Raw genomic sequence first — 141,515 nt, 5'->3', positions numbered from 1 at the left:
AGTGGCTTCAGATCGATTTGCAAAATAATGATATCATCGTGAAACGAGTTGCAACACAAGGAATGAATGCGTCGCCCAAGTGGGTTACCAGCTACAATCTACAGCATGGCTATAAAGAAAGTTACCTGCAATATTATATGGAACAAGGGACAATAAGAAAGGTCCATAAGAATATAAGCAGGCTGCCTTTCCGTAGAGGAAAGTAGCATTAAAAAATAAATCTTTAGATTGTCCCAAGAAAACCCAGGATTTTATTTTATTTTATGTTATTTTTTACATTGTTTCAAGTCAGTTATAGTTGTGGAAAATGTGTCGAAAACATGAAAAAAATGTTCACCTGATGAAGGAAAATCAGAGTTGCGCTGTCAATTGCAAAAGGAAATATTTGATTTTATTCAATTATCAACCTAATAATTGCAAATTTATCGCCCTAAGAAAATGAAAAATTATTCCTCTTTTCATTGTTTGTTTGTTTGTTTGTTTTTTCTTTTGCTCCATCATCAAGGTCTTTGCAGGGAATAATGACCAAAAGACAATCGTTTATCATGACTTGAGCCCACCCATCGTGGGACGCTACATCCGATTTTGCCCGGCTAACTGGCAGGAAGGAATAGCAATGAGGGTGGAGCTGTTCGGTTGTTCAGGTAACATTAAGTGAGGTTCAGATAGGAGGTTTTAATCTTCCATCAACTGATCGAAGCTCTCCTTGTATTAAGCCACTGAAGCTTGATAGCAAGTTCAAGATATAGATTCATGGGTTCTTCTTTCCATGGTTAGTCAGGGAACGTAAATGGTGCAACAAATGCCAGAATTTTACAAACAGCTGCCTATCCTTATAAGGAAACAAACAGATAACCCGAAAGATTGCACTGGCAACTCAGTAAGACAGACGGACAAATAGACAGTTAAATAGGAGAAGTAGTCAAACATATAGGAACTCGTAAAAAGCGGACTCATAATTGTCACGAAATGGCGCAATGTAACAATACTATGGGCTCATTCAACTGTGCTTGCCTTCAAGGATTCTCAGGAGATGGTGTCCATTGCTTTGGTGTGATACATGACTTGACTTGAAGTCCCAGCTATAACTGTCGATTATACACCCAATTTGTTTACATTACGCTTTATTTATAACAGTTAATCGAGGCTTGCTCCAAGGTCTGTTTTTATCATGATTGGAATCACATAATATAAAATAGAACTGAACATGGATAATGGAAAGATATACTGTATTTATGAAGTGTGCCGTCCCATTAGACATAAATTAAATACTTGATTAGGTAGCAGTCTTTAGTTGCCAATATTGTATTTGACAGAACTATAATCTGCAAAATACTAAGTTAGCTAATTAACGACTTTTCTTGCAGCCGCCATTATCCCAGAAGCAAAAGCCATTTTTCCTTTAAACAGCTTCTTTGAAACAAGGGAGATCACAAATAAACAACCCCAAGGCATTCGTGGAGATGTATCCTTAGCGACAGGTCCGAATGGTGACATAGGTGGCTCTTACCAATTCTCCGGGCATCCAAACAGCTACATCGAGTTCCCAAACGACGGGGGATTAGACTTGAAACACTCCATCACACTGTTATGTTGGCTGTATCCTGAAAATGCAAACACCGGACCTTTATTTAATTACGTGCCAAGTGATGAATGGTCCGTTCGCTTGTGGATATTTGAAGGAAAACTTAACGTTGACTTCAAAAACAGAGAGTACTTATCTACATGGGATCCGTTCTGGACCAATCAGCCTTTGGCGACGCACCAATGGCATTATGTAGGTGCCTCTTACGATTACACAACTGGAATGGCAAGCATATGGGCCAATGGAGTGAGAGTACTAGAGAAGAGTATCGGGGCCGGCATAACGCTAGGTACACAGGATAACGTCAGAGTTGGTGTTAGAGCAAAGGATCCTCGTTATTTGACCGCAAGAATTGCTGCCATGCAGTTTTATGACGTAGCCTTAACAGCAGAGCAAATTAATAAAGTGAAACGTCTTGGTTTAGGTAACCATGAATATGATGGGTCATACTAAGAACAGCTGAGTGTGGCATCTACTTATGCTTTTATGTGTTCAGTGTTTTCGAAATGGTCTGTTAGTTTTTTAAACACTTTACTTTTATTAATGATTTATTGATGAATTAATTTAAAAGCTCGTTGGATATCTGCATGCATACACAGGCATCTGTACTGGTTTAATTTACATCCAATCTTTATTCTGTTTTCTCACTTATTTCACGTAAACATTTTTAAGTGTATTAAATTTTCATAACAATAGTAAAATCTGCACCAGCCTGTTGAGGGTGATTATACTCAAGAATGGGATGACTTTGTTTCCACAATTGCTATTTCTGCTTAGATGAAGATGAATGTCAGGATGAGAAACACAACTGTCATGCAAATGCTCAGTGTAACAACACTTTTGGCTCATATAACTGCACTTGCCTCAATGGGTACTCAGGAGATGGTGTGAGCTGTCTGGGTACGTACCACTCATTGAAACGAGTATTATCACGTGAATATAAAGCTACACAACCGTGCGTCGTGGTTTGGGTCATAAAGGATTTTCTGTCCACAGGGTGGAAAACGAGAGGGATGTTCTTGAAAATACACGGTGACTAAGGCTACTTTCGTGAAAGTTTTACGTTAACTTCTCCACATTTCACATGTCGCTACAAGAAGGAGTACCAGGGAAAATTCCCTGGTTTGAAGTTTGATAGCTGAAGAAGTCTTTTTTAACTGAACTGTTTTTGCCACAGAGCGGGTACATTTTACCTTGATAACCACTTGTATCTTAAACGCTTCAAGCGTTTTTTTTTTTAGCCCAACTATTTTCTTGTTTCGTTTAGATATCGACGAATGTATTACAAATGTGCACAACTGCGACCCATTGGCTGTTTGTAGCAACACTGTTGGATCTTTTCACTGTACATGCATTGCAGGGTATAAAGGAAATGGCACAACTTGTGTAGGTGAGAGATGTTTCCGTGTTCAGGTAACACAAGTAGGCGTTGCCTGTCGTTCTCTATGGCAATGCACTGATAGGTTTAAGGACGAGAGTTTTTTGTGAATTCAGTGCAACTTATGAAAAGCTTCATTGGTGCCACCTGTACAATTAAACTATTCAAAATTCATGCTCGTTCCCAAGATTCTATAGATATCGACGGATGTGCAATATCAGCTCATAACTGTCATGGAGTTGACTGCTGGTTAAATTTACATCCAATCTTTATTCTGTTTTCTCACTTATTTCAAGTAAACATCATTATTTCAAGTGTATTAGATTTTCATAACAATAGTGAAATCTGCACCAGCCTGTTGATGGTGATTATACTCAAGAATGGGATGACTTTGTTTCCACAATTGCTATTTCTGCTTAGATGAAGATGAATGTCAGAATGAGAAACACAACTGTCACGCAAATGCTCAGTGTAGCAACACTTTTGGCTTATATAACTGCACTTGCCTCAATGGGTACTCAGGAGATGGTGTGAGCTGTCTGGGTACGTACCACTCATTGAAACGAGTATTATCACGTGAATATAAAGCTACACAACCGTGCGTCGTGTTTTGGGTCATAAAGGATTTTCTGTCCACAGGATGGAAACGAGAGGGATGTTATTGAAAACACACGGTGACTAAGGCTACTTTCGTAAAAGTTTTACGTTACTTTCTCCACATTTCATAGGTCGCTACAAGAAGGAGTATCAGGGAAAATTCACTAGTTTGAAGTTTAAAAGCTGAAGAAGTTTTTTTAACTGAACTGCTTTTGCCACAGAGCGGGTACATTTTACCTTGATAACCACTTGTGTCTTAAACGCTTCAAGCGTTTTTTTTTTAGCCCCAGCTATTTTCTTCTTTCGTTTAGATATCGACGAATGTACTACAAATGTGCACAACTGCGACCCACTGGCTGTTTGTAGCAACAGTGTTGGATCTTTTCACTGTACATGCATTGCAGGGTATAAAGGAAATGGCACAACTTGTGTAGGTGAGAGATGTTTCCATGTTCAGATACCACAAGTAGGCGTTGCCTGTCGTTCTCTGTGGCAATGCACTGATAGGTTTAAGGACGAGAGTTTTTGTGAGTTCAATGCAACTGATGAAAAGCTTCATTGGTGCAACCTGTACAATTAAACTACTCGAAATTCATGTTCGTTTCCATGATTCTCTAGATATCGACGAATGCGCACTATCAACTCATAACTGTCATGGAGTTGCTCACTGTTTTAACAATCAAGGCTCCTTCAGCTGTGAGTGCCGAAAAAACTACATTGGCGATGGGATATCATGTGAACCTGTTGGTAAGAATTATGTCAAATTTCAATAAAATAATATTTAGCTGATAACTTGTTATTACGATCCTTTTATTGTCTGTGTACCGTTAAAGGCAGGATTTTATCTAGACCTTGAAAATCGATCGTTGAAATGTAAATCATAGGGCTATTTCATATTTCATTACACCAATATTAAGAAAGTTTGTTTTTCTGTGAGGGGGAAAAATGATGCAAAAACTCTGTTAACTATATCATCCTCAGGAGATTTCTCAGTGACTATTAGAAACATTTCAAAAGACAAATATCAGGCCACACCTGTGCAGCGCTCAGTCAAAAGTGTCCGCGAAGCCCTGATACTGGGCCTAAATAAAGATTTAACCGTATTGACAAGTATCTTTGAATGGAGTGTGGTTAGCGAAATGGAGTTAGCTGCCTCGGAGTTAGCACAAGGAACTATAGTTAGTCAAGGGACAACGGAGTGGACGATAAACAAACGATCCATACCTGCTGGTATCTATCAAGTGAAATTCAATGTTACGCTTGCAATCGGAGATCCAGCATCTCCAAAAGTTCTTAACGCCTTTGATTATGGCTTCATCGAGGTTATTGCGGCTCCCGTGCGAGCTATTCTTGATGGAGGAAGCAGTGTACGGTGGGGGTCCAAGCAAAACGTCAACGTGGATGGCTCTTTAAGTTACGACGCAGACATTGGCCCTCGAATACATACCGGGCTCAATTTCAGTTGGTCATGTCGGAGTGATACTTTTGTAAGCAACACTTGCTTCGGTTCTTTTCAAAACGAAGGAGACTCAAACCCTGCAATCATTACCATTGATCCAAGTAAACTTGAGATCGATAAGACCTTCTTCCTACGTCTGAATGTTTCCAAGGATTTGAGAAGTTCCTTTGCCGAAATGTCCTTTACGATAGCTGCAGGAGAGGTACCACAGGTGACCCTGAGGTAATTGTTATGAAGCATTAACAGTTAACTATAGAAAATGTAATACTCAAGGAATCGGGAAAGGAAAGCTCTTACAAATGTGGATACTCTAAAAAAAGGGTTGCTTTTACTTATCGAAACAAAATTTTTACTCTCTAAACTTGCTTAACCTGTATCTAGCGGCATAACTCTAAAAGGCTAGTCTTGCTTTACTAAAACTACCCCGAAACTAACATTGACTAGCTTTACTTAACACAAGCAGGTGGTGGTTTGAAAGGGCAACTCGCCAATCTAGTAAAGCTGTGCTTTCACTTTTGTAACTGATGCCCTGGAGTTCTGTTAGTTAAGTCCCATTTTCTTGCAATTGATTTTACAGCTTCTCGTAAGTTGCTTTTCTATTTTTTTTCCTTAGATGCTTTATAGATTGTGCCGCAGTAGTGTCTGCTTCAAACAAGCTCCGGGTGACATCAGAGTGTCTTAATTCTCCTTGCAAAGGATCCGTCTACGAATGGCGTCTGTCCATACTAAAGGGTTCAGACAGTTGGGAAAATATACCTATTTTACCAAACATGACTTCAACAGCTGTAAATTCTACCAATATGATAATCAAGAAAAATTCATTACAATCCAAATCGAAGTATAATCTAACATTAATGGTTACATCTTTGAAAGGAGCATACGGGCTTTCTGTGCTCCTCTTTGAAACCGCTGGAGAGCCGCATAATGGTTACTGCGCGCCGTCGGTCTCTGAAGGCGTCTCACTGGATACTGAGTTTACTTTTAAGTGCTTCGATTGGCAGGATACAAGCCTACCACTGACATATGAATTTGCACTTGGAGAGGCGCCTATATCTTATGGCACGTCACCCTCGTCCGTGTCGACAGTGTTACCTGCAGGATCGCCGAACGAAGATTTCCACCAACAAGTCACTATTGTCATTAGGAATGCGGTTGGAGTATCCGTTGTAGAGAAATTATTCATCAAGGTACAGCAATTGTTTCTATATGGGGGAATTTTTCAATGAAATAACTATTTACGCGACTCATGAAAACGTCAATTAAAATCTTTGCATTTTCCAATTTAATTCATAAACACTGTTTAGAAACTGTTTAAAAATGGCATAATCCTCACTGTGTGCTCGCTAGCCTTTCAATATCCAATTCTATCTCGTCGCCGCTCGGATCCAATAATGCCACCGAATTTTGTCTTAAACGCCAAAAAAAAAATTTCAGTCAAGAAATGTATCTCACATATCCCTTGCAGGTAAAGCCATCATCTGGCCTTGATCCATGTGTTTCAACACCAGAAGAAGTTGCAATCAAGTTAAAAGGTTTTATAGTCGGGGAAAGTAACAAGCTGGATGAATTTCTCAACAAGGGTGAACTCAGCCAAGCTGTTCAACTTGGTATATCTGTTTTCAAGTCTGCAAACGAAAAAAGTGAATGTGGACAAGAATTGGATCCTACGGACAAAGTGTTGGTACGTTAAAAAAATTTCTCAAATACAGTCGGCAAGAACACTTAAACTTTCAGAGTTAAATGTTGTTTCTTATTATATCCATACCGAGATTTACGCGCCAAAAAGCATCGAGAAAAAAATAGTCTCTTCGCGCCAGAGAAACCAGCTAATTGATCATAGGATATTTTTTACTAGTGAAAAACGACGCATCGACCCTCTGATTGGCTATATCATTATTTTCACCAGTGAACCGTGTCGCTTGCTCGCCGCTCCTCTTGACTGACAAATAGCATATTTCTATATGCAATGAGTCATTTTATAAGATTTTCACGCTTAGTTAGATCGCAAGCTTACGGACGGTAATAAAAATAAAAAACATGTAACACTTGTACGACATATAGAGTTTCGTCTTAAAAAAACAAAACAGAACAAAATAGGAATGATGAAAAAAAAGACCTAACATCGCAGTGAAGCAAGCCTCAGAAATTTCATCAGCCGTCATTCGAGTGAATAATTAAAACCCTGTTCTGATATCCTTTTCGATACGTTGAGTGGATGCGTTGAGTGGAAGGTCACATCAATAAAAACAGCCGAGTTTTGCGGCGCCGTCATCCCGAGCAATCTTCATGTTCCGGTGAATTCGGCTGATGTTCAATCATAAAACACACGCATTAAGCAGTTTGTTTTCTACTTGACGTGTAAAAAAACACTTACGTGCCTTTATGAGCCACAATTCGGCCGGATTTGTCTGTAGCCAAAAGTTTGTCTGCTGGATTTGTCCGTAGTCTGTCACCAGTCTGTAGCCAAAACTTTACTCAGGAGGGCTGACTGTCTAGATGGAGGAGAGGAGATATGTTTCTAATGTCTTAAAGGCGAATGGCTATACAAAAACTTTTCTCCGTAACTGCCAAAAACCTGTGACAACTAGTAGCTCTCCTAATGAAAGGGAACCAGCGACTGGTTTTGCTGTTATTCCTTACATTCAGGGTGTTACGGAACCCATCAAGAGATTTTGAATAGCCGCAACCGGTTAAGGATCCTGTCACGGAAGTACAACGAACCGACACCATTTATTCTATTTCTTGCAATGACTGTGGCAACGAATACATCAGACCGACCAAACGTCAGTTTGATGCACGTTTGAAAGAGCATCAAAAAGTGGTTTTCTTTTGCAAAAAAGAAAACTCAGCTTTATCGGAGCACACATGCCTAAATAAGCACACACTTGGGTGAGATAAGTCTCAAATTATCACCATTAATCGGCGTTGCCACCAGCGCCTTTGTTTGAAAGCTTGACATATTAACTCCGCCCACGCTCCTTTAAATCGTGATGATTGTGGCTTACTTCCTGATGCCCATTTACACCTCGTCAGAAAAAAGGTAGCTAATTAGTGATCGTATAAAAGGGCCTCTTGTTGCAGCGTTTTAGATCATCCCTGATGAGGGTACTAGACAGGAGTGTCGAAACGTTGGGTCTATGAATCGTAACTTCTTCAGTTACGTTCATAAAATCTGTAAACCAGAATGGCATCAAACCATGTCCGACTGTCCACCTGGTTGCCATGTGAGCTTTAATATATTTGAACATCTAACTTTCAGGTTCTGTACTTAAGACTATAAAACCTCAGGAAAAAGTGTCACATTCGACCTACCAGGGTGTTTAAATTTCTAAACTATTGTATATTGTGAACTTTGATGGTTTGACACTTCTGACAGCTTACGTCTTCTTCAACCATTATTTGAACAATTCTAGCACGGACTCTGATTGGCTATGGTATAGAGCATGCTGACTACCCTCTTTTCGCTCTGGAAATAAACTTTGTTTTGAACATTGAAAGTAATGCGTGGGGAATTTAACGGATTTTTTATTATAAAAGATAGAAAAGCCTTAACTGTGCTCTGTTCCGTTGTACAGCACTTAGGACGTAGCTAGAACACTCAAGAAGTGAGGACAAACACTTAACTACAACTCCTGTTTCTCCGTACACCTCTTTCGTGTTCTAGCCGCTTTCTGCGTGCTTTACAACAGAACAGAAGCAGTTAAAGCCTTTTCGATTTGTTAATGAGGCGCAACATTTCTTCTTGTTGCTAGATTTCCAACACATTGATATCAAAGTTTACAGCCATAACTCCAGAGAATCTTGAAATGTCTCGCTTGATTATGTCAGTAGTAAGCTTGGCCATGGGACTGGAGGTTCAACAAAAATGCGAGAGCTGCAGTGACGGTGGCGGTAACAGTAACAATAACAATATGGTACGACGCCTTTTTTTTTTCTTTTAAATCCTTTTCTTAACATAAATTAAAGTTTAAACCCAAGGATGATAACCATTAGTGACAGATTATTTCCCGAAAACGATGCATCCGATCGAAAATGAATGAAATATCTTAATCTGTAACCGAGATAGGCAACAAGCTTATCCTCCCAGGTGAATCGTAATAAAAGAAAGCTCTATAATTCTGCAGTTATTCTTTATAAATAAAATAAAATTAAACAATCCACCAATCTCTCCCTATAATTTTAATTTCAATGAAGTATACGACGCGTTGGTGTTATTCTCTTTAGGAATTAACGATGCAATTGACTGATAGTACAGCAAATATGATGATTTCCACCCTTAACGATCCGGAGCAGCCTTTCACACCAGAATTAGAAAAAACAGCTTCAAGTGTTACAGGTTGCCTCACAAATGTTCTCAAGTCCGCTGCGGGCTCGAGTCAGGACGACATAGTCTCGGCAGTAACCCCACCCTCTCCAGAGGTAAAGGTCACTAGTACAGTTACATGTCACAGAGATCAGTTTCGTTTTTGCCACCAATTCAGGATGGGTCAATTTAAATAGATAGACTTTACATTAAGCGAACAAAACGGCGAGACCATGAACGCAGCGAAGAAGAATAGTGTATTACGATTTTATTAGTTTTAATAAAGTGGAAAAGTCGTCGTATTAACCACGTAATCATTTGACTGAACAACATTCTTTGACTTTCTTTTCAGTTCGTGAAAAAGGCCTCTGAAAAACTCAGCAACGTGTGTGATGCATTTTTTGGCCGCTTGGTTCCATCAGAAGATCTGCTCTTAAAGACTCCAAACTTGGCAATATCCCTGAAAAAGGTCACAGCTAATGATGCAAAAGGACTCAGCATGGGAGATGGACCAAGTAAATTCAAGCTCCCGAGCAGCCTTGGAAATATAGGTGGTGGAGAGATAAATGCAAAGGTATGATGCCATTCTTATCCTAGCTAGCCATTCTTATTCTAGAAATCGCAGCCTTAATTGGTAACTACACTTTCCTGTCCCCATTTATACTCAATAAATATGATAAAATGACAAAATCTATTTTTTTCTACGCGAGCAAAACTCCCGGAATCACCCTTGTCAAATAAATTTACCAATACCATATTGTGTTCTCTTTCAGATGCAAGCTGTTGATTTTAACCCTTTCACTTGGGACAATAGCAGCAAGAAAATCAAATCACACGTCACGACTCTTGAGCTTAAAAGTAATAGCGCGGAAAAGATAAATGTATCAAATCTTGACAATGACATTGAGATCTTGATTCCCATCTCCAGTCCACCTCAGAACTCAACCAACGGGATGCAGCATAGTTTTCTTAAGCCAAATCAGATTTCAGTTCGAAGTTATTACGCAGAATTAGCCCATGTTCCTGTATCTCTTAAGTTGAGTATGGCCAAAGCGGGAATACAAATCAATCTGTTCATAAAATTTGGAAAAAGGCCAATGATAAATGACTTTGACCACAATTTTACAATGGTGTTTACATCTACATGTGACAACCAAACAGATGCTAATGTAACCTGCTTTATAAGGGATAGCTCAGTTACAGTGATGCCTTCTAAGCCAGGTTTCGTCTACGCGGGCTTATTGTTTAAAAGCCCTAAGAATGAAAGTCGACATTCTAGGCAAAGAAGATCCTGTTCTGGTAATCGTCGAAAACGACGGTCATGTGTGGGCGTTAAAGATCCACCGCCAAAAGGATCTCTTAGCACTGTGATTCCGAAATATGATCCAAACACAGACATTAACTACACTTTGACCATCACCCAGTCGAGTTGTTTGTATTGGTCAGAGAACACAGAAAAGTGGACTGCGGAAGGTTGCCGGGTAAAAATTAATCATTTCTTAGTTTTACTACTACTAAGTCAGCTTTACTGAGTCAAATCCCTCATGCATTTGACACTGTCGCCTACCTTCGATAAGGAAAGCAATCTTAACATTTCTATGGAAGGGAGCTGTTGCTACAAATAATATAGGGTTAGAACAACTAATCAACTTGTTTGTTTTTATTTCTTCTCTTTTGTGTCGAACGGGACTCAGGGTTCGTTTACTAAAGCAATTCACCAACTCGGCTAGGGATTAAACTTTTCTAAGTTAATCACGATCGTGCCTGAGTTTAATTTGGAAACAATCATTTACAGAAGTTGAGGTAAAAGATAATTTAAATATATTTCACACAGACACAAAAAAGTAGTTGTACTCTTTCAATATACCAAAAACACGATAGGAATTTGAACTCTTAACTCGCACTTTTGCGCTTTTCTGCTCGGAGATGAATTTGCTATTAATTTTCGAACTGGGTAATCAACGCACGCGAAAAGCACTAACCCTTGTGTGCTATACACTAATGCACAAGATAATGTTTATTTCTTCCGCTTAATTGAATTTTTTTTGTTTTCGTTAAAGGTAAGCCAAGACTCGAACACCACCCATCTTAAATGTCTCTGCAATCATTTAACATCTTTTGGTGGAAACTTCATCCAAGCACCAAACCCAATTGACTTCGACAAAGTTTTTACTGAGTTTTCAAACCTTGCTGAAAGTGGCAATATTTCAGTACTTGTGACAATTGCCTGTTTTTTCCTTCTGTACTTCGTTGTCTTAATCCTTGCAAGGAGGGCCGACAAGAGAGATGTAAACAAGGTAGTCATTTCTCAACCTGCAGACGTGTATTTGGAATTATTTTCACCTTTGAATACTTCCTTTTTTTTTTTTTTCAGATTTGCTCTCCTAAATTGATACCGCTCGTGAAGGAAGGAGCTTATTATTACGATATGGTTATAAGCACGGGCGTTTGGAAACATTCAGCAACAACAGCTAACATAACCATCAGTATCAAGGGCGAAAATAATGGGCATAGTCAAATTCCATTGAGAGAGAAAGGGGAGACGAGTGAGCTTTTCGGACGAGGAAGTATCAACGGCTTTGTTCTCGTGATGAAAGAATCCATTGGCCCTTTAAAAGAAATTACTTTGGATCATGATAATTCGGGTAACAATCCGTCTTGGTTTGTGGAAACCGTAGTTATCCAAGATCGTCAGACCGAAGAAAGATGGGTTTTCCCCATCAATAGATGGCTTGCGTTGGAAAAAGATGACGGCCAAATAGAGGTAACTGTGGACAGCAAATCTTACTCTGCCTTTTCAGCTCAGGTTCGCTCGCGCTTGGCCAGAAAACTTGCCGACAGTCACTTGTGGATGTCAGTGTTTGGGAAAGCATGTAGCAGTACCTTTACACGTGTGCAAAGAGCTTCATGTTGCCTTTCAGTTCTGTTTAGTGCCATGATAGCAAATGCCATGTTCTATAACATTGGTGGTGAATCTGATGGTGCTATACAGGTTGGGCCCTTTAAGTTTTCTTGGAGACAGATAGTCATCGGAGTACAAAGTGGCATTATCATTGCACCAGTAAACATAATAATTGCCTTCTTGTTTAAGTCTAGCAGACCGAGAAAGAAAAGGAGTGAGAAATACCAAGTTACAGACGAGGCCCAGCGACTTTTGGATGAAATAACGGACACTGGTTGTATGCTGCCTCATTTCTTTGTTTATTTGAGCTGGTTTCTCTGTTTCTGTACGACAATGGCAGCAGCAACGTTTACGCTGTTTTACAGTTTAATGTGGGGAAAGGAAACCTCTGAACAGTGGCTTGCTTCTATTCTCATTTCCAACGGACAAGATATTTTCGTTGTACAGCCCACGAAGGTTATGATAGCAGTCATGGTTATTTCCTTTCTCTTCACAAAAAAGAACAGGGGCAAATGCGAAGAAGAAGAAGAAGAAGAAGAGACCACTATCAATTCACTCGCAATTGAGATAGATTTTTTGGGCGATGATCCCAAACAGCGCTATAAGAAATATCAGCAGGAAAAGATGAGGGAGAGATCAAAAAAGGAAGCTCAGTTAACAAGCATGACAAAAGAAATTGTTCTGCATTTGATATTTGTGTTTCTTCTAGCTATCGTATCTTATGGGAACAAGAATGGAAATCGTTTTCTGATGACGTCCGAGATGAGAAATCGATTTACTAACTTTAATCTGGTAAGATTAGTATGATTATGCAAGCCACTCCGTATCGATTTACTAACTTTAATCTGGTAGGATTAAAAATGTTTATTTGTCCGCAGTTGTAAAATATTTGGCAGTGTTCAAAAGCTATCTCGCATGATAATCGACCTTTGTATCAGAGAAAGATAACAGACTCGTAGATTTTTAACAGAGAAATAGATACCAAAGTCAGGCGCAATACCACACCTAGCGATGGCAAGTAAGCAGACTAATTCACCACAAATATATCTGTGATGAAGCAATTTTCTACTTGATGAAAATAATGACTTTTACCTTTACAAAAAATTAATAGCGGTGTTTCTATGGATTTCAAACTCACGTTTGCTATTAAGTGCAGTGGGCCTTTGAAGTCTTTGTTTATTAATGTTTTATTCATTGTTTCCTACTTGCATTTAAGATTGGCGGTTATTCTCTTTCCCCCTTTACTTCGTTCTAGTCTTTTGATTTAATGCTTGATCGTTAATTGTTTGTTTGTCTAATAGTCATGCGAATCACACATTCTATCCTCTTGCGGGGTCCTTAGATCTTAATGTATTTATTTTATAATTACTTATTCTTTATTCTAGGTAGAGGATGCGCACGGTTTAGGAGCATGGTTAAAGAGCGAATTTATATTAAACATCTATAACCAGGCGTGGTACAACGGACTTGAAGAGAAAAACGATTTGTACATCGGGAACAAGATGTCGATATTGGTGGGAATGCCCTGGTTGCGACAGCTCAGAATTAAAAAAAGTAAACTTTGGTCAGAATATATCATTTTTATAAACAAACAGGTTATCGCAGAGGACTGTTAGAACTTGACGATGGACAATGGAGCTCCTAACTTGGTGGGAAAAAAATCCCTAATATACAATTGGAAAGTGCTAGTTGAAAGAGGAAAATATCATAATGGCTTAATCAATTCGAAAACTGTAACTCTGGAAATTAAAAGGCTCGTGACTAACACACTTAGTTATTATACTAGAGGCGCAGAGATAGGGCATAGCAACAAGATGAAAACAATTGTCTAGAATACATTTCAACTCGCTGCTTACGACTTGACTCAAAAGCAATTTTAGAACAATAACCTTCAACTCGATATCAAGAAACTTTACCGGCGTGCTCTTTTTTTGCTCAGCATTTTTCTCTTTCTCTGTTTCACTTTATCTGCATTTGAGAAAACTGTTAATCTTAGAGTAACTTATTCCTCTCTATTTATTTTTACTTGAAGGTTCCTGCAGTTTACTCTCGAGAATTATAGCAGAATGTTATTACGACTATTCTCCAGAAAATGAGGACACGACTTTGCTAAGTCTTCCAGGTTGGATACCACTCTCCCTCAATACTTCGTGGCCTGATGCTCTCCAAATTTGCCCTAAGCCTTGGCGATATCAATCAGCAGCAGAACTTCGCAACGATCCCATTCTTGCGTCGTACAACTCTTATGAAGGGGGTGGTTATGCAGCAGTCATGGGATACGATGAAAGCACTGCACAAGGCGTCCTCGACGAGACTATTACTAAGGGATGGCTTGATCGCCAAACCCGAGCTGTAATTCTAGAGTTTGCTGTTTTCAATGTCAATACAAACTTGATTAGCGTTGCCACATACTTCTACGAGGCCTTAGCTACTGGTGCAGCCTACACTTCAAGGAGAATTGAAACACTGGAGTTGTACAGCACTGAGTCAGGAGCTCTGATGTTTTTCTTAATTGGCCAGTTTCTGTTCATGGCAATGGTCCTCTTTTACCTCATAGTTATGTTGGTTCACCTTTATCAACAACGCCTAGGTTTCTTCAAGTCTGTTTGGAACATGGTGGACTTCTTTATGATAATTTTCTGTGTAGCCTCTGTAGCATTTTACATGATAAGAGCTAAAAGCGTTTTGAACACTATCAAATCTATTCAAGCCAATCCATATGAAATCGTGCATTTCCACACAGCTTTGGATTGGCTTAACCTTGAAAATGCGTCTATTGCTGTTGCTGTTTTCATGGTGACAGTCAAGCTTCTGAATCTAATTCGTTTTAACCCACATGTAATATACTTGTTTTCGTCTTTTCGGCAATCTATAGGCTGTCAACTCTCGTATGTGCTCCTTTTTATGATCGTGTTTAATGCATTTGTTGTAACAGGTATGATATTTTTCGGTGGTGTGGTATTAGAGTATTCTAGTTACCTCAATGCGGTCATGTCGCAATTCGAATTCCTGTTAGGAAAAGCAATCCCGATGGATGTTCTTCGAAGGGAAAAACCCTTCATTAGTCCGACGTTTGCGTTTTTGTTTTGTATATTCACAAGTATATTTCTTATGAATATTCTGATTTCTATCCTTGACGAATCATACGGTGACGCAAAATCAAACGCAGAGGAAAATGCAAAAGAGCTTGAAATGGCACGTTTTATTGAGGAGCGTTTAATGGAAAATTTCCACGAGGGAATTGATCGGACTGAGTTTAAGTTGTTTTGCGATGAGGCAATATTCGCCAACATGTGCCTTTCTGAAGCAGAACCATTCTGTTTGAATTCTGGATGTATTATCCGATGTACAGAGGAACGAATGCTAAAAGTGGAAAAAAGACTTATTGTTCTCACTCAACGAACAGAATACATGGAGGCTGATTATTTGAAAGAGGAAAATGACTTTACTGACCTCTTGTTATTAATGATAAATCCTTCGGTGCGTGATTAAGAAAAGAAACCTAAAGATCATCCCTAAGTTATCTTAGTTTTCTTTTGCTGAAATTGTTTTTGGCTTTTCTTGGAAGCGTAGATATCATTAAATGATTTTTTTAGGTAATTGCATCTTAGAAGTAAGGCTTGAGGGAAATATCCAACAACAAAATTATCAAACGAAATACACGACGTTTTGTCATCGTCGGATGCCATTGTAGCTTAGGTTTTGCATCGTAAAAGAATCTACAATCAAGCACATAAGGTGGAAGAATACTTTAAGTGACAGAACATGTGATTACTAAGAAAATATGTTCATTAAAAAAACAGTTTTGCCATACTTGAGTATTGACTACTGGCTTAAGATGTCTGATATATGGCTTTCATATGTCAGGTAGTCAAGATTTCTCCTGCATTTCTTTAAGATGGGAAAATGGTGTTTGACGTTCATTGACTCCATATTGTGTTGAAATAGACGCTCGCGAAGGTAGCCGATATACTGCTCGAAATATGAGATGACACAGCCACCAAGTATTTGCAATGTAAAATAAGCCTCCCTGCTCCAAAGGCATGCTGAAACCACCCTCTAGCCATGGAGTGTTAGCCCAGTGGTTGAGGTGTGACAGGGTACAAGCCTGACCACCAATATCAACCACGGTGCTTAAGTCAAGCCCCTAGCAGCCTCAGAGAAAAATTCCAGCTAAATATCACTTCATTGAGAAATTTTTCCACTCCGCTTGCTACAAAAAAAGTGGTAATCCCATTTCTAAAACCCTTGCCCATGAAGAAAAACTTAAAGGTCGTGTGTTGGCTAATAACGATCGTTCTCACTAATTCATTTCCGATTGTGGATTAAAGTTGAAATGAGAGGTGTTTTGCTTTCACCGTAGCTACAATTGGCGACAAAATTGTTGACACATTGACCTTTTCAACCTCCTATTACTTCAATTTTATATTTAAGTAAACGTTTTCGTCCCACAACCCCCCAGTCCTTCAAAAAAAACAAGAACAACAACAAAAACACAATAATTTAGTGGTTAAGAGACTGGTAGAAACAGGAGTGTTATTCTACACAAAGATACAACTCTTCAATCACCATGTTTCAGCTAATTGTAGATGCATTAAGACAGCCCCATGATATTTTGTATAAAGAAATTATATTTAAGCATATCATTTGCTTATTCGAAGATGATCGAAAAGTAAACACCTGTATTGTTTATCAAATAGTGGTATACCCAAGTTTCACTAATTAAATTATTAAGAACTAAGCTCTCGTAAAATAAATCTTCATCAGGTTTTTATCAACCCATCTAAAAGGAATCCGCAAACACGCTATGCTTAATTCTCTATCGCCATGCTAAACGTCTGTGATCGATCTAGTCGTTAAGGGTATTGAGGAGATAATGAGGTATCACCCGAGCAAGATAAAAATGTAAATTTATATCCTAAGTTAATTTAAAGCGAACATACACTTTGTTACTATGGCTTCAAATTTCAAATCATTCCTCTAATAGGTCCTCAATAGGTCCACAGTGCCGTTTTTCCCATGATTAATCAGTGACGTTTTAAAGCTAAGGATCATGTGGAATTGTCCAGCAGCACGGTTATATCGTTACAGAATAATAGTTACATAATATCTGTAACTTTCCTAGATTAAAAGGGCTTCCATTGAACACGGTATATTAGGATTGCATAAAAATTTGTTATTTAAACAAAAGCAGCGTCTGCGGGCTTATTTTGCTCTATAAAATTAGAAACCCAATATGTTCTCACTTATGAGAGAATTACGTATTAAATTTTTATAGTTACAATATATTCATGCAAACAGCGATATCTAGAGGATCAGCCAGACTCTTCGTTGAAAGATTGAAAGTCAGACTTAACGTTCTGTAAATTACCAACTTGATAAAGAAAAAAATTGATATCGAAAATATTTCACTCATATTTACACAGTTACATGTACGTCGTAACCAATACATGTAAAAAAAAAATGATAGTTCCCAGACTTTCTTTGTGTCTTTTTTTCATGTAAGCCTATCTAATGCTTTATTTTCGACGAGGTTGGCGAGTGCGTATACTAGTACGTTTTATTATAAGAGGTCTCAAAAAGTAACGCAGTTTGGGTTTTTCAGTGACGTTGACTCGAAGGATTGGGTAAAAAAAAAAGTGCAGATTGGCTTTTTTTTGTATGTTCTCATTGAGTCTCCTGTTAAAATCTAGAACATGATAGTATATTAGAGCCAATCAAATGCTAAGGGAATTTAGACTCACTCATACACAAGGTTATTTTTAAGATCAAAATAAAATATTCTTATTTTGAAGGATATCCCGTTTTGACAAATTCACATTAAAATTAAAAAGAGAAATTTCGAATTGCTTGCAGGAGACTGTATTGACTCAAAACTGTCTTAATGAACCCCCGCCTTTATCATTGTTGGAATATCCAAAACAACAGTGTCTAGGAAAGCCTATCTATTCATAATTTAATGACCTTTGCATTAACCATGTAGTCATTATCTAGGTAGTTTAGCAAAATAATACTATACAGTTGGGGGTCCTCGTACATATTTACAAACGCACAAAATGAGTACAATACGCACACTAAATCAGTAGTCAAGCTAACAGTTCCAAAACAAGAGATCCGTCAAAAGAATAAATTACGAAAAGCTTGTGGAATCGATACATACCGTAGGATACCTAAGCACGCTAGTATGTGCGATCGTATTCATCAACATCCTGTACCAGACCCTCAGTCAGCCAAGACAATCAAAAAGTAGGTGTACCAAGGTTAACTTGGCTCGTCAAGGAAGTAGCTAGACGTCGCTCAACTGCTATTTCACTTGTTTTCCATGACCATTGGCCTGAAAAAGGCTACTTTAACTAATTAAAAAAATAAAAACTGCATGAGAAGGTAAAGAAAGAGATGTATTGAGAATTATTCTGTTTCATAACAACAAGTGGGACAAAATTGAAATATTAATTTCCTGTTACATTCAATTTAAAAAAATTATTCGTACTTTTATTTGTCTATATTACCACAAATTTCCCTTCTTCACTCAATTGATTAATATTTCTTGAATATGCACTTCCATGGCCATTGCCAAAACTTGATTAATATATTGATATGTTGTTTTTCCTTCACTGGAATCTCGGCGGGGAAATTTTTCAGGTTAGCAAAAAAATTATAATTAGGAGGATTATCTGCTGAAACTATAATTACGTAACATGCTTTTGCTCGGTTTAGAGTAAAGAAGAGACAAGATGAATCCCCAAAAGCACTTACTTTTATTAAAGGTGAGCAAGCTGAATTTTGAATGTTTTCCTTTTTAGACTGTTACACTGAGAGATTAACATATTTTGTAACTTACGGAACGAAAAATCCCTCTCTCTATAGGTTCACATCTTGATTGTGGTAACGAGTAGAGGTTTAAGGAGTAGAGGTATGTTATTTCTTGTGTAGTTTTGTACTAAAAGATACTCTAACATAAGAAACAGTTTTTTTTTTTCAGGATTAGGATATTTAATGGACGTTGCACGAAGTGGGTTACTTTTGTTCCTAAACCCTACGTAAACGTATTTTTTCTTGCTTGGTATCTGTTTTTTTTGGGGGGAGGGATGATTTATGTTACAACGAAATGATATCGTAAGAATTTGCAGTTACAATTTTGTTTTTAGTAGACAATAGTCGAAGAACTGCCTACAGGTCTTCCACGCTTTATAAAGCATTACCAAGAAGCTGCTTAAAAAAGTTTACCATTGCAATCTGTTAACATGGAGGAAAGGGCTTTTACACTTAACTTCTCAAAGCATAGTAATCAACAGACATCCTCGTGGAGCACGGTAAATTGTTATTTCTGAGAAATTGAAAAATTGCATTCCAACGTACGCGAGATGTATGTTTTAAGTCCAAAGCAGCACGGTTTGAACGAGGTGAAGAATTCTTTAAGTATTTTCTACCTTTAGGTAAATGAATTATCAAGATTAAAAAAAGATATTGGTGCGGCAAAAGTGTTACAGTGTTTGATCTCGCAGCTTTATTTTTGTTTCCTGGTGAATTCTATGCCATGGCATCCGCTCCTGTGCCTTTCCGCGCGTCCTACGTCCCACCTATAGGTAACATAAAATTCCAAATTTTTTCTATTGTAAGAAGGAACGATCCTGTTGATTTTAGTGAACAATAGGTGGCAATAAGGCAGGTTAAAGCTCTGATGAATTGAATATTCAAATTTGTTGAATGCAGAAACCCATGATAACTGCTACAGTAATGCCGTTGGAGTTTCCAATCCAAGTATTATCCTTGACAGCTTCATGAGGGCAAAAGGTCATGACAAAAGCCACGGTTACAACGTCCTACCATCATATGGACGCCTGAACGGTAACAGAGGAGATGGATGGTGCGCCGAAATAAATGATAAAGATCAGTGGCTTCAAGTCGATCTCGGGAAAGTTATTGAAGTGTGTGCTGTTGCAACCCAAGGAGACATCAGTGGCAATAACTGGGTGATAGACTTTAAATTAGCGCACTCTAAATCCTATGAGGACGGCTTCCCAACTTATAAGGAAGCTAACGGCTCGGAAGCGGTAAGATTTTGGCCAAAATGTCTTGGTGCATCTAATAGTTCATCTTTCTACAGTTAGATTCAGTAGTAAACGGTTTGAGTCAGGAATAAGAGTTTATTGTGCAGTCTGATCGTCCGGGTGAGAGTAATCCTAGGAAGGACTGTTGAAGGTAGTACTGACTGACATTTCTTTTCTTAGTTAGGAACCAGCTTTTTAGAGTAAGTCACTTAAATTTATTTTTGCTTGTGGTTGATCATCGCATAGAGTCCCAGCAGACAGTGTGATTCGCAAGTTTATCGATGATGTTCAGATTTGCAATTGTTGACGAGATCATTTCTGGTAACTTATCGCCAACATAACATAATCAAACGGTATCGCTTGTCGGCAGGTCGAAAGGGCGCGTTCGTCAATCTATATTCTTCATCTCAGTTTCTGCGACAACATTAGAAATAAGCCACTCCATGATGTTTCCTTTTAGTTGTTTACAATCTAATATTTATCGTTATTGAATCCTCTTTTTGAAAAAAATAATTTGAAAAACTTGTGACTGCGTTATATTTTCTTATTACGTAATAGATATTTCACAGACAAGGTGGATCCAACGCAATTGACCAACATGCAATGGAAGTTCCGGTTTATGCAAGATACATTCGTTTTCTCCCAGTTACTTGGCAACGATCTATCTGCCTTAGAGTCGAGGTTTACGGAACCATCAGTGAGTTTGCTTCAATTGGATTGGGTTTTTGACGTTAACTTTTGCAATGAATTTTGAGATAGTTGCTAAAAGAAATAAATTGTAGCCTTTTGGGGACTTTTACATTTTTGAGGTTGGTGTTATTCATTCATGAACTAAAATTACCATGTGCATTTGGACGCAAATAAATTCCAAACCTCTTCTGAGATTTCAGTTTTTCATAACTATTGTATCTCTTAATTTTAGGCTCTTCTGCCTTTTATGTACCTCATATTTATACCAAAGATTTTGCGTCATTCACTACTTTTGTTGTTTACATAGTGAATAGTACATACAGAAGCATAGATCTGGATTTTCTCTTGGAATATTCAAAGAGAAAATTCCATATCTACGAACAACCACGTTTTAAAAATAATCATAATTATTATTATTATTATTTTTATCATCGATATTGTTATTATTATTGTTGTTATTATTGTATCAATAATATACATGAAAAAATTACTCAGTTCTGATTGGTTAAGATAAATGAAGTTTTCAAGTAATTCAATGCAGAAGAGGGTTAATTCAGTGCAAAGAAAGATAGCCAATCAAATGCGGGCCTTGGATGTCGCAACATTTGGATACGCAAAAAATTTGCGAGCGAAACAATGGCCGGCGTCTTAAATTGGTTTTCTTTTGCCACCGTAACAACTATAGTGCGGCTGAAAAGCAGCTGTTACAACGAAAACGCTGTAAAAACCACTGCTTTTTGGTTGTGGGCTTGGAAAAAGTGGTTTTTAGAGAAGGGAATTGCCAAGGAGATCGAAAATTACGAGCCGGCCCAGCTTAACACTTTACTCGAGCGATTCTACGCCGAAATTAAAAACAAACATGGTTAAACCTCGCAAACAACGATTCCATTCCATCGAAAGTGATTTGGAGACATACTAATTGAACTTAAAGCCGGACTTTGAACTTTTTTGCGCCCCTTTTTTGCGCCTTAAATACGTGAAAATATCATTGTATATTATTGTTCTGATGGGGCGCAGTTTTTTTGACTGAACATACAATGTCACTTGCAGGTTTGAATAAATTATTTTTGCACTTGATGCGCGCGTTTTGCTTCTGCATAATTATGATTTTTTCATGTATATCATTAATACGTAATCACATGATTTTTCTCGTGCTATTTGAAATAAAGGAGCACTTGTTAATTTTTTCGAAGACTACAAATTACACTCGCCCTACGGGTTCGTGTAATTTTGTTGGTCTTTGAAAAAATTTAGTCGTGCTTACTTATTCCAAATTGCACTCGAAATCATGTGATTACCTATACAAACAACACAGCTCCTAAGAAACGTTGACCTGAACGCTTTGCAATTCTCTCATCAACTTGATAGAGAGGTGCCAAAGGCATGTGACGTGTCAACAGCTGGTTGCCGATAAAAAACACACCTAAAAAAATATGGCAGTTCTTTGCGTTTGTAGCTCTATCTTATAATTCCTTATAAAACAATGTAATTTATATAAGAGAGCAGTTTTTACTAATTCGCTAACAATTCGGTATGATGCAGTGCACAAAAAAAAGAAAGACTTGACTGCCCGAACCCATTTCACTGCATGTGCTAAGTTGGCGTCAATTGGCAATTGAAAAACAGCCATGAGAGTTGTTTATACTATTTAGAGTGTGCAGAGGCTCGAGGGTTGGAAAGCGGCGCCATCTCCGACAGTCAAATGAGCGCCTCTTCCGAATGGAGTCACAAAGAAAAAGCTCATTATGGTAGACTTCATGTAAAAGAAACACAGCACAACGCAGGGGGCTGGGTGGCTCGCACAAATGATGAAAACCAGTGGCTGCAGATTGATCTGAATAATCGATACATTAAAATAACAAGGGTTGCAACACAAGGACGAAACATCCTTAATTCGCCGGATAGAGTAACAAAGTACCGTCTGACTTACAGCAACGACGGACTAAATTTCTACTTTTATAAAGAGCATGGACATAATGAGGCCAAGGTTTGATAATTGTCCGAAATAACTTTTTCTTTCGTTTTCCATAAAATTCATACAAACTGGGGATATTGCTAAGAAATACCTTGTGGGAGGAAAACCACTTCGCTAAGCGACCAATTTCTAGAATTCAAAATTCAACATAGATCAGGGTAAAACACTGCAATTCTCCAAGGAATAAGCCCTTAAAATACCATCGTTTATTCCCCAAAGCCTGTTGCTATAGGAGATTAAGAACGCTTGTCTAAATTTCGCGGCAAGGGTGAAAAATTCGATTTCTTTCTTATTTTAATATTAGATAGGCTAGACTATAACTAAAATCACTGGATGCTTTTTTGGCAAAATATCTTTTTATTTCAGAGAAAAATACAAATAACGAAATTCCGTTAAAATCGTCATTTTTAGCAGCAAATTATTGCACAAGTTTGAGGGCTTCGCATTCACAAACGAATCACAATCTCGTCTTTTTAACACTCAAATCTTTTTTTTCAACCTCATAAGACCTCGCATAACTATTTTTGTAAACACTGCGTTCCTCTTTGCGTGTAAAATAATTTAATTTCGAAAGCATACATTTCTCTACAGTACAAGTACTTTGAGAGTAAAGTTAATTTTCAGCATGTGCTAAACCTTCAAATGGATTAAGCTTTGGGCGGTAGAATTACCAAAAGATGTTCTCAATATTACTGTAAAAATTTCTTTGGGCAAATGATTTCAAAGTCCATTAAATTGCAGTTATTTGAACTTTTGCGGTCAACATTCCAGTCGCGAGTCACACACATACCTTAATATGATTCAAGCCATATGAGGCTGGAAAATGTACATGGGTACACATTTCCAAATGCTCTAACCTCATTTACCGTTGAAGAAAGATCCAAAGACCATTTAACTGTGGTTATCTTGTCGCTCGTCGTATTTTTAACGTCCGATGAAACTGCCTGTCAATCTGTGAACTGTCACCAATCTTCGCGATAAAACGTTTGACATCTTTCTGCACTGTGGCATCTTATCCAGCGGTTCAGTTGACTGTGAGTGTTGTTCGGTTTGTGGTGCAGTAGATCTGATCCATGCTTTTAAAAGTGGCACCACACATATGTTGCAGTCAAAGTAGTTTTGTATACGGAGAGTCGACACCCAATGCAAATCATACAATGGAAAGTTATATACAAAGGGGGTGGGGGAGGGGGAAAGTAAAAAGACGTCACTCTGCTGCTAAGCTTTTTTGTTGTTGTGAACATCGAAATCTCTCACATGTAAGTCGCGGAGATCGGGCCTTTGACTAATACTCGTTGAAAAGCAAAATTTAATACCTGCTAAAAATAGTAAGCCTAAGAAAACAAAACCTGGTTTATGGTAATTACACGATGCCTATTGTTTGCTTAGAGGTAGGGCTTCGGACTTTGTTTTTCACAAATATACTAACTGGCACGGTCAGTGTCACTGTCAAGTCGCTTATTGGCGGAGTTTGTGGTTACAACACTAGAGACGAAAATTGTTCCTTTACTTTCATGCACCAAGAATATTGCAAGTCATGAGTCGGCTTTCAAATTTACCTGTCCTGAAGACGAGATCGACCTTATTTTGTGCCGAACGCACATATGTCGGCCCCTCTGTAGTTTAAGGTTTTAAACTGTAGTTGGGTCTGTTAATGTTAACAGTGGTTAATAGTACCACTCCCTTATGCAAACCCCACCCATTGGCCACAGCACATAGCACCCCAGCCTCACATAAGCCACACATCCCCACCACTGCGTTTTGTAGCATTGTGTTGTAAAAATGTACGAAAGGTTCTCTTTCATGCTATTAGGGTATTTCTTGCAATTTTAGTGGAAAGAAAAACACCCCTATTAAGTACGACAGGCACAGAGCGTAAAAAAAAACAAGAATAATTCCCTGCAATAAATAAATGTATTTTACTGTTTGTCACCAGACAAAGATGACACTATTACAAAAACGTTTACAGAATAAAATATTTTGTAGTTTCCAAGAATTCATTTCTGATAGTGCTTAATTATATGGATTTTTGCCCTTCACTTACCCCTTAAAGTTCCTTTGTCGCCGGTATTGCGTGACAAGCCAAATACTCAAAGGGCCTACATGTTTGTAGTCAACTCAGTTTAACATTGAATTAGACTGTCAGATGTAATCTTTTAGTGCATTGTAAACTGAGCAATACTCGTAGTCAACTGAACCGTTGAATAAGATCGATGCCACAGTGAAGAAAGATATCGAACGTTTGACAACAAGATGGTGTTCGACAGGGTTGGCGGTTTCATCGGACGTTATCATTTATACAGACCTAAATACGACGAACGACTAGAGAATCACACTAAAATGGTCTCTGGATCGGTCTTCTGCGGCAAATGAGGTTAGAGCATTTGGAAATATCTTTCTATGTATATTTTTTCGGCCTCATATGGGTTGAAACCTATAAAAATATGTGTGACTCGCGACTGGAATGTTGACCGCAAAAGATCAAATAACTGCATTTTAACGGACTTTGAAAAGCTTTTGTATCGCTCTCAATCATTTGCCCAAACAAATTTTTACAGTTATATTGAGAACATCTTTTCGAAATTCAACCACCAAAAGCTTAATCCATCTGAAGATTTAGCACATGGTGAAAATTAATTTTATTCACGAAGTATTTTTACTGAAGAGAAATGTTTGCTTTCGAAATTAAATTATTTCAAGCGCAAAGAAGAGCGCAATGTTTCCAAAAATCATTTTTTGAGGTCTTATGAGATCGAAAAAGAAGATTTGAGTGTTTAAAAGACGAGATAGTGATTCGTTTTTGCATGCGAAACCCTCAAACTCGTGCTTTAATTTGCTGCTAAAGATGACGATTTTAACGGAATTTCGTTACTTGTATTTTTCTCTGAAATAAAAAGATATTTTGCCAAAAAAAGTATCCAGTGATTTTAGTTATGGCCTAGCCTATCTAACATTAAAATAAGAAAGAAATCGAATTTTCCACCCTTGCCGCGATATGTCTGATTTTTACGAGAAAAAAATCCTACATAAAGGTAGAAATGAGGAGTTGAAGTTGCCGCAACTTCCATTAAAAATTATTTGGGCGTCATAAACCAATTGGGGATGATTTAGTTTGAAGGATATGGCAAAGGACTTATTTTTGTCTTGCAGAAGTTATCTTAAGTCTGTTTGACAAGCAAATGCAAACTGATTCACACGAAGGTTTAAGGGCGGTATGTTGGGATGACATTTTATTAGTACATACCATTTTCTGGGGATGGTGGAGAGCAGTTTCAGAACTGATAAGAAAAACTACAAGAAAACTTATCGAAGGAATAGCGTAAATACTCTGATTATGGCTGATGTTAAAAAAAAAAAAAAAACGCACGTGGAAATAGCCTCTTCTCTCATAAGATTTAATTTCCAACTCTCTCTAGAATTTTAATGGCAATACAGACCAAGACACTGTTGTGTATCATGACCTTTCCCCACCAATCAGGGCAAGATACATCCGTTTCCGACCCACAAGTTGGATTGGTGGGGTATCTATGTGAGTAGAGTTGTACGGCTGTCTAGGTGAAGTTCAATTTTGAATTGCTGATAAGAATTCCTAGGTCGTTCAAGAAATGATTTGCAATTCGCTTATCTTTTATCCTATATGTGAAAGATACCGTGCACTATTATTTCATTTTGTCTTCAGTATCTGAGCCTCTTAAAAAGGTTATAGCATTTTCCATTTTACGCCCATGGTGTTGTTGGCATTAAATTATAAGCTTTCCTTTAATTCACAAGACTCTAACCAAAAATCTCCATTTCGCTTGCAAGAGTCCTTGCCTAGCCCTACAACATATTCAAATTCTTTCTCAAATAGTTATATTTTCCTCCCTGACGTTAACATCCTCAGCCGAAAGTAATGCAATTCCCTCTAACTTTGTTTTTTTTGTCCCCCGTTTTAAGTTTCTAACAGTAAGGAAGATAGGTGCGGATATTATCTCAATTATAACTTTTTGTTTATGTTCTTGAAATATAAAGAATGTCAAGACCCCCTTGGTATGGAAAACGGTGCCATTTCTGACGGACAAATTAGTGCCTCTTCAGAACTGAGTACAGATCATGCGTCGACCAAGGGCAGACTAATATTAAGCGAGGAAACTTGGTTGCCTCTGAAAGACGATGGCGACCAGTGGCTCCAGATCGATTTGCGAAATAACAATATCATCGTGAAACGAGTTGCCACACAAGGAATGAATGCTTCGCCTAAGTGGGTTACAAGCTACAATTTACAGTATGGCTATAAAAAAAGTTACCTGCAATATTACATGGAACAAGGGACAATAAGAAAGGTCCATAAAATTAAAAAATAAATCTTTAGATTGTGCCAGAAAAACCCTGGATTTTATTTCTTATTTATTTATTTTTTTACATTGTTCCAAGTCAATTGTTGTTGTGAAATGTGTCGAAAACATGAAAAAAAAGGTTAACCCGCATAAGGAAATATTCGGTTCTAATTAACTATCAATCTACTTATTGCAACTTTATCTCCTTAAGAAAATGAATAAAAATTATTCCTCTTTTAATTGTTTGTTTGTTTGTTTTGTTTTGTTTTTTTCTCCATTTATCAAGGTCTTTGCTGGAAATTATGACCAGAAGGCAATCGTTTATCATGACCTGAGCCCACCTATCGTGGGACGTTATATCCGATTTCGTCCAGTTAACTGGCAGGAGGGAATAGCAATGAGGGTGGAGCTGTTCGGTTTTTCAGGTAACCTTAAGTGACGTTCGTTAAAACGTGAGGTTTTAATCTTCCATTAACTGACTGACGCTCTCCTTGTATTAAGTCACGGAAGCTTGATAGCGAGTTGAAGACATAGCTTCGTAGGTTCTCCTTTCCATGGGTTGTCAGGAAAATGTAACTGATGTAACAAATGCTAGAATTTTACAATCAGCTGTCTATCCTTATAAGGAAACACACATATAAGCCGAAAGATTGTACTGGAAAGTCAGTCAGACAGACAGACAAATTGACAGTTAAATAGGAGAAGTAGTCAAACACACAGGAACTCATATAAAGCGGACTCATAATTATCACGAAATGGCGCAATGTAACAATAATATGGGCTCATTCAATGCTACTTGTCTTCGAGGATTCTCAGGAGATGATGTTGATTGAATTGGTGAGATACATAACTTGACCTGATTTCCCAGCTATAACCGTCGATAAAACACACAATTTCATACATTACGCTCTATTTATAACATTAATTTTAATCGAGGCTTAGTGCAAGGTATGTCTTTATTATGATTGGAATCACACAATATAATACAGCACTGAATATGGATAAAAGAGAGAGATATACCGTACTGATGAAGTGTGCCGTTCTATTGGATATAAATTAAATCTTTCATCAGGTAGCAGTCTTTAGTAACCAATATTGAATTTATATAAACTACAATCGGCAAAATGCCAAGTTAGCTCGTTAATGACTTTTCTTGCAGCCGCCGATATCCCAGAAGCAAAAGCAATTTTTCCTTTGAACAGTTTCTTTGAAACAAGGGAGATCACAGATAAACAACCTCAAGGCATTCGTGGAGATGTATCCTCGGCGATAGGTCCGAATGGTGACATAGGTGGCTCTTATCGATTTTCCGGGCATGCAAACAGCTACATCGAGTTCCCAAACGATGGGGGATTAGACTTGAAACACTCAATCACATTGCTGTGTTGGCTGTATCCTGAAAATACACACCAAGGGCCCATATTCAATTACAAATCAAGTGGTGATTTTTCCGTTCACCTTTGGATATCCCGTTATGGAAATCTTTACGCTCTTTTCAAAAACAGAGAGTACTTAAGTATATCGGGTTCGTTATCGACCAATCAGCCTTTGGTGACGCACAGATGGCATTATATTGGTGCTTCTTACGACTATATAACTGGAATGGCAAGTCTATGGGTTAATGGAGTGAGAGTAGTAGAGAAGAATATCGGGGCCGGCGTAACGCTGGGTACACAGGATAACGTCAGAGTTGGTGTCAAAGCAGACGATCCTCGTTATTTGACTGCAAGAATTGCTGCCATGCAGTTTTATGACGTAGCCTTAACGGCAGAGCAAATAAATAGAGTGAAACATCTTGGCCTAGGTAACGATGAATATAACGAGTTATACGACGAAAAGCTGTGTGTGGCATTCACTTATGCTTGTGTGTGTTCAGTGTATTCGAAATGGTCAGTTAGTTTTCCAAACCTTTTATTTTATTAATGATTTATCGATGAATTCATTTGAAAGCTCGTTGGATATCTGCATGCATACAAAGGCATCTGTACTTGTTAAATATACATGCAATCTTTAATCTGCTTTCAAGTAAACATTTTAAAGTATATTAAATGTCTATAAGAATATTGAAACCTGCGCGAGCTTGTTGATAGTGATTATACTCAAGGATGGGATATGACTTTGTTCCCATAACTACTATTTCTGCTTAGATGAAGATGAATGTCAAGATGAGAAACACAACTGTGACGTGAATGCTCAGTGTAACAACACGTTTGGCTCATATGACTGCACTTGTCTGGATGGGTACTCAGGAAATGGCGTGAGCTATCTAGGTACGCACTACTCATCGAAATGTACATTATCACTTGAATGTAAAATTACACGACCGTTCGTCTCGTATTGTGGGTCATCTATTGGATTTTCTGTCCACACGATGAAAAACGAGAGAGATGTTATTGAAATACACGGTGACTAAGGCTACTTTCTTAAGAGTTTTACGTTGCCTTCTCCACATATCATGGGTCACCACAACAAGAGCACTAAGGAAAATTTCGTTAGTTTAAGGTTTGAAGAAGTTTGTATTAACTGAAGTGTTTTTGCTAAAGAGCGCGTACATTTTTTCCTTGATAACCGCTGGTGTCTTAAATGTCTCAAGCTTTTTATTTAACACCAGCTATTTTCCTCTTTCGTTTAGATATCGACGAATGTACTGCAAATGTGCACAACTGCGACCCATTGGCTGTTTGTAACAGCACTGTTGGATCTTTTCACTGTACATGCATGTCAGGGTATGAAGGAAATGGTACGACTTGTGTAGGTGAGGGATGTTTCCATGTTCAGGTACCATAATCAGGCGTTGCCTCTCGTCCTCTATGGCAATGCACTAATAGGTTTAAGGAGGAGAGTTTTTAAGATTAAAACAACTGGTAAAGAGCTTCGTTAATATAACCTGAACAATAAACCTCACGCTCCTTCCCATGACTCTATAGATATCGACGAATGTGCATTACAAGCTCATAACTGTCATGGAGTTGCTCACTGTTTTAACAATCCAGGATCCTTCAGCTGTGAGTGCCGAAAAAACTACATGGTGATGGGGTATCATGTAAACCAGTTGGTAAGAATTATGTCAATTTACAGTGAAATAATGTTTAGCTGATAATTTGTTATTATCATCTTTTCATTGTCTTTGAGCTTGAAAATCGCTCGTTGAAATGTCAAGTATGGGCTATTTCGTACTGTTAAAAAAAAACGTAAGAGAATTCATCAGGAATTACACCCATATAACAAACGTTTATTTTTCTTTGAGGGAGAAAAATGATGCAAAAACTCTGTTAACTATTTCATCCTCAGGAGATTTCTCGGTGACCATTAGAAACATTTTAAAAGACAAGTATCATGCCACACCTGTAAAACGCTCGGTCAAAAGTGTCCGTGAAGCTCTGATACAGGGTCTAAATAAAGATTTAACTGTACTGACAAGTACCTTTGAATGGAGTGTGGTTAGCGAAATGGAGTTAGCTGCCTCGGAGTCAGCATTAGGAACTGTAGTTAGTCAAGGGACAACGGAGTGGACGATAGACAAACGATCCATACCTGCTGGTATCTATCAAGTTAAATTCAATGCGACGCTTGCAGTCGGAGATCCAGCATCCCCAAAAATTCTCAACGCCTTTGACTATGGCTTCATAGAGGTTATTGCGGCTCCCTTGCGAGCTATTCTTGATGGAGGAAGCAGTGTACGGTGGGGGTCCAAGGAAAACGTCACTGTGAATGGCTCTTTAAGTTACGACGCAGACATTGGCCCTGGAATGCATACCGGACTCAATTTCAGTTGGTCTTGTCGGAGTGACACTTCTGTAAGCAACTCTTGTTTCGGTTCTTTTCAAAACGAAGGAGACTTAAACCCTACAATCATTACTATTGATCCAAGTAAACTTGAGATCGAGAAGACCTTCTTTCTACGGCTGAATGTGTCCAAGGATGTGAGAACTTCCTTTACCGAAATGTCCTTTATGATAGCTGCAGGAGAGGTACCACAGGTGACCCTCAGGTGATTGTTATGTAGCATTAACTGTTAATTAGAGAAAATTTAATACTCAAGAAATCGGTACAGAAAAGCTCTTAAAAATGTGTGTAGTCTAAAAAAAGTTGGCTTTTACTTGTCGAAACACAGTTTCCCAGAAGCAAACGTGCTTAAAATGGGAAGGGAGACCCTAAGAAAGGTATGCAGCGTTTCAATGAAAGAGTTAAGACCATAATCCTCCTAAAAAAATAGAGAGGTGGGGTGCTTTTAACATTACAATGAGTATTCTACTCTCTAAACTAGCTTAACTTGTATCTAGCTGTAGGACTCGAAAAGGCTAGTCATTCTTTATTAAAACTGCCCCGAAACTAACATTGACTTGCTTTCTAAAGACGAGCAGGTGGTGGTTTGAAAGCGCTATTCACCGATCTACTAAAGCTGTGTTTCACCTCTGAAATTGATGTCGGGAGTTCAGTTAAATAAGTCCCATTTGCTTGAGGTTGATTTTATAGCTTTTCGTGAGTTGTTTATGCTTTTCTATTTTTTTTTCCTCAGATGTTACATAGATTGTGGCGCAATAGTTTCTGCCTCAAACAAGCTACGCGTGACATCAGAGTGTCTTAATTCTCCTTGTAATGGATCTGTCTACGAATGGCGTCTGTCCATGCTAAAGGGTTCAGACAGTTGGGAAAATATACCTATTTTACCCAATATGACTTCAACAGCTGTAAATTCTACCAATATGATAATCAATAAAAATTCATTACAATCCAAATCGAAGTATAATCTAACATTACTGGTAGCATCTTTGAAAGGAGCATACGGGTTTTCTGTACTCCTCTTTGAAACCGCTGGAGAGCCGGAAAATGGTTACTGCGCACCATCGTTCTCTGAAGGCGTCTCACTGGAGACTGAGTTTACTTTTAAATGCTTCGATTGGCAGGGTACTTACTTGCCACTGACATATGAATTTGCACTTGGAGAGGAGCCTATGTCCTATGGCACGTCGCCCTCTTCTGTGTCGACAGTGTTACCTGCAGGATCGCCGAAAGAAGATTTCCACCAACAAGTCACTATTGTCATTAAGAATGCAGTTGGAGTATCCGTTGTAGAGAAATTACTTATCAAGGTACTGCAATTGTTTATTTACGGGGGAATTTTCAATAAAATAACTCTTTACGCGACCTATAAAAACGCCACTTACAATCTTTGCATTTTCCAATTTAATTCATAAACACTGTTTAGAAACTGGTTTCAACACGGCCTAATCTTTATTGGTGCTCGCTAGCCTTTTTTTATCCAATTCTATATCATTGCCGCTTGGATCCAATAATACCTTAGAATTTTAGCTCAAACGCCAAAAAGATATTTCAGTCCAAAAAATATTACAATATATTTCACATATCCCTTGCAGGTGAGGCCATCATCTGGCCTTGATCCATGTGCTTCATCACCAGAGGAAGTTGCAATCAAGTTAAAAAGTTTTGTAGTCGGGGAAGGTAACAAGCTGGATGAATTTCTCAACAAGGGTGAACTCAGCCGAGCTGTTCAACTTGGTATATCTGTTTTCAAGTCTGCAAATGAAAAAAACCAATGTGGACAAGAATTGGACCCTAATGACAAAACGTTGGTACGTTAATAAAATTGCTCAAATACAGTCGGCATCAACACTTCCAGAATTAAATATGTTGTGTTGTTTCTTAGAACACGTAGCAACTCCGCTTTTTGTTTATTCGTGTCGTAATGCACACTTAAAATATGTGCAATGAATCATTTTATAGAACAATTCGAATATAAGGCGAGCTTTCATCGCTAAAAAGAGCTTGCTCTCTGAGAGTTAAAAGTATAGAGCTCAGCTAAAGCTGACACGCTGTCACCCCGTCTGCCAAATTGTCTACGTCAGACCATCTCCCGGACTTCTCTCTTGTTTTTTTTTGGTTTTTTTTTTGTGAATTGAAAGTGAAATTTCGGAGCAAGCGAGCCGGCAAGCAGCAACAGAAGAACAAACAAAGGTTTGTAAAAATGCTAAGCGCCGTTATTCACGTTAATATATCGTAACCAGAGACGAAAATCCTCAAAGAGTAAACGAAATGGACAATGTGAGTTTTAAAGTTTTTCACGCTTAGCTAGATTACAAGCTTCTGGACGGTAATAAAAATCAAAGACAGTTAACAATCGTATAACATATAAAGTTTCTTGTTAAAAAACAAAACAGAAAAAAACAGGAATAACCGGAATGATGAAAAATATAGCCTAATTGTCATAATAGTTAAATTCATACTAAACAAGACGGTGTCAGAGCGACTGTGACCATGTTGAGTTGATGAGGCGTGCCATTTCTTGTTCCTAGATTTCCAACACATTGATATCAAAGTTTACAGCTATAACACTAGAGAATCTTCAAATGTCTCGCTTGGTTATGTCAGTAGTAAGCTTGGCCGTGGGACTGGAGGCTGAACAAAAATGCGAGAGGTGCAGTAACGGTGGCGGTAACAGCAACAATAACAATATGGTACAACACTTTTTTTTCTTTTAAATCCTTTTATTGACATAAATTAAAGTTTAAACCTAAGGATGATAACCATAGCTGACAGATTATCCCCAGAAAACGATGCACCCGATCGAAAATGAATGAAGTATTTCAATTTGTAACCGAGTTAAGCAACAAGCTTATCCTCCCGGGTGACTCGTAGTAAATGAAATCTCTATTATTTTTCAATAATTCGTTATTACTATTTTGAAAACATACATGCATCTCATTTGAGAATGATCTAAATTATACAATCCAACAGTCTTTCCTTACAATTTTAATTCCAGTCAGGCATATGACGCATCGGTGTTATTTTCCCCAGGAATTAACAATGCAATTGACTGATAGTACAGCACAAATGATGATTTCCACCCTCAACGATCCGGAGGAGCCATTCACACCAGAGTTAGTAAACACAGCTACAAGTATTACAGGCTGTCTCACAAATGTTCTCAAGTCTGCCGCAGGCTCGAGTCAGGACGAAACAGACTCGGCAGTAACCCCACCCTCTCCAGAGGTAAAGATCACAATTACAGTTACAAGTGCGAGTATCATAGAGATCAGTCCATTCTCTATAAACTCCCTTGTTAGAGTTTCGTTTTTGCCATAGAGGCATAGAGGCATAGAGTTTAGATTGAGATAAACAAAACGGCGAGACCAGTGATGGCAGCGAAGAAGAACAGTGTATTACGATTTATTAGGTCTAATAAAGTGGAAAAGTCATCGTATTGACTACGTAAACATGTGACTGAACACCATTTTTTTTACTTTCCTTTCAGTTCGTGAAAAAGGCCTCCGAAAAACTGAGCAAGATGACTGATGCATTTTTTGGCCGCTTGGTTCCATCAGAAGATCTGCTCTATCTTAAAAACTCCAAACTTGGCAATATCGCTGAAAAAGGTCACAGCTAATGATGCAAAACGACTCAATATGGGAGATGGGCCAAGTAAATTCAAGCTCCCAAGCAGCCTTGGAAATATAGGTGCTGGAGAGATAAATGTACAGGTACGATGCCATTCTTATCCTAAATCACTTGGGAATGATTCCAGACATCGCAGCCCTGATTGGTAACTACGTTTTCCTGCCTCCATGTCTACTTAATTAATATGATAAAATGACAAAATCTATTAACACCATTTTTTTGTACGCGAGAAAAACTCCTAGAGTCGCCCTTTGCCAAGTAAATTTACTAAAACCTTATTGTGTTCTCTTTCAGATGCAAGCTTTTGATTTTAACCCTTTTACTTGGGACAATAGCAGCAAGAAAATCAAATCACGCGTCACGAGTCTTGAGCTTAAAAGTAACAGCGCGGAAAAGATAAATGTATCAAATCTTGACAATGACATTGAGATCTTGATTCCCATTTTCAGTCCAGCTCAGAACTCCACCAACGGGACACAGCATAGCTTTCTTAAGCCAAATCAGATTTCAGTTCGAAGTTATTACGCGGAACTAACCAATGTTCCTGTATCTCTTAAGTTGAGTATGGCCAAAGCGGGAATACAAATCAATCTGTTCATAAAATTTGGAAAAAGACCAACGATAAATGACTTTGACCACAATTTTACAATGGCTTTCACATCTACATGTGACAACCAAACAGATGCTAATGCAACCTGCTTTATAAGATATAGCTCGGTTACAGTGACACCTTCTGAGCCAGGTTTCCTTTACGCGGGCTTATTTTTTAAAAGCCCTAAGAATGAAAGTCAACATTCTAGGCAAAGAAGATCCTGTTTTGGTAATCGTCGAAAACGACGGTCATGTGTGGGTGTTAAAGATCCACCGCCAAAAGGATCTCTTAGCACTGTGATTCCCAAATATGATCCAAACACAGACATTAACTACACTTTGACCATGACCCAGTCGAGTTGTTTGTATTGGTCAGAGAACACAGAAAAGTGGACCGCGGAAGGTTGCCGGGTAAAAATTAATCATTTCTTAATTTTACTACTGTTAAGTCTGCTTTACTGAGTCAAATCCCTTATGCATTTGTCACTGTCGCCTACCTTCGATAAGGAAAGCAATCTTAACATTTCTATGGGAGGGAGTTGTTAGTATAAACATTTGACATTTAACATCTGGATGCCAATTGGCTATAAATATAGGGTTAGAACAACTAATCAACTTGTTTATTTTAATGTCTTCTCTTTTGTGTCGAACGGGTCTCAGTGTTCGTTTACTAAAGCAGTTCATCAGTTCGGCACGGGATTAAACTTTTCTAAGTTAATCACGATCGTGCCTGAGTTTAATTTGGAAACAATCATTTACAGAAGTCGAGGTAAAAGATAATTTTAATATATTTCACACAGACACAAAAAAGTAGTTGTGCTCTTTCAATATACCAAAAACGCGATAGGAATTTGAACTCTTGACTCGCGCTTTTGCGCTTTTCTGCTCGGAGATGAATTTTGTTTGCTATTCATTTTCGAACTAGGTAATCAACGCACGCGAAAAGCACTAATCGCTTGTGTGCTATACACTAATGCTCAAGATAATGTTCATTTCTTCCGCTTAACTGAATTTTCTTTGTTTTCGTTAAAGGTAAGCCAAGACTCGAACACCACCCATCTTAAATGTCTCTGCAATCATTTAACATCTTTTGGTGGAAACTTCATCCAAGCACCAAACCCAATTGACTTCGACAAAGTTTTTACTGAGTTTTCAAACCTTGCTGAAAGTGGCAATATTTCAGTACTTGTGACAATTGCCAGTTTTTTCCTTCTGTACTTCGTTGTCTTAATCCTCGCAAGGAGGGCCGACAAGAGAGATGTAGATAAGGTAATCATATTTCAACCTGTAGTTGTGTATTTTGAACTATTTTCACCTCCGAATGTTTCCTTTTTTTCAGATTTGCCCTCCGAAATTGATACCGCTTGTGAGGGAAGGAGCCTATTATTACGATATGGTTATAAGCACGGGCGTTTGGAAACATTCAGCAACAACAGCTAACATAACCATCAGTATCAAGGGCGAAAATTGTGGGCATAGTCAAATTCTATTGAACGAGGAAGGGGAGACGAGTGACCTTTTCGGACGAGGGAGTATCAACGGCTTTGTTCTCGAGATGAAAGAATCCATTGGCCCTTTAAAAGAAATTACTTTGGATCACGATAATTCGGGTAACAATCCGTCTTGGTTTGTGGAAACCGTAGTTATCCAAGATCGTCAGACCGAAGAAAGATGGGTTTTCCCCATCAATAGATGGCTTGCGTTGGAAAAAGACGACGGCCAAATAGAGGTAACTGTGGATAGCAAATCTTACTCTGCCTTCTCAGCTCAGGTTCGCTCGCGCTTGGCCAGAAAACTTGCCGACAGTCACTTGTGGATGTCAGTGTTTGGGAAAGCATGTAGCAGTACCTTTACACGTGTGCAAAGAGCTTCATGCTGCCTTTCAGTTCTGTTTAGTGCCATGATAGCAAATGCCATGTTCTATAACATTGGTGGCGAATCTGATGGTGCTATACAGGTTGGGCCTTTTAAGTTTTCCAGGAGACAGATAGTCATCGGAGTACAAAGCGGCATTATCATTGCACCAGTAAACATAATAATTGCCTTCTTGTTTAAGTCTAGCAGACCGAGAAAGAAAAGGAGCGAGAAATACCAAGGTACAGACGGGGCCCAACGACTTTTGGATGAAATGACGGACAGTGGTTGTATGCTTCCTCATTTCTTTGTTTATTTGAGCTGGTTTCTCTGCTTCTCTACGACAATGGCAGCAGCAACGTTTACGCTGTTTTACAGTTTAATGTGGAGAAAGGAAACCTCTGAACAGTGGCTTGCTTCTATTCTCATTTCCAACGGACAAGATATTTTCGTTGTACAGCCCACGAAGGTTATGATAGCAGTCATGGTTATTTCCTTTCTCTTCACAAAAAAGAACAGAGGCAAATGCGAAGAAGAAGAAGAAGAGACCACTATCGATTCACTCGCAATTGAGATAGATTTTTTGGGCGATGATCCCAAACAGCGTTATAAAAAATATCAGCAGGAAAAGATGAGGGAGAGATCAAAAAAGGAAGCTCAGTTAACAAGCATGACAAGAGAAATTGTTCTCCATTTGATATTTGTGTTTCTTCTGGCTATCGTATCTTATGGAAACAAGAATGGAAATCGTTTTCTGATGACGTCCGAGATGAGAAATCAATTTACTAACTTTAATCTGGTAAGAATAGTATGATTTCGCAAGCCAATCCATATCGATTTACTAACTTTAATTTGGTAAGATTAGTATGATTATGCAAGCCAATCCATATCGATTTACTAACTTTAATCTGGTAAAATTAAAAATGTTTTTTGTCCGCAGATATAAAATATTTGGCAGTGTTCAAAAGCTATTTCGCATGGTAATCGACCCTTATATCAGAGAAAGATAACAGACTCGTAGATTTTTAGCAGAGAAATAGATACCAAAGTTAGTCGCAATACCACACCTAGCGATGGCAAGTATGCAGGCTAATTTACCATAGATATATCTGTACTGAAGCAATTTTCTACTTAGTGAAAATAATGACTTTTACCTTTACAAAAAAGTAGTAGCGGTGTTACTATGGATTTCAAACTCACGTTCGCTGTTAAGTGCAGTGGGCGTTTGAATTCTTTGTTTATTAATATTTTATTAATTGTTTCCTAATTGCTTTTAAGATTGGCAGTTAGTCTCTTTCCCCCTTCACTTCTTTCCAGTCTTTTGATTTGATCACACATTCTATCCTCTTGAGGGGTCCTTACACCTTAATTTTCTAATTACTTATTCTTTATTCCAGGTAGGGGATGCACACGGTTTAGGAGCATGGTTAAAGAACGAATTCATATTAAACATCTATAACCAGGCGTGGTACAACGGACTTGAAGAGAAAAACGATGTGTACATCGGGAACAAGATGTCGATATTAGTGGGAATGCCCTGGTTGCGACAGCTCAGAATTAAAAAAAGTAAACTTTGGTCAGAATGTATCATTTTTATAAACAAACGGGTTATCAAAAAGGACTGTTTGAACTTGACGATGGACAATGGAGCTCCTAAATTGGTGGGAAAAAATCCTAATATACGATTGGAAAGTGCTAGTTGAAAGAGGAAAATATCATAATGGCTTAATCAATTCGAAAACTGTAACGCTGGAAATTAAAAGGCTCGTTACTAACACACTTAGTTAAAATACTAGAGGTGCAGAGATAGGGCATAGCAATAAAAGAAAAACAATTGTTTAGAACACATTTCAACTAGCTGCTTACAACTTGACTCAAAAGCAATTTTAGAACAATAACCTTCAACTCGATATCAAGAAACTTTACCGACGTGCTCTTTTTTTGCTCAACATTTTTCTCTTTCTCTGTTTCACTTTATCTGCATTTGAGAAAACTGTTAATCTTAGAGTAACTTATTCCTATCTTTATTGTTTATTTTTACTTGAAGGTTCCTGCCGTTTACTTTCGAGAATTATAGCAGAATGTTATTACGACTATTCTCCAGAAAATGAGGACACGACTTTGCTAAGCCTTCCAGGTTGGATACCTCTCTCCCTCAATACTTCGTGGCCTGATGCTCTCCAAATTTGCCCTAAGCCTTGGCGATATCAATCAGCAGCAGAACTTCGCAACGATCCCATTCTAGCATCCTACAACTCTTATGAAGGGGGTGGTTATGCAGCAGTCATGGGATACGATGAAAGCACTGCACAAGGCGTCCTCAACGAGACTATTACTAATGGATGGCTTGATCGCCAAACTCGGGCTGTAATTCTAGAGTTTGCTGTTTTCAATGTCAATACAAACTTGATTAGCGTTGCCACATACTTTTACGAGGCCTTAGCTACTGGTGCAGCCTACACTACAAGGAGAATTGAAACACTCGAGTTGTACAGCACTGAGTCAGGAGCTCTGATGTTTTTCTTAATTGGCCAGTTTCTGTTCATGGCAATGGTCCTTTTTTACTTTATAGTTATGTTGGTTCACCTTTATCAACAACGCCTAGGATTCTTTAAGTCTGTTTGGAACATGGTGGATTTCTTCATGATAATTTTCTCTGTAGCCTCTGTAGCATTTTACATGATAAGAGCTAAAAGCGTTTTGAACACTGTCAAGTCTATTCAAGCCACTCCATATGAAATCGTGCATTTCCAAACAGCCTTGGATTGGCTTAACCTTGAAAATGCGTCTATTGCTGTCGCTGTTTTCATGGTGACGGTCAAGCTTTTGAATCTAATTCGTTTTAACCCACATGTAATATACTTGTTTTCGTCTTTTCGGCAATCTATAGGCTGTCAACTCTCGTATGTGCTCCTTTTTATGATCGTGTTTAATGCATTTGTTGTGACAGGTATGATATTTTTCGGTGGTGTAGTATTAGAGTATTCTAGTTACCTCAATGCAGTCATGTCGCAATTCGAATTCCTGTTAGGAAAAGCAATCCCAATGGACGCTCTTCGAAGGGAAAAACCCTTCATTGGTCCGACGTTTGCGTTTTTGTTTTGTATATTCACAAGTATATTTCTTATGAATATTCTGATTTCTATCCTTAACGAATCATACGGTGACGCAAAATCAAACGCAGAGGAAAATGCAAAAGAGCTTGAAATGGCACGTCTTATTGAGGAGCGTTTAATGGAAAATTTCCACGAGGGAATTAATCGGACTGAGTTTAAATTGTTTTGCGATGAGACAATATTGGTCAACATGTGCCTTTCTGAAGCTGAGCCATTTTGTTTGAATTCTGCATGTATCATCCAATGTACAGAGTGCTAAAAGTGGAAAAAAGACTTACTGTTCTCACTTGGCGAACAGAGTACATGGAGGCTGATTATTTGAAAGAGGAAAATGATTTTACTGACCTCTTGTTATTAATGATAAATCCTTCGGTGCATGATTTGGAAAAGAAATCAAAAGATCATATCTGAATGCAGAGATGTCTTATTTTATAAGTTAACTTAGTTTTCTTTTATTGAAATTGTTTTAGGCTTTTCCTGGATGTGTAGATATTACTGAATGTTTTCTTAAGTAATTGTATCTTAGAAGTAAGGTTTGAGGGAATATTACCACCACAAAAATTATCCAACGAAATATACGAGGTTTCGTCATCGTCGGATGTCATTGACAATAAGATAGTAGCTTAGTATTTGCATAGTAAAAGGATCTACAATTAAGCGTATAAGGTGGCAAAATACTTTAAGTGATATGAAATGTTCATTAAATAACAGTTTTGCTCTGCATGATTGAGTATTGACCACTGGCTTTAAGATATCTGTTGTATGCATTTCATATCTCAGGCAGTCAAGATTACTCCTGCGTTTCCTCAAGATAGTAAAATGATCTTTGAGGTTCATTGGCTCCATATTGTGTTCAAATAGATACCAGCAATGGTAGCCGATATACTGCCTGATATGCGAGATGACAAAGCCACCAAGTATTTGCAATGTAAAATGAGCCTGCCTGCTCCAAAGGCATGCTTGTGATACTAGACCACCCTCCAGCCATGAAGTGTTAGCACTGAGGCTGAGGTGTGTGACAAGCTTGACTACCGATCCTGTAATGCAGGCTATCAACCAAGGTTGTTAAGAAAAGCCCTTACAAGTCTCAGAGGAAAAAGCCAGTTGAAGATCACTTCATTAAGAAATGTGTTCACTCCACTTACAACAGCAAAGTGGTAATCCCTTTTATAAGAACTTCGCTTATGAAGGAAAACTTAAAGGTCGTGTTTTGACTAATAAACATCATTTTCACTAATTCCTGATGAGAAGTGTTTTGTTTTCACTGTAGCCACAATCGGCGACAAAATTGTTAACACATTGACCTTTTCAACCCTCTATTACTTCAATTTTATATTTAAGTAACGCTTTTGCCCCACCCCTCCAAAAAAAAAAAAACAAAAGCACAATAAGAGAACAAAACTAAACAAAACAAAACAATGTTTATCGTGATTCCATGAACCTTTAGTTACATATAGGGAACGGGGGAAGGGTCTTGTCAATGATCTAGAAAGTGGTAGAAACAGGAGTGTTATTCTACACATAGATATAAATCTTCCACCATGATGTTTCAGCTAATTTTGACGCTGATCGAAGATACATAAAGACAGCTGCATGATATTTTGTAAAACGAAATTATATCTAAGCATATCATTTGCTTATTCGAAGTTGAACGAAAAGCAAACACCTATATCGTTTATCAAAACAGCGGTATACCCAAGTTTCACTAACTAAATTATTAAGAACTAAGCTCTCAAAGAAAATTTAAAATCTCCACCCGTTGTTTATCAGCCCATCTCAAAGGAATCAGCGAATACGCTATGCTTAATTCTCCATCGCATGCTTAATTCAAACGGTAACGTCAATGACCGATCCAGTCGTTATGAGGTATCACCCTGACACGTTAAAAATATAAATTGAAATCCTAAGTTAATTTAAAGGGAACATACACTTTATTAGTATGGCTTCAAATTTTCAAATTATTCTCCTGAAATGTCCACAAGACCCTGAACATATTTAATTAATATGTAATTCATTAGTTACGTTTAAGAGTTAAGGATCATATGAATTGTCTAACGACACGGTTATATCCTAAAGGAATAAAAGTTACGTAATGTCTATAACTTTTCTAGACTAAAAAGGCTTTCATTGAACACGGAGTATTCAGACTGCCCAAAATTTGTTATACAAACAAAAGCAGCGTCCGCAGGCTTATTTTGCTCTCCAATATGTTCTCACATTGCGTATTAAATTTTTATAGGTACAATTTATTTGTGGAAACAGAGATATCCACAGGGATCAGTCTGACTCTTCATTGAAAGATTAAAAGTCAGACTTAACGTTCTGTAAACGACCAAATTCATAAAGTAAAAACTTGATATCGAAAATATTTTACTAATATTTACACGGTTACGTCTACGTCGTAACCAATGCATGTAGAAAATTGATGGTTCTCAAACTTTCATTGTGTCTTTTTCATGTAGGCCTATCTAATGCTTTGTTTTCTACAAGATTGGCGAGTGCTTATAATATTGTGTTTTATTATAAGAAGTCTTAGAAAGCAACGCAGTTTGGGTTTTTCAGTGAGGTCGACTTAAAGGATTGGGTAAAAAAAAGTGCGGCTTGGCTTTTTTTAATCTTCTCATTGAGTCCCCTGTAATAATTAAGAACATGACAATTTATTAGAGTCAATCAAGCCCTACAGGAATTCAGACTCATTCCTACACAAATTTATTTTTTAGATCAAAATAAAGGATTCTTATTTTGAAGGAGATCCCGTTTTGGCATATGTACATTAACATTAAAAGAGAAATTTCTCTGAGGTAGTTTTGTTTCTAGGGAACGAAGTGCTTGCAGTGGACTTTATCAATTGAAAACTGTCTTAATGGGCCCCCGCCTTTACCATTGTTGGAATATCCAAAACAAATGTGTTTAGGTAAGCCTTTCTATTCATAATTTAATGATCTTTGTAGTAACCATGTAACCATAGCCTAGGTAGTCTGGCAAAATAATATTACAGTTGGGGGTTCACGTTCATATTCACAAACGCACAAAACGAGTACAATACGTACAACGTGAATAAAATCAGTACTCAAGCTAACAGTTCCAAAACAAGAAATCCATCAAAAGAATAAAAAACGAAAAGCTTGTGGAATCGATGCATACCACCTGCTGTACCAGGCTCTCAGTCAACCACGACAATCAAGGTTAACTTGACTTGTCAAGGACGTCGCTAAGCGTCGCTCACCTGCTACCTCAATTGTTTTCCATGAACAATGGCCTGAAAAGGGCTACTTTAACCAATTAAAAAGATAAAACTCCATGAGGTGGTAAAGAAAGAGATGTATTGAGAAGTTATTCTTTTTCATAACAACAAATGGGACCAAAGTAAAAAATAAATTTCCTGTTACATTCTATCTAAAAACTTATTCGTACTTCTGTTTGTCTATATTACCAACAATTTCCCTTCTTCAACCATTGCGAAAACCTGATTAAAAAAATTGATGTGTTTTTTTTTCCTTCACTATAATCTCAGCGGGGAAACTTTTCCTGTTACTAAGAAAATTATAATTAGAAGGATTATGTACTGAAACTATAGTTACCTAACATGCTTTTGCTCTGTTTGGAACAAAGAAGAGAGAAGATGAATCCTCAAAGGCTCCTACTTTTATTAAAGGTGAGAAGGCTGACGCTTGAATGTTTTCCTGTTTAGACTGTTACCCTGGGGGATAAAAGTATGTTTTAACCAACAGAACGAAAAATCCCTCTCTCTATAGGTTCAAATCTTGACTGTGGTAACTAGTAGATGTTTAGGATACTCTAAAATTAGAAACAGGGGTTTTTTTTTTCGAGATTAGGATATTTAATGAACTTTTCGCGAAATGGGTTACTTATACTCTTAAAGCCTAAGTAAACGTATTTTTCTTGCTTGGTATCTATCGCCTTTATTCAAAGGAAGTTTTATGTTACAACGAAATTATATCGTAAACATTTGCCGTTACAATTGTTTTTTTACTAGAACAATCGTCGTAGAATTACATACAGGGTTTCCACTCTTTATAAAGCATTACTAAGACGCTGCTGACAAAATTTTATGATTGCAATCTTTCGACGGAAAAGAGCTTTTACAATTAACTTCTCGAAGCATTATAATCTAAAGACACCCTTGTAGAGCACGATAAGTTAAAAAGAAGTTGAAAGTATTGCATTTTAGCGCACGCGAAGTGCATGTCTAAAGTCCGAAGCAGGACGGTTTGGACGAGGTGAAGAATTTGCTAAGTATTTTCCAACCTTAGATAAATGAATTATGAAAATTAAAAAATCCTATGAGGACGGTTGGTCAACTTATAAGGATGCTAATGGCTCGGAAGCGGCTTTTTTTAGGCCAAAATGTCCTTCTAAACCTAAAGTATCTAACATTTCATGGAAAAGGTTAAAAATAAAAGAACATAAATAAGAACACACCGAGACAGCATTTTATTTCAAGAATTAGAAGCTACATTTAAATACTTCCTTTAAGAAAATAACTGTTTTAGGGAGACTGTGTTGATTGAAAACTGTCAATACAAGCTGTTTATGAACCCCCGCTATCGCCATTGTCGGTAGATCCAAGGTAACTGTCTGTAAGAGGGAGTATATATTTACAGTTCATTAAGCTTGGCAGAAAACACAATGCAATATTTTGTTTAACCTGGAGGCTCCTGTTTACAGCTAAAATTTCGCAATCTTAAGAAGTAATTTGTCTAATATTCCCGAAAAAAAGATAATACTCTTTTTGTTCTTCAGGAATGATTCATTATTCGAAGTTAAGCGTAATAAAAAATTTACGCAGTCTCCCTACTTCAATTACGTTACTAATATTTCTAAAACATGCTTTTTCGTGGCCATTGCGAAATTTATCTTAAAACTGGTTAATTGTTTTTTTTTCTAAAGTGCAATCTCAGCGGGGAAATGAAACCTGTCGGTAAAAAATTAAATCAGGAGAGTTTTGTAAACAATATTCACATAACAAAAATGCCTTTGATCGGTTTCGGATGAAATAGCGACAAAATGAAATTTCAAAGGCCTTTAATTTTGCTACAGGTCAGCCTGCCGGCCTTTACATATGGTTTCTTTGTACTTCTGCTATACTGAGACATAAAACTATTTTTTTACCTTTAAAAATATATCCTTCCGCCCTATAGGTTCAAGTCTTGATCGTGGTAATAAGCAAAGGCTTAGCAAGTGGAGGTATGTATTACTTTTGGGCTTTTGTACCCAAAGAAACTTTGATGTCTCAGTGAAGAAAGCAGTTTACAGGGTGTTATCGAGGTTAAGATACCTGGCTAAAATATGTAGAGACCGCGCAGAGCTTGTTACACAAGCTCTTAAGGCCACGAAAACGTAATTTTCTTGTCTGGTATCAAACAGCTCTTCAGGAGATATTTTAGGTAATGAAACATTAGAATCGTAAGCGTTTGCCGTTTTATCTTGATAACGAACAAAAAACATAACTTTATTCAGCTGTGCCATTCTGTTTTACTTAAACGCAATTATTTCATCTGCCATTTAATCCATACATCATCCAGTCTCAGGCACTGAGATGTAAAGACACGAAAATCTTTCCCATTCTCTTTAAATTATTCTAGAAATCACACTATGAATCTTGCATAAAACTTTTAAATGGTTATAAATTCACATTATGAATCTTGCAATAACTTTGAAAAGGTTATGAATTTTGCCGAGAAACGTAGAGCGTGTGACGTAAAGACATGTTTATCGACCAGTGAGAGCACGACAGCGATATCGAATATTTTTCAAACAAATTAATTTAATTTCTCTATCCTTTACTGCTGTTTTTCTCTTATTAAGCAATTTCTTTTTCACCCAATTGAACGGCTAAGGATATCATTAGAAATTTTGACAAAAAAGAATATCCCTCGGCCAAAGAATTCTTTTTAAAATGCTCAGCCTAAACCTAAATTGGTGTTAACATCAAGATGTGAAATGGGGAATAGGGATAGCAGCCCACCTGGCCTCTCAATTATTCTGCGCACCATATCAACCCATTGGCAAGCATAAAAATGTCTTCAAGCGAGAAATGAATTAATGGTTCTAAAATAGATTTCTCACAATTGTTGTATCGTAATTTCCTAAATTTTAAAAGCTAGAGAATTCTGTGCTACGACATGTCGTGCATATTATGTTAAGAATAAACAGTGATAAGGAAGGCAAAAAAATTTACTGAAATATGCAAATTTTTGGAACGCAGAAGCCTTTGCTAGCTGCTTCAGTAATGCTGTTGGAGTTTCCAATTCAAGTATCATCCTTGACAGCTTCCTGAAGGCATCAAGTCATTATCAAAGCCCAGGTTACAAAGCCCTACCATCATATGGACGTCTGAACGGTACCAGAGGTGATGGGTGGTGCGCCGAAATAAATGATGATAAACAGTGGCTTCAAGTCGATCTCGGGAAAGTTATTGAAGTGTGTGCTGTTGCAACCCAAGGAGACATCAATGGCAATGAATGGGTGATAGACTTTAAACTAGCGCACTCTAAATCCTATGAGGAAGTATGGCCAACTTATAAGGGTGCTAACGACTTAGAAGTGGTACGATTTGCGCCAAAATATTGTTTTAGCCCGGAAAATTTATCATTTTATGATGGTGTCCGATAAGATCTTAAAATACACAGTTTGAACCCAGGATTAACCCAAATGAATATGAAAGCGATATTCGCAGTAATGAACGCTACTTTAGCAGTTGTCAAAATAAGGCCCGAAAAAATAAAATTCAGGACGTTACGGGATGACCTTTGCGATACTGATGTAATGCGCTACCAAATGAGCAAACAATCGGGTTAGTTACGTTTGTTACACTAATTACAGTCAGAGCATTTGATATTTTAACCCGCTCCTTTTTGTCTTTTTCTTCAATTTAGACAACAAACTACGTCGCCTATCATCAGTCTGTAGGTGACGGAAGTTGCTTGGCTGTAAGATTCCCGAGAGTTGCAGACCTACTTTATTGTTCGGTTAATGTACTGAACTCATAGGAATTGCGTTGTCGTTCGTCGTTATACAAGCAGATAGGGGGAGGGGTGTTTCGTCGAAATAAGTCGTTTTCGTAATTTTTCTTGGAGTGAGACGGTTTTTGTTTTCTTCTGATAAACTGTCTGGTGTGTTGCTTACTATTACAAGTTAGAATCCTGATAGTGGAAATTTTGCGAGATGTCGGTCCCTTGTTTAGTTAGAGCGATAAAAAATCGTCTGTCAGGAGGTCGAAAGGGTGCGATCATCAATGTACTGCTTCTCAATTTGGACAACAAAATGGGAAAAAAGGGGGGGTATAGATGTTCCTCATAGCTGCCTGAAATTTTTATCCTCATCAAGATTTTTGTTTTTTAAGTATAGAGGATCTTCCAAAATATGTCACTTCATCAAATGTTCTCATTTTGGCAGAAATTTCGCAGGGAAGGTGGATCTAACACAATTAACCAACATCCATTGGAAGTTCCAGTTTATGCAAGATACATTCGTTTTCTTCCAGTTACTTGGAAAGATCATATCTGTCTCAGAGTTGAGGTTTACGGATCCGTTGGTAAGTTTGCTATCTGTAAATGAGCTTACAATAAAGGCAAGGATGGTAGAACTTATTTTTAAGCCTAATCACGGTGGCAATTAATTACGCATAAAATGTGTGGAAACTTTAAACGTTAAAACGTAAACGAATCAGATATAATTCATATCGTGTGGCGCCACTGGGGTTTGTGCCAAAAGGCTACGATTTATATGTTTCTTTTCATAAATGCTTCAAGAAGTGTTTTGAAAACTCAGTTGTTATTTCCGAAGAAACTGAGTAAGAGAGGAGGGTAAAAAGGCAAATTTAATTAAATCACTTTTGATGTGGGGTTGCTCTTGAAGTTGAAATTGAACTCATTATTGAGGTTGTCAAGGAAATTTTTCGATTTTGCTTGCAAATAATTTAGAAACTTTCCAGACTTCTCGGTAAGTTCATTGCTGTTCCAGTCATTAACCTTATGACTCCTTTTTCTCTCATAAACCGAACACACTATCACACCTACTGGAAAGAGCTTTCCGTATTCAATGCTTTTTACATTAGTTTTCATTGATTCGGTAAAAACTTGGTGTGCATGATGTCGATATGATGTAATGAAATGAATAAAACCGTGGAGTGTAAGAATGCTTGACAAACGAAAAATTAGGGCACGCCGTAAATTGACTTGAAGTAGCTATCGCAATAAAAACATGATATTTGTGTTTAATACAAAACATTAATGCTACTCAGGGTGTGCAGAAGCTCTAGGGATGGAGAGCAAGGCCATCGCCGACAAGCAAATTAGTGCCTCTTCGCAATGGGATCACAATGAAGCTGCTCATAATGGTAGACTTCACTTTAAAGAATCAGGTTACAAAGCAGGGGCTTGGGTGGCTCGCACAAATGATGAAAACCAGTGGCTCCAGATAGAGCTGATTAATTCAAACGTTAAAATAACAAAGGTTGCAACGCAAGGACGAAACAGTCAAACGTTTTTGTACTGGGTAACCAACTACCATTTAACTTACAGCAACGATGGAGTAAAGTTCCACATTTATAGAGAACGTGGACATATGGAAGCGAAGGTTTGATAATTATCTTAAGTAATCTTCATCAGTAGTCCATCTGTATTAACTGCGATTTTATAAAAAAATAAATACACTATATGAGGCAAACCATGCACTTCTCTAAGCGATCAGTTCGAAAGAATAAAATTCAGCGTGAATTAAGAGGAACCACTGCGTTGCTTCAGGGAATAAGCACCAAAGTCTGCGCTGATCCCACAGCCTCTTTCTGTGGGGAATAAAATAATTAAAAGAGTCTAATTAAAATTACTGCGGAAAAATTAAAATCACGAATAAGGTAAATATATCAAAAAGCACAGCAGAGAATTTTAACTGGCTTGGATCTCCATGATTTAAATCCGTGGATAATCTGACATTACAAGAGATGTTTAAGGCTTGTTCTGGCCTTTAAGAAGGTGACATTGTTCAGTATACGATGTAAAAGCAAACATGTCCGCTCGAACGTCTGCAGGCGGTGAGACTGGTTTGACAATTCTTTTTTGAAAGCCCTTAAGCTTTTCTGGAAACAACAGCGTTAAGAATAGGATTTTTCATGCGATTTGTACCTTTTTTCATCGTATCACGTAAGAAATCAAGTGACCTGATTCGTAATCTCGCTCTTAGCACACTTTTATCTTAACAGTCGTTCGGAATAGAGTCTGAAGAATCTCCAAAAAGTGTTAGCTCTCAATTTCAAAAGAGAATTAAGTCTTAAATGTTCTGTGGATATTTTCGTTTTTCAAGGACGGAAAGAAGTTTAAGTGATGATAACAAAAGTGTTGTTCACTTTAAGAAATAAGTTATGTTCTCTGATAAAGGCTGACATTCATGTCGCGCGGATTATGGCACTAGCGGATTTTTGCGGACTTTTTAAAATGGTAGATTTAAATTTGGCCTAAACAGTTCAGACAACCCAAGGTAGACGAATGCAGTGCATGCAGCATAGACAGCAAGTTTACGTTTCTCAGCGTGTTCATTTCATTCTAGAATTTCGTTGGAAACACAGACAAAGACACTGTCGTGTCCCATGATCTTTTTCCACCAATTAGAGCAAGATACATCCGTTTCCGACCGACAGCTTGGTATGGTTGGATAACAATGCGAGTAGAGCTGTACGGCTGTTTAGGTAAATATGAAATCGATTTGTTGATAACGAGTAATGCGTTGATTGACGTGTAATTCGCAATTCAATTATCTTGTGTTCTCCTTAAATGAAAGTTATTATGTTTAATCATTTCATTCCTTTAACATTGAGGCGTAAGAGCACCAAACCTCATTTTCCATTTTACGCCCAAAACATATGCCTCAATAAGTCTTAATTTCATTTTATCGGGTTTTTTTTTTACATCTTTAACAATGACTCTAATAATGTTATTTTCCCCTTACGTTTAAAAGTTGATTAGCATCTCCCGCTTTTTCTCTCCATCTCCCGCTGGAATATGCTCTACCATGAAGATCTACTTCTTTTTGTCCCTTTATAACTCAGTTTTGGCAAGGAAGGCAGATGAGTATATACTCTCAATTAAAACTTTGTGTTTATTGTCTGAAAATTTAAAGAATGTCAAGATGCTTTTGGTATGGAAAACGGTGCCATTTCTGATGGACAAATTACTGCCTCTTCAGAACTGAAAGCAGCTCATGCGGCGAATAAGGCCAGACTAAAAGCTTCAGAGGGAACTTGGTTGCCTCTCACGAACAATGCCGACCAATGGCTTCAGATTGATTTGCTAGGAAACGATATCCTCGTAACGAGAATTGCCACACAAGGACTGAATAACCCTGACATGAGCAAATGGGTTACTAGCTACAATCTACAATATAGTAACGACGAAATTAACTTCCATTACTACATAGAACAAGGGGAGTCAGTAAAAAAGGTATATTAGAGTGCTACAGAGTAAGTTAGTATTATCAACTGGCCACCGTAAAGAGTTTCAAACCCAACGTTTAGAGCGTTGGCCCTTCGTCAGAGCAAAGGACTACCGCTCACTTCGCTCTGACGAAATTATTATGTTATACCCTTCCACCGACGCAGCATCACAGTTTCCTTATATTACAGTACTAACGAGGCTTCTTTTTCATATAAACCATGAATTTGGCTGTTTTTTCTCCTTTTATTCTCTCAATACATCCATAGTTATAGAATATCTGTATAAAACATTCGGAAGTATTTTTAAAAACCTTTTGAAGTGGTCGGGGAGCGCGGCAAATTAGGTATGTCATCAGAAGAAAGAAAATTAAAATTCAAAATCTCTACCTTTCCATAACAACATCTTGCATGAAAATTTTATACTTTCCCACCTAGACGATTTTACTTTTTAAACTGCCGTCCCATGCTGACTTAGAACTACCAACTTCTCCTTAATTGTTTTTCACTTTAAATTCTGACTAATAATTTATAAAAATTCAGTGAGATTTAATTATCATAACTTTCTCGATCGACAAAATCAGCAGATTCTTTTCCTTTTTTTTTTATTTTTTTGATACATCAAGGCTTTTGATGGAAATATTGACAGGTATTCAATAGTTTACCACGACTTAAATCCCTCCATCGTGGGACGTTACGTCCGATTTCGTCCAATTAACTGGAACGGGGAAATTGCCATGAAGGTGGAGCTGTTCGGTTGTTCAGGTAATTTTAACAGTAGGACATAAGCTTTCATGTCAAGTCGTCACTAAGTCGCACCTCGTATGAAGCACTCCCAAAAGTGACGTTAAAGCCTCATATGCAGTTGTAATCTCCCATTCCCCGATGGAAACTGTCCTTGCAACATCCTAAGGCAGGATGATAAGTTCAAGACATAGATTCATGGGTTCTCCTTCCGGCGGGCTAAAGTACCATTACCTCCGACTAAGTAACAACCATCATCCAACAACATGCTGGGGAAACCGAGCTCAAGTTGTGCTAGCCACTTGGCTCGTGAACCTTTTGGTCACAACGCGTATGCTCTTCTGCTTTTATAGAAAATTTTTCTCGAAAAAGGAGCCTTATACCAAGTAGGAAAACATATACGATACAATCAATGCGCGAATTTGTCTAACAGCCTACTAGTCCTGTTAGGAAACACACACATACGCACAATGAAATATACGAGGAATTACGATCTCTATACTCTTTAGGACGGACATATGGTGGGACGTACGACTCGGCAGACTGACAAAAAAAATAGGAACTTAAATCTGGTATGATTTTTGCAGATTTGGATGAATGTCAAGAGCAGAAACACAATTGTCACGACATGGCACATTGTAGCAATACTGTGGGTTCATTCAATTGCACTTGTCTTCAAGGATTTACAGGAGACGGTGTTATTTGTGCTGGTATGATATTTGACTGACTCCACGTGCTCAAATATGTCTCAACTGGAACCGGAAATACCCGGTTATAGAGAAAACTGATTCTCTGCAACCTTCAAACGGAATGCACAATTTGAGGATTGTATCATTTTGTTGTTTAGGATGCATAAACGTCTTTTTCCTTCTTGCCAAAGAGCTGTGGACGATGAAATTTTGTCCCAAGAAAAAAAAAATATTTGAAAGGTCATTAAGTCAATATTTCCTAATGGGCTCGAAAATACGCTCGCACATATTTTCTTTAACAGTATGTGTATTCCAAAGCTCCCAGTTTTCATCGTGCTCGCTCTCGAAAACTGGTACCCTTTTCTGAACAGACGATGTTAACAGTCAAATATTTGAAACATTTAGATATGGATAAGTCTTCAAAGATTCATATGCAGCTCAGCCCAATCTTATCCCTACATGTACGCTCTCATTTCCTGTGATATTGATGCGTACCTTAGTATCGTGCCCATTTTCTCAAATAAAGTGACTTATATATCACTTTGAGCCACGATAACCTTTTACAACTTGCCGAACAACGTTTAACTCCAAATTTGGATAGGGTATGCTATACAATATTCTCCAACTCCGACAAGATCGTTCCATCAATAATGATTTCTTCTCATGCAGAAAGACAATGCGTGCCATTACAAAAAACGGGTATCAAGAATTCCTTGTTGGAGTTTCAAAAGACTCAGTATTTTGCGGGTTTTGCTGATGTTTCTAAGTTTTGAAAATTATTTAGGAAATGGAAAATTTCACTAATCGTCACTGAAAAAACCCGTACATATGCCTCAACAAGTAAGCTCATTAAAGATTTGGATGTGTGGTCATGTTTTCGTTATCATTCTTGCCTCCTCGTTTCAAAATAAAGTCAATATTTTCTTTGAGGTTACAAACAAGGGCCATTTTCCAAATTGGATCTGACAACAACTTGTTGTTTCATTTCATCTAATGCAAGCTATTGTTTACGTTTATAATGACCTCTAAATCCATAGATATAAACGAGTGTAAGGAAAAACTGGATGACTGCGCTCCTGAGGCAAAGTGCTCTGACAGAAATGGATCATTTGCATGTAGATGTTTACCTGGATACTCTGGAGATGGACGATTTTGCACTGGTACGTATAACAAGCTCAAATCTCTGGCTCACCTTTACGAACTCTGCCGCTGAAATTCTGAATGAATTGTTAACTAAACGTTCTAGTAAACTTTGACATTACTTCGATGAAACTGTTAAGACCTTAGATACTCATGCGACCGGAAATATCGAAAAGGATTAAAATAATAACCTTGATTAAAAGACAACAATGATAATGGTGGTAATAATAACAATACTATTGACAGAATACCTGTCCTTACAATATGGACATTTTCAAAATGTACCGTATTTACCCGTGTATAATGCGCGCCTGTGTATAATACGCACCCTAAGTTTTTACCTCTTTTTTCCGAAAAAAAAGATTTCATGACAAATACCAAGAATTAAAACTTCCATTTTTTCACTTAATTAACAAGAGCTGGGAATTCATCAATAATATGTTTACAACAATTTCTAACTAGTTGCTACTACAAATATCGAACGCACCGAGCACCTATTTACAAGCTTTTCTATTCAGTAACAGTCAAACGTTTTATAAATGTTGTAACTTGAAGTCCTTACTAATATACCTACATTCACAACTTGAATTATTATCATAACAGCCGTTCATAAACATTATTTCTTCTCACAGTACGGCTGGTAGCTTGAATATAATTACTGCATTGCAATTGCGTGATTTAAGTAAAATGTTCAGTGTCTTTAAACCGACTCACAGTCCGATTCGAATAGGTTTTCGATGACTGAATCCTCAAGTTCATCAGTGATCTCAGTTGAATTGTAAACCAATTCATCTTGTGATCCATTCGAATTGTTTGTGATCCCACACTTCAGAGAGAGGCAGCGATCATTTCTGATGGAATGCCTTCCTACGCTTGTGAAATATACGAACAGATCAGTTCCTCCGAAGCCTTTTTTTGTCGTCCAGTAAGTTCGTGAATTCCATCAGCCATCCACTCCTTTCGGACTCTATCTCTAAATGGTTTGTTCAAAGATACATCGAGCGGCTGGAGAAGGGAAGTTCGCGTTTGAAGGAAGTGTTCACAGTATCTGTCATGTGAGCTTCAAATGAGTCGTAAACAAGCAAGCTCTTTCTCCTCCCCAGGCCACCGATCCGTGCACTTTTACTTTCTTTGTTGCGTTTTTAACGTATGCAAATTAGGACGTGCTTGACAAACAATAGAATCCGTGTATAATACGGTAATCTTACAGATTTTGATATCTTTGAGCAAAATCTATTTCATAACATTCTTTAGAAAAATTTAAGAGTCATTTGATAATCGTCACTGTCAGTCTGACACCTCAACAGTAGTAACAAAACCTCATCCATGCCCCATTCTTTTGGATATGGGCCTTGAGACATAATAAGTTTTTTTCTTTCTTTCTTTGCTTTTTGAGATTAGGTTTGAGATCTATATAGTCTTAAACACCCATTTCTTTTTTCGTATAGATATTAACGAATGCTACACAAATGTGCACAACTGCAACCCATGGGCAGTTTGTAATAACACAGTGGGATCTTTTAGTTGCACATGCTTCAAAGGATATAAAGGAAATGGTACAAGTTGTGTTGGTAGGAAATATTTACAAGATCAATTCTTTCTTGTTGTCTTTTATTTACTGGGGCACTTATCCTTGTAATAATACTTAAACACATTTATTAAATTATGTAGATGTCGATGAATGTGCAACCTCAACTCATAACTGTCATGGAGTTGCTCACTGCTTTAACAATCCGGGATCCTTCAGCTGTGAGTGTCGCAAAAACTACATTGGAGATGGAATAGCATGTGAGCCAAACGGTAAGATTAAATTCAAATTTCAGCGAAACGAAACCGGGCAAAAAATTAATCAGTTCATTAAGTTCTATACATTTCTATAATCGAACAAGGTAGTCGGAGTAGAATTATCATTTATTTCAACGTTTGATGTAAAGTGAACCAAGCCTTAGAATAGTTCATAACAGAAGCCCTGGTGTGAAACACCAGAAGACAATTCATTTTGTTGCTAAAAGCATGTTACAGAAAGCTTGTTTCTTTGAGGTTGAAAGCTTCATGCAGATGTGTTTCCAAAATATTCCTAGGAGATTTCTCGGTAACCATCAGAAATATTTCAAAAGACAAGTACCATGCCACAACTGTAAGTCGTTCAGTCAAAAGCGTCCAGGAAGCCGTGATACAGGGTCTAAATGAAGACTTGACTGTACTGAAAAGCACTTTCGAATGGAGCGTGGTTAGTGAACTGGAGCTAGCTGCTTCCGAGTCAGCATTAGGTACTTTAGTTAGTCAAGGAACAACGGAGTGGACAATAAACAGACGATCCATACCAGCAGGTATCTACCAAGTCAAATTCAATGCTACAATTACAGTTGGAGATCAAGAATCCCCACGGATGCTCTATGCTTTTGATTATGGCTTTATCGAGGTTATTGCAGCTCCAGTGCGAGCAATCATTGATGGGGGAAGCAGTGTTCGATGGGGATCCAAAAATATTGTGACTGTGGATGGTTCCCTGAGTTACGATGCTGATATTGGTCCTGGAATACATACTGGGCTCAACTTCACGTGGACCTGTCGGAATAACACTAGTGTGAGCAACACTTGTTTCGGTTCCTTTCATGATGAAGGAAACGTAAGCTCCGCAATAATTAGAATTGATCCTAGTAGACTTGCAACCGATAAGACCTACTTCCTACAACTTACTGTTTCCAAGGATGTAAGAAGTTCATTTGCTGAAATGTCCTTTGCCATTGCTGCTGGAGAGGTACCTCAGGTGACTCTCAGGTATTTTTTTTCGAATTATGACAAACCAATGTTCACAGGCCGATTCTAATTTACTTAGGAAAATATTTTGATATTCGAGAGATTCGAGGAAACAGACACTGGCATTCACATCGTTATTAAAAGATAAGATTAAAATCTTAAGAACAAATTCAACAAATTGGAGCTAAGAACTTCATTAGGTATCTCAAGATTTGGCCAACGTGCTGTGCAGCTATTAAAGCACTGCTCAACTGGTGACGGGCAGGTACTGATTTCAAAGAGTTATATCGCCATGCAACTGAAACACTTTTTTCAAGCGGGGGCATATTTGAATTCAACTGTAAGTCAATAAGTGCTATTGAAGCTGCAGCTGTTTTGATAGTTCTCCTCACTGCCTTTTGCTTTTGTTTATGTTTGTATATGTTCTTTTTGTTATTGTTGTTGTTGTTGTTTTTGCTTTTGCTGTTTAGAGTTTATTTCCTTTTTTCTTAGATGCTTTGTGGATTGCGGCGCAATAGTGTCTGCATCAAACAAGCTCCGGGTGACATCAAAGTGTCTTAACTCTCCTTGTAATGGATCCACTTATGAATGGCGCTTGTCCAAATTAAATGGTTCAAAATGGGTAAACATGTCTATTTTACCCAATATGACTTCCACTGCTGTAAATGCTAGTAATATGATCATCAGGAAGAATTCATTGCAATCCAAATCAAAATACAATCTAACATTATTCGTAAAATCTTTGGAGGGGACATACGGGTTTTCTATGTTCCTCTTCGAAACTGCAGGGGAGCCGCACAGTGGTTACTGCACGCCGTCAGTCTCTGAAGGCGTTTCACTGGAGACTGAGTTTACTTTCAAGTGCTTCGATTGGCGGGATGTGAGCTTACCCCTCACCTATGAGTTTACCCTTGGAGAGGAGCCTATATCTTATGGCACATCACCCTCGTCTGTATCGACAGTGTTACCGACTGGATTACCGGACAAAGATTTTCTGCTAGAAGTCTCCATTTTTATCAAAAATGCAGTTGGGGTAGCTGTTGAACAGAAATTATTTATCAAGGTGCAGTGATTGATATTACATAGCAAAAAGAATTCGGAACTAAACCAAAGATTTTCATGTTTTAAAATTTTGATCTACATAAACAGTATGTTCTAGGTTTTTTCTGTACCTACTAACCCCTGGAGTTTTTCCAGAAAAAAAACCTCCAGGATCCTCCAATATCACGGAATTGTTGCTAGGATCCATTTAAAATCTGTAATATTGACTACAACGCCAAAGAACTCTTACCCCCGGACACAAATTTTCAATTTTCCTCACAAAAGACTACTATAAAACTTTTCATCTGTAGGTAAAGCCATCATCAAGCCTTGATCCATGTGTTTCGTCACCTGTGCAAGTTGCAAACAAGTTAAAAAGTTTGGTAGTCACGGAGGGTAATAAGCTTGATGGATTTCTCAACAAAGGTGAACTTAGCCAAGCTGTTCAACTTGGTATATCTGTCATAAAGTCTACGAATGAAAAAAGCGAATGTGGAAAAGAACTGGACCCTCAAGACAAAGCTTTGGTAAGAGGAAAAGAACTGCTTAATTGTAATAAGCAAGACTTAAGAACAAGAACATTTTTTCAGTAGCTTCTTTTTCGTTATCTTTATTACTACACAATTTTGTTGCGATTTCTATTTATCTTGAGTGGTAGGTGAGCGTTGAAGATGTTTGACACGCTTCGTTTTGGTTGGTTGTAGATCTTCAGCACATTAATTACGAAGTTTACAGCCATAACACCAGAGAATCTTGAAATGTCTCGCCTGGTTATGTCAGTGGTGAGCTTAGCTACGAGAGCTGAGGTTGACGTCAACGATAACAGCAACAATGACAACCTGGTGCGCCCTATAAATATATTGAATTTTCCCTCTTTCTCTAGACTTTTTGATGCAAACATGTTCGATAAATCAATTTTGGCTTCTGCATGGTAAAGGAAAACGAACTGATCTCTGTTGTAAGTCCATTAAAGTGATATTGAATGAATCGGAAGGTTACCGCTTTCAAATTTCAAGCAATGACGGAGTTTAAGCTAGTGCCTCCCTAAAAATAGATCAACTCGACTACTAACTGAGAAATACTCAGTGCGTTCGAGCAAAAGAGCCTCTGACTTGCCCCTAAAGGATTCTGATCACAAATAAATAAGAAATCTTGACCTGAAGATAATAACGAGAAAATTAACGAAGTCAAACTTACAGGTAAACTTAATTAAAGAACTTGCGTTTGACTTACGTTAGAATCTCAGGAAATGTCTTTATGTTTTTTTTTTTTTTTTTTTCTTTCCGAAAACATTTTTATTAATATTCCGAAGAGCAGGATGATCCGTTGATATGTTTTTTTTGTTTTTTTTTTTAATTTTTTTTTTTTATTAGGAGTTGACAATGCAATTGACCGAGAGTACTTCAAGTATGATGATCTCTACCCTTAACGATCCAGAGGAGCCTCTTACACCGGCGTTGGAACTAACAGCTACAAGCGTCACGGACTGTCTTACAAATGTTCTGAAGTCTGCTGCAGGCTCGAGTCAAGACAGAGCAGATTCGGCAGCTACCACACCATCTCAAGAGGTACGGTTTGCAAACGCAGCTTCCGCAATAAAAAATGAATTCTCCCCCCCCCCCCCCCCCCGTGATGACTCGTTTTATTGGGCTATGAGGGAAAATTAAGAGTCTAAGGAGATTTAACAGTCATTTTTCAAACACGATATGGCTTACAATCTCTCTCTCTCTCCTTCCAGTTTGTAAAAAAGGCCTCCGAAAAACTGAGCTCCATGAGTCATGCATTTTTTGGCCGTTTGGTGCCATCAGAAGATCTGGTCCTAAAAACTCCGCACTTAGCAATATCTCTGAAAAAGGTCACAGCCAATGATGCAAAAGGACTCAGCATGGGAGATGGACCAAGTAAATTCAAGCTCCCTAGCAGCCTTGGAAATATAGGTGGTGGAGAGATAAATGCAAAGGTATGATGGCATCCTTATCTTAATTTTCATCTTTTAACGAATATGAGAAATGACAAAGGTCATTAGTAATCGCTGATAATCAACTGCACGTACTTTATTCACGTGATAAAATATTAAAGCAATCTGCACTGATCTTCTCTGAATTCAGAAGACATAATTTCGTCAATTCAATTAAACGAAAAATGAATCCAGTAATACTGTGGTTTCATTTGACATACTTTCAAGCAACCTAACCTATCGTATAGCTTATCATCGTGTAATCTAAATGTTTGAATGTATAAAGTCCTAGTAATAGCAGCCGACGTCTCAACAACCATAGTTGAAGTCATCACAAGAGTCAGTTGCCAGAGTTGGAGAGTCAGGCTTTAATAGACTTTGTCGTATTTCAGATGCAAGCTGTTGATTTTAATCCTTTTACATGGGACAGTAGCAGCAAGAAAATCAAATCAAGCGTCACGAGTCTCGAGCTTAAAAGTAACAGTGCAGAAAAGCTAAATGTGTCAAATCTTGATAATGACATCGAGATCGTCATTCCGATTTCTAATCCACCAAAGAATTCCAGCAACACAACACAACATTATTTCCTCAAGCCTGACCGCATATCATTCCGAAGTTATTACGCAGACCTGGCCGACGTCCCTGTCTCTTTAAGCTTGGGTTTGGCCATAACAGGAGTACAAATTGAAATGCGGATTAAATTTGGACAACAACCAACGATGATGGACTTCGACCACAACTTTACTTTCGCGTTTAAGTCTAAATGTGACAACCAAACAGTTTTTCATACAACCTGCTTTACCAAAGGTGGGTCTGTTAAAGTGACGCCTTCTAGGCCGGGTTTTCTCTACGTGGGCTTGTTGTTCAAAGGCTCTAAGAAAGAAAGTCAACATTCTATGCAAAAAAGATCATGTTTCGATCATCGTCGCGAAAGACGGTCATGTGTCGGCGTTAAAGATCCACCACCGAAAGGAGTCCTTAAAACTATGGTTCCTCAATATGATCCAAATACAGACGTTAACTACACTTTAACCATCAGCCAGTCAAGCTGTTTGTATTGGTCAGAGAAAACAGAAAAGTGGACTGCGGAAGATTGCAGGGTAAAGTAAATAAAGCAAAATTTTTTAACTCCTGATAAACCTATACATTAGGTTGGTGAAGTCCTTCGTGTCTCATTTTTGTCCACAACGAGGAAACCTATTAGCTCTGTATTGAACGTATATCAACTGAAAACAAGTTTTGGATTCCAAAATTTCGGGATTTTGTGGTCGAGGAGACGATACTCCTCGAAAGATGCGGCTTTTAGAGCTTATGCCAAAACTTAACCATATTCGATATCAGTTCCTTTTCTTGCGGACTGAGTTTAGGTTGGTAACTTAGAGGGAAATCAATTTACCAAAACTATTTTCGTTGAATTTCGATGATATCTTTGAGGACATTTATATTCACAGGTCAGCCAAGATTCAAACACCACGCATCTGGTATGCCTGTGCAATCATTTGACATCTTTTGGTGGAAACTTCATCCAAGCACCGAATCCAATTGACTTCGACAAAGTTTTTACTGAGTTTTTAAACATTGCTGAAAGTGGCAATATCTCAGTACTTGTGACAATTGCTTGTTGTTTCCTTCTGTACTTCGTCGTATTGATCTTTGCAAGAAGAGCCGATAAGGGAGATGAAGACAAAGTATGGTCATAGATGCAAGTACATCTAATTCAATACTTTTATTCCTTCATAGATTGATTTTTTTCTTTTTTAAGCTACTATTGAAATGTAAATAAAACGTGCTACGTTCTTACCGGTAGATGTCAACCCTCAGGTGAGTATTTCGGATTATTTTTAACACCAGAATGTATCCTTCTTTTCAGATTTGCCCTCCTAAATTGATATCAGTTGTTGAGGGAGGAACATATTACTACGATGTGGTTATAAGCACTGGTGTTTGGAAACATTCAGCAACAACAGCTAACATAACCATGAGTATCAAGGGCGACAATAACGAGCAGAGTCAAATTCCTTTGCGAGAGAAAGGGGACACGAGCCAGTTTTTCGGACGAGGGAGTATCAATGGCTTTGTTCTGTTGATGGCTGAATCCATCGGCACATTAAAAGAAATTACTTTGGAACACGATAATCTGGGTGATAACCCGTCTTGGTTTGTGGAGACTGTGGTCATCAAAGACCGGCAGACGGAAGAAAGGTGGGTGTTTCCCATAAATAGATGGCTTGCGTTGGAGAGAGACGACGGTCAAATAGAGGTTACCGTGGACAGCACGACTTACTCTGCCTTCTCGGCTCAGGTTCGTTCGCGCTTTGCTCGAAAAATTGCCGACAGTCACCTGTGGATGTCAGTGTTTGGAAAAGCATGTAGCAGCACCTTCACACGTGTGCAAAGAGCTTCATGTTGTCTTTCAGTTCTGTTTAGTGCAATGATAGCTAATGCCATGTTCTATAACATTGGTGGTGAATCCGATGGTGCTATACAGGTTGGGCCTTTTAAGTTTTCTTGGAGACAGATTGTCATCGGAGTACAAAGTGGTATTATCATTGCACCTATAAACATAATAATTGCCTTCCTGTTTAAGTCTAGCAGACCGAGGAAGAAAAGGAGTGAAAAATACCAAGTTACAGGCGAGGCCCAACGACTTTTGGATGAAATAACGAACACCGGTTGTATGCTTCCTCATTTCTTTGTCTATGTGGGCTGGTTTCTCTGCTTCTGTACGACTATGGCAGCAGCAACATTTACGCTGTTTTACAGTCTAATGTGGGGAAAGGAAACCTCTGAGCAGTGGCTTGCTTCCATCTTGATTTCCAATGGACAAGATATTTTCGTTATGCAGCCTACGAAAGTTATGATTGCAGTCATCGCTATTTCCTTTCTCCTGATCAGAAAGAATAAAGACCAACGTGAAGAAGAAAAAGAGGAAATTGCAATCGATCCACTTGCAATTGAAATAGACTTTGTAAGTGATGATCCCAAACAGCGATTTAAGAAATATCAGCGGGAAAAGATGAGGGAGAGATCAAAAAGAGAAGTTCAGTTAACAAGCATGACAAGAGACATTATCCTTCATCTGATATTTATGTTTCTTCTGGCTATCGTTTCTTATGGAAACAAGAATGGAAATCGTTTCCTGATGACAACTGAGATTAGAAATCGGTTCACTAAATTCAATGTGGTAAGATTATCGTTTTGGCCAAAACACACTTTCTAGTTTAAAGATAGAAGGCATTTTTTGTTGTTATTGCCCTTTTGCAAGAGAATCCTAAAACCGTTAAAGAATTGAAATGACCTTTAAAAGAAAAATTAGAAGTAAGGTTAACCCTCTAACTGCCAGATCACATTTTCAATTCTCCTTACTGTCAACCATACTATTTTTATAATATTAGTGCAGAGAGTTTGGTACTAGATCAACTTAGTATCCCCAAATTTATGTTTTTCTTTATTCTCGTCACTTATCTGGCTGATATTGCATTGATATTGTAAGGAGAAATTCTGTGTTGGTCACTCATGGGAGTTAAAGAGTTAAAGCATTGATCCCTGTAGGTGAGCTGCAATTAGAGAAAGATGCCTCTAAATACTAAGGCTTCGACAGGACGCCAATCTGTGCCTTCCACATCCCAACTGATCTACGAAGCCATATGTTGGAAAAAGGCCAATTATTATAGTTAGTTTTTTGCTCTCGGTAAGGAATCTGAACAATTTTGATTTAAAATTACATTTCAATTAAAAAAACCAAGTATTTCAATCAAATGCAAGAACAAATAAAAGGAACTGCCTTTTGTTTTGTCAAACGATTGTGTTTATTTGTTATTTTGATAAATACATCAACCTCATCAAATAAAAATGTCAACAGCTCAAATGCAAGAACGAATATTAGGATCTACCTTTTGTTTTGTCAAACGATTGTGTTTTTTTTTATTTTGATAAATATATCAACCTCATCAGATAACAATGTCAACAGCTCTCAGAGTCATGTTTTTCATTTTAGGTATATGATGCACAAAGATTTGAGGCATGGTTAAGGAACGAATTTCTGTCGAACATTTATAATCAGGTGTGGTATAACGGACTTGAAGAGAAAAACGAAGTGTACATCGAAAACAAAATGTCCATACTAGTAGGAATGCCCTGGTTGCGACAGCTCAGAATTAAAAAAGGTATACTCAATTGATATTGATCTATTTTCTTTCTTTTTTTTTTTAATGCACAGAATAAATTTCGAAGAAGGCTCTTATTGCAAAGTGCTTAGACCAATGAAAGTAATAAATTATAGGAAATGTACAGAGGGCCTAATTTTGAACAGATGGGGCGTACCCACTTCTACTAAGCGTATCTGCTACTTATTAAAGTCAGTTTTCAACTTTGATGATCACGCTGTTGCCCACTTCCCGGTGTGCTGAAAATTACACGAAAAAAAAACTTTCAAGTTACACACCTTAGAAGTCACTGGATTTTTAAATAGGACATTGATTTTGAGATATAAATGTTAAAGAATCAGTTTGTTTATTTTCTTTTCAATGAAACATCATTAATATATTGTACTTCTCCTTCAAGGTTTTTGCGAATCCCCTCCTAGAATTATCTCAACTTGCTACTACGACTATTCCTCAGACAGTGAAGACACTACTTCCCTAAGCCTTCCAGGCTGGAAGCCTCTTCCCTTCAACACATCGTGGCCAAATGCTTTAGAAATGTGCCCGAAACCTTGGCGATACCAAACAGCAGCAGAACTTCGCAACTATCCTGTCCAGGCGGCATACAATTCATATAAAGGGGGTGGTTATGCAGCTGTTATGGGATATGACGAAACCACTGCACAAGGTGTCCTCGATGAAACTATTGGCCACGGTTGGCTTGATCGCCAGACTCGAGCTGTAATTCTAGAGTTTGCTGTTTTCAATGTCAATACAAACTTGATTAGCGTCGCCACATACTTTTACGAGGCCATAGCTACTGGTGCAGCCTACACTACAAGGAGAATTGAAACACTGGAGTTGTACAGCACTGAGTCAGGAGCTCTGATGTTTTTCTTAATTGGCCAGTTTCTGTTCATGGCAATGGTTCTCTTTTACTTCATAGTTATGTTAGTTCACCTTTATCGACAACGCTTCGGGTTCTTCAAGTCTGTTTGGAACATGGTAGATTTCTTCTTGATAATTTTCTCTGTAGCATCTGTAGCATTATACATGATTAGAGCTAAAAGCGTTTTGAACACTATCAAATCTATTCAATCAAATCCATATGAAGTCATGCATTTCCGCACAGCCTTGGATTGGCTTAACCTTGAAAATATTTCTATTGCTGTTGCTGTTTTCATGGTGACAGTCAAGCTTCTGAATCTAATTCGTTTTAATCCACATGTGATATACTTGTTTTCATCTTTTCGGCAGTCTGTAGGCTATCAACTCTCGTATATGTTCTTCTTTCTAATCGCGTTTAATGCATTTGTCGTAACGGGTATGCAGTTATTTGGTGGTATAGTCCTTGAGTATTCTAGTTATCTTAATGCTGTAATGTCACAATTCGAATTCCTGTTAGGAAAAGCGGTTCCGTTAAATGCTCTGCGGAGCGACAAACCCTTTATTGGTCCTACATTTGCGTTTTTGTTCTGTCTGTCCACTACTATTTTCCTAATGAATATGTTAGTTTCTGTACTCAATGATTCCTATAGTGACGCCAAAGCAAACGCCGATGAAAGCGCAGAAGAGCTTGAAATGGCGCGCTTCATTGAAGAACGTGTAAAGGAAATGTTTCATGAAGGGAGCGGTGGAACGGAATTTAGGTTATTTTGTGATGAGACAACTTTTGTCAACATGTGCCTTTCTGAAGCAGAGCCCTTCTGTTTGAATTCTGAAGCTATTATTCGGAGCACAGAGTTACGAATGGAAAACGCGGAGAAAAGACTGTCTGCTCTCACTAAACGAACAGAAAGCATGGAAGCTGACCTCTTACAGGAGAAAAATGACTTTATGAATCTCCTGCACACAATAACATATTCTTTTGAACACGTTCCAGACAGACAATCATAGGTTGATCCCTGAAATAGAAAGTACTCCTACTTATTCCTATGAAGATACAATTATGTTAATCGTGATGAGCAATAAACTATATCGCACTTACGAATCTTGTTTTCAAAGGTATTCAATTTCATTGCGGATCTAAAATCTGACGATAGTTTCTCCATAACCTAGGCCCATTGGGTTCTCTAATAGGTACTATGACCGAGATTATTTCTTTTCTGCCACATGCAATCGTCAGCAGTTGTGAGGTGAGAAATTCACGAGTCCAACTTACTTTGAAGATTGATTTTACATCGATCGAAAAATCTTAAGAATAGGTCATTTTTCTCTGCTGTCGATAGGGCTACTCGTAGATGAAATATGGCTTACTTGAGGTAAATATCCCGAGAGAGGGCATCGCGAGGAAAAATGAGGCTAGAAATATAGACAGCTATGAGACTAATGAAAATCGCCATCGTCTTGCTTCCGGTGGGAGCTTATTTGATGGCGAGTTTTGCTTTCACCGATATCATTTCTAAGAAATATGGCACCTCTGTGCCCAACTGAAAAAACTTAGATTTAAGTATTGCTTTTGTACATTATGACTATGATTTATTACAATAAATCAACTCTTATGTCACAATGTTGCTGATTAAGAATTAAAAGCGATTTCTAGTGAAATATTAACGTTAAAATGACACTGTGTCTCAAAATTATTGTCAATGCTAGTAAACATAAGGCGGAAAATAGACGGAACCGCATAGGCCATAAAAGACAAAATCGACTGGTACATGAAGTCTTCAGGTCATCTTGATAATGTAACAGAGGACACTAAAGTCACTAAATATAGTGTTAGCGTTGGTCCTCCAATAGTTGGAGGATAATTTTAAAAGAAGGGAAATGATAGAGCATTTAAAAAAACACTGCTTTCTACAGCATAAAAGCCTAAATAAATTCCTTTGTACACGCACAAAGGAACTTTTTATCATTTATTTCAGTTTTTTACACAAGCATACTCGGCAAAAACAGATCCTAGTGTTTTTTAACAGAAGTCAAATTAAAGATCTTCGAGTGAGATTTTTACAGAAGATGCCGCTGGGGAAGAATTGTTGGCATGTTGTTCTTGAAAAATTTATCCTTCCCTTCTCCTCAAAAAAGCGTCCTTTCTTGAATTCTAGTGGGATTTTACAGTTTAGTATCTTCCTCTTTCTGGCGATCTAGGCCAAATAAAAGTGTTTTGATAAATTCTCCCATACTATATGCTTCCTCAAGTTTCTCTTCGTCGCCCTTTACATCGTGTAAATTTATATCAAGAATAGACACAAAAATGTTGATCAGAAGAATTGCAAGTGTGACCATAAAACTGGCAGTGAAAAGATTACCAAAGATTCTATTGACATCATCGAGTTGGACAACGTGAAAGGTGTTCCCAAGTGCTAATTCAAATTCAGAAGCGAACGAGCGGATGAACGATGAAAATGAAAACACTGAGCCACCAAAAACCATGTAGGCAAAATGCCCATGTGCAATAAATAGTAATCCGAAGAGAACACTTATTGAAAAAATGTCATTTTTTGCAATGGCTAACGACCACGCTAGTATTTGTACCTGCGGATTAAGTCGAATGAAATGCAGAATTTTGAACGTGGCAAAGAATAAAGCAAATGAAAGAGCAGCATGTTCCATTTCAGTCCAAAAAATTGCGAACTGAAAGCTTACTGTCACAAATGGATTCCTTCGCACTTCTTGGATACTGTCATGCATAAACTTAACTTTCATAACGTAAAACACAACTGCAAGCGAGGCACTCACAATTTGACCAACATCTATCCAGTTCCATATTCGCTTGAAAAATGCACCTCCTTTACGACATAGTCTTATAAGAAGTATCGTGATATACACTAACACCATAAATATAAATATCAACTGGCACATTAGGTAAAAGCTGTAGGCCATAGTTTGAAAATTAAACAATTTTATGGTGTCAATCCTTTCGTAAGTAAGCCCAAATCCGAAAGGAAGAACTTCGTAATGGTACGTGATAATGCTCATTAAGTTAGTGTTCAGGTTCAGGACTTGAAATTCAAGCAGAATTGCCCTTGTTCTTCTATCAATCCAGTCTTTGTCTTTAACAGCCTCCATCACACGGATAGCAGTCGGTTTATCGTATCCCAAATCGAGAACGTACCCTCCACCGCCATATATGTGATGTTGTGCCCACGATGGAAAGTTATTGAGCTCCTCTGCAGTTGAATAACGCCAAGGCTTAGGACAAAGTTGTGATAGATTGTTCCAGCTAAGCTGTGAGTCTGACAAGTGAATCCAATGAGGAAGATAAAGGCGTGTTGTATCCTCCTCTGACATCGAGTAAAAGTCATAGCATTTATCAATCATATCCTCAAGCTCTTTCACAACGGTGCATGATTCTATTTTTGAAACAAAGCGAGCAGAGATTACACATTAAAACTCAAACCTTACGAGATTAACCAAGTACTAAAAAATTATCGTCATTTTTATTGCACAACCACATTCTACTTTCGACATACGCAAATTTATCAATTTAAGCCTCTGTGAGAAATCATTCTACTCCTTTCGTTACAAACATAATGAAAAGCGTGAAAACGACAAATACCTTCATTTATCCTCAACTGTCGAAGACGAGGCATTCCAATGAGCATGGAAGCTTTGTTACCAATGTACTCTGTCGTCGGCTCAAACTGTCCATTGTACCACTCACCGGCATAAGAGTCATGGATGAACTTTCCCAGCATGTAATCCCACATTTTGTCACCAGTGTTTACCTACATAAGACAAAAAATACAATAATGTTTGGTAAATCAGGAATAGAATAACGTTGTTGACGTTCATCATTTTGGAAATCTGGATTTTAAACTTCACCTATTTCTCAGTGGGTAAAACTTCATCGCGAAATTAAATGGCTGACATTGAAAAAGAAATCCTTTGGAACCATATTTAAATTCAAGTTGCCCAAAAATTCCACCCTATGCCATTATGAAATCATGCTCTCAGGCATTCAAACTGACCTACTCTTTTTGGCACTTTCCTACTGTCATCCTGGTTTATTCATACAGAGATTGACATGCCGCAAAATTGTAAACCTAGTGTCTGTAGATCAATTCAGTTCGGACTACCATCGGCACTGCCAATGGGTTGAAGTATCACTAGATAATTTTTTGTTGTGGCAAAGTGAAAAATGAATGCAAAGTAGTTTTCCGAAAATTCCCTATCATCAAGACATATTTTTGCACAAACCTTGTAGAAATAGGCGAAACCGTCACGCGTGGCTTTAGTCATCAGGTACCTATGATAATCCTTGTCTCCATAAGCTACAATCATCAAAAAGAGATAAAAGGCCAAAAAAGCCAAAAATTGTCGCGCAAATCTAAAAAATTTTGCCTTCCGTAATTCATAGGCACGTTGCTCTCGTATCTCCTCTGCAAAGGATGTTCCATCGCAATTTTCAGTTTCATCGGGTGGCTTAGGTCTTTTAAAAATTAGAATCAATAACAAAGCTAATACTAGGACTTTAGAAGGTTGCCAGATGAAAACATCTTCGACACAAGATACCAAGACAGAAGCTAACCATTGATCAGCAATTTCTTTACCCCATTGAAGGCTGTAAAATACTGTAAACGTGGCAGCCGTCGCTGCTGTTGCAATGCAGAGAAACCAGGCAGGATAAACAAAGGCATGGGGAAGTAAGAATTGTTTCTTGTTATTTTTTGCTGAGGACATTTCAGGAGAATTATTGTTTGAATCGCCGTCTTCACACTCTCCGTTCGTTTTTGCCTTTCTGAAGCGGAATAATGCAGTTATGATAATACTCACTGGTGTAACTATCAGTGTACTCTCAATTCCAATAATTAGCTGCCGAAGGGACATTTGCAATGGTCCTATCTGGATCAAATCCTCGGAACCGCCAACTACCAGATAAAACATGGCGTTACATACCATTGCCAAATACAGAAAAGAAAGGCAGCAAGAGGCACGCTGAACGCGTGTGAAGAAATTCCGTGGTGGCCTCGTAACGACGGAGGCCCAGATGTGGTAATCGGCCAGGTCTGCTGAAGCCATTGAGTGAAACATACTTTTAAACCCAGGACTGTGCTGACCATTATCATGGGACATGAGAGTCGCAGCAGTGGTTCCATTCCCTTTGTGAAGAGCCAGCCAATTATGATAGAAGAAATCCCACTTTTCCCCTGTACTTCTTTCAACAATATGAACTTGATCAAGGAACCAAGAAGAACTTTTTCCACTGTTGTCATGCCACATTTCAACTTTAAATACACTTCCGAGCTGACTGTCAAGGTGAAGAACGAACCTATCAATGCTGCCTCTTGCAAAAAGTTTTCTACCAGGTGGAGCGTTGCCAGTCAAGTTGACCTCCTTAGTAGAGCTCTCAGTTCCGTAGATTTTAGCAAATACGCTTGCCGATGTGCCAGCTTGTCTCCATACTCCGGTTATTATGGTCACATCATACTTGTATGAGCTGTTCTCGTTGTGTTTTATATTCACAGTTGGACCCAACTGCCAAGAAAAAGTTATTATCATGCTATTAGACGACGTTCAATTACATATCTCTTGGCAATTCCAATGAAACCCATGGAATAACTGGTTAGATAAATAATACTGATTTCTGGTACCTTACATGACTTCGAATGCGCAGGTGCATCGAATTTCCAAGAATGTTTCTAGTATCGGCACGAAACATGAGTAATAGACCACCCTTGTTATCGATTGACCGGCGGAATAACTCAAGCTGCTCAGGATGTTAGGTGAACGCCAAAAAAGTTTATAAAGTGCTTAAGGTGGCGAGTGATTTACAAAATTTTTTAGTGCCCTCCGAAAGTCCCAAGATACTTATTGCGTTGGTGAACCAATAGAAAGTGCGGTCTATTGCTTTTATAAAATCCATTTTTAAATCTTAAAAGAAAAAGCAGTATATTTTTTTTCAATTTCCTATGGGTCTACCACTGCAATAAACGGTAAGTTCTTTTAAGCAACCAGTGCGCTTGTAGCATCTCAGACATTTCATAACTAACAAGACAACGTACCTTTCTATCATCTAACATATCCGCTTTTCTCGCCCAGATAATTACCAACACATAGACGCCAAAAATGCCACACACAGTTGACAGTACCACATAATTTCCTGTTTCACCGAGCTTGGTAAATTCTACGAAAACTTTGTCGAAGTCTATTGGATTTGGAGCAATGAGGAAACCACCGGCGAACGCAGTTAGATGGTTACATTTACAGTGAAGTAGTTGTTCGTTCGTCTCATCACCGACCTAAAGAAGTCAAGAAATAACATTCTATGGTTTATGTTCTGAGAGATGCCGAGTATGTCATGATGCTGCACCGGTGGAGCGTCAGTAAGAAACACAATAAACTGGGGACAATGCTCCTAGTTATGACTAATAACCCGGAGGTTGAGAAATTTTGCAATTTTTTTTTTTTTTTTCATCATGCTCGGTATCCCATTCTAATATTACTTTCTGGTGAAAATGTATCCACTTCTTAGAACTGTGCCAATATAGCGGATTGATAAGGCAGTCTGGTCAAAGTACTGTAAACAGAGACAGCCTAAGGAGTAAGAATCTGCGCCAGAAGGGTCTTATATTGGTCTTAAATCAACCCTTTACACCCTAAGATCGGTATGCATATTCTCCATACTGCTATTTATACATTTCCTAAGGTGTTGAAAAGGAGAATTTGATTACGAATCAAAAGCTTCTTTTGTCGGTGATAATTTCCTTTATTTTCAAGATCTTAAAGTGTGATTCAGGGGTGATATTGAAGGGGGAAATTTGATGGTAGTCACTCTTAGGTTTTAAAAGGTTAATAGGGATTAGGCTCAATTATAGATGAATATATGCCAATTAAATGATTTAGTGCTCTATTTCTTCTCGGACAAACATCCTAACCTTGCAGCCATCTTTACTCCACGTGTTCTGCGTCAAGGAGAAATAATAACAGCTGTATTTCTGAACTTTGACACTGTAGTTCTGGTCAGTGGCGGGATTATAGGTTAATGTTCTATTGTACTCTACTCCTCTCACTGGAGGAGGCTTTGGCTCTACACAGTCCCTTTTTTGTCTCTTTCTTCCGAAGCATGAACGTCTTGTTCGGGTGTGATTTAGCTGAGACTTTTCAATGTACAACACGCCGACATAGTATAGACCCGTCTGGTTAAAATCTCCAGTGGACATGACTCTGTATGGACTTGTGACGCATTTTAGGACCAGGTTACCATTGAGAGCATCATAACGACAAGAAGAATAATCAGGTATAACAGCGTAAAAGTCAAAGTCGCTCAAAGTTGGACGCCCTCCATGTTTAACATACACCACCATCATTAAACTTCGGTTGATTGGTTTAACTTCGAGGATGATAGAATCAGAAATTTCATCGAGCGTGACAATATGATATCGCATTGTTAGTGGTCTAATGAAAAAGTTATTTAAAGACTCGTTCCTAGAATCTAGAGGTATTTTGATGTCGATGTCGATGTCATCCCCACCGACAGGTAATACATTTCCATTATCGTCGTTAAACTCAAGGCTCAGTATTTCCGACTTCACTTCCTGGTGAGTTTGATGCCACAGATATGGATTGAACTTGGTATGAATAAGCTGATAGGGAAAGAATCAATTTCAAATGGAACAGCCGGCCGTAAGGAAAGGATTGGAAGAATAGCGAGGAGAAAAGAAACGTAAGAAGGGACAGACACGAGAATGAAGAGAAAAAAGGGATGGAGTGGAAGCCAAAAGTAGGAGGCACAAGAAATGAGATGGAAAGCGAAGGAAATAAATCACTCTCTAAAGATAAAACTCACCTGATAGTCAATTGAATCTAGGTCTATCTCACCAAATGCTTTCTTCATATTGGGTGGAAGTACAAAACCCTGGCCCTCTGACCCGTTCAAAGTTTTTGACTCGAGTCCACAGGAGGTCTCGCGACCCGCCGTGAAATCTAAACCCAAAACCTGCATACTTTTCGGTGACTGCGAAACCGCTGATCTTGTCGTCAGAGTCCTAAGCAAGGTTCTGATGGTGTTGATTGATTTCAGGACGATTTCTTTTTCCTAGGTGAGCAAATTGAAAATCGTCGGATACCATCTGAGGTTAGAATTTTATTGAGTCGTATATATCAATGTGGCAATGAAGACGGAATTTAAAAAAAGCTTTTGATGAACTTAGTACGAAACCCTACAGCTCATTTCATTGCTACTGATAGTATCTGACAGTTCCCACCATTCTATGGTGTTATAGCAGCGCTGCTCCTCTCTGAAAAAGAAAAATTGGTCTGATCCGTTTCGACCTACCTGAGATCGGTTAGCTGCCGAGAGGCCACTGTCCTCAGTTATTTTAGCTTCCTCTGCGGAAATCATAAGTAGTTCCACTGTTCCAAACAACATGTTATATACTCCTTGAGAAATATATCGCTCATCTTTCGCGTTCAAATTATTAGCTTCGTGGAGTATAGTATCACTCATATTTCCAAAAATCTGTGGCAGATACCTCTGCAAATCAACGAGATATATTATGCACATTAATTTTGTTTTGTTTAAAAAATTCCTGGAACTTTTGGCAGCACCCGCTGATCACTTAAAAGTTTCAGCCCCTGGCCAGCTTCATGGGAAGTTAAACGTTTTCAAGGAAAATAATGATACGTGGCTCTAAGATGTCGCGCTCGTCATAAGAACAAAATGAAAGAAAAAATGGTGGATGACGAGTAGGGAAATATAGCTGGAGACAGCTAAAGAAGATAACAAAGAAAATTAAGGTGAGATGAGGAACACATTTCGTGGTACTATACACCGCAGAGAGTGTAAGAGAATGAATAGGCAAATAAGTACCTACATATTTCGGACAATTTTGGCCAGTTATCTAAACAAAGGTTAGCCGTTGATTGTAAAAACTGCGTTCTAGACTGAATCTTTTCCTAACCATTTATATTTGTGAACAATTTCGAGGAGGCGAAACCTAGCAATGGAAGTTTGTTTAATCAAATCAACATTCTAGAGAGAAAACCTGAGGCCCACTGCTTGCATAACACCATGGTTTGGGCTGGTATTCGTTTAAATTACCGGCCCACTGAGTCAGTCTCGAGTCCGAAAATGCGATAGTGTCTTTTGATTGGTGGAAAGTCCCGTTCATCATTTCCTAACTAAGAGCTTTCAATCAAGGCGGTTTTTATTACCCATCAACGATGAAAATTTTTTCAAAATAAATTGATAACTCTAAAACAGCGTATGCGAATGAAGAATTTTTAATATAAAGCATTTTATGTAAAATGTACATTTTGTACTGCGTACAGAAACCTATCAGGGTCTGTACATATTGTCCTACAGAAAATTACCGCAATAAGGCTCAAAGCCAAGCCGAGTTAGTCTTTGTTAACCAGGGAAAGATGATTAATAGGAACTCTCTGGGGACAGTGAGGAAAATGATTAGACTTTGAAACGGACATTCATTAAAGTGTCTTTACTCAGCATGATATTACCTTACTGAGATAGGACAACTCTGGCAAATTCCTCCCCGCTGAAGCCAAGAAAGCCGAGATGAACACCAAACCAGGTAGATCTTTAAATTCGTTTATCTGAAGTCTTCTAAGGGCGACGTCTCTTTGCTTAAGAACAAGTAAAATTAAGCACTATTTAGCATAATAAAAAGAAAAGAAAGAAATTTCCTTTCCGTAACAGAAGAATTTAACCCTATCATGCATCTGACCGTACTCCACAATGGTTTCAATCTGGCCATTATGTCTTCCTACAGTATGTGAACTACACTGGGTCTCTTATCCGCCATAGAGGAAAAATATCCAAATTACTACCCTGGTCGTCTTTGGCTCGTTCTTTTGAAACCTTAAGTTCTTATCCTTTACTATCTAAAGACATACATACTTCATTCAGGATTTAAACACTTACAGCAATTCTTTGTTGAAGCGATTTTTCTGAATTACTACCATCGACCAACTCCTGTGCCTCCGTTGTCAACAACATAGCCGTCATTAGCTGCCAGGCCTTATGTGACTCCATTGAGAGGAGATAATCCTCGAAGGCACTTGTGTTTTTAACCAGAAGCTCAAAGAGATCCATACTGGCGTTTGATTTGGGCGGAGTGACCTCGAGATACAAATGTTCTTAATATAGTTATTTTTCCTTAATGTACATCTAACTTGCAAGGTTTAGTACACAAAAATTACTATTCTGACTCGATTTCGTTTTAGTATTCCCATCGCTGGTTCGCTGAATAATGTATAGATATTATAATGAGAAGTCACACGTTTTAACTTCTGAGAGTTAACGTAATGACGTAAACAAATAAACGTGTCATAAGGTTATGGTTCCTCTAATCTCTTTAGCGATCACTCACAACCCAGTTCCTTCCACCCTTCCCTTTTCTCCCATACTTATCACACCTAAAGATCATAAAAGAATCTTTATAAATTTAAATTTAGATATTTAAACTGCAACTAAACGGTGACAAATACAGCAGAATAGCTTCAAATCTCTTACCCTAACAGGAACATCCAACTCAGTGGTTGCCCCGTTGCTTCTTAATACGAAGACTTTGACGTTCGACCAATATCCATGAGAAGCATTCCCTTGAGGTAATACTAACATTTGTTTGGCTGAAGGGCCGTGATAATAGCTATAGTATATGGAGCCTTCCCCGGAGATTTGAATTTCGTATGTGAACGTTTCGTTAGTTGCAAACCATCCGAAGCATAGCAGTTCAAATAGGGTATACACTGCTTCACCAGTGTCGGGTGTAACAACGCAAGATCCTTCTTTTGGAAGGAGCGCAGTCTTGAAAACCTGTACGCTTTTGGAAGGAGTGTCGTTCCTAAGTATCACAGTCATTTCGAGTCGATATTTTGTATTGTCTTGAAGAATATTTGGATCGATTGTAAATACTTTTGTTCTTTCTGGTTGATTAAAGACTTCCAACCATCCCGCGTTTTTGTCCTCCTGGTAAAGAATCCATTGATACTCTACATCATCATTGCATTGATAACCCACGTAATCGGCTGATATGGTCAGCGGAGCAGTTGAGATGACATTTAAACGGTCATTTAAAACAAAACTGTTGACGGAATGATTGTAAGCTTTAACATAGCTAAAGGTATACACTCTATTTTTACATTCCTTGTTTAAAAAATTCTGCAGTCAATCTTTTTTCGCAAGCACTCAAGGCCCTGATGGTACGTCAGAAACTCCTTCAAATCAAAATATCTTCATTGACAGTGAAAGCAAAGGAGCTAGAATAAAAACGTTGTAAATTTCTACCTTTGACGATCAAGTTAAGAGCCTTTGCCAAACTTGTGTGCTTAAAATTGAACTTACCGTTTAAAATGAAGGTCGATGTTTCGTACTCTAGAAACGTGAACGTTAAAATTTGCTTCTAAATTCAACCAACTAAATGATTATGATACAATGATAACATACTGACTTTAATGAAACTTCAGGAGGGTTTCCCTTGACGACTTCAACTAGCTTCTCATCACTTGCGGATCTCACGTCTTTTGTAACGATAAGTTTGAAGACGTAGGTTGCATTTGAACTTTCTAATACTGAGGCGTTCAGCACAAATAATGGTTCGTTGGAGTCCAATCTACCAACACCTGTTCCAAAACAGCCTCCACGTGATGGCTTAGGGGGGTTCAAAGGTCTGGAGACGACTTTAATTTCAAGCGGGTGCTCAGATGGGAATTCTTCACCCGCTCTTCTACATAGCCAATGAAACATAAGCAATTCCTGATGCCCTGGCCCAACATGGGGATCGAAGGATTCGCTTCCATTAAGAACGATCATCTGCGTATCTCCTTTTGTTATTTCAGTTTCACCTGAGATTATTGCTACCAGCGGTGGTAGGCGTATGAGAATAAAACCCCGATCATATGCAGTTTTTGTCACATTATCCTCTTGTTGGACCACCGTGAAATAGAAGATCAAAGTATGAACCACATTTGCGAATCCTTCATGTTGCTTGGAAGGGGTCCAGTCGTTGAATCCTGATGACGCTATAGTCCCATTGGCAAGGGCTTCCAAATCGTTCATTGACGTATTTGCTATTATCCAAGACATGTTTTGTGTCCATATCTTAGCACATCGTATTTCAACATTTGCTTTAAACGTGTAGTGCGAGCTGAGCTGAAATTCTGTAGGTTGGTCAGCAGTGCGGCCCACATTATAAATTCTTACATGCGGAGTACCACACAATAAAGTCCCTTAAAAAGAAAAGAAACCTTTACTTATTTTAACATTTGAATGGGACAGAACTTGAGTAACTATGGTCTAAATAAATATTTCTTCGATAAAGTGACTTCCGGTTTGACCTCTACTTCCATTCTTACAAAATTTTCACCTACCATAACAGAGATGAGACTCTGTGGCTGAGCAAGTACACTCGTAAGACCCATCTAAGTTTGTACAACTGGAATTGGCAGAGCAACTGGTGGGATCCTCGCACTCGTCTTTGTCTTTTACGTAAAAAGAAGCGTTATATCAACATTTTACATGAGATTCGTTACACGACATTTAGTAAACAACTAACCAAATGCTTTTTCGTAGACGAGGTATGTGGGTAATTTTTACGACGTAAAAGACTTGTGGCGGAAAAAACTTAATGCACCAGCGAAGGAACAACACTTGCACGTGTATATTAAAACAGGATTGTTGAGCCAAGCTTTTATGCAAAAGAAATCAATGTGCGCATAAATCGCATGTCCACCCGAGAAACTGTAATAATTTTCTTTGGCGTTTAATTCTTTCATTGAAAAAATCTAGCCCTTATACTTCCAAGTGTCACCGGGCCGTTGGTATCGAAATAATTGTAAAATCTCACTATTTACATTCATTGGTGTCAAAATAAAGATTCCTTTCATCGCAATTTCATTTTATTTATAAAGAAACGCGACCATTTTTATGATTGACATGATCATGTGATTAGAACATGCAGGGAGAGAATTTTCCTCTGTCGAGGAAATGCTCCAATGTCAGACTGAGTTAAAATTATAACTTCAAATTTTAAAAAGAAATTAATTACCAACGCAGCTTTTTCCATCCCAAGCATAGTTTTCCTGATGGCAAAGGCACTTATAGGATCCTGGCGTGTTCACACATTTTGTTGTCACGTCATCACAAACGTCCAATTCCTGAGCACATTCATCAATATCTATGGCCATAAAAGAAAGCTATTCCTCAGAACTTCCTCATCACGTCTGATTTATCAGATCAATGGTAACTTCGATGAATTTTTTTGCACGAAAAAATGATGCGAATTTTCCTTAGTTTAATAGGGTAATAAGAGTCTTCCCCTAAATGATACATTATGTTTGTGCCATGTAATGTGGTCAGAAATTTTTAAAAGGATTTATTTAGCTTATCTTTAACCACTATTCAGTTTAATCTATAGGGAGTAATAACCACCCTAACAGCAAAATATGCTAGATCTTAAATGTCCCCATTGTTTCGACTCATCAGTAGATAAGACGCCAGTCCAGAACAGAATACATCGACGTTTACGAGGTTTTTGTAGGATGGCCCTTCCTCGGAAGCAAAGAGAAAAGAATTTCTCGGCCAGATCTAGAATCCTTGACGTTTGACTTTAATATGTGAAGTAAAACCAGGTAAAATTTTGTTCTCCACACTTAACCGAAACTTATATGAGTGCTCGGTAGTTTGTAAAGAGTTTCGCGTATACTGTCTGCAAGATCTTGTATTTACCTACGCACGAGCTTCCATTTTGAACAGAGCCTGGATGGTCGCATGAGCAGTTATAGGATCCCGCTGTGTTGACGCACTTAGCAGGAGCAATGCAGTCATGTAAAGCTTCTGCGCATTCGTCTATATCTGTGAAAATAGCGTTTAAGAACAATGATTATTTCTCTCACTTTTACTGACCTCTTTCTTGATGTCATTATAATCAAATGCCTGTCTTTTAGATATTCATTACCAACACAGATTTGTCCATTCCAAGCAAAATTCTTCTCGGGACAGGTGCAATTGTACGATCCGGGAAGGTTGAAGCATGTCGTAAGTGTATCGTTACAGTCATCCCAATCTTTGGCACACTCATCAATATCTGTGGGTGGCAAAAGAAGAAAGGAAGGGATTTTCATTTGCATGTTACCTAAAAGAGACTACTAATAAATAGTGGGTGACCTTAAGATGTTAAAATTGGCGCTGCGCCTATTAAATTTTGTGATCCAAGAGGGCGCTAGTTCCAGGAAGGTGGACGCAGCTGCTAATTGCTTCCAATGTCTTTGACGGTGGTTTAACATAAACAAATTAATCAACAATATATATATAAATTAGATCTATAGAAAATGAGTAAAGGGAACTGGGACTAAATAACCATCAGGTTAACGAAACTGAGTGCCAGTATGTGTTTTTAGATTTACTAATCAATAGCGAGACATGCACGACGTACCAATGCACATGCTACCATTATAACTGTATCCTTTTTGTTTGCATAAGCAGTAATATGAGCCAGCAGTGTTTACACAGGAAGCAGAGCCAGGGCAGTCATGTGAACCATCGGCGCATTCATCTATATCTAAGAATGGAACGAGGATATATGTTGTCTCGTACTGGATTGTGATAATGATTGTAGAAAAAAGAAAAAGTTAGTCATAACTTTGTTTACATTTAACAAATAAGGTATTTTGGAGTCGCACGAATTTATCTTTTCATCTCTTTGCGCTGCGTTCGTTGAATGTCGCTAAAGACGTCTTGCTGAGGATTTTAAAATAGCAGTAAGTCGTGCAGGCCTATAAAAGATCCCCCGCGCCTGTGGCCATGACCGATAGGAAGGGGACTAGGAGAGATAAACAGCAGTCCTGCTGACTAAGTCCCCTCCACTTCAATGCTCTAACTCTTATCGCCATGTGATTTATCTAATGTTGAAGCCTTCTACTATAATATACTCGAGATCTAATCGTGCTTTTGCTGGTGACTTACCATCGCATTGAAGACCTCTCCCAACAAAACCATTTTTGCAGAGGCAGGTAAAGTTATTACTTGTATTGACGCAGTGTGCTCCATAATGACAACTTGTAATGTCGACATCAGCGCTACACACGGTTACCCCTCGTTCCTGGACTGGTAGATAAAAAAGAACTATGATCAATTAACTGACCCTGAAAGTGGATATTTCGTGGTGACTCATCTTTCTGACAAATTGTTAGCTCTAAGAGTCTACTTTGGAGCAGCTGCTGTATCTTTCACTTTTTTCCGTATTTTTACACGTACATGGACACCGGCACTTCTCGAAGATTTGTCTGCTTCAACATTGTCAATATTGGTTAACTTTTTTTACATGATCGAGGATTTTAAAAGTTACTCAGCTCAGGAAAGTTTTTAACAAAATTTTGAAGCTCGGACGCACAAACTGGTTAAAGAGACCATTGTATAAATATATTCCATAAATTAATTGATAGATGTACCGATCAACCGGTGTAATTGCCTGTCTGACCAACTCACTATGATCGACGGACTGACAGACAGCTGAGGAAGTTAGGAACAGAGGGACTTCGTGACTGACACACTGACTAACTCACTGAGTGCCTGACGGACTCCACGACCAAACGACCGACCGACCGAAAGATTTAAAGATATTAAATATTTATTTTTTACTGAACGTCAATGTATTTACGTATCGCTCGCATAAAATGTATTGAACACCCTCGACAGACATAGCAAAACAAAAACTTTTGCACGAAAAGCTTCGAAATAAACTTACGAACGACGGCACACGTTGTCTTTGCTATTGTATCCGCCTTCGAAACCAGATCATTGAATTCAGTTGCAAGGAAAATATCGTCTTGTTGTTCAGTCACCATCCTCATTTCCGTCAAATCTACCGAGGGACCGATTCCAACGGCAAAAATACGAGCAGACTTAGAGCGGAGGAGCTGCACAGTATCCAAAATTGGAACATATGCCGGTGTCATAAAGTCATTTCTAGTTTGTTTCCCATCAGTTAACAAAATGACCAGTCTCTGTGTTTCGTTCGAACTTGTCGAGAAATACTCATCATAGGCCTTACGGAGTGCAAGGTCAATACGTGTAAATGCCTGAAAATATGGTATCTTGTCCACAGCGGTGGCAAAGGACATTGCAGTTTTCATCTCTCCTAACTGGATCACGTTAGAGGCGTGATTGCTGAATACAATTGCTGCAACTCGACTACTATTTTCTAAGTCATATCGACTAGCCAAAATCTTCATGAAGTCCTTTTGCTTTTCGTAGTTATCTCTTCCAACGCTGCCTGAGGCGTCTATTGCAAAGATGATGTCCACTGGAACTAAGCATTTTTCTGGAGCTGTGATAAAAGGAAAACAATGTCGTCATAATATCATCTGCGGTTTAAGCCTCCGGCTAGAAAAAAAAGGATATAAAACCGGAAGGTAGAGGATATAAGAGTGGAATAAGAGCAGAGTGTTATAATAAACAAGAAGCAAACATGCTAACTGTATATGAGGCTCATTTTAAAACCTACCAGTGCAGCTGGTGCCGTTACCAGAGTATCCAGGAACACATGCACAATCGTGATAGCCATTCTGGTTTTTACAGTACGCGTCCTTGTGGCAGGCATCTGGTAGAAATTCGCACTCGTCGATATCTATGAGAGAATATTACGGAAAAGTTATCCCCTAGTTTGTTCTAGGCACTCAGTCTGCTGAGACGTGTGAAGTAGCGGGCGAACGACAATTAGCGGTAATGGTTGCCATGGAAATGGATGACCCTGACATTTCCACTCGTTCCTTTCATCGCTCGCTCGTTTCTGTTGACTGCAAGTTAGGCACAGGCTTTCGTTACTTACACCAGTATAACTTCCTTAAGTTTTATGTGTAACGTGATATTAGAGACCTTACGGCATGACAACAGCGACGGCAATAACGACGTAAAAGTACTGGGTCGAGGCCATCGGGCTGCCGTTGGCGTTCACGCCAAAGGTTTATAATTACGAAAAGATCTTGGAAACTGTGTTGTTTTCGGCAATTGTGAACCTTTGCGTGTTTAGTTACTTGCGGATTTCGTTCAGTTCTTGTTGATAGATATAGGTCAAATATCATATTAGGGCGGTTCCCTCTTTCGCCTTTCCTTAACGAACATACCTAACGTTTTCACTGAACGGCAAAACTCGTCCGTTGACGTTCACGCGGCTACTCGACAATGCCAACGTGACGGCACACGCATACGTAAGGGCTCTATCGCTCTGTGATCACGTGCTAAAGATGGGGGGAATATTGGCTCGAGATCGTGGCAGTACGGACCTCACTGCGCTCGTTCTGTTAAAAACGATCGAGAGCCAATATTCCCTAGTACGGCGCGAGCAAGCGAGTTTAGTAAGTTGTTTATTACATGGCGCTTGGACAAAACTTTAAATTTTCCCGCTTCGCGACCGAAAATACACTGCTTTAGACCGTTTCCTTAGAAAGGGCCCCTAACAAAAAAAAAAAGAACCGGACAGAGTAAAAACCAATCAAAACGCTCGGATTTACCCAAGGACAACCATGCCATGTAATAAAGCTGCTTACACTCGGATATATTGTTTATATTATTCAAAGGTCATTGCAATGATTGGGTTTGCATTGATAGATCTCTTCTTTTAACGTAAACTGTTAAAAAGTGGCATTGCCTTGACCAATAGTAAGTATATTTACCGTTGCAATCTTGTCGGCCATTTCCAGTAAAACCAGGCTTACAGGAGCAGTTGTACGACCCAACTGTATTTATACAATTTGCACTTCTGTGGCATTTGTGAGTATTCGACGAGCACTCATCAACATCTATGTTTGATGAAAACAAAAAGGAAAAGACAAACGAGAGTACCTATAAAAGTTGCTTATTGTTGGTAAAAACAGTACGCATGTACGGCGCATATTGCGCGTGCAATAAGAACGGAAAGCAAGTAAATTAGAATAATAACAAACCATCGCAGTTTGTTCCGTTTGTGACGTAACCAGCTGGGCATTTACACCAATAGCTCCCCTCCGTGTTCATACAAGTCGCAATTTTGACGCATTCATGGGACTCATTGGAACATTCATCTAAGTCTGCAAAATTTAAAATTAATGATCTTCCTTTAACTCTCTCTATGGAAGGAAAGTTTTGGCAGAAATTTTGTGATCTCCATGAAGACTTAAAAGACAAATTATATCTATTAAATGCTTTGCATTGAGCAATCTTTAAAGAATCCCAGCTGTGTGATCAGAAACAGTGCGTCGAATCAAATTAGTCAATTTAAACAAGTGGACTCATAAGTTTGAAACTCGTACGAAAGAAAAAATACTGAAAAATGGCTCGGTAACGAAATTATGCCTCTAAAATTGCCAAAATCAAGATATCATCGTGTCCGTATAGAACGACTCGAGAGATACTTTAAGAAAAGCATGTCTTTGAGAAAAACTGAGAGCTACTGGCTCGACAAAAACAATAGTAAAGATAAAAATTGTATTTCCATCCTTGTAAATAAGACAACCAAATGGAAATGGAGAAATGAGCGTCTCAATCAAGTAAGTGCAGAGCAGAAAATCTTCAAATCTAAGACTGGTATTAATATGGCCCTGGAAGTATTCGCCTCTTGTTGCCACAAGTTACTCCACCGCCCTACACTCAACTTCACTCTTCACGAACAACAAAGTTGGCACAACTGTGATATACAAAGACAGTTGCAGATACATAGCATGTCCTTTTAAAATTTTTTCCGAAAAGATTAGATCTGACTGAACAAAGAACAGAACATTATTTTTCGTAAGTGTCTTTATCTTGTAAAGTTGAAGCCCAAAATGGGAAGCTACATTCAAGGATTACGTCACTACAAAAAGCAAACTGTATAATCACCAAAGCAGAGGTTTCCATTGGGTATATATCCCAGGTCACAGACACACTGATAGGTGTTTGTCGAATTGATACAGCTAGCGTGATCCTGGCATTGCGTCACCTCGGCATACAAAGGGCAGATGTTCACGACAAGGGCTTTGGCTGAAAAGAAAATTTTTGCAAGTCAGTGGTGTGGTGACTTGTCGCCCATGCTAAACGTTCTCACCAGAAAAGTAAATATTTGATTTGGCAAAATGGGTAAGATTTGAGCAAGTAGTATTAAGATCACAATTTAGGAGTATACGAAAGCGTAAGATTGCTATGAGAACTTCACAGGTCGAAAGGAAAAATGAAACAATGTGTAGATTGATCACAATAAGGTGAATAGAGCTACATCGATTTGTCATAGCAAGCGATCGGTGCGAGCGATGATATAGAACGTAAAATATATATATATAACTGCATATATATATATATATATATATATATATATATATCTTTGACAAATGAAACTTTAATTCATATAGAGAAAGATGCTTTTCGTCTTGCCACGAACGTGGGACAAAGAAAAACTCCCAAGTTCCCCATGAGGAATCGAACCTCAGACCTTCGGATTCCGTGCTCTGATACTTTACCAACGAGCTCTACCATATATAGTTTGCCTTCAAAAACATCATTGGAGCTAATAAGAAGTGTGAAAAAGCCAGATAGATCAGTCTTTGTGATTCTATGACAAAAGATAAGGACTTTCTCACCAGAGGCTTTGCATAGGCTCTTGTAAACAACCATGGCGTTCTCTGTGACGTTATCAAAGCCTTCAAAAAAAAAGATCATTGATTGCTCCGTTGCGTAGCTCTTGAGATCACCCTCTTGAACACCGTCTCCAAATCCGATAGCGAAAGTAAGCACCCCGGCATCCTTAAGTCGCGCGGTAGTGGTTTGGATCCGTTGATACCCAGGTGTCAACTGAGGATGCTGCGGCTGTTTAGCTGTGGTCATCAGTACCACGACTTTCTGGCCACTGCTAGGCCCTCCAGAATTCATTAAATAGCTGTGCGACATGTCCAGAGCCAAATCATGACGACTGCAGCCTCCCATGAGTAACTGAAGATCACGAACGTCTTCGGCAAAATCTCCAACTGATTTATTCCGTGTTGATAAAATTTTTGCCTCGTGTGGTATATCGCTGTATGGAATGATACTAACACGACTTGAATTTGTGACATTAAATCTACTGATGATCTGTTGTATAAATAGTTTTTGTCTCTCAAAGTTTTCTAGTGATAACACATTTGATGAAGCGTCCAAAAGGAACACTAAATCTATGACCACCGGGCATTGCTGGGGAGCTGTGGAAAGAAAAGCAGTTTCAAAATAGTGGTGACAACAAATAGATAACAAAACAATAAATAGATGCAAACAAGGAAAACGATGGCAGAAAAGAATCCTTAATAACTTTGATTTAGTTTTTTTCGGATTGAAAGGTCTGACTTTCAAATGAGTATGTTGGCACATATTTTTCTCAGTAAAGATTCTGTCAATTGCTGAGTCATGAAAATCTTCGCTTGGGTATCATTTATAGGGTCTAAGGATACCATCATTGGACCCTCTGTATTTTGTTCCAATTATTGAACTTTTATATCTTTGAAAGTTCAACTTACTGATCTGGTTATAAAACCGACACAATAAGTTCTAAAAGAGACTGGTCAAATTTAGTAGCGTATACATGTTCTTACCATGACATGAAGAGTTATCTTCTTGAAACCCAGGAACGCAGATACAAGTAGAAGATCCCCGTTGGTTTAAGCACTCTGAATTCGACTGGCACGCTAGTCCAACAGCACATAGGTCTTTGTCTGAAAAGGAAAGTAGCATAGCGATCATATAGCCTTGTGTAATTAAGAACTCAACAAACATGGTTTGAACTTTCGACATTGCTCAAAACAATCAGGGAACACAAGCAACTGAGAGTACGTTGACAGTGGCCCAGATGATCATCCCTCAACACAAGCCAGAAAACTTGTTAGAATAAACTAAGTCGAGGTAAACTTCCAGGAAGAGGACCCCTTCATAAACAAATCTGATATTGACCACGCTTTGTTGATCAATATAGCTTGACCTTAACCGTGTTCCTTTTTTGTTTTGTAGGGGGATTGGGGCGGAGGATATGAAGCTATGGATCAAGACTTCTTCTCATTCCGTAAAATCTGTAAAAGAAACATTCAGACAACAAGGCATAAGTTTTTGAAGTACCACCCTAGTGGAAAGCTTCCCCGTGCCCCTGAAATGGTCCTCACCATGATACATTCCCGGGGAAGAAGGAGAGTCCATCTACATGATGATGACCAAGGTAATTAAAAGCATGATGTCTACTCACAGACAAGCGCGTGCTTGGATAACAGATGACTCTGATTGCCTCCAGAAGGTTTTTGCACACTTACGGATATGTGACCGGACCCAACTCCAGCACCAGCCTTCATTTGTGCTCTTATTAAATATGAAGAACCTCCAGACAATTGGAAAGTTCCAGAATTTTGTTTGGCAGGATATCTAAAACAGATTTAAATCGGTTTAGAACAGATCAACAGCTGGTGGAGGCGCTAAGAACATACAGTACAGGAGCTTATTTTTCATGAACATGCTGGCAAAGTAAAACGATTCCATTACGGAAAATATGGCGTTCATTTTGCTTTAAAACCTTTCATCTAAATTTGTCAACCCCTTCTTCGCCTCCTCTACCTCTTTTCACGCTTCTCAAAAGTAATATAACTTACGCAGTGCGATATATTAATTGATTCATTGAATCATAAAATAAATAAAGAAAAAAAGAGGATTTTTCTCACTCCAATTGATCTTTTTTGCTGACAGTTTTGCAGTTGTATATAAGGCTAAATATAAACTATATATAAACTATTTGCAAATCTACGGGTAACCAGCATAGTATAATACACATATTAGAGACCAGTCGCTATTTATCACCAGGGGGGAGGGGGTACTGGAGAATTTCGGTTATGTTAGGACAAATTTTACCTAATCCCCCTATAAGCTTTTGTAACATTATTTTGATCCCCCTCATTGGCAGCTAAGAGGAACTCAATTTTCTCAAGAGAAAATTCCTCTCCCCCAGCTATAAAAATTAGTAGTCCCTTATGAGTCTTAGAAAGTAAAGAAAGATCTTAATGAAAATAATACTTTTTCCACTGTTGATACTCCGTTGATTCCGAAGGTTCCAGTTTTACCACCCTGGTCAAGTTCGCCTCTGTGTCATCGCCACTGAGCCATAATTCGCACGAACTTTCACACGACAATGTAAAGACATAAGATCCTGTTTCTGGAGGCTGAAAGCAAACATGAAGGAAAATTCATAGCTGTCTATGGTCCAGTGGAGTTGGAGGGCAAAGTTTCTATCATTTGTTTAGTGTTACGGTATAATTCGAAACACAGCTATTTAGGTAGTATTGCATCATAAATACATAACCTTACAGAATGTTCCACAAAGTACCATGGTAAGACAATAGAAAGTTCGTGTATGCATGTCAGCGTGACAAAGCATCTTAGGAATTTCTAAAACCTAATTTTTACAGTCATAATACATAACACTACTCGCGTCTATGGAATGATTTCAAGCCGGCTTGATGGTGGACTTCAAACGAAAGATTAAAAATGAGAGTGATAACAAAATGTTTTAATGGCTTTAACTAGAGTTGTGTTATCGCATTACGTTTAGCGTTCTCATCTTTCTGAATCATCCGCAAGATTTGGAGATTTTGCAGACAGAAAACTTGAAGTGACAGCAAATGTCTTCTGTGCAACTGGTTTGGTTTGCAAAGCGTCAAATAACACGTTACATCATATGCTTGAACAGTCATATTTTGGGTAGAACCTAGATGCTCATTTTAACTACAGAAAGGCAGACATTCAGATAACCGGAAGCCTAGGACTGACCGCCAATGTCTCTATCGAAATTAGTTGGGTTTGCAAATGTCAAATGATACGTTATATCATATGATTGCATCAGTACATTATGGGCAGAACTTACAACTCTTTGCTCATATTGCGAGAGGGTAGACAGACAGGAGACTGGCAGTAGTATTAAGCTGGGTTTGCAAATGTCAAATGATACTTTATATCATACACTTGCGCTACCAAATTATAGATAGAACCTACAATATTTTGCTCATTTTGCGAGAGGGCGGACAGACAGAAGACTGGCAGTATTATTATGCTGGGTTTGAAAATGTCAAATGATACGTTGGATCAAATTTTGAGCCAATCCTGGTACTATTTGCAACGTGAAGTAAATCAGGCTTCCATTTCTTACCTGATAAAAAGCGGAAAGCCGCTGACCGTAGCCTTTGGTATCATTAAAGGTGGCGTCGAATTCCGATAAAACTTCGGAAATGTCAGGTTTGTTGGGAAACTTGTCATGACGATAAAGTTCTTCCACAGTATCACCAATGATTGAAGTGTAAACTTCTCGCAGAACACCTACAATTAGTGGATGAAACATAACGTTTTACTCGTATGTCATAGTGAGCATGACAGATAAACCTTGGTTATGAAAAGCTGTAGAAGAATTTTGGATACAAATACTGTCTGAGGTTGCTTGATGTACAACCCAATAACTAGTCTTAATTAATGCGAGGTTCTCCTTTAGGGTGGCTCCTCAGTTTTGCACCGCGCATCCTGTATTTCGCATGAAAATCACGCAATCAGGGGTATGAGCACGCGTGCATTCCGAAAACACCTATTGTTTTTCAATCCGATGAAGAAGCACGATAAACGAAGAAGAAGCACGATAAACTATATTTTTTGTTGAATAATTTTTGTTAACAAATTATTCCATTTAAATTGGAGAAATTTGAAAAATTAATCATTGAAGGAAAAAGAAATATAGCTAAGAGTGTGCACGAAGCCACGATCAACGACTCAAGGAAAGTTTTCAGTCAATGTCGTTTAAAACTGCGTACTTTTTCCACGAAGTATAAATCAATTATTCCATACTCTCTAGACTTTCTATCTATCAAGTTTGTTGTGCAACTTCAGAATCTAGTGCTTCTAACAACTGCAAAATGCACCGCGAAGTGATGAAATGACGCGCCAGTACAGGCATAAATGGGGTACGTTTGGCCCATCATAATTCTTAAACGCACGGTGAACTATCCTTTTCATCGTGTATTTCGAAACAGACATTGGTAGGGAACATTTAAGGAAAGTTTAAAAAAATTGTTCGAAATTTTTTTTTTCCTGAGGAATCACCTTTACTCATTACAAAAAGTTTGATGACAAAGCTACAGATTGGTTAATATCTGAAATATCTGCAACTGGAAAAGAAAAGTACAGAAATCACTTCTATGAATAATTACGCATGTATTCACCGTGCCTCTTCCAGTAGGAGTAGAAATGAGTATCGATAAACTGTCAGGAAAAAACCTGACGAAACGCTCACAAAAGCCAATCGTAGTAAAGATCTGTATCATCGCTAGCCAATGAGAACTCAAAATTGAAACAGGCAGACTGCATGAAACACGGAAAAACGTGAGAGACTAAATCACGATTGGTTAAAGTTTTGCATCTGATTGGTTGAGAAGATGGCGCTCATCCTCTGGACCAATGACAGAGCGGAGTTGAGCAAATCCCAAAAAATAAAGGGGTAAGTTTCTAAAGAAACTGTGGTGCTGCGTCGGTGGGAGAGTATAGCAGGTAATTTAGTGTTAACAACTGGGTTGAAAACGAAAATTAGCCACCGTAAGGGGTAAAAAAGCTGACGTTTCGAGCGTTAGCCCCTCGTCAGAGCGATTAGACGAAGGGCTAACGCTCGAAATGTAAGGTTTTTTACCCCTTACGGTGGCTAATTTTCGTTTTCAACCCAGTTGTTAACACTAAATTACCTGCAAATCCCAAAAAACCCTTGTTTAGTTTCGACAAAAATTGAAAACTACCCTAAACGTATGCACCTTAGGCTATAGCGATTGGTGTTTAAACGGTAATAAGCACCTTACGCTGACTTAATCTCTCTCGCCTTCCAACTTACCCGAAGGTACAGAAGAAGACTGTGGACTGGAGAAGATTGTACAAGAGGAACCCTCTCTTCTGAAGCCAGTCTTACAAGTGCAAATGTAAGACCCAACTGTGTTTATACAATCGCCATTGTTGCTATTGCACGTATTCCTTATTGAAGGGGTGTCGCATTCGTTGACATCTGAGAGACAGAAAGGCAAGCAGGTTGTTGGTCGCCTCCTCCACAACTTAACTTATTCTAGATGGTAACGTTTGGAGAGTCCGTCTCAGGTCAGTAGAGAGACGATTGCTTTAAGACCAAAGGTTAAAAGTTCTAAAATGGCAAAACTAACAAAATGATCATTTGAAGTATATCACTGATAAAAGGCAACTGCTCTTCACTATCTGCAGAAACGTGACACAAAGAGCTTAAGTTGGCTGTCGTTCCGAAAAAAGTCTCAAAACGCATTATTTCGCTAAGAGCGGTCCTGTCAAAACGATCGCAAGACTGAGTCTTTTGCCAAGCTTGCGATAATCTGTTTAACGAAACAAGAGCGAGCTATACCCCCGTTAAATACGTAAAAAATTTCCGTCGGAGGGGGGGGGGGAGGAAATTGAAGTCCACCCTACCCTACCCTACCCTACCGCTTTTTCCCCCACACCACTCTTTCCCCTACTTCATCACCTTTACGGATCATCAGTGGTCAGAAATGGATAAATCAATCGATCTCACAATTTTGGTATGATCACTAGACAATATGCGCTATGAAGGGAAATACAAAAGTGGCACTGTCGTTGATAATTGGCCAGTCATTGTTGGGTAAGAGCATGCGACTGTCCAGTTTTATTAGGTTCCATTTTCTATTTAAATAAAGGTCCTATTCTCACCATCACAGCGGTCTCCATTTAACTTGTAGCCCGGTTTACACTTTTTGCAATCGTAGACACCTCCTGACTCCTGACACTCCCCGTTTTCTTGACAATAATCACCTTTCGCTGAACAATATGGTGGACTAACAGAACGAACTGAATTCAAAGTAACCCAAAAACGAGATCAAATTTAAAAAATCGAATGGTTAGAAAAACAATTTTGCAGTCCTTACAATCTCCCGTCCGCGCGCTATAAAGGGGTTCAACTCTCAAGCGCGGAAGGAAAAGTTCAGGGACTGGATAATATGAACAAATTTGAAGACAATTCGGCGCACAGTCACGAATGACAAAGAATTAAAAAATGGTGGTGCTAAAAGAGGTAAAACGCGCTTCGTGAATTAAAGTAATATAAGCTTAGCGAAAAGAAATGATAAAGTGTTATGCATATTCAATACGCATTTCGTTTATATTAAGCATGACATGCGATTCATGGCCTTCAAACTGGAAGCTGACGAATTTTCCAACAGAAAACACTGGCCGAGTCTTATTAAAAATAAGTTTTCTTTAGTAGAGATTTTTTTTCATCCACATTAGTCTATGGAAAAGAGTAAAAAAAATGATTTACTGCTATAGTTTACCAGCAGTTTGGCAGACAGCAATCGCGAAATCTCCAGCTGTAGAAACAAGCTCTTCGTAATCATCAAAATACCAAATCTCGTTGTCACTCTCGACGAATTCTTTATAGTCCTCGCTTATGTTTACAGCCACAGCAGCCACCATAACTCTGACGTCTGCTTGATGCATTCGTTTCGCTAACTCATAAGGTTGAATATACGAAGGACAATGAATGGTTGGACGGTTCACGTTATCGCTGACAACTAACACCATCACTTTAGCATTGGCGGATATAGTGTTAAAGTGGTTAAAGTGACTGTTAAATGTATCGTGTATAGCGAGGTCCAGACGATTCCCTCCGACCAATGGTTTAAGGGAATCCACGGCACTTATAAAACGTTTATTATCTTTCGAGACGTCCAAAGAGACTTGATGTGAAACAGTGTTTCCATAGAGAGAGACACCCAAACGATTTCCCAGTGATATAGTGAATTTAGCCGCTGCCAGCTTCAAGAACATCTTAAGTTGAGCAAATACTTCTCCAGGACTGACACTATGCAGCACAAAGGCCACATCCGCTTCGACGGAACATGAGGAGCCGCCTGGCCCTGGAGTACAAACAAACATTTCAAAGCATTTGAAAGGAGAGATTGAAAGAGCTGCCAGAATTGTACTTTGCATGGGTAAAATATTTTAAATTGAATTTAATGGCACTGAAAGCTTACACAAAAATCAACATGTATCTCACGCCATTGCATAGCGATCTAGCGGTTCCGATTTGTTTTTTATCTTTTTTCATAACGAAATATATAGAATTTATATAGAATATAGTCTGCGAGGGAAAATTGGCTGGTTCTTCATTTGTATTAGTGATCGGGCTCGTTCAAACGTTACCTGCACAGTGGACGCCATCGCCGGTGAATCCTGTGATGCACTCACATTCGAATGAGCCAATTTTATTAGTGCAGGTAGCTAATGTGGAGCAATTATCTGTCTCTTGGCGGCACTCGTCAACATCTGGCAAAAAAAATGAGTGAGTAAAAACGTAAGCACAAGTAGAATGGTCGGATTTCAAAGCTAAAAGAAATCACTTTGGCCTACATCCTTTAATAAATAAAAGTGAAGGCAATAAAATTCTCTCCTATCTTTGTTTTCCTCTTAAATCTTCCTTGCCAATTTCCTTAACTCCCTCTTTCCTCTTTTTAATTTTGATCCATTGACTGATAACTAATTCACTCACTTGCTCTTTGCTAAATCATTCCCTCAATTATTTAACGACCCTCGCGTAATTGCACAACTGAAAAGTAACCGTTACATTCGCAATGAAACTAACCAACAGCCTCATATATTTATGCTAACCTTGACAACGCATTGCGCTTGCTTTCCACTTGTACCCAGGCTCACATTCACATTCGTACGTCCCTTCCACATTGATACAGGCTCCATTACTGCTGCAGGTGTGAGACGATGGCGAGGCACACTCATTCAAGTCTAGTCAGGAATAAGTTAATGATAGTAAAAGTCAACAAAAAACCATATATATAAACCTACTTTCAGTGATAATTAATATTGTTAGCGTAAAATGGCATCACATAGAATAAGTATCGTGGAAAGAGAATGTGATTTCTTTCTTAAGTGCGTTATTCACATTCCTGTAGGGAGAAAAGAAATGTAAGGCTCAAAAACTGCTTTCTGCGTCACAAGAAGTCTTTATAGCGCTTCTTAATCAGGCTACGATGAACCAAAACTTAATTACTAAGCAGAAACACCGATCAGAAGAGAGGAAAATCTCACAAGAAGCTTCTATATGAATAAGCTCGAGCAGATCCCCCTGGATACCCGTCTTGTACACAATATGCTGACACGCATTTTTACGCTCCCCACTCCCCACGACAATTTTTCTCGACCGCCGGCAATTTCAGAATATTAATGATCGACTCGAGAGAATATAAACTGCTTATATTCTTCTGGTCGACTTCAATAACTTCCGAGTCAACTCCCTTACGGTACTAGTCAACAGTAGGGAAATGGTGCATAAGTGTAATTAAGGGTAATAAGAAATTTGATCGGGAACAATGGGTCATTTCCTGTTAACCGCCAGAAACACGAGTAAACACGAGCGACTAAGGTACGGTTAGTTTTGGTTTTTATTAAAGTAATGAGCGGTGCGAGTTTCCTTGAACAATCTCAAAGCATGGTGAAGCAAAACCCAAACGATCTTCGGATTGCTTTCGATACCCAGGGGAAATTTGTTTAAACAGATCGTCCAAGTGAAAAATTCGGTTTAGAATTTAAAGCATAAGTTTCCAGCTTCGGATGTTGATAAGTTATATATCTTTTTTAAGAACTGTTGTTTTTCCGTTTTGCGACGAGCAGGGACATAGAAAAACCTCTCGACTCGCCACAAGGAATCGAACCCCAAGCCTTCAGCTTCCACATCTTCCCACGATGTGACAAGACAAAAAAACATCGTTTTATCACGATTTCCGAGTTCTCACGCTCTCACTTTTTATTTTAAGCTAAGGCAGTGGGCATGGGTGATATTCCAATAACCACGAGCTAGTTAAAGTCACTGTTACCTGAACAAGAATTGCCACTGCCAGTGTATCCTGCAATACACTGACATTCATAGGAGCCTTCATTATTGACGCATTTAGTCAATATGTTACAATCATCTGTCTTTTCTTTGCATTCGTCAACATCTGCAGAAACAATGTTAACTCTAAGAAATCATATTTTTACCTGTAGAGAACTGCAAATTAACTAACGTAATGCATATCATGGTAGAATTCTAACCCAGACTAGATTACTTTAGGGACATTTGCATGTTTCTACACGCTTAAATGAAAGCTCAGCAAAGACCATAGTATGCTGCTTAGGAAGCGGTCATTATTAATCGCCAGGGAGGGGAGGGGGCGGAGAATTTTGGGGGGATCACAAAGCTTTCAGAGAGAACGTCAACAGAGTATAGAGGGGTAACTATAGAAGATTGAAGAATATTACAGCCTCTTTTGGGGGCGTGAAGTGAATTATATCGAAATACAGCAAAAATCCTCTAATTTCCACACTAGTACTTTGCGCGGAATAAGTGGTTTCTTCAAAGGATGCAAACACATTTCTCATCATCCGATCATAGCTGATAAGGATTTTAAGCATAAGAGAATAAAGAGACATAACGGGAAACTTAAAGTTTCCAGACATTTTGTGATCAGAACTTTTAAAAATAGAAAATATGATAAAGATGACTAAAACACGAATGTTTACCTTGACATTTTAACTCGTTGGCGTTCCACACAAGTCCTGACGCACACTGACAAGTGTAGCTACCTTGGTTATTAATACATTGACTGCCGCCAGTACATTGATGCGATCCCGTGCTGCACTCGTCTTCATCTAGGAAGGGAAAAAGAACGTATTATTTTCAAGAAAGCAGCGCTTTTCGATTGTGTCGTAAAAACAAAAAAGGAAGTAATCACAAAGGCCAAATCAGAAGAAGGGAATAGATTCCTAGGAGCCAATGAGAACTTAAAGTAAAAACAAGCAAACCACCTGAGGCGCGGGAAAACGCGGGCGACCAAATCGTCCTTGGATTCAATTTTGCATCTGATTGGTTGAGAGAGTGGCCCGTGTTTCGTAGACCAATCAAGGCGCAAAATTGAGTAGTACCGAAGCAATCCCACATAACTTCCGAAAATCAGTTAAAAATCTCTCCATCATGTAGATTAAGAGCATTTTATTCGCTTTATTCTCCCTTTGGGTGTTCTTGTTGGCGTTTAAATTTTGTTCATTCAGTTCCTATTGCTGATGTTTGTTTTTGCGGAATAAGCTAGCACCATTTGAAATTGACAGGAATGTCATAAAAGAGATGTTTGCTTGCTACCTGAACAAGAAACGCCACTGCCTGTGTATCCGGCTTTACAGTTGCAATCGTATCCACCTTCCTTGTTAGAACAGGTGGCCAGGTTATGGCAGTTATCGGTATTCATGCTACACTCGTTGACATCTGATAAAGTAATGAAAAGGTGAAGTATTGTTGAGACAACTCGGTGGAGAAAGGGGGCAAAATTTCTAAAGAAATTGTGGGGATGCGCCGGTAGGAGAGCTAGCTTGGAGAACTAAAACAATTGGAGAGAATTTCGGCGGATGGAGAATTTGCCATTTATCTTAATCATTCGTGTGAGAGGTTCTTCCAAAGCGGGCATAATAACCACAGAACGTTTGCGGCAGTGGAAAACAGCAAACACGCCACAAACGAACTGTTGTTTTATGCACTCTTCCTATGATCCTTGATGAGCCCTTAAGAAAAGTGACAAAAAAGGCTTTCGTTCACGAGCACATCTACTGCAAAACTTGTGAACTTCTCACCGAAGTTTACAAGTAACTGAAAGAAAACATATAGCAGTGATTGAAGAAAATATTGTTTGTTTACCGTAAACTCCCTGTTAGACACCGCTAATGCTTGGCACGTGATAACTCGTAGCTTATCTACCAAGAGATAGGTCTAATAATTCCTAATTCTGAGGGCGATTTAGCTTACACTCCCAGACATAATTGGCCAGGACGCTTCTTCAAAAACTCATGATATTCTTTCGCCCCTCTCCAAAGCCACCTTGCCACATCCGAATTGAGATGGGGCTGGGGAGGTATTTGGTGTCCCAAAAAACATCCCTCTAGATTGTAGGTTCATAGAGGAATTTCTGAGGTTAGCCCCGTTAAACAGTCCCCTCGACAAAACGTAAAATCCATAAAAATGATAAGCTAAGATGTCTATCCGAAGCAACTTGTTACCCTTAACCCTTCAACCCCTAAGAGAGACTAGCTTTTAATTTCTACTTGCGGCATCATCCTTGAATCAAATACAGAGGTCATGAGAGTAAAGGAAATTATCTCCAATTTAAGAAGCTCCTGATTTTTCAAACAAATCTTCCTTGTCAATACCACAAGAAATGTAAAGAGAACACTTTGGAGAATATGAATACCAATTTTAGGGTGAAAAGGGTTAATACAACTTAAATGTTTTATTTACTTTAATATTTGATTAGTTACCTTTGCATTTCATTAATTTTGCTTCCCAAGTAAATCCGGAACCGCAGTTACAAGAGTATGTCCCTACTGCATTAATACAGGCAGCATCGTTGTCACAATTATTATTTCCGGTGCTACATTCATCCACATCTTTGGAGAAAAAGACAAAACGTGCACTCCAGTTAGAAACTTTACTCCTTGATAAAGTTGGGCCGTGATAAGACAATGATCAGTAAATAACAGAGTGCACTCTAAAGGTTTTAAGGTTGGCCAAAAAGGCCCAGCAACACGACAAAAGATCCTAGTAACGCCGTTAGTTTCATTTAGACCTCCATTATGTCCCCGAGGAATTTTGAAGAGTTCAGTTGACAAATGTTACACCCGCACTTGTTCAAAAGACGGAAGTTGCGTATTGCAATGTAGCTCAATCTATTTTGATAATGATTCTAGCTGTTTTAAAATCTCCAGAAAAGGGGTGGGCTACATAAACAGTCAATAGATTCAACGTTATTGTTATTACGCTATCAGTCCACTGAGAGAAAGTAAGCTTTGATGCGACAAATTATTCTTCTCTTACCCACTACCATTTGAGTAATTCTAAACTGAGTGTTGAAAGTATACCTTGATTGTACTAGTTTTGCCTGGTGATTTTGCTTTCTGATTGGCTAAGTAAACTCGCGCCAAAGCTAAAACCAATCACCACTTTTCTGCTTGCCTTTTCCCGCGCTTCAGGCTGTTGCTTATATTTACTTTGAGTTCTGATTGGCTTTTAATGTCATTCTGCTTCGCTCTGATTGGCCATTGTTATTATTTTGGTTTTGGATTTCGACACTCCTTCGAAAAGCGGTCTTCATCAATCAAAGTTGATAATACAAAGATTACCTTCACACTGTACTCCCGGTGTATTCCCGATGTCTTTGAAGCCGGCCTTGCATTTACACGAAAAACCTTCGGGTAAATCATTGCAACTGGCATGCTGATGACAATAGTTTTGGGTTGAATCGGCGCACTCGTTAAAACCTAAGTTTAAAAGAAAAAGTTTTTTTACGTTGTATCAATTCTGGTATGACTGGAACACCACACCCGCCCTGACTGGACTCAAACCTATTTTGTATTGTGTTAGAAATAATTTCCTAACACTCGTCGTTCAGTTGACTATTTCTTTTATTTTCTCTTTTATTACGCAAGTTATTACAATGGGGACTAGCTCAGTCTCTCTATGAAAATGTGGGTCACCGCTTATAAAGGTGACAGTTACTTAGCTCTCAATCTCTAACCTTCGTCATGCTTTTACACTTAACTAGCGAATCACGTTAAGCTACGCAGAGCGGAGTTCGCATACTAAGTAGATACCTTTGCGATTTTCACGCTTTACGAAATGTCTTTCTAACTTAAATCTCTTGGTCTTACGGTCAAGTTCGGGTTAAACAAAAACAAGATTGACAATGTAAAAAATTGTAATAAACTTACTTACATAATTAAAATCATACTTGAAGAAATATCTTAAGAGAAAAGAGTCCTTGAAGGCTGTTGCTTAACAGCAGAATAAACACAAAATCCGGAGAAGAAAGGGCGTACCCAAGGTACCGCCCCTAAAAGAGCTGCTTGCTAGCCGCATAAGTTATCTAATTACAAATTCAGTGCAGAAGATGAAAAGTACTACACGTTTACACCTAAAGTCACCTCTAAGTAAAAGAGGTGTTGAGCGTGCTAAGCATGGACTCTTCTTTCCATGCATAGAGATCGTTCTGCTTACGATATAACAGCTGTAGTCCTAGAAGTTGATCTGGTGTCCGCTTCGGCAATTTCAATGGGTCAGTGAAAGTTTCGTGTTATAAACTTATCGTTTTAATTATTCTTGGATAAAAACTACAAACCAAAAAACAAAGCAAAAAAACAACAGCAGAAAAGAAACAATGAAAACAACATCGATGCTGCTTTTCTCTTAGAACAACAACAACAACTACGTCTTTGTAAGACGAAACACTCACCAGCGTCGGTAGGGGAGCTCGGATGGATATCAGTCTTCATAGCAACTTTAACCCCTAACTCATTTGTGAAATCGAATCCCAACTCCATAATCTCATCTATGATTAACTCCGAGCAACAACAACAACTGTTTTTCGGTTTTTCAATTCCCAAAATACAAAGGCAAGTAAAACAGAGCCACTGCAGCAATCTTAATTTTCGGAGAAACAAACGATCAAACAAACGGCTTCTTTCTGAGAAAGTGATCATGGGCTGGCCACATTGACGAGTAACTTGCACTTGGAATAGTTCCAAAAGCCAAAAAAAATCGTCTGTTTCGAGACCAATAACACATGACACAATGCTTTTGAATTTATTGTTTCCTGTTTCATTCTCTTGTTCCAACTTTTATTGTCTTTTCTTAACGAAAAAGTAGCACTTTTTGACAAACTGTAAGGGAATTTGAACACCTACGAAGAGAAGCACTAATAAATTTGCGAACCTTTGTTTTTATTTCTGTTTTGTTTTTGTTGTTGTTTTTCTCTTTTTAGAAAAAGCTTATATCATACAAACACCTGCCACTTAAAAGTAATTGTGTAGGTCTGTCAACTCAGCTAAACTTTCTTCATTTACAAAATTTTGATCCCTTTTCTTTCGCGAAACTCTTCCAACTTAGCGAGTTTTTACAACTTAGAGAACTCCAAGAAGCGCAGTCAGCCACCGCTGCATGCGTATCAAAAATCACCCCACTGCTGAGAAACTGAGGAAATGTCGACCTGATAGGCTTTTTTTTTTCATTCGAAGTTGAATACCTTACGTCAGCGTTACATAGAAAATGCATGTAATGCTCGTCAGCCAATATCCGCCGGGAAATTTTGGTGCCTCCTTGCAGTAAAACTTCCTAAAGAGATACTAACGAATTTCGGAAGCTATAGACGAAAAGAATGTTTTCTGCTTTTACCAAGCTTCCAAAGCGGTCGCTGCAGGTCAAACAAAACGGATTAGTTCCGACCTAGGCTAAATCTTTAAGAACGCCGACCCTTTTATTATTACTAAGAGTATGTTTGCTTTTCGAAGGAATCAGTTAACAAAGAAATTAATTTAAAATGTTTCGTCATCTGAGTATCATTGGAAGATACCGTCCGGCGAAAGAGTTCTCCTTTTTTCCTTAATTATTTTTTAACTCAAATAAGGAGATATCGAAGTCAGGGTAGACCCGGCCCTTCGAATATTGACAGTCTTCCAAGAAACGTCATCTCACCAATCTTGAAATTGTTCCTAATTTGACGTTGGGCCGACTTGATAAATTTAACCTTACTACAGCTGAAGACGCGGTTACATAAAAATAGAAGAGAAAATTCAGTTGGATTTGGGAAGAAACAATTTTGTTTGCATATCTTGACCAAAAACTATCCTTTTCTATTATTATCATTATTGTTTCTTTTTCCATCGCTCTAAGAAGTTTTGAAACTTCGCATTTAACCAATAAGTTTATCGTGTTACTTACCGGCTACTAATCTCTGCAGCTGGATCAGAGTGGCACAGACGAACACGAGCTGCAATTTTAAAGTAACATGAAAACCAACCTCAGTGTGAATTGAAAGTGCATCTATGTATTGAGGAAAATACTAAGAAACTTCACCTACCTTAAACAGAAAAGAAGTCATGGCATGACTCAATAACAACGACAGTCACCGGAGAAATGAAGGTCAAAACAGCTGGAAAGTACAGTTATGCAACCACTGTGGCGAGAGAGCATTGGTTTGTTTTTCTACTGACATCAATTAAAAGGTAAAGCACCTGTTGCAATTACGTCAATTTTTTTGTCCCACGCCATCGGTTCTTTAGCTTTCGGGCGTATTTCAACATAAAAGAATTACATAATTAAAATGCCGACAATGTCATTTTAATAAGCCCCTAAACTCCAAATCTTTCAATATATTTATTTCCTAAATTACTCGCGCCTCTCAGTTCATACTCATTTTTGGTCACTCATGAAACAGTTAAATGTGAGAGTGGTGTTAAGTAACATAGTAGAACATGTTGCGATAAAGGGATCTTCCACCGTACATTCTTCCGTGAAGATAAGCCTTTTAAAAATAACTCATTGTGACTGAAGACCTCATGCTAATAACTAACTTAAATTATCAGCAGCTTTCATAAGAAGAGTTTCTTTCAAGAAACTTGAAAAACATGAAAGCAGCGGTTTGCCTTTTAAGTTTAATTGGGCCTTATTTAGCTTTCAAGAGCCCTGCGTGATGTAAAATAAACAAGAAAGCTTTTTGTTTGACTGTTGTCCCGCTTCTACTGCTTATGATGAGGAAAAAAATCTTAAACAACCCCAAAATTATTAGATTATCTTACCCAGTGCACAGATATTCTAATCATTAGATGTGAAAAGTTTTAGTTTGCAGTCCGTTGTACTATTCTAGAATAACTAATAATAAGGAAAAGAGCGAAAATCTTGAACATTTTGGCCAATTTTAAACGACAGTCGTTCGGTTACAATGTTGCAAATTATTTTGCTACTGGTCATTTTCTTTTTAATGGTGAGGTCACAAGACAGATCCGAATTTTTTTATTGGCATTTGAACCAAGGGTATTCTCAAATCTGGAACTTGCACCTCAAATTTCGCGCTGTCTTATCACGCTATCACCTGTCATAGTGTACATCCAATCAAATTCGGCACTTTGTGCCCTCCCCTCCCATATGTTTTTTCTAAAACAACTCCCACGAGTCTTTGCAAACTAAATCACTATATTTTCATGAGAGCCATTCGTTTGACCGGTACAGGATTTTGAAATATTTTCCTTCAAGCTCAAATAGTCCATGAAACTAGAAAGAAAGTAGTTTCAAAAGATGTCGGGACAGGTTTGTTCAAATTGTGGTGGAAGTGACATTGACATCGATCAAGCTCGTGGCGATGCTGTTTGCATGGGCTGTGGGTCGGTGCTCGAAGATAACATTATCGTCTCCGAAGTTCAATTTCAAGAAAATAACCTTGGTGGAGCTAGTGCTATCGGGCAGTTCGTCTCAGCTGAGGGTAAGAAAAAGTAATTTTCAAATCAAACCCGAACTCGTCGGTAATTTAGAGACAAAAATTGCTCGCCATGATTTCTGGTACACGTGGATATTTTCGCTAAAACCTAGTCAAAAAGACATCATTTTGTTTGTATTCGCTCAGAGAGACAAGAAAGAAGTTGAAATGAAAGAACAAAAACTTTGGTTTTCGAGTTAAAAGATTCCTGTTCTTAGAATGGGGATTGCGGGATTCGAACTCCACAGAACGATACTACGATGGCAGGTTTAGTAACGGGTTTCGTTCTCCAGTGTGCCACGTAGGTCACGTGATCTTTCGAAGGGACAATTTATTGGATTTATAATCAATCTGAGGTGCAATTATTTTATCGCGGCCATTAGATTCACTTAGGTTGAAACCGGGAGCCTATGCCAGTGTGGTTCATCCTGTTTCCTACATGCGTGGCTTCTATGTAACTCGATTTATATGTTTCAAATTGTGATCTTGTTGATGTTTATTGTCTCTTTCCCTTTTGTTAGGAAACAAGGCTGGAGTTGGCTTAGGTTCCGCCTTTCGTCATGGACTCGGCCAGGAGTCAAGAGCAGTGACGCTAGAAAATGGTAACTATTTTCATCGAAACTGAAACTTTTATTTCATCAAGAAGTGGAGAGGCTATGTTGTTGAGAAAGATTGAAATTGCTCTTTGCAGCAGATGTATTGAAACATCAACTAGTGTGGGTGCCACATTTAAGAATTTTGTGTTTTATCAAATATCTCCTTGTTTTTTTTTCTTTGATACTCGTACTTGTCTTCGTGATAATGAATTAACTTTGCGATTAGAAATTGTATAATCAAATAGTAACTCTGCTTACCACAAATATAGGTTTCAGCTTCTAAGTGATATGGAAAAGTCTATTAAACATTGAAAACTCCAATTAATGACCAAAACGGAATTTCTCCTTAAGATATCAAATGAGTACAATATCAAACAAACAAGAGATGGAAATAAAGCAAAATACCATTAACCCTTTCACTCCCACAAGTGAACAAGATAGAATTTCTCCTTACAATAACAATACAATATCAAGCAGGCGGGTGATGAGAATAGAGAAAATATCAATCATGGGATTATTAGTTGATCCAATACCAAATTCTCTGAACTAACATCATAAGAATTGTATGGCAGATAGTAAGGAGAATTACTAATTAGATCTTGGGAGTGAAAGGGTTGAGGAGATCATTCATTGATCCAAATTCTCCTATCTTGTCTCATAATACTGTATCCCTGAATTCCTGGAGAGGTTCAGAAAAACTTGTCGCAAAAGTTTTGGAAATAAAAATACCATTAAGGAGATCATTCATTGATCCAAATTCTCCTATCTTGTCTCATAATACTGCATCCCTGAATTCCTGGAGAGGTTCAGAAAAACTTGTCGCAAAAGTTTTGGAAATAAAAATACCATAATTTAAGGAGATCATTCATTGATCCAAATTCTCCTATCTTGTCTCATAATACTGCATCCCTGAATTCCTGGAGAGGTTCAGAAAAACTTGTCGCAAAAGTTTTGGAAATAAAAATACCATAATTTAAGGAGATCATTCATTGATCCAAATTCTCCTATCTTGTCTCATAATACTGCATCCCTGAATTCCTGGAGAGGTTCAGAAAAACTTGTTGCAAAAGTTTTGGAAATAAAAATACCATAATTTAAGGAGATCATTCATTGATCCAAATTCTCCTATCTTACCTCATGATACTGCATCCCTGGATTCCTGGAGAGGTTCAGAAAAACTTGTCTAAAATTTTTGGTGCTAGGACTGTAATGCATTGTAAGTTGCTAATTGATTTTTAGGAAAAAGAAGAATAAATGCCGTTGGCCATCAGCTGCAAATGAATCAACACTGTATTGATACAGCTTACAACTTCTACAAACTGGCAGTTAACAAGCGTCTGACAAGAGGCAGGAGAACAAACCATGTTGTAGCAGCATGCCTGTACCTTGTATGCAGAACTGAGAAAACTCCTCGTATCCAAAGTGCATTTTGATAAGCTAATCAGTATGAAAATGAACACATCTGATTAAGTAACCTTTAACTCCCAGGTGTGATTAACAGGAGAAATTGAAAACATGTATCCTATCTAGGATTCTTCCATTCTTAAAATTTGCATTGATAACTTTCCTTAACTGTCAACCAACAGACATGCTTCTTGACTTCAGTGATGTTTTACAGGTAGAATAAATTGAGTTCTCTCCTACCCTCAAGGCGTCTCTTGTAGTTAATGCAAATTTAACAAACACTTGAAAAAAGTTACTAGCAGGATTATACAAGCCTTATTCTCATTCACTAAAGGCAACCATGAACTACACTTAAGGCAACCATGAACTCACGGCTGTCACTTTGCATCATTTTGTGGGGGTACAAAGCAATTTTTTGCATTTAACATAAGATTTCATGTAGTGCTTATCCATCAGAAATGCACAGAATAGGGATAAAAAATGCATTTCACTGACCAGTATATGAACACCCCAGGATGTTTATTGATATCATGAAATATGTCCTTTTAATACAACATCTCAGTCACAAAATAGCTTTTTTTTCCCTTTTTTTGGCAGTTTAAGTGGATTAAAACTAAGTTAAAAATTGTTTGAAAAGTAGTAAATCATGAACTTGACAAATGTGCTAATTATTACTGTTTTTTGATAGATTGATGTTTTCACCCTGGGTAGAGCATACCTAAAGCTGGCCCAAGAACTTTATATTAACTTGCCTGCAGTTGGTAAGTCACATATGATTACAAAGTTTGTCATTCAGGAAACCTTCACTAAGGAAAAAAAAAATTTTATAATCTTTACAGTTCTTCATAGATAGGAGAGAGAAGGAGTCTGTAATCTAAATTATATTGATAATTTGGAATTGGGAACCAGTGTAGGTCATCAATAACTTACTACTTCCAAGTACCAGATGTTGATGACAGCACACACAATTGCGTGTAAAAAGAATGAGCAAAATCGTTAAAAGATAATTCCGTAGACTTGTTCGCAACAGCTAACTAGTATTCAGACTTGCATATTGTTGGAGACTTTAGGCAATTTTTTAATACACAAGATGTCATGAGACAAGTTTTGGCAAGACTTTATTGCTGTTTGTAACAATTGATAACTGATTGCAACAACCCTTTGGCTAACAGCTATCAATGTGTTCCATTTTTCTGGCAGATCCTTGCCTTTACATCCATCGTTTTGCACACAAGTTAGAATTTGGTGATAAGGAGCATGATGTTGCTATGACAGCATTGAGATTGGTATCAAGAATGAAGAGAGACTGGATTCATCATGGGCGTCGGCCTTCTGGTCTCTGTGGAGCTGGTGAGCAGTATTCATTTGTAGTTAAATAAATATAATGCCAAGAAAAAGGATAAAACTGAAGGCAGCTCTCCAGATTATTGCGACCCACTATTAGTTAATTCTTATCATGGCATGGAGTCTGTGGCATGAAGTGTGTTTTATAATTCTTCTTTCCCCCTCCTCTGTCTCCTTAATTTTCCTGCTTGACCATTGTACCTTCTGATGAACACTTCATCAAGCTTCTCTGACAGTTCCTAGGTACCCATTTATACCCCTGAGAGGAGAGAGGCTTGTGAGTTAGCCACTTTGTGTAGAACATTACTAAAATGTCATGCTCAGGGCTTGAATGCAGAGATAAGGGTACCAATCATCAAATTATGCATCTCTTACAAAATTTTTGTTTGAAATTTACCATCAAATATTTTATCACTGAACATTCTTTTAGAAGTGACACAGGAATGTGATACCATTGTGGGCTACTTATTGGTGAAAAGCCTCTTTGTTGGCTCTGGAATAAGTTTTGATTTGTGCACAATTTCATCAACCAGGAAGTGTTTTGAACAACTCTTCCCTCTTATCTCAACAGCTCTTTTAGTGGCGGCAAGATTGCATGGTTTTAACCGAACAGTGCGTGAAGTGGTCAAAACTGTTCGTATAAGTGACACTACTATAAGAAAGAGGTTGGGGGACTTTCGTGACACGCCTTCCAGTCAGCTGACCATTGACGAGTTCCAAACAATTGACCTTGAGGAGGAACAGGACCCGCCTTGCTTCACACAAGCAAGGAGAAGAGCAAAACAACAACTTGAGGAGTTGAACAAACCCGAAATTACTTCAGAGTTGGAATCCTTTCAGAAATCTATTGAAAAAATTTTGGGAATAGATTCTACAAGAGAAAATGTACACCCAGATGATTTGGATAAGATCTCTGAAAGAGAAGACATTTCAAAGGATTCTAGTGATGGTTCTTTCCTAGTTATTCCTTCCTACAGCACACCTGATTTTGTATCAAACAGTGATATCAATAAAGGTACTTCAGAGTTTTTAACATTTTACTCTCTAACATTGACATGTAAATTCTCCATACTGTTCCATACATTTCCTTAGGCACTGACAAGGAAAATTTAGTTAAAAATCAATAGTGTTTCAAGTTTGTGATCATTGCTTAATTCTCATGAGCCTTAGTGCTTGACTTTTTAGTGATATATTACCGGTAATGAGAAATTTGATGCTAGTTTCTTCAGGGGTTTAAGAGTTAACTGGCAGTTCCAGTGCTATTATCAATTTCCTCTTAATCCCAAATGAAAAAATATATTGCTGAACTTTTATTTTATCATTTTATTTTTTTAATCTAGACAATGAAAAAGGTGAAGTGTGTGAGGAGCTGGATCTAACTGGCTTAGATGAAGCTGAACTTGACAGGGTAATTGTTCCTCTCCAATTTCTAGTTTTAATCCTTTAAATCCCAAGATGTAATTTAGATTCTCCTTTCAAGCTGCTACACAATTTCTTGTCAATACGTTATGAGAATTTGGTGTTAGATCAAGATAACAACTTCAACCTGATAAGTTTGAGTATTCTCATTGCCTGTTTACTGAATATTGTATGGATATTTTAGGGAGAAGTTATATATTAATCACTTTTGGGAGTTAAAGGATTATTGCAAGACTAACACTTATTATTTGGGCATTTTTACTTGATATTAAGCTAAACAGACTTGTCAGACAGATGCTAGCTTGTAAATATGTTGAGCACTATTGTTCATATACAGTGTATACTTAGGCCCTCCAAGTAAAGCAGTTGTAATTTCAGAAGTTAGCTTCCAATATGGTGATCTGTCTTCAGTTTTTAAAATCTTTGAAAGTTTTTTCTGTGTTATTTGATTTATTACCATTACCACAAAAAATGAAAGGAATGAAAATAAAAACTGCATACCTCTGACGACAATGGTAGGACTCACTGACCCTTCCCTTCAAACCAAAGAGGTATCCATCTCCTCCTCAAGCAAAACCCTTTTTTTTTCCTTGTTTTTTTTTTGGAAGGAAATTTTGTCAGTTCTGCTCAGTTTGTATATCTATTTTTGCAGTGTCTTTTAAATGAAAGTGAGATTGAGATAAAAACAAAACTTTGGATGGAAGAAAACAAGGAATATCTACAAAAACAAAAAGGTGAAAATAATGTCTGCAATTATTGTTACCTCTATGTTTGAATTCTTTACCCAATTCAGATAATTTTGTAATTTTGTGCTGTTACACTTGAGATAATTTGAAAATTTTCTTAAGTTTGTTTCTTTAAATGCCATTTCCTGGAGCATCAAATGGTAAACTCATCTTAGGTTCTTATTTAATTTTTAGAAAAGGAAGAAAAGGAGGCGCGGGAAAGAGAAGAAGGAAATAAACAAGAACCGAAAAAGGTTGTATGTTGTTCGTTTTTCGTTTAAGAGGGTGGCACTCTTAGTCAGTGGTCTCCATCATTAGATTAGTATTATTATTGCTATGGTAATTATTTACCTTTATTGTTGTAGAGTACGCGCTAGCAGAGATTAATTAGAACAATCTTACTCCTTATTTCTACCAAAAAATCGTGAACTTAGGCAGCAGTTTCAGTAACTTTTTTTCATAAGAGGCTGCCAATGGTAAAATAGACGGCTGTGCCCGGAAAAGAGGCCGTAATACAAAACTCAATGAAGAGAGGTTAATCAGGCTAAACAGACGGCGGTAAGAGGGAGCAGTGATAACCGCCGGTTACCCCTTTATTGAAAGCTTTGCCATGAGTCGGCTACCTGCCGTAGAGAAATCTCTAGTAAATTCATCTTTTTGGGTTGTCACAGAGAAAAAAGCAATATAAGAAAAGAGTACCGACTGGTCCAGCCAGCACTGCAGGCGAAGCCATTGAGAAGATGCTAGTTGAAAAAAGAATTTCCAGCAAAATAAACTACGAAGTGCTCAGGGATCTGGAGACTAGCCAATTAAGCATGCCCAGTACCCCGGTGACGTCAACTCCTAAACCGGTTTTACAGCTTAAACAGGAATTTTTGACGCCGCGTGTACCCACTAGAAAAGGAGGAAGAAAGAGGTCAGTACTGACTATTGCCCTTGATTTACTAAGGAAGGTGGATAATTAGATAGTATTTTTCTTTCCTTAAAAAACAATGAAACATAACGACAACGACAAAAAACAAAGTAACAGGTGCCCACCTGACAGCTTTCGCACGCTTCCACTTAAAAAAAAAAAAAAAAAAAATGTGATTTGCAGATATCAATTTGCCAGCGTTAAACTGATTCTTCTAGTATTATTTGAATGCTTTTCAAAATCATGATAATTTTTAAATTTTAGAGATTCTTCCACTCCAATTGTCTCGCCCCTGGACACCTTCAAGAAACCAAAGGTGGGTGGGTGTACAGTCTATATCTCATCGCGTTACATTAACCATCTCAAAAAAAAAAACAAAAAAAAAACACTCTGCTAAACTTCACCTGACTGAACCCTGCGTCATGGCATTTTGATTCGTTTTATGCAAGGTACAAAAGTACTTTTAACTTAATGAGAATTACCGCAATTATTATCAGGAGAACATTTTGAAATACCAATTGAGTAGATGACTACAGACCAAGAAGGACAAATTATAATGAAAATGTCCACGGATCGCAAACGACAAACTCGGAAATTCTGGGGAAAATTTCCAAGATAGACAATCCTGTAGAAGAGGCGTGTTTTCTTTTGCACCCCTTCCCTCCCCTTGCTCGTGCTTTTTTTCTTTTTGCATTAAAAAACGCCTGTCTGTTAGTGTAGGCTAAAATAGAAAAACTGAAAACGCAGAGTTATACTACAGTGGTGACATGAAGACTGGTGCGATTGCGGCACAATTGTTGTAAGAACGATTTATAATGTTAATAATGTTACATGAAGTGTGTATGTTTCTTTTTTTATTTATTTATTTTTTTATAATGAAATGGTGGGGTCACTGTGGAAAAGCCGAGTTGTGACTTTTTTGTGCGTATTCCATCATCGGTCAATGTTACCGAGAACCACTGTAGTTTCCTTTATGAATGTTTGAATCTACTTTCACCAGCTTGTTCAGCCTCAAGAATTGGCAAAGATGGAAGAAGATAAAAAAGATGTCGTTATTGAAAGCGGGCCAGTGGAGTATGAAAAAACCGACGAGACCAACCCTGTGGGGGAGGAGGAGGAGGAGTTTGATGAACTGGAAGAGGAGGACGAGGAACCAGTGAGCGCAGTACAGTTAATGGGACACTTATATGATGCCAGTAAGTTATTTTCGCCTGTTAGAATTACTGAGTTTAACTTGTTTTAAATTTGGCGAAAAACTTCCCCATAACCCCGTTGAAAAAGGTAATTTTACTAGCAATTTGTCTTTCCTAAGCTTTTCTTATGTCTTAGTAAGAGAGTTGCCGGCGGAAAACTAAACCTCTATTTTTTTTCTTTTTGTACTCTTTTGAGGGCAATTTAAAAAAAACAAACAAACAAACAAAAAAACTACACAAAATTTAGCCTCATTGGGTGGTGCACGATAGACTTCTTCGCGAGACTTTTTTCACAATACTTTTGCAAGACTACCTCCATTTTAATTTTTAGTAAGGGAGAAGAGCAGGTTCTCTTGAAGACCAATATTGATGAGACTTAATAAGAGAGAGAAGCCGCGATTCTCAATTTGAAATTTGACGCGCTTGCTGTTGGGAAACCGGTCGACCCGGTTTATTCTGTTCAGCTCGTGGTGAGCATGAGAAAAACATTTGCTGGTTATTTAAACGAAGTGAAGCTATTTTTTCGCAAAACCTCGTTCTAAACTGTTTTCAACATATCTATACATTGAATTTCTGAAGAATGGCAGGAGGGCTCATACTTCAAACCACCCACTCAAATAGATGACAATAACTGCGATTTCTTCTTTTTATCTATTTATTTTGTTTATTTATTTCATATTCTTTCATGTTTTTGCAGATGTCGACGACGACTACGGAGACTTTGAAGATTATGAATAGTGGTTTCGTCAATTGCTGCCTCAGCACTGGATCTCAAAGCCTTCAATCGAGAAACATCAATGGAAGAAATTACCTCTTGGTCTATCTTCCTGACTACAAACTTTGACCGTTTGAAACCAACTAGAAGATTTGTTGTCTGCATTTCTGATATGATTACGTCAGATTACCTAGACGACATGCATCCTCGTTTTCAGAGAGGATGGAACGAGGTTGGACGACCTGCTGTTGTAAAAGAACAGACGCGAACAGTTTGCGAAAGCAGGGCGTATTGAGAGTGACGTCAGTGAACAATAGTTCATCTGCAAAGTGCGCATTTTCGATATGTTTAGGTGTGAAGAGCTGAGGCGAGCACATTAGGGCTTGCCATTGCTTGCTGGTGGATTGTGCATAATTCATCCGATTAAGTAAGCGGCGGAGAGCAAGAAATTCGAACAAATGTAATTTGGAAGATGGTACAAAAAGTAAATGGTGTAACGAAATTATTTCAACAAACATAAGCAAACAGCTCAAAGAAATATATTTAATTTTTTTCAATACCTTAGTTTTTGTGGTTATTGTAATAGATTTGTGCTCATGTCGCACTCCGCCTATTGCTAAACAAACGTGCAGTGTTTTTTGAATCGACGCCTAAAGCAAGCGGCGCGTCAGTCGAAATGATGAGACCTGTCTCATTTGAAACACCGTCTTTTTCATTAAGAAGTTTTCAATATATTGTCAGGTTTATTGTCAATCTGAGTGAGAAAATTTCTCATAAGTGCTTCCGTAGCTGTGTCGGACAAAATAAATGACAGAACATAATTATCTGAACCTAACTTAAAAGTGATTCTGCTAAAAGCAAAAGATAATTTAATTAAAAAGAGGACTAACATTGACGTGACAGTTTAAAAGTGTGGCCCCAGTGTTTTACAGGTAACACGAATTTTCTTTCGATAGACGGTTGGTTATATTTAACCATTTGTTTCAAGACCGTGAAAACTACCCTATAATTGTAAACAATAATATTATAAAGCCGCCACCTTGTAATTATTTATTTATTGGAATCGCTCACGTAGATAGGTTTCATTTAGTTTTTAAAGAAATCGTGTAATTGAAACCATTTACTTGTTTACATATTCAGAGAGGACTTTGATCCTTGCAGAAAGAGTAGTAGGTCTATGTGTAGATGAAGTTAGAGCGATGAGTTTATGACAATCTATAAAATTGACTGTATATTTGTTATTCCTGATTGCCGCTTCCTGTACAAGAACAGGTGCAAAACAAAATTTGTGACATTTTTGACAGCAACAGAAGCACTTCTCACTTCTCACTTCTCACTTCCACCTCGGAATGCAAATCATCCTCAGCTTTGGGCGGGGTAGGAATCGAAAATTAGAAACGATGTTGTTTTCTTCTCTATTACAAACTCTGTTATTGCTCAAATTATTTGCCTCAACTTTGTCCAAGTTATCTTGCTCTTAGTCTTTGCAATGGCGATTTTAGTGCAAAATTATTTTGTTTGCAAGCTGCCTCATTTGTTCCACACACACGTTATTGGGTGTGTTCCCTCTCGCCTCCGATTTCACCGCTACTAGACTTTCAAACACCTGGCTTCGATCTTGGCACGTTCTTAATTCAGGTCGATGTAAAATGAATATTTTTCTGTGCAATGCGAAACCGCAGCACTCATACCTGTATTGTCCATAATATTTATGTATTGCGTGTTCCTAGGATTCGAATACACGATAATGTAGTCGCAGGAGAGTTTGTTTTTGTTCATAAAGTCACGGCAAACCTAAATACGAGTATTCATTATCAAGAGCTCCTGTTTGGACGAATTTTTCGAAGGGAAAGCTAAGCGTATTCAGTGCTAGAGACCAAAAAACTGAATTCAAGGACGAAACTGAAAAATGTTCTTAAAAAATTGCAAAGGATAACAGCCGTACGTCATTTTAATTTACTTCCCAGATCATCCATCGATAATCCTGTTCATATCGAACGATTTTCACAGTTTTTCAGGCTCCCTGCGGTTGTTTTGCAAGGGCAGGATGGCTTTTTTCAAACCTCAATGAAAGAAAGTCGCAGTAGGAAAATAGAAAAACTTTTGCTATGTTAATTAAATTTCTGATGCAATGTGTGCTCTATTTTTGAGACAAAAGGCAAGTTGAAAGCATGTGAGAACCCGTAGACTAGCGTGGACGGATCTTATTAGTTATTCTTTTGAACAAAGTTCAATAACGGATCACCAACAGGGGTACGGTAGGGCGGTATCAAATCCTGGCTCTACCTTATCCCGCGGTGTTGCAAATTTTCCATATAATTTGAAAAATTCGAAATCAAGGAACAATTTCTTTGCACAGTTATCGTTAAATGTTCTTTGAACCTTTCCGTTGGCGCTGATGTCCTTATTTTGTTTTACAAAGAGACCCCACCGCACCCCAAGAAATTATCTAACCTTCTCATGAGGAGGCCACGTGATCCAAAGAATAAACTGCCGCGTGGAATTGATTGTTTTGGGATCGTTCGTTCGCGCCATTCTAGTTGTGCCCTCGAGCCTTTGAGTCCTACCTCCGTCTCTTGAACGGATACATCGCACGTTCAAGTGAACAGTACTCAGAAAAATGACTAATGAAGTGGAATTCAGTAGTTTAACCAAAGATGATGCGAAGATTACGTTTGAAGATCCATCGCACATTTCGAAACCGAGCGATGAAGAAATAGCACAGCATAGGAAAACACGCTTGGCCCTCGTGGTGGTTTTCGCTGCGATTGTAATTGTGATGGTGGTAGCAGCCGTCATCATCATTATTGTAGCACCCAAATGCGACAAGAAAGAAGAAGTACCAGAGAAGAAGAAAAGCAGTGAGACCCTCAAAGACGATGAATGGTTGAAACATGGGATCATTTACCAAGTGTATCCTCGTTCTTTCAAAGACTCGAGTGGAGATGGAAATGGCGATCTGAAAGGTATCTTGAACAAGATGGATTACTTCACTGAGTTGGGAGTACAGGCTGTGTGGCTTAACCCGATTTACGATATGACAAATTATACGGCCATCGATTCCATGTTCGGAACCATGGAAGACTTCGACAAATTTATCAAAGAGGCTCACGAGAAAGGCATCAAGGTAATCATGGGGTTCGTTCCGAATCACTCTTCAAATAAACACCCATGGTTCTTGGGGAGCAAAAAGGATGGCAAAAACCCTTATCGAGACTACTACATTTGGAAAGGTGATCCTGCAAAGAATGAAACTCCAAACAACTGGATAAGTGTGTTCGGGGGAAGCGCTTGGACCTTCGACAACACCACGAAGCAGTTTTACCTTCATCAGTTCAGCAAAGAGCAACCCGACTTGAATTTAAGAAATGAAAAGGTGAAAAAAGAACTCCAGAGTGTCCTGAAGTTTTGGCTTGGAAAAGGAGTCGATGGCTTTAATTTTGATGCTGTGCAATTCCTGATTGAAAACGAGAATTTTGGTAACGAAACCCAAAATAGCAACTACAATGCGTCAGATCTGAAATACGACATGCTGAAACACACACTTACGTTTGGTAAGAAGCTCACTTTGCTTTGAAATTTAATTCATTTTGTTTAGTAAACTTTCATGAGGGAGTTTTTCAAGCAATAGATCGCTGCAGTGTTCTTGTGTATAAATTTTACTTTGACTGCAGCTGGTTGTCTTTGGGCATCACAGCGGAATTACAAATTGTGCTCTTGACTGTACTCGTCAAAGCATGTGTTTCTCTTGGCGTTCTGGTAATTTGGTTTCGTGCGAGGTACTGAAGGAAATATCATTGTTCAGCCTTTCTTGTCGCAGCACGTGAATTTTATTGTTTACATTCCAATGACTGGACCTGTGAGCATGACTTGTATTGTCACTTTAGGAATTGTCACACAATTTATCGAGAAGCCGTTTACTTCACGTCCCCTTGTTTCAATCAAAGGAAACTTGAATTTATAAAGAGGGAATTTTGTTTTCAAGGTTGAATTCAACTTCAAAACTTTTTTCCTCAGGTTTTTTGAAATCAATTAAAAATTTAAGCCAATTTAAGTGAAATACGAATTTTCATAAATTGTGTTGACCACCGTAAGTGGCATTTATCTTTCAAGAGAAATAAAATCTTAATTTTATTTAACCTTTTGACTCCCAGGAATATGATTCTTGTGATTCTCTTATTCTGAGTTTTTATGTTCTCCTTGTGTTTAACCCTTTAACTCCCAAGATCTCTTTAGTAATTCTCCCTACTGTCTGCCATACAGTTCTTGTGATGTTAGTTTGGAGGATTTGGTATTAGATCAACTAGTAATTCCCTAATTAATATTTTTCTTTATTCTCATCACTTGTCTGCTTGATATTGTATTGGTATTGTAAGGAGAAATTTTGTCTTGGCCACTCATGGGAGTTAAAGGGTTAAAAAATGATGATCTTTTATTAACTGATAGAATTAAATATTAATCTTTACATTCAGATCTTAATGCTAGCCGAGCCCTGGTGAAGGAATTCCAAGATTTCCTGAACAAGCAGAATGGAAGCCTTCCTATTTTGTTCACAGAGGTGGACGGACCTTATGACAAGACTTCCAAGTACTACGAGGTGTCAGACATTCCATTCAACTTTGGCCTGATCACCAAACTCAATGAACAGGGTATGACACTAGCTCAGAGAATCAACAAAACTGTCATGGAATACTTGGCCAGCATTCCAAAGGGCAAGACACCCAACTGGGTCACTGGCCATGACGACCATGAACGTGTTGGCAACAGGGTGGGTGAGAAAAAAAGACATGCAATGAATGTCCTTGCACTCACTCTGCCTGGTATGGTTAGTACCTACTATGGGGAAGAGATTGGCATGTTAAATGGTAAAACTACAAATCCAGATGACCCTATGGAAAGTGCAAGAACCCCTATGCAGTGGAATGCAGAAGCATATGCTGGTGAGTGAATTAGTTTCTTGTAGGTAGTCTTGATATAAAGCCCAACATTCTCTTGACCTAAATGTACGAGATCCTCCTACATCTGGTATGAGGCAGAGTTACCAATAAGATCTTGGGAGGTTAAGGGTTGATTCATTGTGTTCCTGAAATATCTGATCAACCCTTTATCCCCTAACATCAGTATCCATATTCTCCATACTGTTCTCCTTACATTTCCTAAGGTGCTGATGAGGAGAATTTGTTTACCAATCAAGAGCTTCTTTGCTTGGTGATCATTTCCTTTTTTCTCATGACCTTGATGTGTGATTCAGGGTGATATTGTAATGAGAAATTAGATGTTAGTCACTCTAAATGGTCAAAGGGTTAAGAATACAACAGACTTTCAATGGTGTCCTTGGTGAAAAATATTGTTAAAATGCTTTTTGTGGGGTAACCACCATCATCAGTTTGCATGTCACAATTTTACCAATACACATGACATGGAAGACCATCGTGGGAGATGAAATTCAGCCCTTGAATGTCTACTGTATCCATAGGCCACCATATTACTGTTAATGTTTTTCTTCATTGTGATTACAGGCTTCTCTACAGGCGAACCCTGGCTGGAAGTTGGCTCGGATTATAAGTCCATCAATGTGGCCACTGAAAAAACTGACAAAGATTCAATCTACAGCAAGTACAAGGAGCTTGTTGGGCTAAGAAGGAATGCAAGTGCCCTAGTTGAGGGTGTATTGAAAGAGGTGCACACTGATCTGCAAGTGTTCTCTTTTACTCGCAGTCACGAAAACCAGCACTTCCTCATCATCATCAACTTTGGTGACAACAGTTGGAATGGTGATCTTGACAAGATCTCAGGCAGGGGGACAGTGGTATTTGATACAGAATCCAATATGGTTGGCCAAGAAGTGGACGTCAATAAGATAAAACTTAATAGAGGTCAAGCCGTCATTTTGAAAAATGGCAAAAATGAGTGGCACTTGCAATAGGAAGCTTTAAATTGATCTAACAGGTTTTCTTTTTCCTCACTCCTCAGTCTACAGTTAAATTTTAATTGCCAAGCAGCAATAGTAATTGAAGTGGGAGAAACAAAGTTTCCATTTAGTGGTTGACTTAAGGAAAGAGTAGAAAGAAAGCTAATGGGACACTAGCCAACTTAATTTATTTCAATTTTTAGACATAAATCATACGCTTTATCTAATGAAATACTGATAGTTTCAGTATTGAAGATTACAGAAAAAGCATTGGTTTGTTTCAAGGGAAAAGTGTTTTGTTAGCTCAGCTGTAATTCACGCCATTCAAGGACTTGACATTTCCCTCTTTTTAATTGAACCTAGAGGTATACTTTATTCTGACGTCCTTTGTGGGTGTGTAAATTACACTGATACTTTAATACACATTCAATTGTTCATTCAAAACGTTAATTAGGCTAACTTATCATCAGTCTCATCTTTCCCATACATTACAATACATGTACTTCTACCTCTTGGTTAAGTCTATTTAATTGTTATTAATTTTTTTAGAAATCACACAATCCAAGTTCTTCCACAAGACAAAGATTTCTTCAATCATTTGTTTTATTTTGATGAAAAATACACAGATTATTTTAATGCATACTAGAGTCTTAACCCTTTAACTCCCAAGAGTGACCAAAAAAGATTTTCTCCTCACATTATCAATACCATACTAAGCAGACAGGCAACAAGAATTTCAGAAAATAAAATTGAGGGATTATTGGTTGATCCAATACCAAATTCTCTGAACTAATATCATAAGAATTGTGCAACAAACAATAAGGAGAATTAATAATAAGATCTGAGAGTGAAAGGGTTAAAAGTCGTTAGGAATATATTATCAGTAGGCTCAAATGTGAAGTGTATATTAATATGGCTTAAAGATTTTCAGCAAGGTATGCTAGTATGAGTTTGTTTAGTGGGAAGTGTAAGATGCAGACTAGCAGAGAGCCTCCAAGAGAAAGATGGTCTTCAAAATTGGACACTATAAACCATTCTATGTAATAAGGTCATCACAAAGTTAAAGCATTGCCTGTAAGTTATTATTAGTGCAGTAATTTTCATAGCCCAGTGGCAGTAACTTAGAGTTGTTACATTTTCCATTTTGCAATTTGAGATATTTTTGAAGAAGTATATGTTGAATATTCCTAGGCAAGTTTCGGGTAGAATTCACAAATTACAATTTTTGTTCTTTCAATTTTTTTTGTAGTTATATACCAATTCCAGTTCAAAATGTTTGTTTGCCAAGTAATTTTTTTGTTATCAAACACCTGGCTGAAGCATTTTTTTGTGCAAGGATGAACCAATAACTCTTTAACCCCTACTATATCACCCCTGAATTATACATTAAGGGCTCAAGAATTAAGGAAATGATGTACAACTCAGAATGCTCTTGATTATTGAACAATTTCTCCTCATTAGCTCCAAAGGAAATTGTAGAGAAAAGTATGGAGAATATGCATGTTGATGTTAGGGTGTTTAAGGGTTAAATGTATGAAACTTGAGATTCTTATAGGTTCGGTTCTCTTTAAGGGTGAAATCCTACAAGAATGTTTGTCAGTATTTAAAATGTACTTCATTCAAATTAGTTTTAATTATAACTTCAACTTCTGTCCGTTATAACCATTATCAGTCTTCCAGGGATCGTTCACTATTCGTGTGTCACTTACCAGTAATATTTAGATGGTACCTCAAGATGTAAAATTTAATTCAACCTTGTGGCAATATTTAATAGTAAGGAATCATTCCTAATTGGTGTAGGTTTTATTGTTCCTTCAGAGAACCTTGAATATTGCAGTTCTGTTAGTTTAGTTTTTATATAATCCTATACTATTGATAATGCAATTACTGAAAGACTATTTGTTAGTAAGCAAGTTGATTATCAGGTTGTTAAGTGTAGCTGATGAAGATTAATCCTTTGTAATGTTGAGGGTGACCATAAATGAAAAAAAAAAGTGTGAAATTATGTCTTGTCTATGATTTCAAATCAACAAAGTTAGCCTCGTTCATGATTCACATTAGAATTGTTGGACTTTTTTTAATGTTAACACAGAAGGGTCAGTTCTTTTCACCTCATTTCAGTGCAACTCATATAATGTTTCCATGGCAATCTGGCCACACCTGCACAACCATCCTCAGAACTAGCAGCCAATGCATTCTTTTGGAAAGCGTGGCATGACATCTTGAAGAACACAAAACTAGCCATTCATTATCTTGCAGTTTTATATCATACACCTTGTTCATGCTAGGCTGAGTTAGAACATTCTAATTTCAATAAAGCAAAGTGAGTTTTCCAGCTGACCTTCCTCAAGTTGTTGTTTAAAATAATTTTGCCTGTAGCTTTGTTTTTTAACTATAGTACAGTCCTGCTCTTGTGTATATCAAAAATCTCAACAGGACTGGTGCACCAATTGCAAGTCTATAACCATACAATAACCCATACATGCCTGCAAGTATATGCCTCAACCCCTTTTCTGGAGCATTAAATCCTTCAAAACATTAATCACCTTTCGTCTATCAGTGGTTCAACAAAGTAATAGTTCCAGATGGGCTCCATTATTTGGCTAAAAAGTCGTTTACCAACTTAAAACAGTAACGGTGATAAAACTGTCTGTTACCAACAAAAAGTTTCTCAGTTCTTTCAGGAAAAAAAAACAGGAGAAAGTTTTGCTTCATTATTTCCCTTGAAGCTTTCATGATTGTTTTGATCTTAAGACTGCTTCCAACTAAAAATTTAAATTGACTTCCCATTTGAAAATTACACTGCTTATAACATCAATTGTTTACAGAAAAGATGACACTTTCTAGGTCATGCTAGCTTAAAATTACAAAATTTATTGGTTGTGCCTCCTATCTTACTGACTACATATGAACAAATATTTTCAGCACCACCAGCAATAATTTTTTTTTTCACATTCTGGGTCTTAAATCTATGAATTAAATCAATCATCCCTTTTCTCTTTGAAAATGTCCTGATGTTGAAAAATTGCTTTTTTTTGGAAAAAAACCATCACTGGTAAATGATGGCAGGCCATCTTTACTAATATAATACTAGTGTTCAAAGAAAAAAATGAGGAGGAGATTTGCAACTAGAAAGATAGACTTTTAAGAAATATTTTGTCATGTCAGGAGCATGTAGAAAAAGAAAAATTCTGGGTCCCCGTGAGGAATTAAAACTCAGATCTTTGTATTCAAAGCTCTGCTACTGAGTCAGAGACTCTGTGGTAAGTTAGGCCATTGCAACCTTCATATTAAGTGACATACATCCTGCATGCTGCTCTGTACTGCTAGGATTAGTAATTTCAAAGACATCATGTATGTACACAGAATAAGAAAGATAGTAAATTTTGAGCTTCTCACTTTCAATTTATACCTTTTTGTGCATTAATACTGTACACATAATTACACAGTAAAAAATTTTCAAATTTTGATATAGTTCTTATTTCAAATTGATTATTTGAACTCTTTATCTTCATTTCATTGGGTACTTTACACTTATCATTACATCTTTTTCAATCTGTATTATGAATTAAAATTATTATTTTCAGGTTCAGTTATTTTTAATTGATTCTTGAACACAACCATGTCCAGTTGACTCCACTGAAGAATGGGTGTGACTTGATCTCCTCGACACCATTCACACCAGAACCTACACCAAATAGTTAAAAAATTAATGTTATTTATCATATTGGGCGTACTCAATGCATATTCTTTATACTGTTCTCGATACATTTTCTTGAGATGCTGACGAGGAATTTGTCTAGCAGTCAAGAGTTACTTGAGTTTGCTATCACTTCCTTCATTCTTAAACCTTTAATTCCCAGAGGTGATTAACATCTAACTTCTCCCTGCAATATCCATACATTATCCAGCCAACAGGTAATGAGAATACTCAAACATATCAAGTAGAAGTTGTTTTCTTGATCTAACACCAAATTCTCGTACCTAATTTAAAAGGAAATAGGTAATAGCTGGAGGGGAGAATTGACAATCAGATCTTGGGAGTCAAAGTGTTAATTGTGACCCTAAAATTTGATCCAGGGGTGATATTGAAAGGAGGTTTAGATACTAGTTACTTTTAGAAGTGAAAGGGTCACATAAGTCAACAAAAAAGTCTTTTGAAACTCTATAAAGAGTGTCAGTGTTACTACAATGTACTAACATGTATCAAAACTCAAACAGAACTCACCCAGTCTTTCAGATGGTGTGACTCTCAGAAGCTGCAACATTAAAAAATTAAAAATTAAATCTTTTTTGTGGAATTGACACCTTAAAACTGTCGTGTGTATTTGGAAAATCTCCACCAATGAAGAGGATAAACAGAAATAACATAATATCATTTAGAAGCCATTCAAGAAGTTTAATCTGGTCTGTAAAAGAAAGTAAAAATGATCACATTGAAAATCAAAGCAATGAGCCCCTATTAATAGCTATACAGCAAAAGAGAACTCATTGAAATAACAAATATGCATTCCAAGTTCAACCTTGAAGTAGAGTTTACAAGTAGAAGTAGTTTACGAGTAGAAGTAGAAGAAGACTGAAGTAGTTTACAAGTAGAAGTAGTTTACAAGTTTACAAGTAGAGTCTACTCTTTGTCTCTCACCTCTCTTAAAAGGGATTTTGCCTCAGGGGAGACTTTGTTGGGTAGATGTAATTCAGTATGAGTTCTTATTCCCCAGGGATGTGCAGTTGACAGTGCCTGCAATGAGTATCAATAACAATCAACATTAGTATAAGCTACACAAATGAACAATGGGTTTACATGGTGCTGAATGATTAGCCTCAAGTTGATCAGCAACAGAGCAGACTCTAATTCCCTTTCAGTAATAGAAGAGAAACAATTACTCCATACAAAACAATCAAGGATAAACTTGCCCTTCTGCTCTCTTCAACAAACTAATTTCAACTTAACGGTTTCTTCCCTGGAATGATCTTCTTCCAGTTACAGCACAAAATTTAAATAGATATTGAATACATGCAAAAAAGACAAACACCCAGCTCATACCTGCCCTGTGATTATCTCATAAAGCAGAGCACCCACACTCCACCAGTCAGCAGCAGGAGTTACATCATCAACTTGCCATATCTCTGTTAGTTTTATGAAAGACAAAAAAATATAAAAAAAGTCACCAAAAGCTTCAAAAAGACTTAAATAATCTACATGTGACACCTGGCCTTGTAATTATTGTAGGAGATCAAAACTTTACAACTGTTGGGAGCTGTCTGAGTAACTTGGCAATGCATTACCTAACTTAATTATATTTAATGTAACCTTCTAAAGACTGATAGCAGATACATTTACATATCAAATTAATGCGCAACATATAAGTGTACAAAACATCTGTATCTATCTCCCTTGTTAAAAGTCAATGGACATCCAAAGGAGATGTATGTAAAGGTATGTTAATAGCTGCCAATCTTTTAAAATCTTTTTAATCATGTTAAAATATGTAATTTAACATAATTATTGAGTCAACTGATAAAGGCTTGGTGACTTGTTGAAACATCATTCATAACTTAAATACGTTTAATGTCAGCATCATAATATTACCAAAAGATCATTACCTGGAGCACAGTAAAAGTGATTCATTGCTGTCTCATCTGGAATGTGATCTGTTTCTTCCCATGAACCAAAGTAAGTGAGAAGGATGTGGCCTTCTTCATCAAGAAGAACATTTTTGGGGTGCAAATCTCTGTTAAAATTCAAAGCTCCATTTCAGTCAATAATTCTATGATCCAAAAACAAGTTAATGCACTCCAATACAGTTAATTTTGAGGTACGACCCTTTACAGAAAAGATATGGTACAGCATCTCATGGTGAATCAAGTCAAATTATTCTAAACAAGGATAGTTTTATTTTTGTCTCCCTTTGTTCCAGGTTTGTTAGTAAACAGAATCCAACCAACAATCTCCCTTGTCTTTAAAATAAAAATAAGTAATATTGAGTTCATACAGAGGAACCATTGTACAAAGACCTTGTCAAAAGGGAAGAAAGAAATAACCAAAATACTGTCTATAAACATTTTTCCCCAGGAAGAGTTGAGACCATCCCAATTCTCAGTGTAAGGCATCTTGCTCTAGAAAAGGGCACCATGAACCAGACAGACTTCACTTTTAACCATAACTCCAAAGAGTGATTAACATGTAACTTCCCCCTATAATGCACATACATTATCCCACAAACAGGTAATAAGAATTCTCAAACTTATCAGTTAGAAGTAGTGATCCTGATCTAACACTAAATTCCTGCAGGTAACCAGTTTACAAAGAAATGTTTAGCAGCTAGAGGGGAGAATTAACAATCAGATCTTGGGAGTTAAAGGGTTAATAAGTTTAAGTCTTGATAACTGTACCTGCAAATAATCCCTGCTGTGTGTAAGTAAGCAACAGCTAACACAAGCTCTGCTGCCCAAACTCTTTTGTTTTCATCTGGTACACTCTGAGTTGAAGAAGCAAAATACTCATCTAGTTTCACAAAAAGTGATTGTTTATCATGTGCGGCTTTGTTTTCCCTTAAATCTTCATTTTCTGCTAAGAGCTCCTCATTTTTACAACTGTGTGGTTCTGAAATGTGATGGTCATTTCCATTTCCAGTAGTATCTAACATTTCAACAGCTTTTTGAGTAACTTTTGAAGAATGCTTGCTGTCTTGCAAAGATGAGGAATTACTCTCAATAGAAGTTCTATACTCCAATTTTTTATCATTTAGTGTGACATCTCTTTCCAAGTGAGCCACCTCGCTTTGAGAAAGAGGAGCATCATTTGCCATGTCCAAAGTCACATGTTCAGCTGCAGATTTCTTCAAATTGGTAAACTTTCTGTTGACACTTCGTATAAGGTTATCCTGTGACTCCTTGTTGCGCTGATAACAGGAAAGATGATTCCATAATCTTCCTCCTCGTGCATACTCTAGTAAAAGATAAATGCCTGTGGCTGTCTCAAAGTACCTGTACAGTTGCACAATATTTGGATACTTGCCCTAAAAAATGAAAAGACAGTGGTTATGCTCAAAATGGAATACACTTCTCAGGGTGTAACAACAGAACTTTAAATACTTACATAAAGACGCCGAACAGATTTCTTCCTCTTACGCACACTTCCTTGAGGATTGTTGTTTGATCTTGTTTGTCCTGACTTGCACAGTGCCTGAAAGTTTTCAAAAAAAAATTACCTCAGATAAAAAATTTAATTTTGAGGAAGTACCCGATGAAAAACATCTATTGCTATTTCTTTACCGAGCTCAAAACTTACCATCCCTCTTGTTCTATTTACAAACATGATGCTTTTGACACGGCTGATCCTAGCATTATGCAGGATGCATGTTATATGTTATATAACAGACCTTTCTCACCATAGAGTCTCTGTAGCTCAGTGGTAGAGCAATGGAGCACAGAATCTGAAGGTCTGAGGTTCGATTTCTCATGGGGACTCAGAATTTTTTCTTTGTCCCATGCTCGTGACACGACAAACACATCTTTTACTACCAAACTACTATCTGTGAATCAGGCTTTAAGGTCATGAGGTCTCAATCAATCAGTGCCACAGCTGTAGATCTTTTGTTTAAGAGTTACAAGCTAAAATAGGTAGAGTACAGTCTTCAGGGAGGTAAGACAACTACCAACCTCAAGTTGAATGGGAGTGGTGCAATAAAATGACATAATAATTCAAAATAACTTAGATTGCCACATGCACTTCTTTGGGGAAGCAAAAGGATTGAAATTAGTTCTCTTGAAGCCTCAGTTACATACTTTATGTCCACAATTATATTTTACTTTCAATTTCTTGTTCATCACCATGTTCCAAAACTTACCTTGACCACATATGTATCCCCAGTATGTTTGTTCTCAACAAGCATCACCTATAAATGTAAGTCCACATGAGCAAGATGAAAAAAACCTCTGTGCAAAGTTACAATCATTATGTATTAAGTCAACTGACCACCTCAGCTGAACGGCTAGGGTAGTCATTTTGATGATAAGGGATAATGAGATAGTCATATGATAAAAAAGGTAATTTTCTGCAGAGCAACTTATAAATTAGTAATTAGTTAGCTTAAAATGCAATAAAAAGTCTCAGCTTTACAATCCTGACTAACCTTGCCAACAATTCCCATAACTTTAAAGTCTGCGAGAGTGAGGTCCTTGAATTTTTCAAGCTCATCAGACTGACTTAAATCCCCAGAATGTGATAGAGAAGAATCCTACAAGATAAATTCAATCCCTCCTTGATATGCATTTACTATGAAGAGAAAATCCTATTTTCTTGCAGGTTAAGAGTGGATTTCTCAACACTCTCATCTGAAAACTTAAATTTGAAACCTGTTAGTGTATAAATATTTTGCCAGCTATTTGTTGAGGGAAGCATTTCCCAGGCAAAGGAATTTACAAGTAATTCACTGAAATTCAAATACATTTTACTGAGGACCCAAGCCTCTAAGATACACATCTATTAGCCATTACTTCAACGAACTGAGAAACTTGAAACTTTTCAATACAACATCAATAGATTCTTTGCACTGTAGTGATTAAAACAGACAAACTGACACAACAGTGCTGTATAATCTGTTGAAGGTTATTTAGTGCACACTTTATAGTAATTAAATTATTTTATGACTTAGATTCTAAATGCAGGAGATTATGAAATTCCACTTCCAATAACTACATAATTCTTAAGTTAACCAATTAGTAGTTACATGTACCTCAGATTTCTCATAAGAATCATTTCCAGCTAGGTATGTGCTGTAAAGAGCTTCTGCTTTCAACAGGTACTGAGCAGTCTTACGTCTCACTGCCTCTCGCCTTTTAACATCCTTTTCACCTTAAGAAAAATAGCCAAATATTTTTGAAATCTCACTTTCTTTCACTCTCTAGGCACAAACTATTGTAAGTTAAAAAAAAAATTCACAATCAAACACATCACCAGTAAAGTAACATTCAAAACAACAGCTAAATAATGAGTCAAACGCTATCAGTTGCAGGTAAATGCTACATGTTTAGTACTCAGATCAAAAAATAACTTACAACAAATACTGTTTTCTTTTCAAGTGGCAGGGAGGAGAGAGTGAGGGGTTTATTGATTTAGCAAGGGGGGGCTTTCCACTTATTCTATGTGTTATTGAATTTTTTGTGATCTTCATTTAAAATAAAAGTACCTTGTACACCACTCAATAATACACCAACACAAGTCTTGTACAAGCTGAATGCCTCTTCATAATTCCCATTCACTTCACAGTCTAGTGCCTTGTGTATAGTGTGTCCTGCAGCATACAAATAGTCACTTTCTTTAGGATCAATGCAGATGTTTGTCAGATCAGAAACAGTTCTTGGGCGTACTATTTTGTTGTTCCCTGTATCTCTCTTGACACCTATAAATGACTGTCTGTCATCTACAGTACTAGCTGAATTTGAATCCTTTGTTGAACATGAAGAATCAGAAGGTTCTAGAGGATCATTATTGGTTGAATGTGATGTCTTGCCATGAATCATTTCTGTCTTGCAGTTCATTCCAGTTTCACATACAATTGACATTAAGTTATTACTTTTGGAACCTTGGTCTAAAGACTTTGAGGTATCTGATAAAACTTCTTGTAGATGAGGACCATTTTGAGAATCGGCACATTGATTTCCTTCCTCTTGTCTTGTTGAGTCATCGACAGTACTCTGCTCCTCTACCTCACAATGACTGTGGTCAGAAAAAGCTTGAGGAAAACTCAGTTCTTCTTCATCAGCTTCAGAAGCAAGAATTTCAAGATCCTCTCCCTCACTACAAATGGAAATTGCTCTCACAAGCCAACGAGGAGGCTCTGTGCTACTTGAACGATCATGTTTGTCAGACACATCTTCAAGTTTTTCTTCTAAACTTGCATTGATATCATGGGTAAAAACATCATCTTGTTCCTCTCTCTCATTCTGATCAGCTTTCCCACTTGAATGTTCAGTAAGAGCTGGCAGTGTTCCAATGCTTGCATCACCATCTGGTGTCTGTCCATCAATTTCCTCTTCATCTGAGCTAAGAATGTCTAGACCCTCTGACAGAGATGGCTGCTTGTGAAGCCACACTCCACCAAGAATGGATGACTCTTCAGAATTATCCCCTTGTGAGTTCTGAACCGTATTACCAGATCTACTGGTATCTACTGAGTCTCTGGTAGAGGAACTGTCCTTAATAATGTCACCTTCTGTGTCAGATAAGCTACTTTCTCTGCTTGCAACACAATCATTGTGAACTTGGTTGTCAGGGAATGCCCCCTAAGATATATAAATACAGATGGAATTAAGAAAAAAACAAAAACCTTCGGGCTGGAGTAATCTCCATTGACAAATGAGTAATTATTATAAATTATACTTTCTCTACATGGTAAAGATGAATTTCTGAAAACGAAAAGCGAAACCAGTCTATGATAGTATCATTAACCCTTTACACCTTTACATCAGTACTCATATTCTCCTCACTGACCAGTTAGCATTTGTTAGGGGAATGACGACCTGAATTTTGTTTGACAATCAGGAGCTCCTAAAATTTGGTGATCATTTTCTTTATTCTTATGACCTAAACATTTTATTCAGGAGTGATACTGTCAAGAGAAATTAGAAGCCAGTCACTCTTAGGGGTTGACAGAAGTATTCATAGAATTGCCACAAATTTAAAGTAATATTAAGAAAAATTGATGTTAACAAAATTTATGATCACATACCTCAAAGAACTTCACAAATGTTTGGCTTGTAAAGAGATCAGGAATACTTCCCGCAAATGTCAAAAGTTCTAAGGAAGCTTTCCTTCTTTCCTCAATAACTGCATCGTCAAAACGACCTACAGTATAATGTATTTACTGAATTCAGTTGCTTCAATATTCACGCCCATTGACATAACTGGTTTGAAAGTTTTTAGAACATGAAATTCATGTGGACCATAGATTGTAAGGGACACTCTAACACTGCTCATTATTAGTGTTAACAGCATGCAGAGCCAGAAAATACCATTAACCTTATCTACCTTCTTTGGACCCTCTGACCCTTTAAGTCCCAAGATCTGATAGTTAATTTTCCCCTTTAGCTGCAACACATCTCCTTGTAAATTAGTTACAAGAATTTGGTGTCAGATCAAGATAACAACTTCCACCTGATCAGTTTGAATATTCTCATTACCTGTTTGCTTAATAATGTATGGTTATTATAGGGAGAAATTTCATGTTAATCACTTCTGAAAATTAAAGGTTTAACTCCCAAAAGTTAATTCTCCTTGCCAAAACAATAACCTTACATTTCTTTGCTAAGAAATTGATGCCATTCCATGACCATTCCCCCTGATGAACAATTTTCTTTCTTCATTTTAATTACATGTGTAAGCAAGCATGACACTGTGTCAAGCAATGTACTGAGAATCTATGTACTGGTCACTTCTAGGAGCCAAAAGATTGATGAGGCATGTAACAGAACCTGTATCTGGATAATCTTCTCTCTCATAGCTGTCCTTTTTAGTTGTTAATTTTATTGTATGACAGCTATGATTAAATCTATGTCCAAAAACAAAGTGAAATGTGCTAAAAGATTTGACACATTTTTCTTCAGTCTGTAGATGCATCAAGAACAGCCTTCAAAAATATGTTTTAGTACTTTGATCATGATGCTAGGAATAAATGAGATAGCCCTTTGTGACACTCCCAAAATCTCATTAGCTTTACTGTTTGCCATACAGTTCTTATGACATCAGTTTTGAGAATTTGGTACTGGATCAACAAATGATCCCCCTATTGAAATTCTTCTTTTTTCTCATCGCTCATTTGCTTGATGTAATATTGACATTGTGAGGAGAAATTCTGTCGTGATCACTCATGGGAGTTAAAGAGTTAACCTACCAAAGAATGTGGCCTTAGGAAAAGGAGGAAACTTGTCTTGTGCATGTTTCTGGGTGTAAATCTTTAAAAGCTCTCTGTGGAGTTTCTTGAAGTCACTGAATCGTCTCCAAACAGAGATCTGTATTACCAAAGAAAAAAAAAACACTTTTTTATTGATGATGGAATACACAAAAAACAGTGTGGCCACCTGGTTATAGCATAGGAATTTTGTGATTCAGTGGTCCTTGTTCAAGTGATGCAGTGGATCAATTCCTCATAATCTACCACAAGCCTAAGCTTTGTTCTAGGTTCTCCAACTACACTCCACAAATGATCAACTGATCTGCCTCCTGTTAGATTTGAGAGGTTTTTCAAAACATTTAAAATAGGTCACTCTTTGTCTACCTACAACTAGAAGGTTTCTTCCAGAAAAAGTAATTTCCTAAAGTTTTTGATAAAATTATCACTTATTTAGCTTAATCTACTATTTGATTACCAGCTGCTGTTCAGGAAATGACCCTTATCCACGAAAACATCAGAAATTTAACCTAGCTTAACTTTGGAACATTGAAATTATATTTTGAGAAAATATTTCAATTAATATGATCATTAGAAAAGAACATTTTTTAGTAGACTGGCTTTTCACAGCATGCACTTAGAATGAACAAACCTCTGTCGCTCCTTCAGGAAAATCCTTTTGAAAAACCTTACAAATGGAAAATAAATGAAAAACATTAATACCCAGTAATAAGAAACAAGCCTAACCAGCCTCTAAAGACAACCTTGAATCAACTGAGGAAAACCATGACAGGTAAACAGCAGTATACACTACATGTAGTCTTGACTGTTACAACGTATCGACTGACATTATCAGAAATTTCTTTTTTGTAAAATTGCAGATCGAAAGTGATAAATGGGGACTATGAATGTAGAAATAGGGGTATTGCATCTTACACAGGAGAAACATCAATGTTAACATCGATCGTATGTAACGATCGAATCGACAACGGGTTAATTATCACATCAGGCATAATCATTCCAAGCTTAAATTTCCCCATACATTTAAGTAAACGGCAATCAAAATGAGATAAAAGTTACTTTCTCAGCTATGAATATAAAGAACAAAAGTAAAACATTTACTTTTTAACGAACTGATGAAAATAGATCTAAATTGAAAGGAATAGCTGAAGAGAGCGTTTACCGACAAGATACATTCAGATACCTTGGAAGTGACTTTGTACAAAGTGTGACCGGCGTAAGCTCTTCTGGGGTCCGATACATTAAAAAGACGGATCCACTGGTCATCCTTTTGAGCCATAACAAGTGTAAATTTACAAATTTCATGTCAAGCTGTTGCAAAGTATATCCGGCGCATCCAGTAACTTGGCCGCCATCTTTAGTTACCAGACCCCAACCTCGCTTCCCAGAGTTATGATGATCTTCAATTTTTCATTGGATTCTAATGTACACAACTATTGGTTTCCAAGAAGAAACTTCAAACGGGTTTCCTCTTCTTTCGAGGTCGATTAGATTGTATGCACTTATCTTTGAAGATCTAATCAGGAACAGTGTGACTGAAATCTGAGATTGAAGTCGCATTTGCGCCGGTTCAACTGCAAGTGGCCAATAGATCCTAAAGGATTCTCCGTGTCTAAGTTTTGTAAAGCTTATATGCCGTGGCCAAATGCAGAGGAAAATCTTGATCTTCCTGTGCGTTGTTACCTGGATTGTTATTTTCTTTGTGTGGAGGACGCTGTTTTGGACGCGAGCTTATGATACCACAAATATGCAGGTACTTTTCACGTGTTATCGACTGGCCTATAAAAGATGACTGACTAGTATCGACTGAAATTGATTTAAAAGGGCAAGAATTCCGTGTAACCCCACACAATGGTGAAGGTAATGAGAAGCTTTTGGGAGTACAGGTTTGGTTAAGAATAGTTTGGGATCAAACGGAACTCTTCCCGTTGATTGACAATCAACGTTTTTTTTTTCCTGTTTTAATTCCTGCCTGACTTCCCCCTCCTCACCCTCCCCCCCCCCCCATTCTTTCTTTTTTAAGAAAAAAGGATATGGTACCCAGGAATCTCATTGGTCAGCACTTTCATTGACATTCTGCTAGGATTGGCAAAATTGAAAATGTCATGTATGCACATAAATAGAATTTAAGAAAGATGGTAAATTTTAAGCTTGGTTAGAAATAGAGAAAGAACTGTGCAGGATGTGAGTCAAATGGAGACCTCACAGTAGCCTTAAGCTCATTGTTGAGTCTCTGTGGTTCAGTGGTAGAGCATCAGAGATGGGAATTGAAGGTCTGAGATTGAATTCCTCATGGAAAAGAAAAAAATAAACCTTTTTCTGCTCCATATTTTGCTGGTATCTTTTGACCTCCTCCGAAAAATTTAAAAAAAACCAAAAACATGGAGACTGCCGTCTAATTTACAGAAAGGGAGAGATGAGTGTGAAGCTAAGGGTGTAAAGAAAAATAGAAAAAGTCTGCCATTGCACTGCATGGTAATTTAATTAGTCATAGGAATTTAATTCCAGTCAAGGTTGTGACTAATATCAAGGTCAAGAGATTAACCCTTCAACTCCCATGAGTGACTGAGACAGAATTTCTCCTTACAATATCAATACATTATCAAGCAGACAAAAGACAAGAATAAAGGAAAATATCAGTTAGGGAATTATAAGTTGATTCAATACAATTTTTCCAATTGAAACTAACATTACAAGAACTGTATGGTTAAGACAGTAAGGAGAATTAAGAAACAAGATGACCCAACTGTACATAACGCATTAATTTCAATTATATTCCCCATTTGCATTAGATGGTATCAGTGGGTAATTATCTTCAAGAGCAGATTAGTTTATTGAGGTGAGTCCAAATTCAAATTTTTCAGTTGAATATTCAGTGCTTTTAATTCTTTTAATTAATCTTACACCAACCTCCAACAAGGAAAATTAAAGGAATAGGAGAAAAGTCTTTTAATAGCCTGACTGTAAGTCGTCTAAGAGAGATTGGTATCTTATGTCTTCGTTCAAATCCCTGATGAATCAAATTTGAATATCAAGAATATACCGTCAAATTCTTCTTGTCAGCACCATAAAAAATGTATGGAGAGTAGTTTTGAGAATATGAATTCTGATGTTAGGGTGTAAAGGGTTTTAGACCAAGGATCATTTTGTTGGCGCACAACATAAAAGAATGGGGACAGAAAAAGTTTGTTGTTGTGGCCTTATTCTAATAATTTATTAGAACAGATTGTATGCTTGGCATATAAATTTTTTTCATCCACAACCTGACTATGATTTACTAAAGTTTATGAGGAATTTATTAAATGAAACTATTCATCTCACCAATTTTCCCTCATTCTTACTTTGTACCATTGGATGCACAGGATGATAATAAGTGGATTAGCATGAATCTTGCATTCACTTCCTTACTAACTTGCCGATGTGGTTCACCTCATCCATTCACCTCTGTCAGTTTCCATACCACATCCTAGTTTTTCATGTCTCCAAATCAGTATCTCTTTTCAGTACATCTTATATGCACTATTGTGTGAAACTCAAAAACTGTTTCAATCTGTAGTGACAAGGTGAATGAGAGCAAAAAGGCTACTATTAATGCTATGAAGACTTTCAATGACAAGATAAATCAGACAGTGACCAGTTTGGATAAGAAGGTTAAAAAGCTAGGAGAGGCAGTTTTACAGAGGCACCAAAAAGCCAAGCAGGCTCTGCAAGTATTAAGTGACGGAGTAAATCAAAATAAAGAGGAGAAAGTTGAAGAATATACTCCAACAGCTACATCATTGAGGTACTAATCTTTGATAAGAAAATAAACTTAGAAAAAAAGCAATTAAAGTAAACTCTGTACTGGTCAGCTAAGTGGCTCACCCAGCCAGAGCTTATCCTGATTTCCTCAGCATGAAGCGACTAGGATTATTGCTACTCTCCCCCTCCCCCCTCTCCCTTGGTGGGATGTTTGTCCATTGCAACTTTACCCTCCAGCATTTCACCAGGCATCCATAACAATTTTCCAGCACCCATTTATAAGTCCTGAGTTGAGAGAGGCTTTTTAAGGGAATAATGAGATAAAGGTTTCTTTCACAGGAACACAACATATAGTGAGCCAGTCACATCTCAATCCCAGACTTCTCAACCATGAGTGACCAGTGTACTGACCATTATCCCACCAAGCCAGTCCCAAATATCAAGGAGAAGTGACTCCTTCATTATTTTAATGAATCTGCCATGATTTCAGCTTTGAATCCAGTACATATTACATAAATCTCTATTAAAATCAGCATTACACATAGTTTATATCAAATTTCAAGTGTGTCATCTCCATAACCAGTGAGTTAAGACCAAAAATTTTACAAGTTAATGTAGGTTAAATTTCCTGAATTCCATATCATCATCTTTGTGGAAAGTTTGATTCAGTTCTTCAATGCAAGGAATTCTTGGAAAAATGTTAGTCCTATCTGTATCCCATATGATCTGTTTTTTAACACTCAATTGAAGTAAGTTACCGTGCAGATCCTAAAGAGTATATTAGGAAAGTTATACCAACTAAAGTTTCGCTAAACTTACTTGATTTTGTATTGAGTTTAATTGCATCTGGTGATGTGTTTGTTGTTAATTTTTTTACATGTTTGAATGATTATAGAACTAGGGGAAGAGATATAAGATCAAGTGCTTTTAAAAATGAAATGTGTATTGATTCAGTGGAACAGCCAACAGGAAGTGATGTTGAATTGTACGAATGCCATGGTGAAGGAAGAAACCAGGTGAACTTCTCTTCATTTTGTATGCTCATAACTTCTTTTGCTTCTTACTCCTTTAATTTTACCTTTTTGAGACACTTAAACCTTTGGTAAAATTAAATATAATGTTATGAGTTTTAATTTTTGGTTTGATTACACATAAAAATGACTTCTTGTTTTTTATTTTTGCCACTTAAAAAAAATGCATTTCATTTTATTTTATTATTAGATATGCAGTGCAATAATAAATTTTATTTTTACTTTTAATTGATATTAGAAACAAGTCTGAGAAAGATTGAATTTGTTTTATCATCAAAGGCCTCGAGTTAAAATTTTCTGTATTTAATCATTTTTTTTCATCCTAAGGCTTGAACCCCATAAGTTACAATTATGTTGCAATTGAATCACTCTTAAGATAGACAGTTAAACAGAAAGACAGTGTCATTTAACCTTCAACTCCCAAGATCTCATTGGTAATTCTCCTTACTGTCTACTATACAATTCATTTGATGTTAGTTTGGAGAATTTGGAATTGGATCAACCAATAGTCCCCTTAATTACATTTTTCTGTATTCTGGTAACTTGTCTGCCTGATATCCTTCTGATGATGTAAGGAAGAATTCTGTCAAGGACTCACCAGTGGAACTTAAAGGGTTAAAAGAAAGTGGTTCTTATGGATTTTTTTTTGTTAAATTACACTTCTATTCTTTACAAAAATGGGATAATATAGGGAGAAACAGGAATTTTCTTGCCTTTGAGGAACATGATATTTATGATGTCATCGTGCTGTTCAACCTCTAAGGACAATGTTGGATTCTATTTCAGGTTCTTATGCTATTAGTAGTGATTATTTTTGTCTCACTGTTGTTTTCCTCTGATAGGCTTGGGCTTTATCAAATGGGTTTATCAAAAACTATGTTCATGACATTTGCTTGAGGTCTGCTGATGGTTTTTATGGAAGCTCAGTACAGACAGCAACATGTGATACTGATGACATAAATCAGGTAAGAGCTCATTTCCTCTGTGACAGATCTGCTCAGCTGAAAAGAACATTTAACATGCTGAACACATATATGTGATTGAGAGTATTCAATTGAGTGTTGTAAACAATCTAAGATTACATTGTTTTTATTTTACTTTGCTCTGTTATTTGTTGAGAAAACTCATGCATCAACCAATCAGATGCAAAACTTAAACCAATTACAACTTGGTCATCCTTGTATTGCTGGGCTTTAGCCAGTTTGCTTGTTTTTTACTTTCAATTGATTATTCAATGGCTCTTTAGGCTATTTTTCTTTGTACTGATTGGTGCGTGGTGTGACTTCTCTCAATTGGTTGAATTTGATTTTACAGCATTCAATCAGAAAGCTCTCTATCATGTATCATGCCAAAGCATTATGCATGCTTTTCAGCTCTCTCATCCTTACAGTGTCAGTAAACCCTTTCACTCCCAAGATCACATGAGTAATTCTCCTTACTGTCTGCTATACAATTCTTATGATGTCAGTTTTGAGAATTTGGCAGTGGATTAGCTAACAACCCCTAATTGATATTTTTCTCTATTCTCATCACTTGTCTGCTTGATACTGTATAAATAATCTAACGAGAAATTCTGTCTTGGTCACTTATGGGAGTTAGAGGGTTAAGCTGATAGTGATGATTTTGAATTAAAGGATCCTTCAGATGTCTGAGGTCATATTTATTCATGTTTGACCCTATACACCCTAACATCAGTATGTATATTCTTCTTACTATTCACCATACATTAGCTAAGGTCCTGACAACAAGAACTTGTTTTACAATCAAAATTAGAGTGTCTTCAGATGTGGATCCTTTCCTTTATTCTCGTGACCCTAGATTCAGGGTTATGTTGTAAGGAGAAATTAGATTCTAGTCACTCAAAGGGGTCAAAGGGTTAAAGGGGTATCACCACCAAATGTATTCATCCTGGAAGCTGGTCACCCCTGGGGTCTTAATTGTTTTCTCCCTGATGTCTGCTTAATTCTCATGAGGGGGTGTTTGATGAATTAATATGCCCTAGTTGTATTGCAAATGATATTGTTATGAGGACTTACTTAAAAATAAGTCAAGATACAGCATACCAGGAAGACCTAGGTAAGTTTTGAAACAGTTAATTTCATTCCCAATGAGAAAAATTTTATTAAAAAAATGCATTACTAGGCCAATCAAAAGTTTGATTGGGATGAGATTCTGCCCCTCTGCAGTCCTCTTCTCGTAATCCCCCTCACCCATCACCTTCTCGTAATCCCCCTCTCCCATCCCCCTCTCCCATCTGCCTCTCCCATCCCCCTCTCCCATCCCCCTCTCCCATCCCCCTCTCCCATCCCCCTTTCCCTATAATCCCCCAAGTAGTGCACTGTAAACAGCATACTTTTTTTATGGCAGAAATGGAGACATGAAAATGGAGCTATCATGTTAGGGGATGATGAGAATGACAATAAATGCCTTGAGGTTGACATTACAACCAAGAAACTTATGATCAGAGCTTGTGACAGCAAGAAAGAATCTCAGCTTTGGAAGTTATGACGTGGGCATGTTGGAAGATGTGAAGCTAATTTAGTGTCAATGTTGATTGAATTTTTAGCTCTGTTTGGAGTATAAAACAGTTATATATGTTATAATTATGATAGTAATATATTAGGTAGTGATAATATCAACTGAACAAATATGTTGATGGACAAATGAAGATATTTTGCAGAAATTTCTCTTATTAATGATGACAGATTGTATTTTAGAAATACATACCATGCATGTATATTAGTTTTTATTATATAGATATACAGCTGCCAAAGTAGCTGAAGTTCTTTGATTGGGCTAAGCTTGCTGTTTGTTTACATAGAAAGAAAAATAGGAAGAAAAAACACAGTTGACAAAGGCCAATAAGGGCTAATTAATATAGCTGCATGAAAATTCAAAGAGCAAATAATTCTTAGACATATTCATTTGCTTATTATAGAAATTATTAATTAACTCATGTGGTGCAGGTTAGGGTTTCTGCTCATGTTTATACTGAAATAATAAATATTTTATAATTACAGGTGGGGAAATTTGAAGAAGAAAAATGAAAAATAGAAAACAAATTACTAATTGAGAGTATTACTTATCTAGAGGGAGAGGATCTGATTTTATATTCCTAAAGGGATAGCGATTATGACCACTGTTAATTCATCACAAATAATAACTTATAATTAGTGGTGATTTTTATCATTATCATTATCATCATCTTTCTTGTTACCATTATCAGAATTTTAATTATCATTATCATTATGGTCATAATTATTATAATTATATTTTTTTTCTGTAGCTATAAAAGATGTGCTACTCTATCTGGTTAGTGTGGTTTTTCAAGTGTTCATAATTTAGCTTGTAACAGTAATAAGAGAGTAAAATGCTTGAGTAAAGAGTTCTTTGGTGTGCACTTTCTTTAAGACCCTTTGAGACTTCTGAATAAAGGGGTAAGTTTCTAAAGAAACTGTGGTGCTGCGTCGGTGGGAGAGTATAGCAGGTAATTTAGTGTTAACAACTGGGTTGAAAACGTAAATTAGCCACCGTAAAGGGTAAAAAAGCTGACGTTTCGAGCATTAGCCCTTCGTCAGAGCGACTGAGGAAGGGCTAACGCTCGAAACGTCAGCTTTTGTAGCCTTCACGGTGGCTAATTTACGTTTTCAACCCAGTTGTTAACACTAAATTACCTTTGAGACTTCATTTGATTGTTTAACTTGGAAGTAGATAGGCCAGCAGGTTCTAAGCCATGAAAATATCAAGATGAAATTAACAAGTCTATATGAGATTATATTCCATATGCAAGAAAGTTCTAAATTTTATACATATTGGTTTGCTTTATCAGCAATTTATATTTCAGAGAAACAAAAACCCAGGTTGAGTTTGATTTTTCAAACAGGATTTTTTTGTAGTTTGAATTATTATCAGGAAACATGAGTTGATTGCTCTCACGGAGTTGAAAATGAACAAAATGTTCATCAAGAGTTCAAATGGTGTGATTCTAGCACAGTGACTCTAACCAATATTCTTATATGGGTAGCAAACTGAAAGGTGTGGAGAGAACATGGTCAAAAATTTTTTTTTAAAACAATGTTTCTTTAGAACACCCTCGTTCAAATCTGCACAAATTTCGAAATTATGCTTCGCTAATTTTTACTGGGATACCTGTGGTAGCCCAGTCATAAAATGCCTTTGTTTTTTTGTCTTTTTTTTTTTTTTTTTTTTCCTCCGCCACAAAATGGAAAAATTGCGCAATAGTACCCAGAGTTCATTGGGCCCTCAACACCATGACAACTAACTGTGATCCAATGAGGGTGAAGATGTTCACATGCTGATCACGTGTTATCTTGATGATGATTGACGTTGTCATGCATGGACAGGTCCGGGTCACATGACGAGCACGAGATTTTCTTTTGTCGGTCGTTTCGTATTTCAACGTGTTTGGATTACGATCACCTGAAGCGTTATAGCGCAAACGCTCGAAATACTTACAGACGCATACACAAGTCGTATTGTTCGCGGCCAGTCCACACTAAAAGATGTTATTGAGCGGTAATTTTGGACCGGATTGAGTCGCAAACTGTGTATCCGTTGTAGTTTCTGGTGATTTCTGCCGTTTTAAGCTTGCTTTACCATCACTGTTATTCACATCATCTACTTTTATTACGTTGGTAAAATCTGTACAGACATCACACAAACCAACTCGCGCACAAAATAAGAAGAGTATATTGAAGGCTTGAAATTATATTACGATCGATTTTCATCAAGAAATGGGCCAGGAATTTTCCACAATAGTGCAAATAATCGTGAAGGCTGATCGAGGAAAAGCGATTGCGTGACGCTCGGTAAGCTGTAAGATGACATGTTATTATTTACCAGACGTAAAAACTCTTCAGATTCTCAGTCTGCATTTTGTACCCACTCTGCAGTCTGCAGTCAATGTTTTGTATCCGGTCTGCTGTCTGCATTTTGTACTAACAGGTATGTGTGGCACCAATACAGTTTACTTTTGGTTACATTTATTCGCACAACACACATAATTTACCACAAAATACCTGTGGGTGAGGTAATTCGACATTTTCGTTCTTTTCCACGTTAATACTCTTCTTTCCTTTTGTAAGAATGTAGACCACAAGTAATCCACCCACCCTACAAAAAATAACTCTTGCATGCATATCATGCCTATTTTTTAAAATAGGTGTATGCCCTTAGCCAGACTTGAGCTCACTATTTCAGTATACTAATCCGACACCCGTAGTATCACTACACTTGATTCCAAGGATCCAGTACCATCCAGGTATCCCAGTTACCCTGCTCACAGGGTCTAGTTTTTATACTGATTCGTTCATATACTGAAATGGCCAACTCTCATCCATCAATCCTCGCTGATTTCCTCAATTTCCTATCAATTTGATAATTTTTCTTTCTCGGAGACCCTGGGCTTGAACCCAGTCTCTTGTGCCTATCAGTCATTAGCCCCTATTTATTAGACTCGGTTGGAATGGTAACTATGGCAATCTATTGAACAAGTCCACGAGTAAGAGACGAATTTATTTGAATCCTGTTTACGATTGCCTTATATATCAACTAACAACCTCACGGAAATGCTCTTGGGAACCATTCAAATTACTGGCGAAGATCTTAGGGACGCCGAGGTCAAGGGAATTTGTGACTCGCTGCACGACAACAGCATCCGAATCCTGTCTCTACGGGGCTGTAGAATTCATGACGAAGATTTCAAGAAGTTGATGGACAGTTTGAAAGAATGCGAATCTCTTGCTCAGCTTAATTTAAACTTGGGAGTATGCAACGGAAAGCACCGAATCAAATGGCTCTCCGAGGCTTTGGTTGCTAATAAATATCTCACATCGTTGTTGTAAGTACAACCATTCGATTTATAATGGTAATTGAACTGAGTGGAGTGCAATTTGGGCTGAAATCATACGCGTGATGCCAAAATTGAACGAGCGCGCAGCGCGAGTTCGATTTGAAATCACAAGTTTGATTTCAGACCAAAATTGCACAACACGAGGTTCAATTACCACTTTATTACATCCGTTTTGAAATCGCCCAAATACAGGACTTGGTCAGTTCAAATATTTTATTAATACAATACTGAGCTGGTTTGAAATTAAATTCATCCATTTTTTGGGAGGAAAAAATAAGAGTTTTGGAAACAAAAGTTGCAAAATTTGCCATATGATACTCCATGTCTTTCATCTTCCTGCAATATGATCGGTTACTTTAAACAAGCCTTGAAGTCTGATTGGTTGTTTTGTTTTTAGTGTAGCCTCCTCACTGGCTGGGGAAAAGATGCGATTTAAAGCAAAAAATGGTGCAATTTGTGAATAAATCGCACCAATTAGAGCCAATCAGATTACAGGGACCATAAGTGATTTCAAAATGGGTGTAATAAAGCTTGTACTTTAACTTACAACCACCACTTCACATTTACTTGTAGTGATGAAGTCGACAAGAGTTATCATTCTTTGCCCGACTTACTGTATGTCGTGCTTCACAGCACCTTTCAAATGACTTTTTATCTTAAAATTGTTTGGAGAGATGCCGCAAGTTTTCTCAAGAACACATGCAAAGCTTTCAGTTGAGTGGAACTTAACAGTTTAGTAAATAGGTCTATTGAAACATTTCTCTATAAGTGTATTTCCTTTGCAATCATACTGAAACAATCCATTGATTCAGGTTTAGGGGTTCTCCTTCCATGCCCGTCCAAAATTCTCTTATTCAGCAAAATTCAGTCTTTTTCAGTTCCCTGAGAAATTTTCCATAAATCAACACCAAGAGCAGGTAAGTGTTACTACACCAACAACACCACCTCCTTTCTCCTTCCTGCTAAAGATTCTTTTGGAGTCCACACAGAAATACTCATATTGGGGTTGGGAGATGTAGATGGCTGGAAGTTTCTCATATGTTTCAATCATTATATTTTGCATTTGTAGCTTGCATGGTACATCCCTTGGAGATGAGGGCCTGGAGTGTTTGATGCCTGCTCTTCAGATACATCCCAGACTGCAATCTCTTGATTTTGGTGATTGCCAACTCGGAGATGATGGTATCAAACAAATTTGTACACTTCTTCCCTCAACAGAAGGAAAAGAGGGACTAGTTGAACTTACACTGTCAGCAAACCATGGAGTTACTCATCTGGGATGGACCCAGCTTGCCATAGCCATTGCTGCAAATTCACAGTTACGAAATCTTTATATTGACTACAACAACATCGGTGATTATGGTGCTGGTGTGCTTTCTGTTGCCCTGGCTGCGAGCTCTTCACTAGAAATTGTTGATTTGGAAGGAAGTGGGGTGAGTGAAAAGGGAGCAGAGATGTTCTTTTCTGTTATTGCTAATTACCCCACAAAAATGCTAGAACTTGTTTTGTTTGAAAACAATGTCAGTGCAGAACTTATTGGTCAGATCAATGACTGTTTGAGTCAGAAGTCTCAAGGCTCTACAGACGGCCAGGAAAGTCCTGAAAAATCACTTGAGGACGATCACAGCAACCAGGTTGCTTGCTGATCAGGAAGTATATTTAGTTTATTGAAATAAGTTTCATAGTCTGTTTAAAGGCAGGAACGTTCAAGGACAGAAAACTGACCTGTGAAACTGAATCGCTTCATCCGGTGATGGGATCTTGCTTTTTTATGTTTAAAAGAGGCAAAAGCATCATCATTATGATGGTAGTCTGGTTGATTGGAGACTGACTTTTCTTGGCATGTGAACCCTTCAGCTCAAAGAGTAGTGTTTACCAATGTAACCTCTTACATTTTCCATCTACTAGTGATGGTAATAGACCAACAAATTAGCCAAGGGTTGCCATCTTAGTTGATACAACTCCAAATCCTCTTGTCAAGTAATTTCTAACAAAATGAATGGCATACAGCTTGAAAGAAACATTTTTATTTGAGAGGGTCTAACTATGGAATAATTAGGGCTTGCCTAAGTGCTGGCCTCCAGGTCAAAAATGGTCAGGTTTGAGACTCAGCAAGGTCATAGTATTACATTCATGGGCAGGACATTTAACTTCCACAGCAACTCTCTCCACCCCAGATATAAATGGATACTGGCAAACTCTGAAGGAAAGCTGACAAAAGCCTTTATGAGGGTAGCCTGTGATGGACTCGCATCCTATCCATATTAAAAAAAGCTTTCTTACAAAATAAAAACCACATACCAAATTTATCAAAACTCTTAATTTGCTGTTTAGTCCCAAACTCTTCTACTATGTATAACTGTGCAATTATATATTTGACAATTGTGACATGTTTATCATATGCTTCGCCTACCCTGTAATTGTCATTAAAAGGAGAGAATACAACTTGATAGGATTTAATTCATGACTTTGAAATGCAGCTGACTTGTCAAGAGATCAAACATCAAAATTTATGGACTCTTTCATAGTCTCTTGTGTGGCCATTGTTTGGGACGTCACACAACATTTTTCTGGAAGGAATTAGGGAAGTGTTGTTGTGTGACACCTAAAAAAAATGCAGTAATGCAGACAAACCCTAATATTATACTCAGCAGTTCAGCAGATATTGAGAATGCATGGAAAAAACTTGATTTCATAAATTTAAAAGCTACCATGTAAAAGTTATCTAATGCAAACAGTTTTTAATAAATTCAATGTCATTTTTGTGTTTATGTCCATTTTCTTCATTAGTATTGGGAAATAGCTTCATAGCTACTTACTGATGGGTTCTGACCTGACATTGAATGCAACACTATTGAAAATTAAGATAATAATAGTAATTATGATCATGATCATGATGATACTAATAATGAAAATGTTATGAAGAATCAAGCTTTGATCAAAATCACATTGAGATACCTGCCTACTCTTCCCAAAAATGCCATTTTTCAAAATCCCCCTACCCCTCCCAATTGAAGAGCAAATTGTCATTGTACTAACAATGGATGGATCTCTCTTGTTTCCCTCATCCTCAGAGATCCAGGGGGTCTTAGTTCCTTTCAAGTCAGGACAAGGAGTCCCTGGGGATATTGTATTATCACACCAGGTCCAAACGGTTGCAATTGTTCTGGCTTCTTAATGGGGCCAGAAAATATGTGTCTTTCTGCCCAATCACAGTGAAGCGTGGCTCATAGTCCTTTCATGAGTTTCATTAATACAGCCATGTTTGCTTGGGCCGTTCGATGAAGGGTTACTCGAGGAGAAAAGTTTCGGTCTCAATAATATAAGAGAAACATTATCAGGAAAAATCTCATTGCAAATTAATTATAGTACTGAAAACTTCTACCCTGACCGAGGATGATTTGTCCCAGGTCTTGCTAGCTATTTTATGCAAGATTTCTCATCGAAGCACAAACTGCCGCAAGTTTTACCGGTTGAGATTTCTTCTTCTGAGGAAATTTGCAAACAATTGTTTCTTTCTGTTCTGAGATACCATCGTTAATTGTTCATTAAAATTTTTTTATTTAGGTTCTTATTCTTCCATCCCGTATTTCCACGTGTCCATAACTGTCTCTTGATTTTGTTTTTCAAACGGTAGTTAACTAACATAACAAGTAGTGGGGGCTTTTGCCCTCCTAAATTTTGCGAAGAGAACATTTTATTTTCTTTCAGCTTTAAAGAATAAGAGGAAGAAAACGAAAAAAAAATTCAAGAAGCTAGAACTTTAAACAAAAAATTGTCGGAAATTTTCCGAAAGAATATCTGATGGATAACATTTCCGAGCATCTAGATTTAACAGTTTTTTTTTGATAGGCTGCCCCTCCCCCCCCCCCTACAAATTGTCGTCTCCGCCACTCAATTCCAAGCCTCCCATTTATAAATACAGCCTACGCCGTGGCTGTCTTAATTGGTCATTCCTGTGACGCCACAAAAAAAAGGCAAAAAGAAGGGAAAAGCCTCAAACTTAGAGATGAATTCCGTTATCAGAAAACGATGTAATCCTTAAGCTGATAAAAAAAAAAGCTGCACTACAATCTTAGTTATAATTACTCAAAAATAGCTAAAAATGTGTTCACAGATGTCTCACGCAGGTTCAGATGAAAGGGCTGGCATAGCGGGAGGTCGAATTTAAAGAAAAACCTTAGGAAGTCAGAAATTCATACTTAAAACTCCTAAGTGATGGATAAAAACAAATTTACTTTTATTGATTGAAAAAATAAGCCGGGAAATTTACGCCAGTACCTAATTAAACTCTCTATCTTGTAACCTTTGGAAACCTCATCCCACCTGGTGGTGCATTTT

The 141,515-nt window shown here is 37.8% G+C and overlaps 11 protein-coding genes and 1 pseudogene across 15 annotated transcripts in view; 10 read left to right on the top strand and 2 right to left on the bottom strand.

The window, feature by feature from the left end:
* LOC149042332 (EGF-like repeat and discoidin I-like domain-containing protein 3) overlaps nt 1-206 on the top strand; it is a 1,926-nt gene extending 1,720 nt beyond the window's left edge. Inside the window, exon 3 of the mRNA XM_089212302.1 lies at nt 1-206. This exon is cut by the window's left edge and continues 150 nt beyond it. Coding sequence (XP_089068428.1) covers nt 1-206 — 206 coding nt within the window.
* Nucleotides 207-508: 302 nt separating this feature from the next.
* Nucleotides 509-16,034, top strand: LOC113669761 (polycystin-1-like protein 2). The gene is made up of 18 exons (XM_089213025.1): nt 509-644; nt 1,368-2,009; nt 2,363-2,485; nt 2,853-2,975; nt 3,384-3,506; nt 3,872-3,994; nt 4,179-4,307; nt 4,542-5,241; nt 5,633-6,206; nt 6,485-6,700; nt 8,772-8,933; nt 9,244-9,438; nt 9,675-9,896; nt 10,096-10,803; nt 11,383-11,619; nt 11,697-13,016; nt 13,610-13,778; nt 14,257-16,034. The coding sequence occupies exons 1-18, from the start codon at nt 617-619 to the stop codon at nt 15,714-15,716; spliced, it is 7,254 nt and encodes a 2,417-aa protein (XP_089069151.1). The 5' UTR covers nt 509-616; the 3' UTR covers nt 15,717-16,034.
* Nucleotides 16,035-19,761: 3,727 nt separating this feature from the next.
* Nucleotides 19,762-21,004, top strand: LOC149042331 (lactadherin-like). Its single transcript, XM_089212301.1, has 3 exons — nt 19,762-19,810; nt 19,938-20,278; nt 20,834-21,004. Exons 1-3 carry the CDS (start codon nt 19,762-19,764, stop codon nt 21,002-21,004), a joined length of 561 nt encoding a protein of 186 aa, XP_089068427.1.
* Nucleotides 21,005-22,002: 998 nt separating this feature from the next.
* LOC113669760 (polycystin-1-like protein 2) lies at nt 22,003-40,944 on the top strand (annotated as a pseudogene). Its single transcript, XR_016188440.1, has 18 exons — nt 22,003-22,015; nt 22,618-22,952; nt 26,357-26,495; nt 26,952-27,262; nt 27,543-27,681; nt 29,404-29,526; nt 30,184-30,311; nt 30,548-31,247; nt 31,776-32,349; nt 32,635-32,850; nt 33,571-33,732; nt 34,073-34,267; nt 34,530-34,755; nt 34,967-35,674; nt 36,296-36,532; nt 36,603-37,916; nt 38,515-38,683; nt 39,165-40,944. The product of XR_016188440.1 is annotated as a polycystin-1-like protein 2 (transcript).
* Nucleotides 28,400-29,189, top strand: LOC149042330 (C-reactive protein-like). Its single transcript, XM_089211916.1, has one exon. It carries the CDS (start codon nt 28,400-28,402, stop codon nt 29,177-29,179), a length of 780 nt encoding a protein of 259 aa, XP_089068042.1. The 3' UTR covers nt 29,180-29,189.
* Nucleotides 40,945-43,818: 2,874 nt separating the features above from the next.
* Nucleotides 43,819-65,140, top strand: LOC149042329 (polycystin-1-like protein 2). 4 transcript variants are annotated; one of them, XR_016188594.1, is made up of 23 exons: nt 43,819-43,888; nt 45,396-45,441; nt 46,463-46,803; nt 47,653-47,791; nt 48,500-48,834; nt 49,801-49,939; nt 50,371-50,690; nt 51,307-51,445; nt 52,012-52,134; nt 53,151-53,273; nt 54,702-54,824; nt 54,925-55,053; nt 55,335-56,034; nt 56,506-57,076; nt 57,366-57,581; nt 57,759-57,896; nt 58,428-58,622; nt 58,793-59,014; nt 59,404-60,111; nt 60,463-60,699; nt 60,882-62,195; nt 62,564-62,702; nt 63,009-63,138. XR_016188594.1 is itself a non-coding variant. In XM_089212873.1 (23 exons), exons 1-23 carry the CDS (start codon nt 43,820-43,822, stop codon nt 63,653-63,655), a joined length of 6,474 nt encoding a protein of 2,157 aa, XP_089068999.1. In that variant the 5' UTR covers nt 43,819; the 3' UTR covers nt 63,656-63,807. The 4 variants fall into 4 exon arrangements, 3 of the variants coding, with proteins under 3 accessions (XP_089068999.1, XP_089068997.1, XP_089068998.1); XM_089212873.1 differs by lacking the exon at nt 62,564-62,702 and adding an exon at nt 63,575-63,807 and having other exon boundaries at nt 63,009-63,074; XM_089212871.1 differs by lacking the exon at nt 62,564-62,702 and adding an exon at nt 63,575-65,140 and having other exon boundaries at nt 43,821-43,888; nt 63,009-63,177.
* A 723-nt stretch (nt 65,141-65,863) lies between these two features.
* On the bottom strand, nt 65,864-99,197 carry LOC113664296 (polycystin family receptor for egg jelly). Its single transcript, XM_089212300.1, has 39 exons — nt 99,161-99,197; nt 98,868-98,969; nt 96,275-96,412; nt 95,414-95,542; nt 94,248-94,370; nt 93,632-93,760; nt 92,947-93,069; nt 91,727-91,858; nt 91,262-91,384; nt 90,391-90,975; nt 89,771-89,908; nt 88,917-89,084; nt 87,204-87,370; nt 86,075-86,220; nt 85,260-85,432; nt 84,619-84,738; nt 83,638-84,231; nt 82,904-83,044; nt 81,994-82,116; nt 81,724-81,849; nt 80,556-80,678; nt 79,797-80,378; nt 79,016-79,156; nt 78,486-78,611; nt 78,009-78,137; nt 77,780-77,905; nt 77,100-77,228; nt 76,423-76,533; nt 75,504-76,281; nt 74,567-75,137; nt 73,976-74,173; nt 73,552-73,677; nt 72,371-72,568; nt 71,882-72,130; nt 70,971-71,678; nt 70,098-70,334; nt 68,293-69,570; nt 67,652-67,820; nt 65,864-67,445 (listed from the first exon to the last, which is right to left on the bottom strand). Exons 1-39 carry the CDS (start codon nt 99,195-99,197, stop codon nt 66,205-66,207), a joined length of 10,737 nt encoding a protein of 3,578 aa, XP_089068426.1. The 3' UTR covers nt 65,864-66,204.
* An 894-nt stretch (nt 99,198-100,091) lies between these two features.
* Nucleotides 100,092-109,266, top strand: LOC113664299 (transcription factor IIIB 90 kDa subunit). Its single transcript, XM_027179898.2, has 14 exons — nt 100,092-100,404; nt 100,920-101,000; nt 102,234-102,407; nt 102,581-102,612; nt 103,087-103,159; nt 103,599-103,748; nt 104,314-104,757; nt 105,083-105,150; nt 105,814-105,895; nt 106,082-106,140; nt 106,558-106,802; nt 107,064-107,115; nt 107,800-107,995; nt 108,690-109,266. The coding sequence occupies exons 1-14, from the start codon at nt 100,221-100,223 to the stop codon at nt 108,728-108,730; spliced, it is 1,881 nt and encodes a 626-aa protein (XP_027035699.2). The 5' UTR covers nt 100,092-100,220; the 3' UTR covers nt 108,731-109,266.
* A 1,974-nt stretch (nt 109,267-111,240) lies between these two features.
* On the top strand, nt 111,241-116,620 carry LOC113664295 (amino acid transporter heavy chain SLC3A1). Its single transcript, XM_027179894.2, has 3 exons — nt 111,241-112,261; nt 113,180-113,647; nt 114,227-116,620. The coding sequence occupies exons 1-3, from the start codon at nt 111,328-111,330 to the stop codon at nt 114,631-114,633; spliced, it is 1,809 nt and encodes a 602-aa protein (XP_027035695.2). The 5' UTR covers nt 111,241-111,327; the 3' UTR covers nt 114,634-116,620.
* Nucleotides 116,621-117,471: 851 nt separating this feature from the next.
* Nucleotides 117,472-127,909, bottom strand: LOC113664294 (ribosomal protein S6 kinase-like 1). The gene is made up of 15 exons (XM_027179893.2): nt 127,714-127,909; nt 127,162-127,197; nt 126,513-126,630; nt 125,352-125,467; nt 123,810-124,905; nt 123,357-123,475; nt 122,754-122,858; nt 122,469-122,516; nt 121,718-121,804; nt 121,012-121,637; nt 120,223-120,350; nt 119,663-119,745; nt 119,261-119,356; nt 118,847-118,877; nt 117,472-118,306 (listed from the first exon to the last, which is right to left on the bottom strand). The coding sequence occupies exons 1-15, from the start codon at nt 127,807-127,809 to the stop codon at nt 118,218-118,220; spliced, it is 2,874 nt and encodes a 957-aa protein (XP_027035694.2). The 5' UTR covers nt 127,810-127,909; the 3' UTR covers nt 117,472-118,217.
* Nucleotides 127,910-134,687, top strand: LOC113664301 (uncharacterized). Its single transcript, XM_089212999.1, has 6 exons — nt 127,910-128,283; nt 129,323-129,369; nt 130,087-130,314; nt 131,167-131,287; nt 132,145-132,267; nt 133,670-134,687. Exons 1-6 carry the CDS (start codon nt 128,176-128,178, stop codon nt 133,808-133,810), a joined length of 768 nt encoding a protein of 255 aa, XP_089069125.1. The 5' UTR covers nt 127,910-128,175; the 3' UTR covers nt 133,811-134,687.
* Nucleotides 134,688-136,762: 2,075 nt separating this feature from the next.
* Nucleotides 136,763-139,941, top strand: LOC113664300 (leucine-rich repeat-containing protein 73). Its single transcript, XM_027179899.2, has 2 exons — nt 136,763-137,162; nt 138,244-139,941. Exons 1-2 carry the CDS (start codon nt 136,891-136,893, stop codon nt 138,818-138,820), a joined length of 849 nt encoding a protein of 282 aa, XP_027035700.2. The 5' UTR covers nt 136,763-136,890; the 3' UTR covers nt 138,821-139,941.
* Nucleotides 139,942-141,515: the final 1,574 nt, after the last annotated feature.

The sequence above is a fragment of the Pocillopora damicornis genome, chromosome 7 (genome assembly GCF_964200805.1).
Source record: "Pocillopora damicornis chromosome 7, jaPocDami1.2, whole genome shotgun sequence".
Taxonomy (NCBI): Eukaryota; Metazoa; Cnidaria; class Anthozoa; order Scleractinia; family Pocilloporidae; genus Pocillopora; species Pocillopora damicornis.
Note: the sequence above shows the minus strand (reverse complement) of the source record. Positions and strands in the feature narration are given on the sequence as shown.

What these genes read in the sequence shown, in the direction of transcription:
- LOC113664295 (XM_027179894.2), top strand. Translation starts at nt 111,328, where the DNA reads ATGACTAATGAAGTGGAATTCAGTAGTTTAACCAAAGATGATGCGAAG. An exon ending in GAAACACACACTTACGTTTG is followed by an intron (nt 112,262 to 113,179) that starts GTAAGAAGCTCA and finishes CTTTACATTCAG; the next exon opens with ATCTTAATGCTAGCCGAGCC. An exon ending in GAATGCAGAAGCATATGCTG is followed by an intron (nt 113,648 to 114,226) that starts GTGAGTGAATTA and finishes TTGTGATTACAG; the next exon opens with GCTTCTCTACAGGCGAACCC.
- LOC113664300 (XM_027179899.2), top strand. Translation starts at nt 136,891, where the DNA reads ATGCTCTTGGGAACCATTCAAATTACTGGCGAAGATCTTAGGGACGCC. An exon ending in AAATATCTCACATCGTTGTT is followed by an intron (nt 137,163 to 138,243) that starts GTAAGTACAACC and finishes TTGCATTTGTAG; the next exon opens with CTTGCATGGTACATCCCTTG.
- LOC113669761 (XM_089213025.1), top strand. Translation starts at nt 617, where the DNA reads ATGAGGGTGGAGCTGTTCGGTTGTTCAG. An exon ending in AGTGAAACGTCTTGGTTTAG is followed by an intron (nt 2,010 to 2,362) that starts GTAACCATGAAT and finishes ATTTCTGCTTAG; the next exon opens with ATGAAGATGAATGTCAGGAT. An exon ending in AAATGGCACAACTTGTGTAG is followed by an intron (nt 3,995 to 4,178) that starts GTGAGAGATGTT and finishes ATGATTCTCTAG; the next exon opens with ATATCGACGAATGCGCACTA.
- LOC113664294 (XM_027179893.2), bottom strand. Translation starts at nt 127,809, where the DNA reads ATGGCTCAAAAGGATGACCAGTGGATCCGTCTTTTTAATGTATCGGAC. An exon ending in TCCTAAGGCCACATTCTTTG is followed by an intron (nt 125,468 to 126,512) that starts GTAGGTTAACTC and finishes ATTATACTGTAG; the next exon opens with GTCGTTTTGACGATGCAGTT. An exon ending in ATGAGATAATCACAGGGCAG is followed by an intron (nt 119,357 to 119,662) that starts GTATGAGCTGGG and finishes TACTCATTGCAG; the next exon opens with GCACTGTCAACTGCACATCC.
- LOC149042331 (XM_089212301.1), top strand. Translation starts at nt 19,762, where the DNA reads ATGGCATCCGCTCCTGTGCCTTTCCGCGCGTCCTACGTCCCACCTATA. An exon ending in GTCCTACGTCCCACCTATAG is followed by an intron (nt 19,811 to 19,937) that starts GTAACATAAAAT and finishes TGTTGAATGCAG; the next exon opens with AAACCCATGATAACTGCTAC. An exon ending in AAGCTAACGGCTCGGAAGCG is followed by an intron (nt 20,279 to 20,833) that starts GTAAGATTTTGG and finishes ATTACGTAATAG; the next exon opens with ATATTTCACAGACAAGGTGG.
- LOC113664296 (XM_089212300.1), bottom strand. Translation starts at nt 99,197, where the DNA reads ATGGCGTGGGACAAAAAAATTGACGTAATTGCAACAG. An exon ending in AAGCGCAATGCGTTGTCAAG is followed by an intron (nt 91,385 to 91,726) that starts GTTAGCATAAAT and finishes TTTTTTTGCCAG; the next exon opens with ATGTTGACGAGTGCCGCCAA. An exon ending in AAACGGAACAAACTGCGATG is followed by an intron (nt 81,850 to 81,993) that starts GTTTGTTATTAT and finishes CATCAAACATAG; the next exon opens with ATGTTGATGAGTGCTCGTCG.
- LOC149042330 (XM_089211916.1), top strand. Translation starts at nt 28,400, where the DNA reads ATGACTTTTCTTGCAGCCGCCGATATCCCAGAAGCAAAAGCAATTTTT.
- LOC113664301 (XM_089212999.1), top strand. Translation starts at nt 128,176, where the DNA reads ATGCAGAGGAAAATCTTGATCTTCCTGTGCGTTGTTACCTGGATTGTT. An exon ending in ATGGTGAAGGAAGAAACCAG is followed by an intron (nt 131,288 to 132,144) that starts GTGAACTTCTCT and finishes TTCCTCTGATAG; the next exon opens with GCTTGGGCTTTATCAAATGG. An exon ending in ATACTGATGACATAAATCAG is followed by an intron (nt 132,268 to 133,669) that starts GTAAGAGCTCAT and finishes TTTTTATGGCAG; the next exon opens with AAATGGAGACATGAAAATGG.
- LOC113664299 (XM_027179898.2), top strand. Translation starts at nt 100,221, where the DNA reads ATGTCGGGACAGGTTTGTTCAAATTGTGGTGGAAGTGACATTGACATC. An exon ending in TATTAACTTGCCTGCAGTTG is followed by an intron (nt 103,160 to 103,598) that starts GTAAGTCACATA and finishes TTTTTCTGGCAG; the next exon opens with ATCCTTGCCTTTACATCCAT. An exon ending in TTCTGGTCTCTGTGGAGCTG is followed by an intron (nt 103,749 to 104,313) that starts GTGAGCAGTATT and finishes TTATCTCAACAG; the next exon opens with CTCTTTTAGTGGCGGCAAGA.
- LOC149042329 (XM_089212871.1), top strand. Translation starts at nt 43,856, where the DNA reads ATGAATCCTCAAAGGCTCCTACTTTTATTAAAG. An exon ending in GTGGACATATGGAAGCGAAG is followed by an intron (nt 48,835 to 49,800) that starts GTTTGATAATTA and finishes ATTTCATTCTAG; the next exon opens with AATTTCGTTGGAAACACAGA. An exon ending in AGAGCTGTACGGCTGTTTAG is followed by an intron (nt 49,940 to 50,370) that starts GTAAATATGAAA and finishes GAAAATTTAAAG; the next exon opens with AATGTCAAGATGCTTTTGGT.